Source organism: Staurois parvus, unplaced genomic scaffold (genome assembly GCF_062004578.1).
Source record: "Staurois parvus isolate SC_StPar_1 unplaced genomic scaffold, SC_StPar_1.0 ptg000308l, whole genome shotgun sequence".
Lineage (NCBI taxonomy): Eukaryota > Metazoa > Chordata > Amphibia > Anura > Ranidae > Staurois > Staurois parvus.
In genome coordinates this window covers 1,962,489-2,106,667 of record NW_028318104.1, presented here as the reverse complement: position 1 = coordinate 2,106,667, position 144,179 = coordinate 1,962,489, and the positions used below count along the sequence as shown (strand labels likewise).

Sequence of the window (144,179 nt, the reverse complement as noted above, 5' to 3'; positions counted from 1 at the left end):
CTCTCCTACCAGTCCATCCCCCACAGTTATTACTTTTTGTACCACCAGCCCCTCCCTCTTAGATAGTAAGATCCCAGGATCAGGGCCCTCCTAACCCTCTTGTATTGAACTGTATTGTTGCTGTATTGTCTCCCATTATATTGTAAAGTGCTGAGCAAACTGTTGGCGCCATAAATCCTGTATCCACCAATCTGGTCTCCAAATATCACCCAAACTGTCATCTCTGCTCCTCGCATTACCTCCTGCTCCATTGTCTCCTCCTCCCATGCTCATCTCCAGGACATCTCCAGAGCCTCCCCATCCTCTGAAACTCTCTATCCCAATCTATCAGACTATCACCTACTCTGCTCACTTTTAGGCGATCTCAGATAACCTATCTCTTCAGGGAAGACTATCCTGCCCTCAGCTAATAATGGAATTTTCTGTTCCTCCTACCAGTCCATCCTCCACAGTTATTACCTTTTGTAACACCAGCCCCTCCCTCTTAGATTGTAAGCTCCAAAGAGCAGGGCCCTCCTATCCCTCTTGTATTGAACTGTATTGTTGCTGTATTGTCTCCCTTTATATTGTAAAGTGCTGAGCAAACTATTTGCGCCATAAATCCTGTATAATAATAATAATAATAATTTATTTTCACTTGATATATAGTAGGAAACTTTACAAAATCCACAGAGCATACATTGGACAGTTGTGAGTGAAACATCTAGGCTAGATAGCATGGGGATCACATCATCAGCAAACACAACTGTTTTATGTCCTTATTCCCCATTTTTATGTCCAGTTTACCCAGATGTGTTGTGATCACTTGTGGCAATGACTCCATTATTATAGCAATAATAATAGGGAATGGGTGAGCCCCTGTCTTATAAGCAGGACAACTTTAACCCCTTGACGCCAACTGTATGCAAATAGGGGTCCTCTCGGTGAGTGGGCCTTGATGCCGAGCGGCCGCATATTTGCGTACCATTTGAAAACACATATGTGCTGAAAGCGCGTGCCCTGTGCGCTCCCAGCACATACGTTGGTGTCTCACGGAAAGGTCCTGATCTCATATGGTCGATCATGTGACCGTCGTGACAGCGAATCACGGTGGTCATATGGCGCTAAAACCCTGCTCCACCTCCTGGAGTCTGAAACCCCTTAAAGGGCCAGGAGGTGCCGTCATGAAGAGGTTAACCAGCAAGGCTAGGCCCTAATTTTTAGAGACGAGGAGCAAATGCTTTACTAAAAGAACTAAGATACTGAAGAGGATACAGCAGTGTAAACCTGACCAGAAGCAGAACAGTTCTATCAGGAATAATAGGCCTAATCCGTGTATGCCTAACATTCATTTTAGCTACAGGGATAGGGAGCACAGTGCATGTAAGTGATTTCATGTGAGGTGGTTTAGGTGCACACTGTTTTTGCACTTTGTTTTTCTTTTAAGCAGTGTAGCAGTGTGCTGTGAACAAAATTATCCCCAAAAACAGATCAGGTCAGTAACAAGTGAATTTTGTGCTTTGAGCACCCTAAACGTAAAGCCATATCAACAAAAAGAATACAAAAATAAGAAAAGAAATGATGAAAACCTCAAAATACCACCCCTAAAAGCCACAACTCTCTATTATTAAAGGGAAGCCTTGCACCAAAAGAAGCAGTTTAATCTAAAATAGAGGCCATATCAACATACAGTACAATGGAAATCAATTAACACCCCAAATGAATAAAACTCCCAAAATATTGCCCCCTGAAAAGATTTCAGACCTGAAGAATTCACCTTGTACCCATGGTAGAGACTAACCTGAACCTTATTTCTGTCGGTAACTTTTAGTTTGTATGGTCTCATGAGATATAATGGAATAGTAATAATAATTAAAAAATAATAATATCTGATTTCAGGTTCCGGTATCTCGATGCTCAGATCCCTGTTTACCCGGCAGCCGAAAAACTTTTGGATCTTCAATTCATAAATGTTGCTATGAATGTGCCCCGTGTCCGGAAGGAGAGATATCCAACATTTCTGGTAGAGTTTGTATTTGTTAATAAGTTATTGTTGGACTGGTCAGAAGGTACCACTGTAGTTAAAGTGAATGTCAGGGAAAAATATATATATATAGTACATCTCTGCAATGTGTGCACATTCCCTGTGTTTTATCATTTTAAAGTTCCTGCAACTGCAGAAAGATACTTGTTGATCCTGCCAGAAATGCACTCAGTTCATAATTCCTATTGTGGGCTGACAACACACAGGAATTTGTGAACTGAAATCACAAGAAATGGTGTCAGCCCTGCCCAGTTGTATTTTAAACTGCCATTACTGCTGCTACTATTAAAATACTGAATCCCTTCCCTTTCCCCATTTTTACTGACAGCATTAAAAGGTATTTTTGCACGTTATATTTAAGCACTTTACAACCGTGTTATGGCCGAATGATGGCTACAGCGCGGTTCTCCAGTTCTGGGAGGGCGTCATATGATGTCCTTCTCCTAGAACTCACCCAGCCCTGTCTGTCATCGCTGTGTCCTTTGGATGCAGCCAATCATATGACATGGTAAAAGACCAATCACAGCGACCTTTTACCACGTGATCAGCTGTGTCCAATGACAGAGCTGATCACAGGGTAAATACAGTTGCTGGTTATTAGCAGCACTTTCCTCACTCTGTCACAGGGTGAGGAAAGAACTGCTGATAACTGTCAAGTGTCAAAGAAGACATCTGCACTTATAATCAGGGCACTGATTATCAGTGTCCTGATTATTACTGCAGCCCCAAAAGTGCCCAACAGTGCCATCCATCAGTGTCCAGCAGTGCTGCCATCAGAGCCACCCATCAGTACCCAGCAGTGCCGCCCAGCAGTGCTGCTCAAGATTACCTCCAGTCAGTGCTGCCAGTCAGTGCCCTTAAGTGCTGTTTTTTAATGCCCATCAGTGCCGCCTGTCAGTGTCCATAATTGCCACCAATCAGCTCCCATCAGTGCTGCATATTAATGCTGCATCATCAATGTCTCCTCATCAATGCTCATCAGTGCCGCCTCATCAGTGCAGCCCATCAATGCCCATCAGTGCCACCTATCAGTGCCACCTCATCAATGCCCATCAGTGCAGCCTCATCAATGCCCATCAGTGCAGCCTAATCAATGCAGATCAGTGAAGGAGAAAAATTTCCTGTTTGCAAAATTTTATAATAGATACAAAGAGAACCTTTTTTTCAAAATTTTTGCTCAGTTTTATTTATAGTACAAAAATAAAACACTCAGCGGTGATTAAATACCACCAAAAGAAAGCTCTATTTGTGTGAAGTGTGAGTACAGTGTTGCATAACCGCGCAATTGTCATTCAAAGTGCAACAGCGCTGAAAGCTGAAAATTGTCCTGGGCAGGAAGGGGGTGAAAGTGCTCTGTAGGCAAATGGTTAAAGTCAGGGATGGACTGACAACTCATGGGGCCCCCGGACAATAGGGGATCATGGGGCCCCTGTGTCCTTGCTCAAACTCAAAAAAGCCTATGAAAAAGGTACCAGGGGCATCTCATGGGGCCCCCTACTGACCCCGGGCCCTAGGGCAGTGCCCAAGGTTCCAAATGGTCAGTCCGCCCCTGGTAGAATTTGACCTGTCATAGCCCTACATGTCTACACCGCGTTCCAAATTATTAAGCAAATTCTATTTAAGTGTCACAAAGATGAAATATTTTGTTTTTCAGTGTAACTCATGGATGGCATTGTGTGTCAGGGCTCTTTTGATCACTGAAAACAATCTCGGACACCTGTGATAATTAGATTGGCCGGTGAGCCCAAGTTAAGGAAAAACTACTAAAGGACGACGTTCCACATTATTAAGCAGAGCACCATTTTCAAGCAATATGGGGAAGAAAAAGGATCTCTCTGCTGCCGAAAAGAATGAAATAGTTCGATGCCTTGGACGAGGGATGAAAACATTAGATATTTCACGAAAACTTAAGCGTGATCATCGCACTATGAAGAGATTTGTGGCTGATTCAGAGCACAGACAGGTTGGTGCAGATAAAGGCACATTGAGGAAGATTTCTGCCAGATCCATGCATCGGATCAAGAGAGCAGCTGCTAAAATCCCATTACATAGCAGCAAACAGATATTTGAAGCTGCTGGTGCCTCTGGAGTCCCACGGACATCAAGGTGTAGAGTCCTCCAGAGTCTTACAACTGTGCCGTGCATAAACCTTCTATTCGGCCACCACTAACCAATGCTCACAAGCAGAAACGGCTGCATTGGGCAGAAAAATACATGAAGACTCATTTTCAAACAGTCCTGTTCACTGATGAGTGCCGTGCAACCCTGGATGGCCCAGATGGATGGAGTAATGGATGGTTGGTGGATAGCCACCCTGTTCCACCAAGGCTGTGACGTCAGCAAGGCAGTGGTGGAGTCATGTTTTGGGCCGGAATCATGGGAACAGAGCTGGTCGGCCCCTTTAGAGCCCCCGAAGGTGTAAAGATGACCTCTGCAAAGTATGTGGAGTTTCTGACTGACCACTTTCTTCCCTGGTACAGAAGGAAGAACTATGCTTTCCATAATAAAATCATCTTCATGCATGACAATGCACCATCTCATGCTGCAAAGAATACCTCTGCATCAATGGCTGCTATGGGGATAAAAGGAGAGAACGTCATGGTGTGGCCTTGTCAAGGTCCTACCTTTTCCCTGTGGTTATGTTACTTCATGTGCTGGTGTCCATCTTGGATTCTGCTGTGCATGATGGGAGCCCTTTTATGCCTTCAGGTTTCTGTGGTCCATCCTCCAGAGGGGTGTGGCTGATGACATATAAGCCTGTGGCCCGCACATGCTCTTTGCACTTGTGTCTTGTGTTTTTGTGTTGCTGTTACTCTGTTCTGACTCTCGTGACTCTCCTGGTATCTGATTCGGCTTGTCTTGACTATTCTTTGTATTCTCCTTTGATCTGACCCTCTGTTGCTGAACCCGGCTCGTGACCTGTGATTCTCGTCTGCTGTCCTGTACTGTTCTGTCCTGTTGTTGTTGACCCCGGCTTGTCTGACTACTCTTTTGTCTCTTCCACCAGCTACACGCCATTGGCGGCGGCCATTACCGCAGCTGAGGTGTCTCGGGGGCCGCGACCTGGTTCCTGGCTGCGTCAAGTCCATCCCCACCATCAGGGGCCCTGGTGAAGGGCAGCCTGGGACTTAGACTCCGCGCCCTGAGGGACTTCGGTCTGTGGGTGGTGGTTGTCGTCAGCCAGTGCGTTACATTGTTAGACCTGCCTGTCCGTTCCTCAGCTCCTGCCCTGACAGGCCTCCAGCCTCCCCTGACCTCAAGCCTATTGAGAACCTTTGGAGCATCCTCAAGCAAAAGATCTATGAGGGTGGGAGGCAGTTTACATCCAAAGAGCAGCTCTGGGAGGCTATTCTGACATCTTGCAAACAAATTCAAGCAGAAACTGTCCAAAAACTCCCAAGTTCAATGGATGCCAGACTTGTGATCTGCTATCAGATAAGGGCTCCTATGTTACAATGTAACGTGACCGCTTCAAATGTTTACAAAGTTACAATGTTGGGAAAAGTTTGATTGAAATAGCTTTTGATTTCAGTAAATTTGCTGCAAACACAACAAATGACAACTTTCAGTTCTTTACAACCTAGAAAGTGTTTTGAAACTTCCTGTGCGGAATAATTTGGGTGCATTGCAAGTTTTTTATGTTTAAAAAAAATCCTGTTATCATTAGGAGGTTTGTTCAATAAAATTTGAATTGTACTCTTAATAGTTGATAACATGAGAATTATGCTGACTGTTATTTACATCAATTATTGAGGGAAATGAGAAAAATATAATTTGCATAATAATTTGGAACACGGTGTATATGAAAAAATTTCTACAATGTCCAGCAACAGTATATTTTCTCTAAAGTTCCACATTTATCATAGAAAATTAAATCTTGAGCTCCAGTCAGTGACTTTGCCTAGGCCAAGATCTCATCTGTCTGCTGCAGGCAGGAGGAAGCGTTACTTTAGTCTCCTCTCCCCAGTGATCAGACTGCAACATTGTAATGTTTTATCTTGAGCTGTTAATGTCATCCTCTATGTCTGTCTACTAAAGTTAAGGAAACATCCCCTTTAACTCCCATCCTTCATGAATTTGTTTTAAATGCCTTTTTTGTAAATAACTTTAACCTGTCGCTGCTTTTAGGTCATTTTGTTTTTACAATACACAGATTGTAATGATTGTGGAAGACAATAGCACAAAAAGAAAGTCTTACCTATCCCAAAAAGCTGAAATATAAAGATTGATCAGGTCCTCTCACGTACCTTGTGGAGATCCTGACTTGAAAAGGAAAGCCACTCTTCTATCTCCAGCTTAGGGGCCCCTGGTAGTAAGACAGCGGGCAAACGAGCATGGAGAGATATGAGTCCTGGTAGCTTGTCCAGTAGACTGCACAGTAGGTAGCTGGAGGTGCCCCCAGAGATGAGCCGGGTGGCAGAGACAGCAGGTAGCGGATATGTGTTTACAGACCCAGGACTTGGCTGGTAGATGACAGGTTGCCAGTGCTGGGCAGGCTGGCAAAAGCCCGGTATGTAGGAAAAGCATCAGGGGCACTTGGTAAACAGGATAGTCAGGATGCAGAGTGTCAGGAAGATACTTGCCGTAGTGCTGCTGAAGCCTCTGGACTTACATGGCGGTGCAGGCACAGATGTGTGCGGGCCCATTATGTGCGCACCAGCGATTGCCCAGTGCTAATGTTGGCACCAATCAGACTATTTAAACCCAGCAGCACTATTATCCTGTGCTGTCTGATCTGCAGCCCCCCTCCTGTATTCCTGTGCCTGTTCCTGTGAGTGATATCTGTGATTGACCTCGGCTTGCTTCTTGGACTCCACCTCTGTAACTGATTGATCTGCTCCCACCATTACTGACCTTGGCCTGTCACCTGACTACTCTTCTGCTTGCCGTTTATGCCTGATCCGCTTAATTGTTACCGACCCGACCTGTCTGACCCCCACATACAATGTGCTACCCTGCTCTGCTACCAGCCTGCCCCACTGTGACATCTGCCCACTGCCAACCTGCTTTGCCACCATCCTATCCAGCCTTGATGTCTGCCTGCTACCAGCCTGCCCCATTGTGACATCTGCCCGCTGCCAGCCTGCTTTGCCACCAGCCTGTCCAGCTGTGATATCTGCCTGCTACCAGCCTGCTTTGCCACCAGCCTGCCCCGTTGTGACATCTGCCCATAGCCAGCCTGCTCTGAAACCAACCTTTCCAGCTGTGATGTCTGCCTGCTACCAGCCTGCCCCGTTGTGACATCTGCCCATAGCCAGCCTGCTCTGCCACCAGCCTGTCCAGCTGTGATGTCTGCCTGCTGCCAGCCTGCTCTGCTACCAGCCTGCCCCAATGTGACATCTGCCCATAGCCAGCCTGCTCTGCCACCAGCCTGTCCAGCTGTGATGTCTGCCTGCTACCAGCCTGCTCTGCTGCCAGCCTGCTCTGCTTCCAGCCTGCCCCGCTGTGACATCTGCCATTGCCAGCCTGCTCTGCTACCAGCCTGCCCCGCTGTGACATCTGCCATTGCCAGCCTGCTCTGCCACCAGCCTGTCCAGCTGTGATGTCTGCCTGCTGCCAGCCTGCCCCAATGTGACATCTGCCCATAGCCAGCCTGCCCTGCTATCAGCCTGCCCTGTTGTGACATCTGCCCATACCCCACCTGCTCTGCCACCAGCCTGTTCAGCTGTGATGTCTGCCTGCTACCAGCCTATCCAGCTTTCCCATCTGCCAGCGGAGTGTCAGCAATTCCTGCACTGACTACAGGACTGACCAGACACTCATACTCCTCCATACTCTTTTAAATGCTGTTTCACCTTCAGTGGCCCTTGCGCTGGAGCTTCCTCCGCCGTCAGGCTCACAAACAAGGTACATGACACAGACATGTAAGATTGGTACAGATGGTTAGATCAGGCATAAGCGGGAGTCAGGACACAGGGAAAGGTCAGCAGTGGTAGAGCAGATCAGGTATGACAGGAGGTGGAGGCAGATTCCAGAGACAAGCTGGGGTCGGGATAGGTACTGTTAACAGGTCAGACAGAAACTCTGTAGATGAGCACAACAATCCACTGACCTGCACCCGTGTAGCCTTGTGTGCCTTGCAGCACCATCTGCACTATGGGCAAGCTTCTCCTTAAAGGTCCATTAGGGGTATACAGGTGCTGGAGCTCATGTTATAATTAAGACAGCATAGATTTCTTCTAGATTTTTTCATTGTTTATGTGCACTGTAATGTCCATTTCTGATGTGTTCAAGGAAATCACAGTTTGTAATGTTGGCCAGAAATAAGTGAACCAGATCAGGTTCGGTCCATGGGAGGGTTTGGCATTTCCAGTGGGAAGTCCTTGGACACCTAATTTAGAGGTTAACCCCACTTAATATTCAGGGCTAATTAGCAATCTATTCTTGAAAAAAAGAACATGGAGAGCTGGTAACTGTCATGTGGGACATGAACCAATGAAAAAAGAAATATAATATTGTCCATCAGTAGAGAGGGCCTTTCATACCATATGATGTTTCCTCACTGCCACAGTTGCCTCATGACCAACAACCCAATAATGGTTCCCTACAAAACTAACACTGCTAAATAACACATCCCCAGGCTGCTGTATGTAAACAGAAACCTGGGGGGCCTGAGTGATGTAATTGATCAAATACAGCAAGGGAGAATGTCATCAGCACACTGAGGATCACCAATACGGGTCCAAAAGTTTTAATGCACGATCACATAGTTACAACTAGGCAACGTTTTGGAGTCGCAGGACCCCTTCATCAGGCATGTGACCAGGCATATGTCATATGCTTGATGAAGGGGTCCTGCGAGACTCCAAAATGTTGCCTTGCTGTAGCTATGTGATCATTCATTAAAACTTTTGGACCCATATTGGTGATCCTCGGTGTGCTGGTAACATTCTCTCTTGCTGATTCTGTTCGGTTCCAGCCAATGGTAGCTGCAGCACCCACTTATACACACAGCCATTTTTAACGCAGGAACATGTGCGTTTGGATTGTACACTTGCATTGATCAAAAATATTTGGTCAATGGCTTGCGCAGTGGCAATGGGATACTCATCTGCATTGTTTGCACTCTAAGAACAGGGGATTAGGGCAGGTGAACTCATCAAATATATGTAAATAAGTTTGTTTGAATATGAATCTTAGTCCGAATCTCATCCCTAATTCTGGATGTCTCAAACATGGTTGACATGTTATGAACAAAAGTAAACCGTTTCTTAGCTTTTTAAAATTAATATTTAATTTAATTAAAATAATTTTTTTCTTTATTTCTTTATTTTTGTTTAATATTTTCTTTTATTCTCCCACAATGCACGGATGGAAATCCAACTGTAAGCTATGAGGGGACTCAAAGCAATTTGATTTCTCAGAAGCTCTGACCCCGATGCTCATTGTGTTTGTATTGTTCTTCCTGCAGACAGTGAAAACTGCATGAAATGTCCTGATAAAGAATGGCCAAATGAGAAGAAGGATCGCTGTGTTCCAAAATTAGTGGAATTTCTCTCCTACACTGATGACACCATTGTTGCCGTATTTTCAGCCGTCTCCATCCTCTGTTGTCTTCTGACTGGTTTAATATTGGGGATATTTATACATTACCAGGACACCCCCATTGTTAAAGCCAATAACCAGAACCTGAGCTATCTTCTCCTGGTCTCCATCATGCTGAGCTTCCTCTGTGTCTTCTTGTTCCTTGGCCATCCAGTAGATGTAACCTGCATGCTGCGTGTCACCTCTTTTGGGGTCATCTTCTCAGTTGCCGTCTCTTCTCTACTTGCCAAAAGTATCATGGTGTGTATTGCTTTTAAAGCCACCAGACCTGGGAGTCCCTGGAGGAAATGGATGGGAACCAAACTGCCCAATTGTATAATTTGTGTCTTCTCACTGGTCCAAGTCATAATCTGTGTCACTTGGTTGTCTATTTCTCCCCCCTTCCAGGATCAGGACACTCACTCTTATCAGGGGAAGATCATCATTCAGTGTAATGAGGGTTCAGTTATCGGCTTCTACTCTGTCCTGGGATATATGGGGCTTCTGGCAGCTGTGAGCTTCATTATAGCTTTTATAGCCAGGACATTACCGGACAGTTTTAATGAGGCCAAGTACATCACCTTCAGCATGCTGGTGTTCTGCAGTGTCTGGATTGCCATGATCCCGGCCTATCTGAGCACCAGAGGGAAGTACATGGTGGCTGTGGAGGTTTTTGCTATAATGGCCTCAAGTTCTGGACTTCTTGGCTGTATATTTTTCCCAAAGTGTTACATAATTCTGCTCAGACCTGACCTGAATACAAAAACAGTTATCCGCTAATATGTGAGGAGCAACACTGGGTTACCTGTAGTTATAGAATTATCTCTATTATTTAAAATGTTTGTATTTTGCTAGTGTATTGAGAATGAACACTGTTATATATAAACATTTGATATTTACCTCTCTGATTGATGGTGAGTTTAATTTTTGTTCTGTATCAGGCACCTTGGGTTTGTTAAAAAATAAAACTTGTCCCCTGTTGGGTGTAGTGGTTCCTCCCACCAGCCATTACATCTCTACAGAACAATTACATAGTGAGGAGGAACCACAGTGACCAGGGGGGGGAAAATATCCAGAACATCCTAAAGTGTCAGAAACCAGAACCACCCATCACTCTTCAGGAGAGGAAAACTTTCATTCACCACCTTCCAAAAAGATAAATATTAAACATTTTCTTATATAAGAATATTGTAATGTCATTTATTCAGTGTTAGGGTCACTCTAATTATAGTTTATGCAGATGGCTGTATTATTACATACATTTTGTTGGTGTTTCCTAAATCATTTTAATATTAGTTAAAGTTAATGAGAGCGTGATCTCAGTATGTTCACCTTATAGGTGATAAATTGACTTCATTTTCTTGTTCAAACTTTTTATTGGTATCAAAACATAAGGGTAAAGACAATAATTGTAGGCAATAGACAGCATATTGACAACAGAATATCGGGAAGATGTATGTACAGTATTACTGTCTTCAAATAAAGAGGGAGAGAGAGTCAAGGTAACAATGTAGTATAACGTATGTTGTTAAATATATTATTAAGAAGAAAAAGAGAAAAAAAAAGGGGGGGGGGTAAAGGAAGAAATATAGTAGCAATAGGTAATAACATGTCAAAGAGAGTTTGTTCAGTGGGGATAAAGACTCTCCAGAGCTACGTGGGGAGTTAGGGGGAGACAGGGAACGACCAAGGAAAAGGGAGGGAGGGAGGAAGAAGGGTGGTGAGAAAGGTGGCTCCATGATTTGTGGGGAACAGTGAAATTAGGTTGTTTGCCTGGCTAGGGATGGTATCAGGATAAAGCGGAAGATTTGTTGCTTGTGTATCAGGGTAGAAGGAGGGATTCATCAAAATTTTGCGGGAGGAAACACTCTACCCAGGGATTCCAGACATTCAGGAACTTAGGGATTGTATCGAGAATCGTGGCTTCAACCTTTGCATGAACCATGGCTTGCGTTACTCTGATTTTGACAGCAGCAATGCTTAAGGTGGGGGTTTTCCAGGATTTTGCAATGTCCTGTTTGGCTGCTGTGGTTATTTGCAGGAAAAGTTTGAATTGTGGCGAAGTTACGCCAGGAGGGCATAAATTAAAAAGAGCTGTTGTCGGATCAGGTTGAAGCAAGTTTGCACAAAGTTTGGATAACATAGCATAAACACCAGTCCAGAAACTATGGGCTATCAGACAGTTCCACCAGATATGATAGTGTGTACCCGGAACTGCACAACCTCTAAAACAGTCGGGGGAGTAGTTAGGGGTATATTTTGCGATTCTCGCAGGGACCAAGTACTAACGAGTCAGAACTTTATAATTGGTTTGGGGGGGGGTGCGGCGGTCGAATTTGTGATGAGGGAGTACAGGCTGGAGATGAGGCCGCGCCTGTGGGGATCTTTATAGCAAGCCCGTTCAAAAGGAGACATAGTATTTGATTGGGTATGTTAGTGTAGGGGCCATAAAAGTGTTGTAGTTGTAAATATCGGAATATTTCGGAGGGTGGGAGGCTATATTCCTCTTGTAATGAAGTGAAGGATTTGAATTTGTTCCTCAGTAGGAAATGATGCGTGCGAAGTAGGTTAGCAGAGGTCCAGAGATTGAATGAGTGTGGTGATGACCATGCTGGGGGGAAAGCTGGGTTTTTAAGAAAGGAGAGTAAGGGGTTATGTAGTGATTAGAGATGATGGCGAGTCTTCATTTTGTCCCACAGTGATAGGAAGTGAGAGGTGATGGGGTTCGTTATCGGATGGCGATCAATTGGTCTAAGCCAAAGTAAGTTAGCCGTAGACAGGGGGTCACAATCTAAAGATGAGGAATTTCATAGATTGTATGGTATTTTGGCAGTTGAGCTAAGTGCGCTGCCTGATAATATTTACCAATATTGGGAAGGCCAAGACCGCCGTTGAGTTTGGAGCGAAAGAGGGGGGAGCAGGGCACACGGGGGCGAGTAGTGCCCCATATGTAATAGAAGATGCGCCGCTGAAGTACGTTAAGATAATGTGGAGGTACAGGTATTGGGAGAACTCTGAATAAATATAACATTTTTGGTAGTATCGACATCTTTACGACTGCTATTCTACCTAGCCAAGCGAGTGGTAAAGAGGACCATTTAGTCATTAGAGCGGTAAGGTGCGCTAGCATAGGGGAATAGTTAGCTGCATACAGATCTGATATATTGGGGGTCAATTTGATTCCCAAAAAAGGAATATAATTTTGCATCCAAGGGAAAGGGAGAATCTGTTGCAAGTGGGCCAGTTCTGAGGGGAGGAGGGATATATTAAGAGCCATGGATTTGCGGGGATTTATTATCAGACCAGAGAGTGTTCCAAACCTCTCGAGGAGCCGGAGGAGGGCAGGAGAGGAAGTCAAAGGAGAAGTGAGAAATAGTAGAACGTCATCTGCAAATAGGCATAACTTGTGGTGAGAGCCACCTATCTCAAGTCCTCGGACATCCGGATAAGCTCTAATTAGGAGAGCAAGTGGTTCTATGGCCAAAGCAAAAAGTAAGGGGGAAAGAGGACAGCCTTGCCTCTTGCCACGGGAAATTGTAAACTAAGCTGACCTGTGTCCTAGGTATCTAATTCTGGCCGAAGGCTCTCGATATAGCGAAAAAATCCAAGTTAAAAAATGTGGGCCGAAGCCCCAACAGCTCAGAATGTAGTGTAGATATGGCCAAGAAACCGTATCAAAAGCCTTCCTGATGTCCAGGGACAAGAAACAGGTGGGAATATTGTGGGATTTGGCAATGTGTGCCAAGAGAGTTGCGCGCCTGACATTATCTCCGACCTGTCGAGTTGGGATGAACCCTACCTGGTCATTGTGGATTATAGAACCTATACATATATTGAGGCGTGTAGAGAGAATTTTGTCTAATATTTTAATATCAATGTTAAGGAGGGAGATCAGCCTATAGTTGGACCATTGTGTGTCATCTGAGTTAGGTTTTGGGATCATTGAGATATTAGCCTGCACTGTTTCTGGATTGAAGGCGTGGCCTGATAGAATAGCATTAAGAGCATTTGTGAGGGTGGGCGTTAGGAGATGGGCAAATTTTTTGTAATAAGTAGCGGAAAAACCATCCGGTCCTGGGCGTTTGCGGAGCTTTAAATTTTTAATAGCATTTAAGGTTTCAGTTGAGGTGATGGGTTGCTCTAGGGCTGCTAATTGGTGTTCAGAAAGTGTGGGGAAGGAAATGGGAGCCAGAAGGGCGTCGGCCTGGGTGGGGTCGAAAGGTGCGGAGGGAGAGTAAAGTCGAGAAAGATGCTTGTGAAAGGTTTGTAGGATGCGTTCCGGGTTGCTAGTGAGGTCGCCAGAAGAGGTGCAGATTCAGATAGGCCTAGTAATCTGATCAAGCCTGCGAAGCAAAAGAGCTAGAAAGGTATTAGGTTTGTTTGCTTTTGTATAGTATTTGTGACGGGATCTACGAAGTGAGAGCTCCGCCTGATCCGTGAGAAATAAGTCGAGAGCCAATCGTGCTCTCTCCAAAGCTTCACGGTTTGTTGGGGTAGGGGTCGCTTGGAAGGCTTGATGGGATTGGTTGTAGGTTCTTTCAAGGGAGAGACGCCGTTGCCGTTTTGCTTTGTTTAAAAAAGACGCGTTACTAATGCAGAATCCCGGTATAACCGGTTTATGTGCTTCCCAGAGGAGAAGAGGGGAGATATCAGGAGTTTGATTTAATGATAAATAATCTTTGATAGCCGCTTCAATTTCTGAGCAATGAGTTGGGTTTGCTAATAAATTATCGTTGATGAGCCAGGCGGGGTCCGACGAGGATGGGGCTAGGGATGCCATTGAGGTGAATACGGCGCTATGGTCAGACCAAGGGATTGGAAGTATTTCAGAGGTCAAGAGCCAAGAGGAGGAGCTGGCGGTTATGAAAATGTGATCAATCCTAGAGAAAGACTTATGGGGGTGTGAATAGTAAGTGTATTGACGCTTAGTTGGATTAAGTTCCCTCCAGGTATCTATCATGGAATGACGCTGTAACAGGGTTTGAAGGGTCTGTTTGGGGGTAGGAAGGGGGGAGGGTTGGGGAGATTTGTCAAGAAAGGGATATAAGGTACAATTTGAGTTTCCACAGACAACCAGGGTCCCTCGCGTATGGTGGTCTATAACCGACAGTAGATGGGAAAGGATGGTAAGGGACCTTGATTTGGGGCATAATATGTAACTAGGGTAACATCTGCATCTAGGAGTTGTCCTGTTAACAAGAGATAACGGCCCTCAGGGTCTTTAATTTCATTACATAATGTAAAGGGTGTCGTGCGATGGAAGGCAATGAGTACCCCTCTGGTCTTGGCTGTGGCTGAGGCTGTGTGAACCTGTGGGTAACGGGGGCCGAAGGACTTGGGAGTGGAGTGTGGGGTGTAGTGAGTTTCCTGCAGGCAGACTACATGGGCCTTGAGCAATGCAAAGGAGCGGAAGGCTTTGTTGCGCTTCTGTGGCGTGTTGAGGCCCTGAACGTTCAGGGTGAGAATATTTATGGGGCCCATATGGAGAGTGCGTGGCGTGTTAGATGATAAAGTGTTGCTAGCCATGGATGAGGCTGGTAGTCACTATGTAGGATGGTCTGAATGTCTAGAGGGCAGGGCAAAATCATGGAGCCAAGTAAAGGAAGGGATGGGGGAACATAAACAGGGAGAGGTACCAAGGAGAGGGAGTGTGGGGCCATCTTGGGCCCGGGAGGCGGTCCCCGGAGACACCTAAAAAACAGGGTGGTTCGGGGAGCTGTGTTAGCCCAAGTGCTATTAAAAAAAGGCAATAGCACAGGGGCTAAAGGAGAGTGCACAGGTGCGCGGACCGTAGAGAAGACAACGGCTTAAATAAGGGTACAATAATGAGATCCCAAACAGAAGTAGGTAGATCCAATCTCAAACATTTTAAGAGGTCCTAAGCTCAGGCGGCTTCAGGTGTGAGAGCAATCCAACAGGAAAGAAAAGATGTGGCACTTTAAGCCGTCGGAGCTGGGGTCCCCGTATGCAATCTAAGAGGCATCCAAGATATAATAGCGTCACCAGGGTGTACAGAAATCAAAAAGGTTCTCAAGGATATACAACAAGAAGGAGAAACAAGGAGGCCAAACTAGACCTGGGAACCAGTATAAGGACACATAATGTCCGTATCAGGGCTAGAGGTCAGGAACGTGTGTACCATTAGTGATGACCTTAACGCTGGCCTAAAGATGGTTAGTCCTGGGAGTGTGATTTGGTGGAAGGTGAAGGACGTGGCTCAGTCCATGGTGTCCTGCAGAGGAGGGCCTGGCGATGAAAAACGCCCACGTTTGTAAACACCAAGTTGACCGTCAGCAGAGCGTGGAGCAAGATGTGGATCTGCGTTTGGTACTTTCTGATGAAGTTGAAGGGGGGTGCAGTTGAAGGTTTCGTAGGGTGTCCAGTAGTTCTTCTGGGGTTTTCCAAGAGTAGTCCCGGGTTTGATATCGGAAGCGCACTGCGAAGGGAAAGCTCCATTTATATGGTATCGCATGCTGCTGAAGCGCCTGTAGGTGAGGTTTCATAGCTCTACGCTTCGCAATGGTTGTTGGGCAAAGGTCTTGAAACAGTTGGTACGTGTGACCTTGGAACTGCAGGGATTCTGTGTTGCGGGCTGCTTGCAGGAGCTGATCTTTTGTGCGATAAAAGTGAAGTTTAGCTATGATGTCACGTGGTGGGCCATCTGAGCGTCGTGGGGCTAATGCCCTATGCACCCTGTCCATTTCTAGACGTTCGATTGGGATGGCTGGCGAAAGCTCTTGGAATAGAGCGGTTACTGCTGATTGGATATCAACGATCGTTTCTGGAAGGCCACAGATTCGTAAATTTGAGCGCCTTGCCCTATTTTCAAAGTCCTTGAGGCGCGTCAGCAACATTGCGTTTTCATCACGTAAGAGATCAAGATCATCTACCTGTGTCTGAAACGAGGCATCAAGATCATCCACTCTCTGTTCCAGGTCTGCTGTGCGTTGTCCTAATTCGCGGATTTCTGTGGACAGTGTAGCTGTAATACGGTCGGAGGTTTGTTTTAAAGCTTTATGCATCATTTTCTCAAATCGCGTCAGTAGATCGGGGGGTGTAAGGTCAGGTATCGGAGCGTGTGTAGGGGTGTCTTGATCAATTTCGGATTCACCTTCTGACATGCTGAGATGATTGGGCTGTGTGTCTTGCAGTGCCTGTAGGGCACTTTGTGGCCTTTGTGGCCTGTTTGCTGTCCTGCTTTGCAGCGGTGGCCATCTTGGAGGCTTTTGCCAATGCCTCTTTTATAGGTTTATGTTGCGGTGGAGCCTGGTGTTGGGGTGCCCCTTTGACCATGGTGCGGTATGTCAAGTGGGGGTGCCTCCTAGAGTGGGGCCCCCCTTATTTATGCGGGCCGCTGTGCGGACTTTAATCTGAGAGTAGTGGCGGGCTGCTGCTTGGCTTATGGAGTAGACAGGGTGGGTGCTCCCTGCACCTGTCATGCAGACCGAGCCGGAGCTTGATTAGTGGGGGTTGCCGTTGAGACCTACTCCTCTTGCTGTGTAGTGCTGGCGGGAGTTCCGCGGTCGGGTTGCTGTATCACCTGGCAGGGATAATGAGCCCTGGCTCTGTACGAGTATCCCACCGGCCGCGCATGCACACTCCCCCTGTCAGGCCTGTAAGGGAGACGGAGCTGAAGCTCCCTGTGCTTGTCACACCTACCACCGGCCGCCGACTGAGCCGGGTCGGGTCTGGGGATTGTTGCCGAGGGGACCTGGACCTCTCATGGTGCTGTGCTGGACGAGATCTGTGGATGGACTGCCGTGTCACCCGACGGGGAGACGGAGCTCTAGCTCTGCATGTCCGTCCCGCCGGCCGCGCATGCGCACTCCTTCAAGTTGACTTAATTTTCTTTATAGGACCTGAAAAAATATTTCTCTTTGCACAAAAGTTTTTGAAAACTGCTGCCACAAGGGACTATTTGGATTCCTCATACAATGCTTTAGAGACAACACTTCTTCCCCAGACCTTACCAGATCCTGATATGAAAGCTTCTAAAGCCAAAAAAAAACAGGTTCCAGGTCCTCATTCATCAATCATTTATTCTGGAGAAGACAATCAAATATTAGAATTATGTTAGCTTAATGTGCTTTGCACTAGATGTTCTTACTCATAAGGACCCCATAATGGGGTATGCCTGCAAGCTCTCCTGGTCAGACGTGTGAAAGTCCCCCCAGTTCTTTCCCATAAGTATTCAAATTATATATACTAAAAAACAGCGCAGTATAAAAAAATGACATAATATTAATCCATATTCCTGGAATAAATATAATCCCTCTTAAAAAATATATTACATGGGCAGAAACCAAAGTGCAAAACAGTGCAAAATGAATACAAAGATCTCCAATGATTTAACATATAAAAACCCATCCCACAATAAAAGTGCCAAAGAATGCGCAAAATGATCAAATTCCCTTAAATTATGTGCAACGTGTGAAAACCAAGGAAAAAAGGAAATAAAGGCCATAAAAATTGAAAACGAACGAAAAATTGCAAAAGATAGCAGGACCAACCCCCAAAAATTCTTCAAATATATTAATAGTAAAAATGTTCGGTCCGAGCATGTAGGCCCTTTACAAAATAATCTAGAGGGGGTGACTGGGGACTAAGAGAAGGCAAATTAATTTAATATCTTCTTCAGCTCTGTGTATACAAAGGAGCAATGGGGGGCTCTTGTCCATAACGGGCGTGGTACTGACACAGCTCCAGATGATCCACATTGGCTCACAATTGATATGATCCAGAAATATTTAGACAGAATAAAGGTGAATAAAGCCCCTGGACTGGATGGCAGACACCCACGGGGGCCTTAAAGAATTGAGCTCTGTCATTTCAAAGCCATTGTTTCTAATTTTTAGGGACTCTTTAATGACTGGCATAGTACCACTGGATTGGTGTAAGGCCAATGTGGGGCCAATATTTAAAAAGGGGTCAAAATCTTTCCCAAGTAATTATAGACCTGTTAGTGTAACTTCTATAGTTGGGAAGATACTGGAGAGTTTAACAAAAGATCACATAGATGAGTTCTTGCTGAAAAAAATATTTTAAGTAACAGACAGCATGGATTCATGAAAGACAGAAGTTGTCAAACAAATCTGATTTCTTTTTATGAGGAGGTGAGCAAAACCTTGGACAGAGAGGTGGTGGCAGATGCGGTATACTTGGACAGAGGGGTGGGGGTGGACGTGGTATACTTGGACAGAGGGGGGCTGTGGATGTGGTATACTTGGACAGAGGGGTGGCAGTGGATGTGGTATACTTGGACAGAGGGGTGGATGTGGTATACTTGGACAGAGGGGTGGTGGTGGACGTGGTATACTTGGACAGAGGGGGGCTGTGGATGTGGTATACTTGGACAGAGGGGTGGCGGTGGATGTGGTATACTTGGACAGAGGGGTGGCGGTGGACGTGGTATACTTGGATTTTGCAGAAGCATTTGACACAGTTTCCCACACACATCTAATGTGTAAGGTAAAGTCTACGGGCTTGGAAAAATCCGGATGTAAATGGATAGAAAACTGGTTAAAGATCGTATTCAAAGAGTAGTGGTTAATGATTCATACTCTGAATGGTCTGGGGTCATCAGTGGTGTACCCCAAGGTTCAGTTTTGGGACCCTTACCTTTTAATATATTTATAAACATAAAAAATCCCATTTCAGTCTTTGCAGATGACACCAAGCTGTGCGTGGAAAAACGTCCTCACAGGATGTCTCCAACTTACAAGCAGACCTCAATGCTCTGTGTAATTGGGCAACTATGGGGCAAACGGGGTTTAAAGTTGATAAATGTAAGGTTCTGCACTTGTGGGCTAAGAATATACATGCATCATACATACTGGGGGGGGGGTACAACTGGGGGAATCAATCGTGGAGAAGGACCTGGGGGTTCTAGTAGATCCCAAGCTTAATAATGACATGCAATGCCAAGCTGCAGATTCTAAAGCGAGCAAAATCCTATCTTGTATTAAAAGAGGTATAGACTTCAAAGAGAGAGATATCTCCCCCCCCCCCCCGGTACAAATCATTAATAACACCTCATCTGGAATATGCAGTTCAGTTTTGAGCACCAATTCACAAAAAGAACATTGGGGAACAGGAGAAAGTACAGAGAAGGGCAACTAAAATGATAAGAGGCATGGAGGAGATCAGCTATGAGGAAAGATTAGAGGAAGTGAATTTATTCTCTCTTGAGAAGAGGAGATTAAGGGGGGATATGATCTCCATGTATAATACATAAGGGGGGATATGATCTCCATGTATAATACATAAGGGGGGATATGATCTCCATGTATAATACATAAGGGGGGATATGATCTCCATGTATAATACATAAGGGGGGATATGATCTCCATGTATAAAACATAAGGGGGGATATGATCCCCATGTATAATACATAAGGGGGGATATGATCTCCATGTATAATACATAAGGGGGGATATGATCTCCATGTATAATACATAACGGGGGATATGATCTCCATGTATAATACATAAGGGGGGATATGATCACCATGTATAATACATAAGGGGGGATATGATCTCCATGTATAATACATAAGGGGGGATATGATCACCATGTATAATACATAAGGGGGGATATGATCTCCATGTATAATACATAAGGGGGGATATGATCACCATGTATAATACATAAGGGGGTATATGATCTCCATGTATAATACATAAGGGGGGGATATGATCTCCATGTATAATACATAAGGGGGGATAGGATCTCCATGTATAATACATAAGGGGGGATATGATCTCCATGTATAATACATAAGGGGGGATATGATCACCATGTATAATATATAAGGGGGGATATGATCTCCATGTATAATACATAAGGGGGGGATATGATATCCATGTATAATACATAAGGGGGGATATGATCTCCATGTATAATACATAAGGGGGGGATATGATCACCATGTATAATACATAAGGGGGGATATGATATCCATGTATAATACATAAGGGGGGATATGATCTCCATGTATAATACATAAGGGGGGATATGATCTCCATGTATAATACATAAGGGGGATATGATCTCCATGTATAATACATAAGGGGGGATATGATCACCATGTATAATACATAAGGGGGTATATGATCTCCATGTATAATACATAAGGGGGGATAGGATCTCCATGTATAATACATAAGGGGGGATATGATCTCCATGTATAATACATAAGGGGGGATATGATCACCATGTATAATATATAAGGGGGGATATGATCTCCATGTATAATACATAAGGGGGGGATATGATATCCATGTATAATGCATAAAGGCGATATGATCACCATGTATAATACATAAGGGGGGATATAATCCCCATGTATAATACATAAGGGGGATATGATCTCCAGTATAATACTTAAGGGGGGGAAATGATCTCCATGTATAATATAATAAAGGGGGATATGCTCACCTATGTATAATACATAAGGGGGGATATGATCTCCATGTATAATACATAAGGGGGATATGATCTCCATGTATAAAACATAAGGGGGGATATGATCTCCATGTATAATACATAAGGGGGGATATGCTCACCTATGTTTAATACATAAGGGGGGATATGATCTCCATGTATACTACATAAGGGAGGGATATGATCTCCATGTATAATACATAAGGGGGGATATGATATCCATGTATAATACATAAGGGGGGATATGATCACCATGTATAATACATAAGGGGGGATATGATATCCATGTATAATACATAAGGGGGGATATGATCTTCATGTATAATACATAAGGGGGGATATGATCTCCATGTATAATACATAAGGGGGATATGATCTCCATTTATAATACATAAGGGGGGATATGATCTCCATGTATAATACATAAGTGGGGATATGATCTCCATGTATAATACATAAGGGAGGATATGATCTCCATATATAATACATAAAGGGGGATATGATCTCCATGTATAATACAAAAGGGGGATATGATCTCCATGTATAATACATAAGGGGGATATGATCATCATGTATAATACATAAGTGGGATATGATCTCCATGTATAATACATAAGGGGGGGATATGATCTCCATGTATAATTCATAAGGGGGGATATGATGTCCATGTATAATACATAAGGGGGATATGATTACCATGTATAATACATAAGGGGGGATATGATCTCCATGTATAATACATAAGGGGGATATGATCTCCATATGTAATACATAAAGGGGATATGATCTCCATGTATAATTCATAAGGGGGATATGATCTCCATGTATAATACATAAGGGGGATATGATCTCCATGTATAATACATAAGGGGGGATATGATCTCCATGTATAATACATAAGGGGGATATGATCTCCATGTATAATACATAAGGGGGGATATGATCTCCATTTATAATACATAAGGGGGGATATGATCTCCATGTATAATACATAAGGGGGGGATATGATCTCCATGTATACTACATAAGGGGGGATATGATCACCATGTATAATGCATAAAGGCGATATGATCACCATGTATAATACATAAGGGGGGATATAATCCCCATGTATAATACATAAGGGGGATATGATCTCCAGTATAATACTTAAGGGGGGGAAATGATCTCCATGTATAATATAATAAAGGGGGATATGCTCACCTATGTATAATACATAAGGGGGGATATGATCTCCATGTATAATACATAAGGGGGATATGATCTCCATGTATAAAACATAAGGGGGGATATGATCTCCATGTATAATACATAAGGGGGGATATGCTCACCTATGTATAATACATAAGGGGGGATATGATCTCCATGTATACTACATAAGGGAGGGATATGATCTCCATGTATAATACATAAGGGGGGATATGATATCCATGTATAATACATAAGGGGGGGATATGATCACCATGTATAATACATAAGGGGGGGATATGATATCCATGTATAATACATAAGGGGGGATATGATCTTCATGTATAATACATAAGGGGGGATATGATCTCCATGTATAATACATAAGGGGGATATGATCTCCATGTATAATACATAAGGGGGGATATGATCACCATGTATAATACATAAGGGGGTATATGATCTCCATGTATAATACATAAGGGGGGATAGGATCTCCATGTATAATACATAAGGGGGGATATGATCTCCATGTATAATACATAAGGGGGGATATGATCACCATGTATAATATATAAGGGGGGATATGATCTCCATGTATAATACATAAGGGGGGGATATGATATCCATGTATAATACATAAGGGGGGATATGATCTCCATGTATAATACATAAGGGGGGGATATGATCACCATGTATAAAACATAAGGGGGGGATATGATATCCATGTATAATACATAAGGGGGGATATGATCTCCATGTATAATACATAAAGGGGGATATGATCTCCATGTATAATACATAAGGGGGATATGATCTCCATGTATAATACATAAGGGGGATATGATCTCCATGTATAATACATAAGGGGGGATATGATCTCCATGTATAATACATAAGGGGGATATGATCTCCATGTATAATACAAAAGGGGGGATATGATCTCCATGTATAATACATAAGGGGGGATATGATCACCATGTATAATACATAAGGGGGATATGATCTCCATGTATAATACAAAAGGGGGGATATGATCTCCATGTATAATACATAAGGGGGGATATGATCTCCATGTATAATACATAAGGGGGATATGATCTCCATGTATAATACAAAAGGGGGGATATGATCTCCATGTATAATACATAAGGGGGATATGATCTCCATGTATAATACAAAAGGGGGGATATGATCTCCATGTATAATACATAAGGGGGGATATGATCTCCATGTATAATACATAAGGGGGATATGATCTCCATGTATAATACAAAAGGGGGGATATGATCTCCATGTATAATACATAAGGGGGATATGATCTCCATGTATAATACAAAAGGGGGGATATGATCTCCATGTATAATACATAAGGGGGGATATGATCACCATGTATAATACATAAGGGGGATATGATCTCCATGTATAATACAAAAGGGGGGATATGATCTCCATGTATAATACATAAGGGGGGATATGATCTCCATGTATAATACATAAGGGGGATATGATCTCCATGTATAATACAAAAGGGGGGATATGATCTCCATGTATAATACATAAGGGGGGATATGATCTCCATGTATAATACATAAGGGGGGATATGATCACCATGTATAATACATAAGGGGGGGATATGATATCCATGTATAATACATAAGGGGGATATGATCACCATGTATAATACATAAAGGGAGATATGATCACCATGTATATTACATCGGGGGAATATGATCTCCATGTATAATATATAAGGGGGGATATGATCACCATGTATAATACATAAGGGGGGATATGATCACCATGTATAATACATAAGGGGGGGACATGATATCCATGTATAATACATAAGGGGGGGGATAATATCTCCATGTATAATACATAAGGGGGGATATGATCACCATGTATAATACATAAAGGGGGATATGATCTCCATATATAATAAATAAGGGGGGATATGATCACCATGTATAATACATAAGGGGGGATATGATCTCCATGTATAATACATAAGGGGGATATGATCTCCATGTATAATACATAAGGGGGATATGATCACCATGTATAATATATAAGGGGGATATAATCTCCACGTATAATACATAAGGGGATATAAGATCTCCATGTGTAATGCATAAGGGGGATATGATTACCGTGTATAATACATAAGAGGGGATATCATCATTGTGTATAATACATAAGGGGGATATAATATCCATGTATAATATATAAGGGGGGGTATGCTCTCCATGTATAATACATAAGGGGGGATATGATCTCCATGTATAATACAAAAGGGGGATATGATGTCCATGTATCATACATAAGGGGGGGGGATATGATCTCCATGTATAATACATAAGGGGGGGGATATGATCACCATGTATAATACATAAGGAGGGATATGATCACCATGTAAAATACATAAGGGGGGGATATGATCACCATGTATAATACATAAGGGGGATATGATCACCATGTATAATACATAAGGGGGGATATGATCTCCATGTATAATACATAAGGGGGGATATGATCTCCATGTATAATACATAAGGGGCATATGATCTCCATATATAATACATAAGGGGGGAATGATCTCCATATATAATACATAAGGGGATATGATCTCCATGTATAATACATAAGGGGGGGGGATATGATCTCCATGTATAATACATAAGGGGGATATGATCTCCATGTATAAAACATAAGGGGGGATATGATCTCCATGTATAATACATAAGGGGGGATATGCTCACCTATGTTTAATACATAAGGGGGGATATGATCTCCATGTATACTACATAAGGGAGGGATATGATCTCCATGTATAATACATAAGGGGGGATATGATATCCATGTATAATACATAAGGGGGGATATGATCACCATGTATAATACATAAGGGGGGGATATGATATCCATGTATAATACATAAGGGGGGATATGATCTTCATGTATAATACATAAGGGGGGATATGATCTCCATGTATAATACATAAGGGGGATATGATCTCCATTTATAATACATAAGGGGGGATATGATCTCCATGTATAATACATAAGTGGGGATATGATCTCCATGTATAATACATAAGGGAGGATATGATCTCCATATATAATACATAAAGGGGGATATGATCTCCATGTATAATACAAAAGGGGGATATGATCTCCATGTATAATACATAAGGGGGATATGATCATCATGTATAATACATAAGTGGGATATGATCTCCATGTATAATACATAAGGGGGGGATATGATCTCCATGTATAATTCATAAGGGGGGATATGATGTCCATGTATAATACATAAGGGGGATATGATTACCATGTATAATACATAAGGGGGGATATGATCTCCATGTATAATACATAAGGGGGATATGATCTCCATATGTAATACATAAAGGGGATATGATCTCCATGTATAATTCATAAGGGGGATATGATCTCCATGTATAATACATAAGGGGGATATGATCTCCATGTATAATACATAAGGGGGGATATGATCTCCATGTATAATACATAAGGGGGATATGATCTCCATGTATAATACATAAGGGGGGATATGATCTCCATTTATAATACATAAGGGGGGATATGATCTCCATGTATAATACATAAGGGGGGGATATGATCTCCATGTATACTACATAAGGGGGGATATGATCACCATGTATAATGCATAAAGGCGATATGATCACCATGTATAATACATAAGGGGGGATATAATCCCCATGTATAATACATAAGGGGGATATGATCTCCAGTATAATACTTAAGGGGGGGAAATGATCTCCATGTATAATATAATAAAGGGGGATATGCTCACCTATGTATAATACATAAGGGGGGATATGATCTCCATGTATAATACATAAGGGGGATATGATCTCCATGTATAAAACATAAGGGGGGATATGATCTCCATGTATAATACATAAGGGGGGATATGCTCACCTATGTATAATACATAAGGGGGGATATGATCTCCATGTATACTACATAAGGGAGGGATATGATCTCCATGTATAATACATAAGGGGGGATATGATATCCATGTATAATACATAAGGGGGGGATATGATCACCATGTATAATACATAAGGGGGGGATATGATATCCATGTATAATACATAAGGGGGGATATGATCTTCATGTATAATACATAAGGGGGGATATGATCTCCATGTATAATACATAAGGGGGATATGATCTCCATGTATAATACATAAGGGGGGATATGATCACCATGTATAATACATAAGGGGGTATATGATCTCCATGTATAATACATAAGGGGGGATAGGATCTCCATGTATAATACATAAGGGGGGATATGATCTCCATGTATAATACATAAGGGGGGATATGATCACCATGTATAATATATAAGGGGGGATATGATCTCCATGTATAATACATAAGGGGGGGATATGATATCCATGTATAATACATAAGGGGGGATATGATCTCCATGTATAATACATAAGGGGGGGATATGATCACCATGTATAATACATAAGGGGGGGATATGATATCCATGTATAATACATAAGGGGGGATATGATCTCCATGTATAATACATAAAGGGGGATATGATCTCCATGTATAATACATAAGGGGGATATGATCTCCATGTATAATACATAAGGGGGATATGATCTCCATGTATAATACATAAGGGGGGATATGATCTCCATGTATAATACATAAGGGGGATATGATCTCCATGTATAATACAAAAGGGGGGATATGATCTCCATGTATAATACATAAGGGGGGATATGATCACCATGTATAATACATAAGGGGGGATATGATCTCCATGTATAATACATAAGGGGGGGATATGATATCCATGTATAATACATAAGGGGGGATATGATCTCCATGTATAATACATAAGGGGGGATATGATCACCATGTATAATACATAAGGGGGGGATATGATATCCATGTATAATACATAAGGGGGATATGATCACCATGTATAATACATAAAGGGAGATATGATCACCATGTATATTACATCGGGGGAATATGATCTCCATGTATAATATATAAGGGGGGATATGATCACCATGTATAATACATAAGGGGGGATATGATCACCATGTATAATACATAAGGGGGGGACATGATATCCATGTATAATACATAAGGGGGGGGATAATATCTCCATGTATAATACATAAGGGGGGATATGATCACCATGTATAATACATAAAGGGGGATATGATCTCCATGTATAATAAATAAGGGGGGATATGATCACCATGTATAATACATAAGGGGGGATATGATCTCCATGTATAATACATAAGGGGGATATGATCTCCATGTATAATACATAAGGGGGATATGATCACCATGTATAATATATAAGGGGGATATAATCTCCACGTATAATACATAAGGGGATATAAGATCTCCATGTGTAATGCATAAGGGGGATATGATTACCGTGTATAATACATAAGAGGGGATATCATCATTGTGTATAATACATAAGGGGGATATAATATCCATGTATAATATATAAGGGGGGGTATGCTCTCCATGTATAATACATAAGGGGGGATATGATCTCCATGTATAATACAAAAGGGGGATATGATGTCCATGTATCATACATAAGGGGGGGGGATATGATCTCCATGTATAATACATAAGGGGGGGATATGATCACCATGTATAATACATAAGGAGGGATATGATCACCATGTATAATACATAAGGGGGGGATATGATCACCATGTATAATACATAAGGGGGATATGATCACCATGTATAATACATAAGGGGGGATATGATCTCCATGTATAATACATAAGGGGGGGATATGATCTCCATGTATAATACATAAGGGGCATATGATCTCCATATATAATACATAAGGGGGGAATGATCTCCATATATAATACATAAGGGGATATGATCTCCATGTATAATACATAAGGGGGGGGGGGATATGATCTCCATGTATAATACATAAGGGGGGGATATGATCACCATGTATAATACATAAGGAGGGATATGATCACCATGTAAAATACATAAGGGGGGGATATGATCACCATGTATAATACATAAGGGGGATATGATCACCATGTATAATACATAAGGGGGGATATGATCTCCATGTATAATACATAAGGGGGGATATGATCTCCATGTATAATACATAAGGGGCATATGATCTCCATATATAATACATAAGGGGGGAATGATCTCCATATATAATACATAAGGGGATATGATCTCCATGTATAATACATAAGGGGGGGGGATATGATCTCCATGTATAATACATAAGGGGGGGATATGATCTCCAAGTATAATACATAACGGGGGAATATGCTCTCTATGTATAATACATAAGGGGGGGATATGATCTCCATGTATAATACTTAAGGGGGGATATGATCTCCGTGTATAATACATAAAGGGGGGTATGCTCACCTATGTATAATACATAAGGGGGGATATGATCTCCATGTATTATACATAAAGGGGATATGATCTCCATGTATAAAACATAAGGGGGGATATGATCTCCATATATAATACATAAAGGGGGATATGCTCAACTATGTATAATACATAAGGGGGGATATGATCTCCATGTATAATACATAAGTGGGGATATGATCTCCATGTATAATACATAAGGGAGGATATGATCTCCATATATAATACATAAAGGGGGATATGATCTCCAAGTATAATACAAAAGGGGGATATGATCTCCATGTATAATACATAAGGGGGGATATGATCTCCATGTATAATACATAAGGGGGATATGATCTCCATGTATAATACATAAGGGGGGATATGATCTCTATGTATAATACATAAGGGGGGATATGATCTCCATGTATAATACATAAGGGGGGATATGATCTCCATGTATAATACATAAGGGGGATATGATCATCATGTATAATACATAAGTGGGATATGATCTCCATGTATAATACATAAGGGGGGGATATGATCTCCATGTATAATACATAAGGGGGGATATGATGTCCATGTATAATACATAAGGGGGATATGATTACCATGTATAATACATAAGGGGGGATATGATCTCCATGTATAATACATAAGGGGGATATGATCTCCATATGTAATACATAAAGGGGATATGATCTCCATGTATAATTCATAAGGGGGATATGATCTCCATGTATAATACATAAGGGGGATATGATCTCCATGTATAATACATAAGGGGGGATATGATCTCCATGTATAATACATAAGGGGGATATGATCTCCATGTATAATACATAAGGGGGGATATGATCTCCATTTATAATACATAAGGGGGGATATGATCTCCATGTATAATACATAAGGGGGGGATATGATCTCCATGTATACTACATAAGGGGGGATATGATCACCATGTATAATGCATATAGGCGATATGATCACCATGTATAATACATAAGGGGGGATATAATCCCCATGTATAATACATAAGGGGGATATGATCTCCAGTATAATACTTAAGGGGGGGAAATGATCTCCATGTATAATATAATAAAGGGGGATATGTTCACCTATGTATAATACATAAGGGGGGATATGATCTCCATGTATAATACATAAGGGGGATATGATCTCCATGTATAAAACATAAGGGGGGATATGATCTCCATGTATAATACATAAGGGGGGATATGCTCACCTATGTATAATACATAAGGGGGGATATGATCTCCATGTATACTACATAAGGGGGGATATGATCTCCATGTATAATACATAAGGGGGATATGATCACCATGTATAATACATAAGGGGGGATATGATCTCCATGTATAATACATAAGGGGGGATATGATCACCATGTATAATACATAAGGGGGGATATGATCTCCATGTATAATACATAAGGGGGGATATGATATCCATGTATAATACATAAGGGTGGATATGATCTCCATGTATAATACATAAGGGGGATATAATCTCCATGTATAATACATAAGAGGGGATATCATCATCGTGTATAATACATAAGGGGGATATAATCTCCATGTATAATACATAAGGGGGGATATGCTCTCCATGTATAATACATAAGGGGGGATATGATCTCCATGTATAATACATAAGGGGGATATGATGTCCATGTATAATACAAAAGGGGGGGATATGATCTCCATGTATAATACATAAGGGGGGGATATGATCTCCATGTATAATACATAAGGGGGATATAATCTCCATGTATAATACATAAGAGGGGATATCATCATCGTGTATAATACATAAGGGGGATATAATCTCCATGTACAGTTGTGACCAAAATTATTCAACCCCCACTGAAATTGAGTGTTTTGGCCAGTTTGACATTGCTTTTGATCATTCAGTCATCTTGCTTACATTTACATTAAAGAGGCACTTGTAGGTCAGACAAATATAACATAACAGTTATAATGAAATAACCACAAATGTCTTTTCTGTGCTCACAGCATTATCAGTTTTATTCAACCCCCAAGTGACATTCAATCTTAGTACTTAGTACAGCATCCTTTTACAGTTATAACAGCTTTTAAACGTGAAGCATAGCTTGACACAAGTGTCTTGCAGCGATCTACGGGTATCTTCGCCCATTCTTCATGGGCAAAGGCCTCCAGTTCAGTCACATTCTTAGGCTTGCGCACTGCAACTGCTTTCTTTAAGTCCCACCAGAGGTTCTCAATCGGATTTAAGTCTGGTGACTGCGATGGCCACTCCAAAATGTTCCAGCCTTTCCTCTGCAACCATGCTCTAGTGGACTTGGAGGTATGCTTGGGATCATTGTCCTGTTGAAAGGTCCAACGTCTCCCAAGCCTCAGGTGTGTGACGGACTGCATCACGTTTCCATCCAATATCTCCTGGTACTGAAGAGAATTCATGGTACCTTGCACACGCTGAAGCTTCCCTGTACCTGCAGAAGCAAAACAGCCCCAAAGCATGATTGACCCTCCACCATGCTTCACAGTAGGCAAGGTGTTCTTTTCATCATAGGCCTTGTTCTTCCTCCTCCAAACATAGCGTTGATCCATGGGCCCAAACAGTTCTAATTTTGTTTCATCAGTCCACAGAACACTATCCCACAACTTTTGTGGTTTGTCCACATGGCTTTTGGCATACTGCAGTCGACTCTTCTTATTCTTTGGAGACAGCAAGGGGGTACGCCTGGGAGTTCTGGCACGGAGGCCTTCATTACGCAGTGTGCGTCTTATTGTCTGGGCTGAAACTTCTGTACCCACATCTGACAAATCTTTTCTCAGTTCCTCAGCAGTCACACGGGGACTTCTCTCCACTCTACGCTTCAGGTAGCGCACAGCAGTCGAAGTCAGCATCTTCTTTCTGCCACGACCAGGTAGCGTTTCAACAGTGCCCTTTGCCTTGAATTTGCGAATGATGCTTCCTAAGGTGTCTCTTGGTATGTTTAACATCTTTGCAATCTTCTTATAGCCATTGCCCTTCCTGTGAAGAGAAATCACCTCTTCTCTTGTCTTCCTGGACCATTCTCTTGCCTTCACCATGTTTGTAACCACACCAGTAAATGTCTAGAAGGAGCTGAGTATCACAGTCATTTTAAAGCTGCCTAATTGGTGCTTATTATGCTTGATTGCTGCTCGGTGACATCCACAGGTGTTTTCAATACCTGATGGAAAGCACCTGTATGAACCTCTGTTCTTCAGAGTGGTAGTCTTTAAGGGGTTGAATAATTGTGGCAATGAAGAAACCACATAAGAACCATTTACTACTGTATTACATAAACAATTGATGTCATTTTAGTTGCATTTGGGTAGTTACAACGTCCTTGTAGGATTTGATTCTGAATACAATTCCAAATGTACACTATAGTCCCTAAACCCCTTTACAGCATTGGGGGTTGAATAATTTTGGTCACAACTGTATAATACATAAGGGGGGATATGCTCTCCATGTATAATACATAAGGGGGATATGATCTCCATGTATAATACATAAGGGGGGATATGATCTCCATGTATAATACATAAGGGGGATATGATGTCCATGTATAATACATAAGGGGGGATATGATCTCCATGAATAATACATAAGGGGTATATGATCTCCATGTATAATACATAAGGGGGGGATATGATCTTCATGTATAATACATAAGGGGGATATGATCTCCATATATAATACATAAGGGGGATATGATATTCATATATAATACATAAGGGGGGGATATGAACTCCATGTATTATACATAAGTGGGGGATATGATCTCCATGTATAATACATAAGGGGGATATGATCTCCATATATAATACATAAGGGGGGGTATGATCTCCATGTATAATACATCAGGGGGGATATGATCTCCATATATAATACATAAGGGGGATATGATCTCCATATATAATACATAAGGGGGGGATATGATCTCCATGTATAATACATAAGGGAGGATATGATCTCCATGTATAATACATAAGGGGGATATGATCTCCATATATATTACATAAGGGGGATATGATCTCCATATATAATACATAAGGGGGGGATATGATCTCCATGTATAATACATAAGGGGGGATATGATCTCCATGAATAATACATAAGGGGTATATGGTCTCCATGTATAATACATAAGGGGGGGATATGATCTTCATGTATAATACATAAGGGGGATATGATCTCCATATATAATACATAAGGGGGATATGATCTTCATATATAATACATAAGGGGGGGATATGATCCCCATATATAATACATAAGGGGGGGTATGATCTCCATGTATAATACATCAGGGGGGATATGATCTTCATGTATAATACATAAGGGGGATATGATCTCCATATATAATACATAAGGGGGATATGATCTTCATATATAATACATAAGGGGGGGATATGATCTCCATGTATAATACATAAGTGGGGGATATGATCTCCATGTATAATACATAAGGGGGATATGATCCCCATATATAATACATAAGGGGGGGGGTATGATCTCCATGTATAATACATCAGGGGGGATATGATCTCCATATATAATACATAAGGGGGATATGATCTCCATGTATAATACATAAGGGGGATATGATCTCCATATATAATACATAAGGGGGGGATATGATCTCCATGTATAATTCATAAGGGGGGATATGATCTCCATGTATAATACATAAGAGGGGATATGATCTCCATGTATAATACATAAGGGGGATATGATCTCCATGTATAATACATAATGGGGATATGATCTCCATGTATAATACATAAGGGAGGATATGATCTCCATGTATAATACATAAGGGGGATATGATCTCCATATATAATACATAAGGGGGGGATATGATCTCCATGTATAATACATAAGTGGGGGATATGATCTCCATGTATAATACATAATGGGGATATGATCTCCATGTATAATACATAATGGGGATATGATCTCCATGTATAATACATAAGGGAGGATATGATCTCCATGTATAATACATAAGGGGGATATGATCTCCATATATAATACATAAGGGGGATATGATCTCCATATATAATACATAAGGGGGGGATATGATCTCCATGTATAATACATAAGTGGGGGATATGATCTCCATGTATAATACATAAGGGGGATATGATCTCCATATATAATACATAAGGGGGGGTATGATCTCCATGTATAATACATAAGGGGGGATATGATCTCCATGTTTAATACATAAGGGGGATATGATCTCCATGTATAATACATAAGGGGGATAAGATCTCCATGTATAATACATAAGGGGGGATATGATCACCATGTGTAATGCATAAGGGGGATATGATTACCATGTATAATACATTTGGGGGGATATGATCTCCATGTATAATACATAAGGGGGATATGATCTCCATGTATAATACATAAGGGGGGATATGATATCCATGTATAATACATAAGGGGGATATGATCACCATGTATAATATATAAGGAGGGGATATGATCTCCATGTAAAATACATAAGGGGGAGATATGATATCCATGTATAATACATACGGGGGATATGATCTCCATGTATAATACATAAGGGGGATATGATCTCCATATATAATACATAAGGGGGATATGATCTCCATGTATAATACATAAGGGGGATATGATCTCCATGTATAATACATAAGGGGGGATATGATCACCATGTATAATGCATAAAGGGGATATGATCACCATGTATAATACATAAGGGGGGATATGATCACCATGTATAATATATAAGGGGGGATATGATCTCCATGTAAAATACAAAAGGGGGAGATATGATCTCCATGTAAAATACATAAGGGGGAATATGCTCTCTATATATAAAACATAAGGGGGATATGATCACCATGTATAATATATAAGGGGGGATATGATCTCCATGTAAAATACAAAAGGGGGAGATATGATCTCCATGTATAATACATACGGGGGATATGATCTCCATGTATAATACATAAGGGGGATATGATCTCCATATATAATACATAAGGGGGATATGATCTCCATATATAATACATAAGGGGGATATGATCTCCATGTATAATACATAAGGGGGGATATGATCTCCATGTATAATACATAAGGGGGGAAATGATCACCATGTATAATACATAAGTGGGATATGATCTCCATGTATAATACATAAGGGGGATATGATCTCCATGTATAATACATAAGGGGGATATGATCTCCATGTATAATACATAAGGGGGAATATGCTCTCTATATATAAAACATAAGGGGGGATATGATCTCCATGTATAATATAATAAAGGGGGATATGCTCGCCTATGTATAATACATAAGGGGGATATGATCTCCATGTATAATACATAAGGGGGGGATATGATCTCTATGTATAATTCATAAGGGGGGATATGATCTCCATGTATAATACATAAGGGGGATATGATCTCCATATATAATACATAAGGGGGGGTATGATCTCCATGTATAATACATAAGGGGGGGATATGATCTCCATGTTTAATACATAAGGGGGATATGATCTCCATGTATAATACATAAGTGGGGGATATGATCTCCATGTATAATACATAAGGGGGATATGATCTCCATGTATAATACATAAGGGGGATAAGATCTCCATGTATAATACATAAGGGGGGATATGATCACCATGTGTAATGCATAATGGGGATATGATTACCATGTATAATACATTTGGGGGGATATGATCTCCATGTATAATACATAAGGGGGATATGATCTCCATGTATAATACATAAGGGGGGATATGATATCCATGTATAATACATAAGGGGGATATGATCACCATGTATAATATATAAGGAGGGGATATGATCTCCATGTAAAATACATAAGGGGGAGATATGATATCCATGTATAATACATACGGGGGGATATGATCTCCATGTATAATACATAAGGGGGATATGATCTCCATATATAATACATAAGGGGGATATGATCTCCATGTATAATACATAAGGGGGATATGATCTCCATGTATAATACATAAGGGGGGATATGATCACCATGTATAATGCATAAAGGGGATATGATCACCATGTATAATACATAAGGGGGGATATGATCACCATGTATAATATATAAGGGGGGATATGATCTCCATGTAAAATACAAAAGGGGGAGATATGATCTCCATGTAAAATACATAAGGGGGAATATGCTCTCTATATATAAAACATAAGGGGGGATATGATCACCATGTATAATATATAAGGGGGGATATGATCTCCATGTAAAATACAAAAGGGGGAGATATGATCTCCATGTATAATACATACGGGGGATATGATCTCCATGTATAATACATAAGGGGGATATGATCTCCATATATAATACATAAGGGGGATATGATCTCCATATATAATACATAAGGGGGATATGATCTCCATGTATAATACATAAGGGGGGATATGATCTCCATGTATAATACATAAGGGGGGAAATGATCACCATGTATAATACATAAGTGGGATATGATCTCCATGTATAATACATAAGGGGGATATGATCTCCATGTATAATACATAAGGGGGATATGATCTCCATGTATAATACATAAGGGGGAATATGCTCTCTATATATAAAACATAAGGGGGATATGATCTCCATGTATAATATAATAAAGGGGGATATGCTCGCCTATGTATAATACATAAGGGGGATATGATCTCCATGTATAATACATAAGGGGGGGATATGATCTCTATGTATAATACATAAGGGGGGATATGATCTCCATGTATAATACATAAGGGGGATATGCTAACCTATGTATAATACATAAGGGGGGATATGATCTCCATGTATAATACATAAGTGGGGATATGTTCTCCATGTATAATACATAAGGGAGGGATATGATCTCCATGTATAATACATAAGGGGGGATATGATCTCTATGTATAATACATAAGGGGGGATATGATCTCCATGTGTAATACATAAGGAGGGATATGATCTCCATGTATAATAAATAAGGGGGGATATGATCTCCATGTATAATACATAAGGGGGATATTATCACCATGTATAATACATAAGAGGGGATATCATCATCGTGTATAATACATAAGGGGGATATAATCTCCATGTATATTACATAAGGGGGGATTTGCTCTCCATGTATAATACATAAGGGGGATATGATCTCCATGTATAATACATAAGGGGGATATGATCTCCATGTATCATACATAAGAGGGGGATATGATCTCCATGTATAATACATAACGGGGGATATGATCACCATGTATAATACATAAGGAGGGATATGATGTCCATGTATAATACTTTAGGGGGGATATGATATCCATGAATAATACATAAGGGGGGGGTATGATCTCCATGTATAATACATAAGGGGGATATGATCTCCATGTATAATACATGAGGGGGATATGATCTCCATATATAATACATAAGGGGGATATGATCTCCATGTATAATACATAAGGGGGATATGATCTCCATGTATAATACATAAGGGGGATATGATCTCCATATATAATACGTAAGGGGGGATATGATCTCCATGTATAATACATAAGGGGGGGATATGATCTTCAAGTATAATACATAACGGGGGAATATGCTCTCTATGTATAATACATAAGGGGGGATATGATCTCCATGTATAATACTTAAGGGGGGGGATATGATCTCCATGTATAATATAAAAAGGGGGATATGCTCACCTATGTATAATACATAAGGGGGGATATGATCTCCATGTATAATACATAAGAGGGGATATGATCTCCATGTATAATACATAAGGGAGGGATATGATCTCCATGTATAATACATAAGGGGGATATGATCTCCATGTATAATACATAAGGGGGGATATGATCTCCATGTATAATACATAAGGGGGATATGATCACCATGTATAATACATAAGGGGGATATGATCTCCATGTATAATACATAAGGGGGGATATGATCTCCATGTATAATACATAAGGGGGATATGATCATCATGTATAATACATAAGGGGGATATAATCTCCATGTATAATACATAAGGGGGGATATGCTCTCCATGTGTAATACATAACGGGGGATATGATGTCCATGTATAATACATAAGGGGGGATAAGATCTCCATGTATAATACATAAGGGGGGATATGATCACCATGTGTAATGCATAAGGGGGATATGATTACCATGTATAATACATAAGGGGGATATGATCTCCATGTATAATACATAAGGGGGGATATGATCTCCATGTATAATACATAAGGGGGGATATGATCTCCATGTATAATACATAAGGGGGATATGATCTCCATGTATAATACATAAGGGGGGATATGATGTCCATGTATAATACATAAGGGGGATATGATTACCATGTATAATACATAAGGGGGGATATTATCTCCATGTATAATACATAAGGGGGATATGATCTCCATGTATAATACATAAGGGGGGATATTATCTCCATGTATAATACATAAGGGGGGATATGATCTCCATGTATAATACATAAGGGGGATATGATCTCCATGTATAATACATAAGGGGGAATATGATCTCCATGTATAATAAATAAGGGGGGATATGATATCCATGTATAATACATAAGTGGGGATATGATCTCCATGTATAATACATAAGGGGGATATGATCTCCATGTATAATACATACGGGGGGGGTATGATCTCCATGTATAATACATAAGGGGGATATGATCTCCATATATAATACATAAGGGGGATATGATCTCCATGTCTAATACATAAGGGGGATATGATCTCCATGTATAATACATAAGGGGGATATGATGTCCATGTATAATACATAAGGGGGGATATGATCTCCATGAATAATACATAAGGGGTATATGATCTCCATGTATAATACAGAAGGGGGGGATATGATCTTCATGTATAATACATAAGGGGGATATGATCTCCATATATAATACATAAGGGGGATATGATATTCATATATAATACATAAGGGGGGGATATGAACTCCATGTATTATACATAAGTGGGGGATATGATCTCCATGTATAATACATAAGGGGGATATGATCTCCATATATAATACATAAGGGGGGGTATGATCTCCATGTATAATACATCAGGGGGGATATGATCTCCATATATAATACATAAGGGGGATATGATCTCCATATATAATACATAAGGGGGGGATATGATCTCCATGTATAATACATAAGGGAGGATATGATCTCCATGTATAATACATAAGGGGGATATGATCTCCATATATAATACATAAGGGGGATATGATCTCCATATATAATACATAAGGGGGGGATATGATCTCCATGTATAATACATAAGGGGGGATATGATCTCCATGAATAATACATAAGGGGTATATGGTCTCCATGTATAATACATAAGGGGGGGATATGATCTTCATGTATAATACATAAGGGGGATATGATCTCCATATATAATACATAAGGGAGGGATATGATCTTCATATATAATACATAAGGGGGGGATATGATCTCCATGTATAATACATAAGTGGGGGATATGATCTCCATGTATAATACATAAGGGGGATATGATCCCCATATATAATACATAAGGGGGGGTATGATCTCCATGTATAATACATCAGGGGGGATATGATCTTCATGTATAATACATAAGGGGGATATGATCTCCATATATAATACATAAGGGGGATATGATCTTCATATATAATACATAAGGGGGGGATATGATCTCCATGTATAATACATAAGTGGGGGATATGATCTCCATGTATAATACATAAGGGGGATATGATCCCCATATATAATACATAAGGGGGGGTATGATCTCCATGTATAATACATCAGGGGGGATATGATCTCCATATATAAAACATAAGGGGGAAATGATCTCCATGTATAATACATAAGGGGGATATGATCTCCATATATAATACATAAGGGGGGGATATGATCTCCATGTATAATTCATAAGGGGGGATATGATCTCCATGTATAATACATAAGAGGGGATATGATCTCCATGTATAATATATAAGGGGGATATGATCTCCATGTATAATACATAATGGGGATATGATCTCCATGTATAATACATAAGGGAGGATATGATCTCCATGTATAATACATAAGGGGGATATGATCTCCATATATAATACATAAGGGGGGGATATGATCTCCATGTATAATACATAAGTGGGGGATATGATCTCCATGTATAATACATAAGGGGGATATGATCTCCATATATAATACATAAGGGGGGGTATGATCTCCATGTATAATACATAAGGGGGATATGATCTCCATATATAATACATAAGGGGGATATGATCTCCATGTATAATACATAAGGGGGATATGATCTCCATGTATAATACATAAGGGGGGATATGATCACCATGTATAATGCATAAAGGGGATATGATCACCATGTATAATACATAAGGGGGGATATGATCACCATGTATAATATATAAGGGGGGATATGATCTCCATGTAAAATACAAAAGGGGGAGATATGATCTCCATGTATAATACATAAGGGGGAATATGCTCTCTATATATAAAACATAAGGGGGGATATGATCACCATGTATAATATATAAGGGGGGATATGATCTCCATGTAAAATACAAAAGGGGGAGATATGATCTCCATGTATAATACATACGGGGGATATGATCTCCATGTATAATACATAAGGGGGATATGATCTCCATATATAATACATAAGGGGGATATGATCTCCATATATAATACATAAGGGGGATATGATCTCCATGTATAATATAATAAAGGGGGATATGCTCGCCTATGTATAATACATAAGGGGGGATATGATCTCCATGTATAATACATGAGGGGGATATGATCTCCATATATAATACATAAGGGGGATATGATCTCCATGTATAATACATAAGGGGGATATGATCTCCATGTATAATACATAAGGGGGATATGATCTCCATATATAATACGTAAGGGGGGATATGATCTCCATGTATAATACATAAGGGGGGGATATGATCTTCAAGTATAATACATAACGGGGGAATATGCTCTCTATGTATAATACATAAGGGGGGATATGATCTCCATGTATAATACTTAAGGGGGGGGATATGATCTCCATGTATAATATAAAAAGGCGGATATGCTCACCTATGTATAATACATAAGGGGGGATATGATCTCCATGTATAATACATAAGTGGGGATATGATCTCCATGTAAAATACAAAAGGGGGAGATATGATCTCCATGTATAATACATAAGGGGGATATGATCTCCATGTATAATACATAAGGGGGATATGATCTCCATATATAATACATAAGGGGGGATATGATCTCCATGTATAATACATAAGGGGGGATATGATCTCCATGTATAATACATAAGGGGGATATGATCTCCATATATAATACATAAGGGGGATATGATCTCCATGTATAATACATAAGGGGGGATATGATCTCCATGTATAATACATAAGGGGGGAAATGATCACCATGTATAATACATAAGTGGGATATGATCTCCATGTATAATACATAAGGGGGATATGATCTCCATGTATAATACATAAGGGGGATATGATCTCCATGTATAATACATAAGGGGGAATATGCTCTCTATATATAAAACATAGGGGGGATATGGTCTCCATGTATAATATAATAAAGGGGGATATGCTCGCCTATGTATAATACATAAGGGGGATATGATCTCCATGTATAATACATAAGGGGGATATGATCTCCATGTATAATACATAAGTGGGGATATGTTCTCCATGTATAATACATAAGGGAGGGATATGATCTCCATGTATAATACATAAGGGGGGATATGATCTCTATGTATAATACATAAGGGGGGATATGATCTCCATGTGTAATACATAAGGAGGGATATGATCTCCATGTATAATACATAAGGGGGGATATGATCTCCATGTATAATACATAAGGGGGATATTATCACCATGTATAATACATAAGAGGGGATATCATCATCGTGTATAATACATAAGGGGGATATAATCTCCATGTATAATACATAAGGGGGGATATGCTCTCCATGTATAATACATAAGGGGGATATGATCTCCATGTATAATACATAAGGGGGATATGATCTCCATGTATCATACATAAGAGGGGGATATGATCTCCATGTATAATACATAAGGGGGGATATGATCACCATGTATAATACATAAGGAGGGATATGATGTCCATGTATAATACTTTAGGGGGGATATGATCTCCATGAATAATACATAAGGGGGGGGTATGATCTCCATGTATAATACATAAGGGGGGATATGATCTCCATGTATAATACATGAGGGGGATATGATCTCCATATATAATACATAAGGGGGATATGATCTCCATGTATAATACATAAGGGGGATATGATCTCCATGTATAATACATAAGGGGGGTATGATCTCCATATATAATACGTAAGGGGGGATATGATCTCCATGTATAATACATAAGGGGGGGATATGATCTTCAAGTATAATACATAAGGGGGGATATGATCTCCATGTATAATACTTAAGGGGGGGGATATGATCTCCATGTATAATATAAAAAGGGGGATATGCTCACCTATGTATAATACATAAGGGGGGATATGATCTCCATGTATAATACATAAGTGGGGATATGATCTCCATGTATAATACATAAGGGAGGGATATGATCTCCATGTATAATACATAAGGGGGGATATGATCTCCATGTATAATACATAAGGGGGGATATGATCTCCATGTATAATACATAAGGGGGATATGATCACCATGTATAATACATAAGGGGGATATGATCTCCATGTATAATACATAAGGGGGGATATGATCTCCATGTATAATACATAAGGGGGTATATGCTCTCCATGTGTAATACATAACGGGGGATATGATGTCCATGTATAATACATAAGGGGGGATAAGATCTCCATGTATAATACATAAGGGGGGATATGATCACCATGTGTAATGCATAAGGGGGATATGATTACCATGTATAATACATAAGGGGGATATGATCTCCATATATAATACATAAGGGGGATATGATCATCATGTATAATACATAAGGGGGATATAATCTCCATGTATAATACATAAGGGGGGATATGCTCTCCATGTGTAATACATAACGGGGGATATGATGTCCATGTATAATACATAAGGGGGGATAAGATCTCCATGTATAATACATAAGGGGGGATATGATCACCATGTGTAATGCATAAGGGGGATATGATTACCATGTATAATACATAAGGGGGATATGATCTCCATGTATAATACATAAGGGGGGATATGATCTCCATGTATAATACATAAGGGGGGATATGATCTCCATGTATAATACATAAGGGGGATATGATCTCCATGTATAATACATAAGGGGGGATATGATGTCCATGTATAATACATAAGGGGGATATGATTACCATGTATAATACATAAGGGGGGATATTATCTCCATGTATAATACATAAGGGGGATATGATCTCCATGTATAATACATAAGGGGGGATATTATCTCCATGTATAATACATAAGGGGGGATATGATCTCCATGTATAATACATAAGGGGGATATGATCTCCATGTATAATACATAAGGGGGAATATGATCTCCATGTATAATAAATAAGGGGGGATATGATATCCATGTATAATACATAAGTGGGGATATGATCTCCATGTATAATACATAAGGGGGATATGATCTCCATGTATAATACATACGGGGGGGGTATGATCTCCATGTATAATACATAAGGGGGATATGATCTCCATATATAATACATAAGGGGGATATGATCTCCATGTCTAATACATAAGGGGGATATGATCTCCATGTATAATACATAAGGGGGATATGATGTCCATGTATAATACATAAGGGGGGATATGATCTCCATGAATAATACATAAGGGGTATATGATCTCCATGTATAATACAGAAGGGGGGGATATGATCTTCATGTATAATACATAAGGGGGATATGATCTCCATATATAATACATAAGGGGGATATGATATTCATATATAATACATAAGGGGGGGATATGAACTCCATGTATTATACATAAGTGGGGGATATGATCTCCATGTATAATACATAAGGGGGATATGATCTCCATATATAATACATAAGGGGGGGTATGATCTCCATGTATAATACATCAGGGGGGATATGATCTCCATATATAATACATAAGGGGGATATGATCTCCATATATAATACATAAGGGGGGGATATGATCTCCATGTATAATACATAAGGGAGGATATGATCTCCATGTATAATACATAAGGGGGATATGATCTCCATATATAATACATAAGGGGGATATGATCTCCATATATAATACATAAGGGGGGGATATGATCTCCATGTATAATACATAAGGGGGGATATGATCTCCATGAATAATACATAAGGGGTATATGGTCTCCATGTATAATACATAAGGGGGGGATATGATCTTCATGTATAATACATAAGGGGGATATGATCTCCATATATAATACATAAGGGAGGGATATGATCTTCATATATAATACATAAGGGGGGGATATGATCTCCATGTATAATACATAAGTGGGGGATATGATCTCCATGTATAATACATAAGGGGGATATGATCCCCATATATAATACATAAGGGGGGGTATGATCTCCATGTATAATACATCAGGGGGGATATGATCTTCATGTATAATACATAAGGGGGATATGATCTCCATATATAATACATAAGGGGGATATGATCTTCATATATAATACATAAGGGGGGGATATGATCTCCATGTATAATACATAAGTGGGGGATATGATCTCCATGTATAATACATAAGGGGGATATGATCCCCATATATAATACATAAGGGGGGGTATGATCTCCATGTATAATACATCAGGGGGGATATGATCTCCATATATAAAACATAAGGGGGAAATGATCTCCATGTATAATACATAAGGGGGATATGATCTCCATATATAATACATAAGGGGGGGATATGATCTCCATGTATAATTCATAAGGGGGGATATGATCTCCATGTATAATACATAAGAGGGGATATGATCTCCATGTATAATATATAAGGGGGATATGATCTCCATGTATAATACATAATGGGGATATGATCTCCATGTATAATACATAAGGGAGGATATGATCTCCATGTATAATACATAAGGGGGATATGATCTCCATATATAATACATAAGGGGGGGATATGATCTCCATGTATAATACATAAGTGGGGGATATGATCTCCATGTATAATACATAAGGGGGATATGATCTCCATATATAATACATAAGGGGGGGTATGATCTCCATGTATAATACATAAGGGGGATATGATCTCCATATATAATACATAAGGGGGATATGATCTCCATGTATAATACATAAGGGGGATATGATCTCCATGTATAATACATAAGGGGGGATATGATCACCATGTATAATGCATAAAGGGGATATGATCACCATGTATAATACATAAGGGGGGATATGATCACCATGTATAATATATAAGGGGGGATATGATCTCCATGTAAAATACAAAAGGGGGAGATATGATCTCCATGTATAATACATAAGGGGGAATATGCTCTCTATATATAAAACATAAGGGGGGATATGATCACCATGTATAATATATAAGGGGGGATATGATCTCCATGTAAAATACAAAAGGGGGAGATATGATCTCCATGTATAATACATACGGGGGATATGATCTCCATGTATAATACATAAGGGGGATATGATCTCCATATATAATACATAAGGGGGATATGATCTCCATATATAATACATAAGGGGGATATGATCTCCATGTATAATACATAAGGGGGGATATGATCTCCATGTATAATACATAAGGGGGGAAATGATCACCATGTATAATACATAAGTGGGATATGATCTCCATGTATAATACATAAGGGGGATATGATCTCCATGTATAATACATAAGGGGGATATGATCTCCATGTATAATACATAAGGGGGAATATGCTCTCTATATATAAAACATAGGGGGGGTATGATCTCCATGTATAATATAATAAAGGGGGATATGCTCGCCTATGTATAATACATAAGGGGGATATGATCTCCATGTATAATACATAAGGGGGGGGATATGATCTCTATGTATAATACATAAGGGGGGATATGATCTCCATGTATAATACATAAGGGGGATATGCTAACCTATGTATAATACATAAGGGGGGATATGATCTCCATGTATAATACATAAGTGGGGATATGTTCTCCATGTATAATACATAAGGGAGGGATATGATCTCCATGTATAATACATAAGGGGGGATATGATCTCTATGTATAATACATAAGGGGGGATATGATCTCCATGTGTAATACATAAGGAGGGATATGATCTCCATGTATAATACATAAGGGGGGATATGATCTCCATGTATAATACATAAGGGGGATATTATCACCATGTATAATACATAAGAGGGGATATCATCATCGTGTATAATACATAAGGGGGATATAATCTCCATGTATATTACATAAGGGGGGATATGCTCTCCATGTATAATACATAAGGGGGATATGATCTCCATGTATAATACATAAGGGGGATATGATCTCCATGTATCATACATAAGAGGGGGATATGATCTCCATGTATAATACATAAGGGGGGATATGATCACCATGTATAATACATAAGGAGGGATATGATGTCCATGTATAATACTTTAGGGGGGATATGATCTCCATGAATAATACATAAGGGGGGGGGGGGGGTATGATCTCCATGTATAATACATAAGGGGGGATATGATCTCCATGTATAATACATGAGGGGGATATGATCTCCATATATAATACATAAGGGGGATATGATCTCCATGTATAATACATAAGGGGGATATGATCTCCATGTATAATACATAAGGGGGATATGATCTCCATATATAATACGTAAGGGGGGATATGATCTCCATGTATAATACATAAGGGGGGGATATGATCTTCAAGTATAATACATAACGGGGGAATATGCTCTCTATGTATAATACATAAGGGGGGATATGATCTCCATGTATAATACTTAAGGGGGGGGATATGATCTCCATGTATAATATAAAAAGGCGGATATGCTCACCTATGTATAATACATAAGGGGGGATATGATCTCCATGTATAATACATAAGTGGGGATATGATCTCCATGTAAAATACAAAAGGGGGAGATATGATCTCCATGTATAATACATAAGGGGGATATGATCTCCATGTATAATACATAAGGGGGATATGATCTCCATATATAAATCATAAGGGGGGATATGATCTCCATGTATAATACATAAGGGGGGATATGATCTCCATGTATAATACATAAGGGGGATATGATCTCCATATATAATACATAAGGGGGATATGATCTCCATGTATAATACATAAGGGGGGATATGATCTCCATGTATAATACATAAGGGGGGAAATGATCACCATGTATAATACATAAGTGGGATATGATCTCCATGTATAATACATAAGGGGGATATGATCTCCATGTATAATACATAAGGGGGATATGATCTCCATGTATAATACATAAGGGGGAATATGCTCTCTATATATAAAACATAGGGGGGATATGGTCTCCATGTATAATATAATAAAGGGGGATATGCTCGCCTATGTATAATACATAAGGGGGATATGATCTCCATGTATAATACATAAGGGGGATATGATCTCCATGTATAATACATAAGTGGGGATATGTTCTCCATGTATAATACATAAGGGAGGGATATGATCTCCATGTATAATACATAAGGGGGGATATGATCTCTATGTATAATACATAAGGGGGGATATGATCTCCATGTGTAATACATAAGGAGGGATATGATCTCCATGTATAATACATAAGGGGGGATATGATCTCCATGTATAATACATAAGGGGGATATTATCACCATGTATAATACATAAGAGGGGATATCATCATCGTGTATAATACATAAGGGGGATATAATCTCCATGTATAATACATAAGGGGGGATATGCTCTCCATGTATAATACATAAGGGGGATATGATCTCCATGTATAATACATAAGGGGGATATGATCTCCATGTATCATACATAAGAGGGGGATATGATCTCCATGTATAATACATAAGGGGGGATATGATCACCATGTATAATACATAAGGAGGGATATGATGTCCATGTATAATACTTTAGGGGGGATATGATCTCCATGAATAATACATAAGGGGGGGGTATGATCTCCATGTATAATACATAAGGGGGGATATGATCTCCATGTATAATACATGAGGGGGATATGATCTCCATATATAATACATAAGGGGGATATGATCTCCATGTATAATACATAAGGGGGATATGATCTCCATGTATAATACATAAGGGGGGTATGATCTCCATATATAATACGTAAGGGGGGATATGATCTCCATGTATAATACATAAGGGGGGGATATGATCTTCAAGTATAATACATAAGGGGGGATATGATCTCCATGTATAATACTTAAGGGGGGGGATATGATCTCCATGTATAATACATAAGTGGGGATATGATCTCCATGTATAATACATAAGGGAGGGATATGATCTCCATGTATAATACATAAGGGGGGATATGATCTCCATGTATAATACATAAGGGGGGATATGATCTCCATGTATAATACATAAGGGGGATATGATCACCATGTATAATACATAAGGGGGATATGATCTCCATGTATAATACATAAGGGGGGATATGATCTCCATGTATAATACATAAGGGGGTATATGCTCTCCATGTGTAATACATAACGGGGGATATGATGTCCATGTATAATACATAAGGGGGGATAAGATCTCCATGTATAATACATAAGGGGGGATATGATCACCATGTGTAATGCATAAGGGGGATATGATTACCATGTATAATACATAAGGGGGATATGATCTCCATATATAATACATAAGGGGGATATGATCTCCATGTATAATACATAAGGGGGGATATGATCTCCATGTATAATACATAAGGGGGGAAATGATCACCATGTATAATACATAAGTGGGATATGATCTCCATGTATAATACATAAGGGGGATATGATCTCCATGTATAATACATAAGGGGGATATGATCTCCATGTATAATACATAAGGGGGAATATGCTCTCTATATATAAAACATAGGGGGGATATGATCTCCATGTATAATATAATAAAGGGGGATATGCTCGCCTATGTATAATACATAAGGGGGATATGATCTCCATGTATAATACATAAGGGGGGGATATGATCTCTATGTATAATACATAAGGGGGTATATGATCTCCATGTATAATACATAAGGGGGATATGCTAACCTATGTATAATACATAAGGGGGGATATGATCTCCATGTATAATACATAAGTGGGGATATGTTCTCCATGTATAATACATAAGGGAGGGATATGATCTCCATGTATAATACATAAGGGGGGATATGATCTCTATGTATAATACATAAGGGGGGATATGATCTCCATGTGTAATACATAAGGAGGGATACGATCTCCATGTATAATACATAAGGGGGGATATGATCTCCATGTATAATACATAAGGGGGATATTATCACCATGTATAATACATAAGAGGGGATATCATCATCGTGTATAATACATAAGGGGGATATAATCTCCATGTATATTACATAAGGGGGGATATGCTCTCCATGTATAATACATAAGGGGGATATGATCTCCATGTATGATACATAAGGGGGATATGATCTCCATGTATCATACATAAGAGGGGGATATGATCTCCATGTATAATACATAAGGGGGGGATATGATCACCATGTATAATACATAAGGAGGGATATGATGTCCATGTATAATACTTTAGGGGGGATATGATCTCCATGAATAATACATAAGGGGGGGGTATGATCTCCATGTATAATACATAAGGGGGGGGTATGATCTCCATGTATAATACATAAGGGGGGATATGATCTCCATGTATAATACATGAGGGGGATATGATCTCCATATATAATACATAGGGGGATATGATCTCCATGTATAATACATAAGGGGGATATGATCTCCATGTATAATACATAAGGGGGATATGATCTCCATATATAATACGTAAGGGGGGATATGATCTCCATGTATAATACATAAGGGGGGGATATGATCTTCAAGTATAATACATAACGGGGGAATATGCTCTCTATGTATAATACATAAGGGGGGATATGATCTCCATGTATAATACTTAAGGGGGGGGATATGATCTCCATGTATAATATAAAAAGGGGGATATGCTCACCTATGTATAATACATAAGGGGGGATATGATCTCCATGTATAATACATAAGTGGGGATATGATCTCCATGTATAATACATAAGGGAGGGATATGATCCCCATGTATAATACATAAGGGGGGATATGATCTCCATGTATAATACATAAGGGGGGATATGATCTCCATGTATAATACATAAGGGGGATATGATCACCATGTATAATACATAAGGGGGATATGATCTCCATGTATAATACATAAGGGGGGATATGATCTCCATGTATAATACATAAGGGGGATATGATCATCATGTATAATACATAAGGGGGATATAATCTCCATGTATAATACATAAGGGGGGATATGCTCTCCATGTGTAATACATAACGGGGGATATGATGTCCATGTATAATACATAAGGGGGGATAAGATCTCCATGTATAATACATAAGGGGGGATATGATCACCATGTGTAATGCATAAGGGGGATATGATTACCATGTATAATACATAAGGGGGATATGATCTCCATGTATAATACATAAGGGGGGATATGATCTCCATGTATAATACATAAGGGGGGATATGATCTCCATGTATAATACATAAGGGGGATATGATCTCCATGTATAATACATAAGGGGGGATATGATCTCCATGTATAATACATAAGGGGGATATGATTACCATGTATAATACATAAGGGGGGATATTATCTCCATGTATAATACATAAGGGGGATATGATCTCCATGTATAATACATAAGGGGGGATATGATCTCCATGTATAATACATAAGGGGGGATATGATCTCCATGTATAATACATAAGGGGGATATGATCTCCATGTATAATACATAAGGGGGGATATGATCTCCATGTATAATAAATAAGGGGGGATATGATATCCATGTATAATACATAAGGGGGGATATGATCTCCATGTATAATACATAAGGGGGATATGATCTCCATGTATAATACATACGGGGGGGTATGATCTCCATGTATAATACATAAGGGGGATATGATCTCCATATATAATACATAAGGGGGATATGATCTCCATGTATAATACATAAGGGGGATATGATCTCCATGTATAATACATAAGGTGGGATATGATCACCATGTATAATACATAAGGGGGGATATGATCTCCATGTATAATACAAAAGGGGGGATATGATCTCCATGTATAATACATAAGAGGGGATATGATCTCCATGTATAATACATAAGGGGATATTATCTCCATGTATAATACATAAGGGGGTATGATCTCCATGTATAATACATAAGGGGAGATATGATCTCCATGTATAATACATAAGGGGGGTATGATCTCCATGTATAATACTTAAGGGGGGATATCATCTCCATGTATAATATAATAAAGGGGGTATGCTCACCTATGTATAATACATAAGGGGGGATATGATCTCCATGTATAATACATAAGGGGGATATGATCTCCATGTATAATACATAAGGGGGATATGATCACCATGTATAATACATAAGGGGGATATGATCTCCTAGTATAATACATAAGGGGGATATGATCTCCATGTATAATACATAAGGGGGGATATGATCTCCATGTATAATACATAAGGGGGATATGATCTCCATGTATAATACATAAGGGGGATATGATCTCCATGTATAATACATAAGGGGTAATATGCTCTCTATATATAAAACATAGGGGGGATATGATCTCCATGTATAATATAATAAAGGGGGATATGCTCGCCTATGTATAATACATAAGGGGGATATGATCTCCATGTATAATACATAAGGGGGGATATGATCTCTATGTATAATACATAAGGGGGTATATGATCTCCATGTATAATACATAAGGGGGATATGCTAACCTATGTATAATACATAAGGGGGGATATGATCTCCATGTATAATACATAAGTGGGGATATGTTCTCCATGTATAATACATAAGGGAGGGATATGATCTCCATGTATAATACATAAGGGGGGATATGATCTCTATGTATAATACATAAGGGGGGATATGATCTCCATGTGTAATACATAAGGAGGGATATGATCTCCATGTATAATACATAAGGGGGGATATAATCTCCATGTATAATACATAAGGGGGATATTATCACCATGTATAATACATAAGAGGGGATATCATCATCGTGTATAATACATAAGGGGGATATAATCTCCATATATATTACATAAGGGGGGATATGCTCTCCATGTATAATACATAAGGGGGATATGATCTCCATGTATAATACATAAGGGGGATATGATCTCCATGTATCATACATAAGAGGGGGATATGATCTCCATGTATAATACATAAGGGGGGATATGATCACCATGTATAATACATAAGGAGGGATATGATGTCCATGTATAATACTTTAGGGGGGATATGATCTCCATGAATAATACATAAGGGGGGGGTATGATCTCCATGTATAATACATAAGGGGGGATATGATCTCCATGTATAATACATGAGGGGGATATGATCTCCATATATAATACATAAGGGGGATATGATCTCCATGTATAATACATAAGGGGGATATGATCTCCATGTATAATACATAAGGGGGATATGATCTCCATATATAATACGTAAGGGGGGATATGATCTCCATGTATAATACATAAGGGGGGGGGTATGATCTTCAAGTATAATACATAACGGGGGAATATGCTCTCTATGTATAATACATAAGGGGGGATATGATCTCCATGTATAATACTTAAGGGGGGGGATATGATCTCCATGTATAATATAAAAAGGGGGATATGCTCACCTATGTATAATACATAAGGGGGGATATGATCTCCATGTATAATACATAAGTGGGGATATGATCTCCATGTATAATACATAAGGGAGGGATATGATCTCCATGTATAATACATAAGGGGGGATATGATCTCCATGTATAATACATAAGGGGGGATATGATCTCCATGTATAATACATAAGGGGGATATGATCACCATGTATAATACATAAGGGGGATATGATCTCCATGTATAATACATAAGGGGGGATATGATCTCCATGTATAATACATAAGGGGGATATGATCATCATGTATAATACATAAGGGGGATATAATCTCCATGTATAATACATAAGGGGGGATATGCTCTCCATGTGTAATACATAACGGGGGATATGATGTCCATGTATAATACATAAGGGGGGATAAGATCTCCATGTATAATACATAAGGGGGGATATGATCACCATGTGTAATGCATAAGGGGGATATGATTACCATGTATAATACATAAGGGGGATATGATCTCCATGTATAATACATAAGGGGGGATATGATCTCCATGTATAATACATAAGGGGGGATATGATCTCCATGTATAATACATAAGGGGGGATATGATCTCCATGTATAATACATAAGGGGGATATGATCTCCATGTATAATACATAAGGGGGGATATGATCTCCATGTATAATACATAAGGGGGATATGATTACCATGTATAATACATAAGGGGGGATATTATCTCCATGTATAATACATAAGGGGGATATGATCTCCATGTATAATACATAAGGGGGGATATGATCTCCATGTATAATACATAAGGGGGGATATGATCTCCATGTATAATACATAAGGGGGATATGATCTCCATGTATAATACATAAGGGGGATATGATCTCCATGTATAATAAATAAGGGGGGATATGATATCCATGTATAATACATAAGGGGGGATATGATCTCCATGTATAATACATAAGGGGGATATGATCTCCATGTAAAATACATACGGGGGGGGTATGATCTCCATGTATAATACATAAGGGGGATATGATCTCCATATATAATACATAAGGGGGATATGATCTCCATGTATAATACATAAGGGGGATATGATCTCCATGTATAATACATAAGGTGGGATATGATCACCATGTATAATACATAAGGGGGGATATGATCACCATGTATAATACAAAAGGGGGGATATGATCTCCATGTATAATACATAAGAGGGGATATGATCTCCATGTATAATACATAAGGGGGATATTATCTCCATGTATAATACATAAGGGGGGTATGATCTCCATGTATAATACATAAGGGGAGATATGATCTCCATGTATAATACATAAGGGGGGTATGATCTCCATGTATAATACTTAAGGGGGGATATCATCTCCATGTATAACATAATAAAGGGGGTATGCTCACCTATGTATAATACATAAGGGGGGATATGATCTCCATGTATAATACATAAGGGGGATATGATCTCCATGTATAATACATAAGGGGGATATGATCACCATGTATAATACATAAGGGGGATATGATCTCCTAGTATAATACATAAGGGGGATATGCTCACCTATGTATAATACATAAGAGGGGATATGATCTCCATGTATAATACATAAGTGGGGATATGATCTCCATGTATAATACATAAGGAGGGATATTTTCTCTATGTATAATACATAAGGTGGTATATGATCTCCATGTATAATACATAAGAGGGGATATCATCATCGTGTATAATACATAAGGGGGATATAATCTCCATGTATAATACATAAGGGGGGATATTTTCTCCATGTATAATACATAAGGGGGATATGATGTCCATGTATAATCCATAAGGGGGATATGATCTCCATATATAATTTATAAGGGGGATATGATCTCCATATATAATACATAAGGGGGGATATGATCTCCATGTATAATACATAAAGGGGGATATGATCCCCATGTTTAATACATAAGGGTGATATGATCTCCCTGTATAATACAAAGGGGGATAAGATCTCCATGTATAATACATAAGGGGGATATGATCTCCATGTATAATACATAAGGGGGGATATGATCACCATGTGTAATGCATAAGGGGGATATGATTACCATGTATAATACATAAGGGGGATATGATCTCCATGTATAATACACAAGGGGGATATGATCTCCATGTATAATACATAAGGGGGGATATGATCTCCATGTATAATACATAAGGGGGGGATATGATCTCCATGTTTAATACATAAGGGGGGATATGATCTCCATGTATAATACATAAGGGGGGATATGATCTCCATATATAATACATAAGGGGGGATATGATCTCCATGTATAATACATAAAGGGTGGATATGATCCCCATGTTTAATACATAAGGGTGATATGATCTCCATGTATAATACAAAGGGGGATAAGATCTCCATGTATAATACATAAGGGGGATATGATCTCCATGTATAATACATAAGGGGGGATATGATCACCATGTGTAATGCATAAGGGGGATATGATTACCATGTATAATACATAAGGGGGGATATGATCTCCATGTATAATACATAAGTGGGGATATGATCTCCATGTATATTACATAAGGGAGGGATATGATCTCCATGTATAATACATAAGGGGGGATATGATCTCCATGTATAATACATAAGGGGGGATATGATCTCCATGTATAATACATAAAGGGGGATATGATCTCCATGTATAATACATAAGGGGGATATGATCACCATGTATAATACATAAGGGGTATATAATCTCAACGTATAATACATAAGGGGGATAGGATCATCATGTATAATACATGAGGGGGATATGATCTCCATGTATAATACATAAGGGGGGGATATGATCTCCATGTATAATACATAAGGGGGATATGATCTCCATGTATAATACATAAGGGGGGATATGATCTCCATATATAATACATAAGGGGGATATGATCTCCATATATAATACATAAGGGGGGATATGATCTCCATGTATAATACATAAAGGGGGGGATATGATCCCCATGTATAATACATAAGGGGGATATGATCTCCATGTATAATACATAAGGGGGGATATGATCTCCATGTATAATACATAAGGGGGGATATGATCTCCATGTATAATACATAAGGGAGGATATGATCCCCATGTTTAATACATAAGGGGGATATGATCTCAATGTATAATACATAAGGGGGATATGATCCCCATGTATAATACAAAGGGGGATAAGATCTCCATGTATAATACATAAGGGGGGTATGATCTCCATGTATAATACATAAGGGGGATATGATCTCCATGTATAATACATAAGGGTGGATATGATCTCCATGTATAATACATAATGGGGATATGATCTCCATGTATAATACATAAGGGGGGATATGATCTCTATGTATAATACATAAGGGGGGATATGATCTCCATGTGTAATACATAAGGAGGGATATGATCTCCATGTATAATACATAAGGGGGGATATGATCTCCATGTATAATACATAAGGGGGATATTATCACCATGTATAATACATAAGAGGGGATATCATCATCGTGTATAATACATAAGGGGGATATAATCTCCATGTATATTACATAAGGGGGGATATGCTCTCCATGTATAATACATAAGGGGGATATGATCTCCAGGTATAATACATAAGGGGGATATGATCTCCATGTATCATACATAAGAGGGGGATATGATCTCCATGTATAATACATAAGGGGGGATATGATCACCATGTATAATACATAAGGAGGGATATGATGTCCATGTATAATACTTTAGGGGGGATATGATCTCCATGAATAATACATAAGGGGGGGGGGGTATGATCTCCATGTATAATACATAAGGGGGGATATGATCTCCATGTATAATACATAATGGGGATATGATCTCCATGTATAATACATAAGGGGGGATATGATCTCCATGTATAATACATAAGGGGGGATATGATCTCCATGTATAATACATAATGGGGATATGATCTCCATGTATAATACATAAGGGGGATATGATCTCCATGTATATTACATAAGGGGGGATATGATCTCCATGTATAATACATAAGGGGGGGATATGATCTCCATGTTTAATACATAAGGGGGGATATGATCTCCATGTATAATACATAAGGGGGGATATGATCTCCATATATAATACATAAGGGGGGATATGATCTCCATGTATAATACATAAAGGGGGGATATGATCCCCATGTTTAATACATAAGGGTGATATGATCTCCATGTATAATACAAAGGGGGATAAGATCTCCATGTATAATACATAAGGGGGATATGATCTCCATGTATAATAAATAAGGGGGGATATGATCACCATGTGTAATGCATAAGGGGGATATGATCTCCATGTATAATACATAAAGGGGGATATGATCTCCATGTATAATACATAAGGGGGGATATGATCTCCATGTATAATACATAAGGGGGGATATGATCTCCATGTATAATACATAAAGGGGGATATGATCTCCATGTATAATACATAAGGGGGATATGATCACCATGTATAATACATAAGGGGTATATAATCTCAACGTATAATACATAAGGGGGATATGATCATCATGTATAATACATGAGGGGGATATGATCTCCATGTATAATACATAAGGGGGGGATAGGATCTCCATGTATAATACATAAGGGGGATATGATCTCCATATATAATACATAAGGGGGGATATGATCTCCATGTATAATACATAAAGGGGGGATATGATCCCCATGTATAATACATAAGGGGGATATGATCTCCATGTATAATACATAAGGGGGGATATGATCTCCATGTATAATACATAAGGGAGGATATGATCCCCATGTTTAAGACATAAGGGGGGATATGATCCCCATGTATAATACAAAGGGGGATAAGATCTCCATGTATAATACATAAGGGGGGTATGATCTCCATGTATAATACATAAGGGGGATATGATCTCCATGTATAATACATAAGGGGGGATATGATCTCCATGTATAATACATAAGGGGGGGTATGATCTCCATGTATAATACATAAGGGTGGATATGATCTCCATGTATAATACATAATGGGGATATGATCTCCATGTATAATACATAAGGGGGGATATGATCTCTATGTATAATACATAAGGGGGGATATGATCTCCATGTGTAATACATAAGGAGGGATATGATCTCCATGTATAATACATAAGGGGGGATATGATCTCCATGTATAATACATAAGGGGGATATTATCACCATGTATAATACATAAGAGGGGATATCATCATCGTGTATAATACATAAGGGGGATATAATCTCCATGTATATTACATAAGGGGGGATATGCTCTCCATGTATAATACATAAGGGGGATATGATCTCCATGTATAATACATAAGGGGGATATGATCTCCATGTATCATACATAAGAGGGGGATATGATCTCCATGTATAATACATAAGGGGGGATATGATCACCATGTATAATACATAAGGAGGGATATGATGTCCATGTATAATACTTTAGGGGGGATATGATCTCCATGAATAATACATAAGGGGGGGGGGGTATGATCTCCATGTATAATACATAAGGGGGGATATGATCTCCATGTATAATACATAATGGGGATATGATCTCCATGTATAATACATAAGGGGGGATATGATCTCCATGTATAATACATAAGGGGGGATATGATCTCCATGTATAATACATAATGGGGATATGATCTCCATGTATAATACATAAGGGGGATATGATCTCCATGTATAATACATAAGGGGGGATATGATCTCCATGTATAATACATAAGGGGGGGATATGATCTCCATGTTTAATACATAAGGGGGGATATGATCTCCATGTATAATACATAAGGGGGGATATGATCTCCATATATAATACATAAGGGGGGATATGATCTCCATGTATAATACATAAAGGGGGGATATGATCCCCATGTTTAATACATAAGGGTGATATGATCTCCATGTATAATACAAAGGGGATAAGATCTCCATGTATAATACATAAGGGGGATATGATCTCCATGTATAATACATAAGGGGGGATATGATCACCATGTGTAATGCATAAGGGGGATATGATTACCATGTATAATACATAAGGGGGGATATGATCTCCATGTATAATACATAAGTGGGGATATGATCTCCATGCATATTACATAAGGGAGGGATATGATCTCCATGTATAATACATAAGGGGGGATATGATCTCCATGTATAATACATAAGGGGGGATATGATCTCCATGTATAATACATAAAGGGGGATATGATCTCCATGTATAATACATAAGGGGGATATGATCACCATGTATAATACATAAGGGGTATATAATCTCAACGTATAATACATAAGGGGGATATGATCATCATGTATAATACATGAGGGGGATATGATCTCCATGTATAATACATAAGGGGGGGATATGATCTCCATGTATAATACATAAGGGGGATATGATCTCCATGTATAATACATAAGGGGGGATATGATCTCCATATATAATACATAAGGGGGATATGATCTCCATATATAATACATAAGGGGGGATATGATCTCCATGTATAATACATAAAGGGGGGATATGATCCCCATGTATAATACATAAGGGGGATATGATCTCCATGTATAATACATAAGGGGGGATATGATCTCCATGTATAATACATAAGGGGGGATATGATCTCCATGTATAATACATAAGGGAGGATATGATCCCCATGTTTAATACATAAGGGGGATATGATCTCCATGTATAATACATAAGGGGGATATGATCCCCATGTATAATACAAAGGGGGATAAGATCTCCATGTATAATACATAAGGGGGGTATGATCTCCATGTATAATACATAAGGGGGATATGATCTCCATGTATAATACATAAGGGGGGATATGATCTCCATGTATAATACATAAGGGTGGATATGATCTCCATGTATAATACATAATGGGGATATGATCTCCATGTATAATACATAAGGGGGGATATGATCTCTATGTATAATACATAAGGGGGAATATGATCTCCATGTGTAATACATAAGGAGGGATATGATCTCCATGTATAATACATAAGGGGGGATATGATCTCCATGTATAATACATAAGGGGGATATTATCACCATGTATAATACATAAGAGGGGATATCATCATCGTGTATAATACATAAGGGGGATATAATCTCCATGTATATTACATAAGGGGGGATATGCTCTCCATGTATAATACATAAGGGGGATATGATCTCCATGTATAATACATAAGGGGGATATGATCTCCATGTATCATACATAAGAGGGGGATATGATCTCCATGTATAATACATAAGGGGGGATATGATCACCATGTATAATACATAAGGAGGGATATGATGTCCATGTATAATACTTTAGGGGGGATATGATCTCCATGAATAATACATAAGGGGGGGGGCTATGATCTCCATGTATAATACATAAGGGGGGATATGATCTCCATGTATAATACATGAGGGGGATATGATCTCCATATATAATACATAAGGGGGATATGATCTCCATGTATAATACATAAGGGGGATATGATCTCCATGTATAATACATAAGGGGGATATGATCTCCATATATAATACGTAAGGGGGGATATGATCTCCATGTATAATACATAAGGGGGGGATATGATCTTCAAGTATAATATATAACGGGGGAATATGCTCTCTATGTATAATACATAAGGGGGGATATGATCTCCATGTATAATACTTAAGGGGGGGATATGATCTCCATGTATAATATAAAAAGGGGGATATGCTCACCTATGTATAATACATAAGGGGGGATATGATCTCCATGTATAATACATAAGTGGGTATATGATCTCCATGTATAATACATAAGGGAGGGATATGATCTCCATGTATAATACATAAGGGGGGATATGATCTCCATGTATAATACATAAAGTGGGATATGATCTCCATGTATAATACATAAGGGGGATATGATCACCATGTATAATACATAAGGGGGATATGATCTCCATGTATAATACATAAGGGGGGATATGATCTCCATGTATAATACATAAGGGGGATATGATCATCATGTATAATACATAAGGGGGATATAATCTCCATGTATAATACATAAGGGGGGATATGATGTCCATGTATAATACATAAGGGGGGATATGATCTCCATGTATAATACATAAGGGGGGATAAGATCTCCATGTATAATACATAAGGGAGGATATGATCACCATGTGTAATGCATAAGCGGGATATGATCACCATGTATAATACATAAGGGGGGATATGATCTCCATGTATAATACATAAGGGGGGATATGATCTCCATGTATAATACATAAGGGGGGATATGATCTCCATGTATAATACATAAGGGGGATATGATCTCCATGTATAATACATAAGGGGGGATATGATCTCCATGTATAATACATAAGGGGGATATGATTACCATGTATAATACATAAGGGGGGATATTATCTCCATGTATAATACATAAGGGGGATATGATCTCCATGTATAATACATAAGGGGGGATATGATCTCCATGTATAATACATAAGGGGGATATGATCTCCATGTATAATACATAAGGGGGGATATGATCTCCATGTATAATAAATAAGGGGGGATATGATATCCATGTATAATACATAAGAGGGGATATGATCTCCATGTATAATACATAAGGGGGAGATATGATCTCCATGTATAATACATAAGGGGGGATATGATCTCCATGTATAATACATAAGGGGGGGATATGATCTCCATGTATAATACATAAGGGGGATATGATCTCCATGTATAATACATACGGGGGGGTATGATCTCCATGTATAATACATAAGGGGGATATGATCTCCATGTATAATACATAAGTGGGATATGATCTCCATATATAATACATAAGGGGGATATGATCTCCATGTATAATACATAAGGGGGATATGATCTCCATGTATAATACATAAGGTGGGATATGATCACCATGTATAATACATAAGGGGGATATGATCTCCATGTATAATACATAAGGGGGATATGATCTCCATGTATAATACATAAGAGGGGATATGATCTCCATGTATAATACATAAGAGGGGATATGATCTCCATGTATAATACATAAGGGGGATATTATCTCCATGTATAATACATAAGGGGGGTATGATCTCCATGTATAATACATAAGGGGAGATATGATCTCCATGTATAATACATAAGGGGGGATATGATCTCCATGTATAATACATAAGGGGGGATATGATCTCCATGTATAATACATAAGGGGGGGTATGATCTCCATGTATAATACTTAAGGGGGGATATCATCTCCATGTATAATATAATAAAGGGGGTATGCTCACCTATGTATAATACATAAGGGGGGATATGATCTCCATGTATAATACATAAGGGGGATATGATCTCCATGTATAATACATAAGGGGGGATATGATCTCCATGTATAATACATAAGGGGGGATATGATCTCCATGTATAATACATAAGGGGGGATATGATCTCCATGTATAATACATAAGGGGGGATATGATCTCCTAGTATAATACATAAGGGGGATATGATCTCCATGTATAATACATAATGGGGATATGATCTCCATGTATAATACATAAGGGGGGATATGATCTCCATGTATAATACATAAGGGGGGATATGATCACCATGTATAATGCATAAAGGGGATATGATCACCATGTATAATACATAGGGGGGAGATATGATCTCCATGTATAATACATAAGGGGGATATGATCTCCATGTATAATACATAAGGGGGATATGATCTCCATATATAATACATAAGGGGGATATGATCTCCATGTATAATACATAAGGGGGATATGATCTCCATGTATAATACATAAGGTGGGATATGATCACCATGTATAATACATAAGGGGGGATATGATCTCCATGTATAATACATAAGGGGGATATGATCTCCATGTATAATACATAAGAGGGGATATGATCTCCATGTATAATACATAAGAGGGGATATGATCTCCATGTATAATACATAAGGGGGATATTATCTCCATGTATAATACATAAGGGGGGTATGATCTCCATGTATAATACATAAGGGGAGATATGATCTCCATGTATAATACATAAGGGGGGATATGATCTCCATGTATAATACATAAGGGGGGATATGATCTCCATGTATAATACATAAGGGGGGGTATGATCTCCATGTATAATACTTAAGGGGGGATATCATCTCCATGTATAATATAATAAAGGGGGTATGCTCACCTATGTATAATACATAAGGGGGGATATGATCTCCATGTATAATACATAAGGGGGATATGATCTCCATGTATAATACATAAGGGGGGATATGATCTCCATGTATAATACATAAGGGGGGATATGATCTCCATGTATAATACATAAGGGGGGATATGATCTCCATGTATAATACATAAGGGGGGATATGATCTCCTAGTATAATACATAAGGGGGATATGATCTCCATGTATAATACATAATGGGGATATGATCTCCATGTATAATACATAAGGGGGGATATGATCTCCATGTATAATACATAAGGGGGGATATGATCACCATGTATAATGCATAAAGGGGATATGATCACCATGTATAATACATAGGGGGGAGATATGATCTCCATGTATAATACATAAGGGGGGATATGATCACCATGTGTAATACATAAGGAGGGATATGACGTGAAAGGGTCTGGAGAAGTCATGGCCATTTTGCACATGCTCAGTTTGGTGTGTATTGCTAGAGACATTTTTTTTTTCTTGGGAGAGTGCATGTGATCAGCACAGGGCCAATCAGCGCTGACCAAACAGAGGTCAGGGGTTCAGCATCCTTCTATAGCAAAATGAAAACTCCTAAAAGCTTTAACTAGTGCTCTGCTGGACACTGATAGAAGTCACAAGACTGCTGTAACTGGTTATGAGAAAAGGTATTTAGGAGTTTATATTTACTAAAATAATTACATGTTCTGTGTACTGTGGGAGACCGGATATAGTGAATTCGGGGTCCGGGGAGAGCGGATACAGTGAATGCGGGGTTTTGGGAGACCTGATATAGTGAATGCGGGGTCTGGGGAGACCAGATATAGTGAATGCAGGGTCCGGGGAGACCGGATATAGTGAATGCAGGGTCCAGAGAGAACAGATATAGTGAATGTAGGGTCCGGGGAGAGCGGATATAGTGAATGCGGGGTTCGGGGAGACCTGATATAGTGAATGCAGGGTCCGTGGAGAGCGGATATAGTGAATGCAGGGTCCCGGGAGAGCGGATATAGTGAATGCAGGGTCCGGGGAGAGTGAATGTAGTGAATGCAGGGTCCTGGGAGAGCGGATATAGTGAATGCAGGGTCCGGGGAGACCAGATATAGTGGATGCAGGGTGCAGGGAGAGCGCATATAATGAATGCAGGGTCCGTGGAGAGCGGATATAGTGAATGCGGGGTTCGAGGAGAGTGGATACAATGAATGCGGGGTCCGGGGAGAGCGGATATAGTGAATGCGGGGTCCGAGGAGAGTGGATACAATGAATGCGGGGTCCGAGGAGACTGGATACAGTGAATGCGGGGTCTGGGGAGACCGAGTATAATGAATGCGGGGTCCGGGGAGACCAGAAATAGTGAATTTGGGGTCCGGGGTTTAGTAACATGTAACATCAATGCAAGTGGAATATATAGAAGAGAATGTTGCAAAAAGACACTAGAACTATTTCAGTGATGGACAATCCTAGATAACTGCATGTGAACATAGGAATATCTGGAACTATCTTCGTATTGATCGTTATGGATGTCATCAGCATTATTATTGTGAACACTTTAAATGGAACTTTAGTCCGAAAATGAAGTCCTGCTAGATCACTCCAGGATGGCCCCTTTTGCAGGTATAGCTATGTAAAACATTGAAAATAAATGCCTAAACTGTTTCACCCCTTTCATACCGAGCACTTTCACCTCCTTCCTGCCCAGGCTAATTTTCAGCTTTCAGCGCTGCTGCACTTTGAATGACAATTGCGCGGTCATACAACGCTGTACGCAAACTATGTTTTTATCATTTTGTTCATACAACTAGAACTTTCTTTTGGTGGCCTTTAACCATTTACCGCCCTCCCTATGGCCGAATGGCGGGCGGCAAATGTCATCAGCGTTCCGGGTGGATGCCATATGGCGTCCTCCCGCACATGTGCAGAGTGGCGCAGCGGCGTGATCTGTCATCAGAAAAATTATGACGAAAAAAAATACAACTTCAAAAAACTCGCCATTCCTCTTATGAAGTACGTCGGACTGTCTACTCTGCAAAAAGGGGTCATTTGGGGGATATCTGTACTGTCCTGACATTTGGGGGATATCTGTACTGTCCTGACATTTGGGGGATATCTGTACTGTCCTGGCGTTTGGGGGGATATCTGTACTGTCCTGACATTTGGGGGATATCTGTACTGTCCTGACATTTGGAGGATATCTGTACTGTCCTGACATTTGGGGGATATCTGTACTGTCCTGACATTTGGGGGATATCTGTACCGTCCTGACATATGGGGGATCTCTGTACCGTCCTGACATTTGGGGGATATCTGTACTGTCCTGACATTTGGGGGTATCTGTACCGTCCTGACATTTGGGGGATATCTGTACCGTCCTGACATTTGGGGGATATCTGTACTGTCCTGACATTTGGGGGATATCTGTACTGTCCTGACATTTGGAGGATATCTGTCCTGTCCTGACATTTGGGGGGATATCTATACTGTTCTGACATTTGGGGGATATCTGTACTGTCCTGACATTTGGGGGATATCTGTACTGTTCTGACATTTGGGGGATATCTGTTCTGTTCTGACATTTGGGGGATATCTGTACTGTCCTGATATTTGGGGGATATCTGTACCGTGCTGACATTTGGGGGATATCTGTCCTGTCCTGACATTTGGGGATATCTGTACCGTTCTGACATTTGGGGGATATCTGTACTGTTCTGACATTTGGGGGATATCTGTACCGTGCTGACATTTGGGGGATATCTGTACCGTGCTGACATTTGGGGGATATCTGTACTGTCCTGACATTTGGGGGATATCTGTACCGTGCTGACATTTGGGGGATATCTGTACTGTCCTGACATTTGGGGGATATCTGTACTGTTCTGATATTCTTGGACCTCAAGAAATTAGATTGGCTGTCAGTACTTCAGGATTGATCAATATTCAGACCTATACCATAGTTTGTGAACTCTATAATTTTCCTACAAACTAAATAATACATCCCAATTTGGGTTATTTTCACCAAAGACATGTAGCAGAATACATCTCGGCCTAAATTTATGAAGAACAATTATTTATTTGTAAACTTTTATAACAGAAACAAAGAAAAACGTGTTTTTTTCTAAATTTTTGGTCTTCTTTTGTTAATTTAGCAAAAAATAAAAACCCCAGTGGTGGTTAAATACCACCAAAAGAAAGCTCTAGTTGTGTGAAGAAAATGATAAAATTTTAGTTTGGGTACAATGTTGTATGACCGCGCAATTGTCATTCAAAGTGTGAGAGCGCTGAGACCTGAAAAATGGCCTGGGCAGGAAGGTGTAAAATTGCCCGGTATTGAAACGGTTAATCACCACTGGGGCTTTTATTTTTTGCTAAATAAACATAAAAGACAAGTTTTTCTTTGTTTCTTGTTCTTCATAAATTTAGGCCACAATGTATTCTGCAACATTTCTTTGGTGAAAATAACCCAAATTGGTGTATATTAGTTCATATGTAGGAAAGTCCACAAACTATGGCATATGTCTGAAAATCAATAATTCATGAATGTATCGTCAGCCAATCTCATTTCTTAAGGATCAAAAATGTCAAGACAGTACAGATATCCCCCTAATTACCCCTTTTTGGAAATTATATAGTCTGAGGTATTTAGTAAGAGTCATGGCAAGTTTTTTAAAGTTGTAATTTTTTTGTCATCATTTTTTGAAAAATAAAGAAATGTAAAACTTTTTTTTTTACAATTTTTTTTTTACATAATGTCTCCAGTGCAGTACAGCATTATCATACAACTGGTGTGGTGGTGATCAGAGATGCTGACTGGTTACAGTATGAAAAAAAAGAAGCATACATGTTTTCTTTTCAACATTTTTTATTTGTTTATTACATTTTTTTTCCCTTTTTGCAATTTTTTTTTTATAAAATACTGACCAGAGCAATATAATGTTACCATAGTAACAATGTACTACTCTGGGGAAGTGATCAGTTTTTTTTTTTACACATTGTGATTGCCTATGGCAGTGAATTTCAATGCTATAGGCAAGCATTTAACTGAATGAAATTGATGAATTCAGAGTTTTTAATTGTAATTAGCAGTGATTGGCCACAGCTAATCACATGACACAGATGGGCTGTGATTGGTCTTGTCTGTGCCATTTGATCACTATGACCAATCACAGCTAGCAACACAGTTGTATACAATAGATGGCATGAATGGAAGCCATCTATTGTTCACAATTGTCATGTGACCTGTTATGATTGGTCGCAGCGGTCACATGGAACAGCAACAGGCCGGTATACACCCAGGTCAACGAAAAGTCATACACTGTCTCACCCCCATTCTGCACATGCTCAGTCAGAATTTAATATTATTCTGGTATGAGTGGACTTCTACAGCAGCTAATTTTGCCACCATTTTCTTTAGCTCTGTGTCACAATCATTGAAGGCGTGCAGAAGATCATTATATGCATGATAAATATCACTGATCTTGTCTTCAACATGATATGTTCTAATAGACAGGTAGTGCACTGCATCGTTAACATCAGAAATCATAGTGGCCATGTCCATATGCAAGGATTTTTTAAGTGAAAGGAGCATGTCTTTAAGGTCTGCTATTGTGGTTGGTTGGTTGATTGGGTGGTTGGTTGGTTGATTGGTTGGTTGGTTGGGAGGAAGAAGGGTAATCTTCCAGACGTCTTAGTTGCTGTGGCAGAGATACAGACCCAGAAACAGGGAATCAATCTGCCCCCAAGGGCGGACTGACAACTCATGGGGCCCCTGGGCAATAGGGGATCATGGGGCCCCTCTGTCCTTGCCCAAACTCAAAAAAGCCTATGAAAAAGGTACCGGGGCATCTCATGGAGCCCCCTACTGACCCTGGGCCCTCGGGCAGTGCCCGAGTTTCCAAATGTTCAGTCTGCCCCTGTCTGCCCCTCTACCTCATTGTCTAAGTTTCTTAGATTTAGCTGGGCTAAGTGTTGCAGAAGAATCAAATGGCGAGGACTAACCAGTGTCTGTATCAGAGACTGGATTGTGGGGGCTACATGCAGGATCCACTCTGTAACTGGTTTCTGCAAAGGCAGGTAATGCCATTGGGGGAAGAGCTGCTGTCGCCATCTGTTATAAGTCGATCCCCAGCAGGGGGTAGAAATCCATGCGCTTCTGCAGCTTGATACGGGTGTTTCCTCTCTTGGGCATGATGTGGTGGTTGTGGATGAGGAACACGCCATTAGCGCTGTAGCAGGATCACCCCCATCACTGAAAGCCGCTGCAAGCCCAGTCTGTCTCACGGAACTCCTTCACCAAAAACCTACGTGGTCCCGCGGCCGGCCACGCCCCTCTTTTTTCAGATTTTTTTTTTTAACATCTGGACAGGAGATCTTAGAGCTTATAGACCTATTATGGTCCAAGAACATCTAGTTACAAGTATGTTAAGCTCCTTGGTTGTTCATTCTGATATTTAATCTGATGTAAAATCTCTGATTGATCATAAAGCACCTGGAACCTGTTTTATTTTATTTTTATATTTTCATATCAGGATCTGGCGAGGTCTGGGGTAGGAGTGTTACCTCTGCAGCATTGTATGGGGAAGCCAAATACTCCCTTGTGGCAGAAGTTTAAAAATAAATGTATACAAAGAGAAAGATTTTTTATTAAGTCATATAAAGAAAATATCCTTTAAAATGAAGTAACTTACTGAGAACTAATATACTGGGAACATGATGTCATCAACTTTATCTCATAATAAAAATGATTTAAGAATACAGATACATCTACAAACAATATAATTAAAGTAACCCTGACAAAAATGACATTATAAACAGCTTATAAGAGGACATCTCTCTTGAAGAGTGATGGGTGGTTCTGGTATCTGACACTTTAGGATGATTTGGATACTTTATCCCCCTCTGGTCACTGTGGTTCCTCCTCACTAAGTGACTACATTGTTCTATAGTGATGAATCAACTGGAGAGAGGAACCACAATACCCAGCATGAGACAAAGTTTCCAATAAACCCCAAAATGTCTGATACCAGCAATGCCCAGAGCAAAAACTAAAATCACCATCCTTCGAAGAGGTAAGTAGTAAATGTTTATATTTAACAGTGTTCAATGTCAACACAAAATACTAACAATAATAGAGATAATTCTATAACTACAGGTAACCCAGTGTTGCTCCTCACATATTAGCGGATAACTGTCTTTGTATTCAGGTCAGGTCTGAACAGAATTATGTAACATTTTGGGAAGAATATACAGCCAAGAAGTCCAGAACTTGATGCCATTATAGCAAAAACCTCCACAGCCACCATGTATTTCCCTCTGGTGCTCAGATAGGCCGGGATCATGGCAATCCAGACACTGCAGAACACCAGCATGCTGAAGGTGATGTACTTGGCCTCATTAAAACTGTCCGGTAATGTCCTGGCTATAAAAGCTATAATGAAGCTCACAGCTGCCAGAAGCCCCATATATCCCAGGACAGAGTAGAAGCCGATAACTGAACCCTCATTACACTGGATGATGATCTTCTCCTGATAAGAGTGAGTGTCCTGATCCTGGAAGGGGGGAGAAATAGACAACCAAGTGACACAGATTGTGGATTGGACCAGTGAGAAGACACAAATGATACAATTGGGCAGTTTGGTTCCCATCCATTTCCTCCAGGGACTCCCAGGCTTGGTGGCTTTAAAAGCAATACACACCATGATACTTTTGGCAAGTAGAGAAGAGACGGCAACTGAGAAGATGACACCAAAAGAGGTGACACGCAGCATGCAGGTTACATCTACTGGATGGCCAAGGAACAAGAAGACACAGAGGAAGCTCAGCATGATGGAGACCAGGAGAAGATAGCTCAGGTTCCTGTTATTAGCTTTAACAATGGGGGTGTCCTGGTAATGTATAAATATCCCCAATATTAAACCAGTCAGAAGACAACAGAGGATGGAGATGGCTGAAAATACTGGAACAATGGTGTCATCAGTGTAGGAGAGAAATTCCATCAATTTTGGAACACACCGATCCTTCTTCTCATTTGGCCATTCTTCATCAGCACATTTCATGCAGTTTTCACTGTCTGCAGGAAGAACAATACAAACACAATGAGCATCGGGGTCAGAGCTTCTGAGGAAATGAATTGTCTTGTGTTGTCTCTTATGTATTGTACATGGTGATCATATCCCCTATTATGTATTATACATGGAGATCATATCCCCCCCTTATGTATTATACATGGTGATCATACCCCCCCTTATGTATTATACATGGAGATCATATCCCCCCTTATGTATTATACATGGTGATCATACCCCCCCTTATGTATTATACATGGAGATCATAACCCCCCTTATGTATTATACATGGAGATCATATCCCCCCTTATGTATTATACATGGTGATCATATCCCCCCTTATGCAGTATACATGGAGATCATATCCCCCCTTATGCCTTATACATGGAGATCATATTCCCCCTTATGTATTATACACGTTGATCATATCCCCCCTTATGTATTATACATGTAGATCATATCCCCCCTTATGTATTATACATGGTGATCATTTCCCCCCTTATGTATTTTACATGTAGATCATACCCCCCTTATGTATTATAGATGGAGATCATACCCCCCCCTTATGTATTATACATGGTGATCATATCCCCCCCTTATGTATTATACATGGAGATCATATCCCCCTTATGTATTATACATGGAGATCATATCCCCCCTTATGTATTATACATGGAGATCATATCCCCCTTATTTATTATACATGGAGATCATATCTCTCCTTATGTATTATACATGGAGATCATATCCCCCCTTATGTATTATACATGGAGATCATATCCCCCTTATGTATTATACATGGAGATCATATCCCCCCCTTATGTATTATACATGGAGATCGTATCCCCCTTATTTATTATACATGGAGATCATATCTCTCCTTATGTATTATACATGGAGATCATATCCCCCCTTATGTATTATACATGGAGATCATATCCCCCCTTATGTATTATACATGGAGATCATTTCCCCCCTTATGTATTATACATTGTGATCATATCCCCCCCTTATGTATTATACATGGAGATCATATCCCCCCTTATGTATTATACATGGAGATCGTATCCCCCCTTATGTAATATACATGGAGATCATATCCCCCTTATGTATTATACAGGGAGAGCATATCCCCCCTTATGTATTATACATGGAAATAATATCACCCCCCTTATGTATTATACATGGAGATCATATCCCCCTTATGTATTATACATGGAGAGCATATCCCCCCTTATGTATTATACATGGAAATAATATCATCCCCCTTATGTATTATACATGGAGATCATATCCCCCTTATGTATTATACATGGAGAGCATATCCCCACTTATGTATTATACATGGAGAGCATATCCCCCTTATGTATTATACATGGAGATCATACCCCCCCCCCCTTATGTATTATACATGGAGATCATATCCCCCCTTATGCCTTATACATGGAGATCATATCCCCCTTATGTATTATACATGGAGATCATATCCCCCTTATGTATTATACATGGAGATCATATCCCCCTTATGTATTATACATGGAGATCATATCCCCCCTTATGTATTATAAATGGGGATCATATCCCCCCTTATGTATTATACATGGAGATCATATCCCCCCTTATATATTATACATGGAGATCATATCCCCCCTTATGTATTATACATGGAGATCATATCCCCCCTTATGTATTATACATGGAGAGCATACCCCCCCCTTATGTATTATACATAGAGATCATATCCCCCCTTATGTATTATACGTGGAGATCATATCCCCCCTTATGTATTATACATGATGATCATATCCCCCCTTATGTATTATACATGGAGATCATATTACCCCTTATGCATTATATATGGTGATCATATCCCCTTTTATGTATTATACATGGTGATCATTATCCCCCCTTATGTATTATACATGGTGATCATATCCCCCTTATGTATTATACATGGAGATCATATCCCCCCTTATGTATTATACATGGAGATCATATCCCCCCATTATGTATAATTCATGGAGATCATATCCCCCCTCATGTATTATACATGGAGATCATAACCCCCCTTATGTATTATACATGGAGATCATATTCCACCTTATGTATTATACATGGTGATCATATCCCCCCTTATGTATTATACATGGAGATCATATCCCCCCTTATATATTTTACATGGAGATCATATCCCCCCTTATGTATTATACATGGTGATCATTTCCCCCCTTATGTATTTTACATGTAGATCATACCCCCCTTATGTATTATAGATGGAGATCATACCCCCCCTTATGTATTATACATGGTGATCATATCCCCCCCTTATGTATTATACATGGAGATCATATCCCCCTTATGTATTATACATGGAGATCATATCCCCCCTTATGTATTATACATGGAGATCATATCCCCCTTATTTATTATACATAGAGATCATATCTCTCCTTATGTATTATACATGGAGATCATATCCCCCCTTATGTATTATACATGGAGATCATATCCCCCTTATGTATTATACATGGAGATCATATCCCCCCCTTATGTATTATACATGGAGATCGTATCCCCCTTATTTATTATACATGGAGATCATATCTCTCCTTATGTATTATACATGGAGATCATATCCCCCTTATGTATTATACATGGAGATCATATCCCCCTTATGTATTATACATGGAGATCATATCCCCCCTTATGTATTATACATGGAGATCATTTCCCCCCTTATGTATTATACATTGTGATCATATCCCCCCCTTATGTATTATACATGGAGATCATATCCCCCCTTATGTATTATACATGGAGATCGTATCCCCCCTTATGTATTATACATGGAGATCATATCCCCCTTATGTATTATACATGGAGATCATATCCCCCCTTATGTATTATACAGGGAGAGCATATCCCCCCTTATGTATTATACATGGAAATAATATCACCCCCCTTATGTATTATACATGGAGATCATATCCCCCTTATGTATTATACATGGAGAGCATATCCCCACTTATGTATTATACATGGAGATCATATCACCCTTATGTATTATACATGGAGATCATATCCCCCTTATGTATTACACATGGAAATAATATCACCCCCCTTATGTATTATACATGGAGATAATACCCCCCCTTATGTATTATACATGGAGATCATATCCCCCCTTATGCCTTATACATGGAGATCATATTCCACCTTATGTATTATACATGGAGATCATATGCCCCCTTATGTATTATACATGGAGATCATATCCCCCCTTATGTATTATAAATGGGGATCATATCCCCCCTTATGTATTATACATGGAGATCATATCCCCCTTATATATTATACATGGAGATCATATCCCCCCTTATGTATTATACATGGAGATCATATCCCCCCTTATGTATTATACATGGAGAGCATACCCCCCCTTATGTATTATACATTGTGATCATATCCCCCCCTTATGTATTATACATGGAGATCATATCCCCCCTTATGTATTATACATGGAGATCGTATCCCCCCTTATGTATTATACATGGAGATCATATCCCCCTTATGTATTATACATGGAGATCATATCCCCCTTATGTATTATACATGGAGAGCATATCCCCCCTTATGTATTATACATGGAAATAATATCACCCCACTTATGTATTATACATGGAGATCATACCCCCCCCTTATGTATTATACATGGAGATCATATCCCCCCTTATGCCTTATACATGGAGATCATATTCCACCTTATGTATTATACATGGAGATCATATGCCCCCTTATGTATTATACATGGAGATCATATCCCCCCTTATGTATTATAAATGGGGATCATATCCCCCCTTATGTATTATACATGGAGATCATATCCCCCCTTATATATTATACATGGAGATCATATCCCCCCTTATGTATTATACATGGAGATCATATCCCCCCTTATGTATTATACATGGAGAGCATACCCCCCCTTATGTATTATACATGGAGATCATATCCCCCCTTATGTATTATACATGGAGATCATATCCCCCCTTATGTATTATACATGATGATCATATCCCCCCTTATGTATTATACATGGAGATCATATCCCCCCTTATGCATTATATATGGTGATCATATCCCCTTTTATGTATTATACATGGTGATCATATCCCCCCTTATGTATTATACATGGTGATCATATCCCCCTTATGTATTATACATGGAGATCATATCCCCCCTTATGTATTATACATGGAGATCATATCCCCCCATTATGTATAATACATGGAGATCATATCCCCCCTTATGTATTATACATGGAGATCATATCCCCCCTTATGTATTATACATGGAGATCATATTCCACCTTATGTATTATACATGGAGATCATATCCCCCCTTATGTATTATACATGGAGATCATATCCCCCCTTATATATTTTACATGGAGATCATATCCCCCCTTATGTATTATACATGGAGATCATATCCCCCCTTATGTATTATACATGGAGATCATATTCCACCTTATGTATTATACATGGAGATGATATGCCCCCTTATGTATTATACATGGAGATCATATGCCCCTTATGTATTAAACATGGAGATCATATCCCCCCTTATGTATTATATATGGAGATCATATCCCCCTTTATGTATTATACATGGAGATCATATCCCCCCTTATGTATTATACATGGTGATCATATCCCCCTTATGTATTATACATGGAGATCATATCCCCCCTTATGTATTATACATGGAGATCATATCCCCCCATTATGTATAATACATGGAGATCATATCCCCCCTTATGTATTATACATGGAGATCATATCCCCCCTTATGTATTATACATGGAGATCATATCCCCCCTTATGTATTATACATGGAGATCATATCCCCCCTTATGTATTATACATGGAGATCATATCCCCCCTTATGTATTATACATGATGATCATATCCCCCCTTATGTATTATACATGGAGATCATATCCCCCCTTATGCATTATATATGGTGATCATATCCCCTTTTATGTATTATACATGGTGATCATATCCCCCCTTATGTATTATACATGGTGATCATATCCCCCTTATGTATTATACATGGAGATCATATCCCCCCTTATGTATTATACATGGAGATCATATCCCCCCATTATGTATAATACATGGAGATCATATCCCCCCTTATGTATTATACATGGAGATCATATCCCCCCTTATGTATTATACATGGAGATCATATTCCACCTTATGTATTATACATGGAGATCATATCCCCCCTTATGTATTATACATGGAGATCATATCCCCCCTTATATATTTTACATGGAGATCATATCCCCCCTTATGTATTATACATGGAGATCATATCCCCCCTTATGTATTATACATGGAGATCATATTCCACCTTATGTATTATACATGGAGATGATATGCCCCCTTATGTATTATACATGGAGATCATATGCCCCTTATGTATTAAACATGGAGATCATATCCCCCCTTATGTATTATATATGGAGATCATATCCCCCTTTATGTATTATACATGGAGATCATATCCCCCCTTATGTATTATACATGGTGATCATATCCCCCTTATGTATTATACATGGAGATCATATCCCCCCTTATGTATTATACATGGAGATCATATCCCCCCATTATGTATAATACATGGAGATCATATCCCCCCTTATGTATTATACATGGAGATCATATCCCCCCTTATGTATTATACATGGAGATCATATCCCCCCTTATGTATTATACATGGAGATCATATCACTCTTTATGTATTATAGATGGTGATCATATCCCCCCTTATGTATTATACATGGTGATCATATCCCCCTTATGTATTATACATGGAGATCATATCCCCCCTTATGTATTATACATGGAGATCATATCCCCCCATATGTATTATACATGGAGATCATATCCCCCTTATGTATTATACATGGAGATCATATCCCCCTTATGTATTATACATGGAGATCACATCCCTCGTTATGTATTATACATGGAGATCATATCCCCTTATGTATTATACATGGAGATCATATCCCCCCTTATGTATTATACATGGAGATCATATCCCCCTTATGTATTATACATGGAGATCATATCCCCCTTATGTATTATACATGGTGATCATATCCTCCTTATGTATTATACATGGAGATCTTATTACCCCTTATGTATTATACATGGAGATCATATCCCCCCTTATGCATTATACATGGAGATCATATCCCCCTTATGTATTATACATGATGATCATTTCCCCCCTTATGTATTATGCATGGAGATCATATCCCCCTTATGTATTATACATGGAGATCATATCCCCCCCTTATGTATTATACATGGTGATCATATCCCCCCCTTATGTATTATACATGGAGATGATATCCCCCTTATGTATTATACATGGAGATCATATCCCCCCTTATGTATTATACATGGAGATCATATCCTCCTTATTTATTATACATGGAGATCATATCTCTCCTTATGTATTATACATGGAGATCATATCCCCCTTATTTATTATACATGGAGATTATATCTCTCCTTATGTATTATACATGGAGATCATATCCCCCTTATGTATTATACATGGAGATCATATCCCCCTTATGTATTATACATGGAGATCATATCCCCCCTTATGTATTATACATGGAGATCATATCCCCCCTTATGTATTATACATTGTGATCATATCCCCCCCTTATGTATTATACATGGAGATCATATCCCCCCTTATGTATTAAACATGGAGATCGTATCCCCCCTTATGTATTATACATTGTGATCATATCCCCCCTTATGTATTATACATGGAGATCATATCCCCCTTAAGTATTATACATGGAGATCATATCCCCCTTATGTATTATACATGGAGATCATATTCCCCCTTATGTATTATACATGGAGATCATATCCCCCCTTATGTATTATACATGGAGATCATATCCCCCCTTATGTATTATACATGGAGATCATATCCCCTCTTATGTATTGTTCATGGTAATCATATCCCCCTTATGTATTATACATGGAGATCATATCCCCCCTTATGTATTATACATGGAGATCATATCCCCTATTATGTATTATACATGGAGATCATAACCCCCTTATGTATTATACATGGAGATCATATCCCCCCTTATGTATTATACATGGTGATCATATCCCCCCTTATGTATTATACATGGAGATCATAACCCCCCTTATGTATTATACATGGAGATCATATCCCCCCTTATGTATTATACATGGTGATCATATCCCCCCTTATGCAGTATACATGGAGATCATATCCCCCCTTATGCCTTATACATGGAGATCATATTCCCCCTTATGTATTATACACGTTGATCATATCCCCCCTTATGTATTATACATGTAGATCATATCCCCCCTTATGTATTATACATGGTGATCATTTCCCCCCTTATGTATTTTACATGTAGATCATATCCCCCTTATGTATTATAGATGGAGATCATATCCCCCCTTATGTATTATACATTGTGATCATATCCCCCCCTTATGTATTATACATGGAGATCATATCCCCCCTTATGTATTATACATGGAGATCATATCCCCCCTTATGTATTATACATGGAGATCATATCCCCCCTTATGTATTATACATTGTGATCATATCCCCCCTTATGTATTATACATGGAGATCATATCACCCTTATGTATTATACATGGAGATCATATCCCCCCTTATGCCTTATACATGGAGATCATATCCCACCTTATGTATTATAAATGGAGATCATGTCCCCCCTTATGTATTATACATGGAGATCATATCCCCCTTATGTATTATACATGGAGATCATATACCCCCCCTTATGTATTATACATGGTGATCATATCCCCCTTATGTATTATACATGGAGATCATATTCCCCCTTATGTATTATACATGGGGATCATATCCCCCCTTATGTATTATACATGGAGATCATATCCCCCTTATATATTTTACATGGAGATCATATCCCCCCTTATGTATTATACATGGAGATCATATCCCCCCTTATGTATTATACATGGAGATCATATCCCCCCTTATGTATTATACATGGAGATCATATCCCCCTTATGTATTATACATGGAGATCATATCCCCCCTTATGTATTATACATGATGATCATATCCCCCCTTATGTGTTATACATGGAGATCATATCCCCCCTTATGTATTATACATGGAGATCATACCCCCCTTATGTATTATACATGGAGATCATATCCCCCCTTATGTATTATACATGGAGATCATATCCCCCCTTATGTATTATACATTGTGATCATATCCCCCCCTTATGTATTATACATGGAGATCATATCCCCCTTATGTATTATACATGGAGATCGTATCCCCCCTTATGTATTATACATTGTGATCATATACCCCCTTATGTATTATACATGGAGATCATATCCCCCTTAAGTATTATACATGGAGATCATATCCCCCTTATGTATTATACATGGAGATCATATTCCCCCTTATGTATTATACATGGAGATCATATCCCCCCTTATGTATTATACATGGAGATCATATCCCCCCTTATGTATTATACATGGAGATCATATCCCCTCTTATGTATTGTTCATGGTAATCATATCCCCCTTATGTATTATACATGGAGATCATATCCCCCCTTATGTATTATACATGGAGATCATATCCCCCTTATGTATTATACATGGAGATCATATCCCCCCTTATGTATTATACATGGTGATCATATCCCCCCGTATGTATTATACATGGAGATCATAACCCCCTTATGTATTATACATGGAGATCATATCCCCCCTTATGTATTATACATGGTGATCATATCCCCCCTTATGCAGTATACATGGAGATCATATCCCCCCTTATGCCTTATACATGGAGATCATATTCCTCCTTATGTATTATACACGTTGATCATATCCCCCCTTATGTATTATACATGTAGATCATATCCCCCCTTATGTATTATACATGGTGATCATTTCCCCCCTTATGTATTTTACATGTAGATCATATCCCCCTTATGTATTATAGATGGAGATCATATCCCCCCTTATGTATTATACATTGTGATCATATCCCCCCTTATGTATTATACATGGAGATCATATCCCCCCTTATGTATTATACATGGAGATCATATCCCCCCTTATGTATTATACATGGAGATCATATCCCCCCTTATGTATTATACATTGTGATCATATCCACCCTTATGTATTATACATGGAGATCATATCCCCCCTTATGCCTTATACATGGAGATCATATCCCACCTTATGTATTATAAATGGAGATCATGTCCCCCTTTATGTATTATACATGGAGATCATATCCCCCTTATGTATTATACATGGAGATCATATACCCCCCCTTATGTATTATACATGGTGATCATATCCCCCTTATGTATTATACATGGAGATCATATTCCCCCTTATGTATTATACATGGGGATCATATCCCCCCTTATGTATTATACATGGAGATCATATCCCCCTTATATATTTTACATGGAGATCATATCCCCCCTTATGTATTATACATGGAGATCATATCCCCCCTTATGTATTATACATGGAGATCATATCCCCCCTTATGTATTATACATGGAGAACATATCCCCCCTTATGTATTATACATGGAGATCATATCCCCCCTTATGTATTATACATGATGATCATATCCCCCCTTATGTGTTATACATGGAGATCATATCCCCCCTTATGTATTATACATGGAGATCATACCCCCCCTTATGTATTATACATGGTGATCATATCCCCCTTATTTATTATACATGGAGATCATATCCCCCCTTATATATTATACATGGAGATCATATCCCCCATTATGTATTATACATGGAGATCATATCCCCCCTTATCTATTATACATGGTGATCATATCCCCCTTATGTATTATACATTGACTACCCTAGACCACCAGGAACAGCAAGCAAGGACCACCAAGCTGACAGCAGCCCAGGACCACCCCCGGATACCTGCATGGCAGCACCACCAGAACGGGTAAGCTGCCAGCACCGATCCCCACAGACCTGCCAGCCTTTGCAGGGCCCTCCCCACTAGCCCTGTGTCCATCCCTGACCACCAGGAATCAGCTCAGGCCCACTGATCGCTGCTCCGCTGCCCAACCCATACGTCGGTTCTGGGCCCACCCCTGGTCACCCTGCACCCAGCTACCGGGCACCCAGCTACCGCCCCTGGACACCCACCGCCCAGCTACCGGGCACCCAGCTACCACCCAGCTACCGGGCACCCAGCTACCACCCCTGGTCACCCAGCTACCGGGCACCCTGCTACCACCCCTGGACACCCAGCACCCAGCTACCGGGCACCCAGCTACCACCCCTGGACACCCAGCACCCAGCTACCGGGCACCCAGCTATCACCTCTGGTCACCCAACACCCGGACCACCCAGCGAATCAAGATGTCGCCCAGCGAATCTCCCAGACCACCCAGCGAATCTCCAGCCACCGAGCCGCCAACATCACCAGACGCTGTGCCTACCAACACCCCCAGACATCGCACCCTACGACCCCTCCACTCGCCGATCCACTGGACCCACTGAAGACCCCTCGGACGCCAGCATACTGCACTCACAGATTGCAGCTACAGAAGGACTCTAATGGACTTCACGGTGATACAGACTCTCCACATCACCTCGCCCTGACCCGTATCCCTTCACCTCCCCCGACCCGAACAGCACTGCACTCACCCCAGAATGCCACCTGCACTTCTCCTCCTCGTCTTCCTCTCCTCCATCCCAAAAATCGCCTCCCTCTACCCACCCACCCCCCCAAAACAGCTCTACATTGCCCCTTCACTTCTGCCCTCTCCACACTACGGCACTCACCACCTCCTCCTGGTACTCCACTCCCCGGTCGACCCACGTGCCACCACTACCAGACCCACACGCTCCTACACCTCCTATTCCCATGCCACCCTCCTCACCCTTCTCCTTCTCCTATCCGCTGGGGACATCTCCCCGAACCCTGGCCCCTCACCACCTCTCCCCCCCTCCAGGGACCCCCCTGCCCCCGCCAGCCGCCGCAACCCCCTCAACCTCATACCTGTGCGCCTCCTCCCCGCATCCATCCCCCCTCTCTCGGTTGCACTTCTGAACGCCCGTTCGGTTTGCAACAAACTAACTGCCATCCATGACCTCTTTATCTCCCGCTCCCTCAACCTCCTAGCCATCACCGAAACCTGGATACAGGCCACTGACACTACCTCCCCTGCGGCACTCTCCCATGGAGGTCTCATCTGGTCCCATTCACCAAGACTGAGCGGTCACAAAGGTGGTGGTGTCGGCCTGCTCTTATCACCGCTGAGCACCTTCCAGGTCCTCCCTAACCCCCCCTCCCTAACCTTCTCCTCCTTCGAAGCTCACTGCATCCGGCTCTTCTCACCCACCCCCCTAAGGATCGCAGTGATCTACAGGCCCCCTGGATCCATAGCCCGCTTCCTGGATGACTTCGCCGCCTGGCTTCCCTTCTTCCTCTCCTCTGAGCTACCGACCATCATCCTCGGGGACTTCAACATCCCCATCAATGACAACACCCCAGCTACCTCCCAACTCCTCCACCTAACCTCCTCCTTCGCGCTCACACAACACACCCAATCCTCCACCCACATCAATGGGAACACCCTGGACCTCGTCTTCTCCCACCTCTGTACCCTCAACCAGTTCTCTAACACACCCTTCCCTCTCTCCGACCACCACCTCCTCACGTTCTCCACCTCCCCTTCCCCCAACTCCCCCCCCCCAGTGCGCCAAACCATCACCAGCCGCAACCTCCGCAACCTGCACCCGGCCCCCCTCCACTCGGCTGCCGACCGCCTACACGACAGCATCCTTCCACTGTCATGTCCTGACCTAGCCACCTCCACGTACAACGACTCACTGTCAGCTACACTAGACTCTCTGGCACCCCTAACCACACGCAACATCAAACCCAGACCACTCCAACCCTGGCAGAACGACCACACTAAACGCCTCAAACGCCGCAGTCGTGCGCTGGAGAGACTATGGCGCAAAACCAGGTCCCCTCATACATTCTCCCTCTACAAATCTGCCTTCCTCACCTACACCTCCTCCCTCCACGCCGCCAAGCAGGCCTACTTTGTTAACCTGATTAACACCCTCTCCACCTGCCCTCGCCGACTCTTCTCCACCTTCAACTCCCTGCTCTCTCCCCCCCTTCCTCCACTCAGTACCTCACTTACCGCCCGCGAGATTGCCACTCACCTCCACAGCAAGATTGACGCTATCCGCAAGGACATAGTCAACTTGCAATCTACCTCCCCATCTAGCCTCCCCCCTTCTATCACCCCCTCATCTCTCCCCTCCTCTGACCTCGCAACGGCACTGCCCCCCACCACACCCAAGGCCCTGCCTACCGTAACCCCCCCATCACTGCACTCCTTCAGCCCTACTACCACTGAGGAAGTCAGCAGAGTCTTCTCAGAAGCCCGTCTCACTACCTGCCCCCTGGACCCTATCCCCTCTCAACTCCTCCGGTCACCCCCCTCTTCCCTCATCCGCTCCCTTACCCACATCTTTAATCTCTCCCTCTCTACTGGCGTATTCCCCTCCCCCCTAAAACATGCGCACATCACCCCCATACTCAAAAAGCCCTCTCTGGACCCCACTGACCTCAACAACCTCAGACCAATTTCCCTGCTGCCACTCACTTCCAAGCTCCTTGAGCGCTTGGTCTTCGATCGCCTAAGCGCCCACCTAGATGACAACAACCTCCTTGACCCACTACAGTCCGGCTTCCGTCCCCTACACTCCACCGAAACTGCCCTCCTCAAAATCACCAACGATCTACTAACCGCCAAAGCCAAAGGCGACTACTCTGTCCTCCTCCTCCTAGACCTCTCTGCGGCCTTTGACACAGTCGACCACCCCCTCCTCCTTAATAAACTACTCTCCCTTGACATCAGAGACACCGCTCTCTCCTGGTTCTCGTCCTATCTATCCCAACGCTCCTTCAGTGTCACCTACAATGGTGCCACCTCCCCTTCTCTCCCCCTCTCTGTTGGGGTCCCCCAGGGCTCTGTCCTTGGACCCCTTCTCTTCTCCATCTACACCTCCTCCCTTGGCAAACTCATACACTCCCACGGCTTCAATTACCACCTCTATGCTGATGATACTCAAATCTACCTATCCACCCCTCACCTCACCCCCTCATTCTCCGCCCGCATCACTCACCTCCTAAACGACATCTCTGACTGGATGTCGCTCAATTTCCTCAAACTCAACCTCTCCAAAACCGAGCTTCTCATCTTCCCCCCAGCCCGCGCCCCCCCCCCATCCTTTCCATCACTACCAACAACACCACCATCAATCCCGCCCAGCAAGCCAAGGTCCTTGGCGTCATTCTGGACTCAAACCTTTCCTTTCAACCTCATATCAAATCTCTCACAAACACATGCAGGCTCCACCTCCGGAACATCGCCAGGATACGTTCCTTCCTCACCCCAGACACCACTAAACTACTAGTACACCCCCTGATTATCTCACGCCTGGACTACTGCAACTCCCTCCTCACCGGCCTACCCCAGTGCAGGCTCTCCCCGCTTCAGACCATCCTGAACTCAGCGGCCAGACTCATCCACCTCACCAGCCGCTCCACCTCTGCCACCCCCCTCTGCCTCTCCCTCCACTGGCTCCCCATTGCCCAACGCATTAAATTCAAATTGCTCACCCTGACCTATAAGGCCATTCACAACACTGCCCCTAACTACCTCACTGATCTGATCCCCAGGTACCACCCTACCCGTACCCTTCGCTCTTCACAGGACCTTCTTCTATCTTGCTCCCTGGTCTCCTCCTCCCACGCACGACTGCAAGACTTCTCCAGGTCCTCCCCCATCCTCTGGAACTCACTACCCCAATCCATCAGACTGTCACCGTCCCTCCTCACCTTCAGGCGCTCCCTGAAAACCCACCTCTTCAGGGAAGCCTACCCCACCCTCACCTAACAGCCGCTGCCCTTCCCTCCTCCTACCACTTCATCCCCCACAGCCGCTTCCTCCGGTGCCTCTACCCCCTCCCTCCTAGATTGTAAGCTCGAAAGAGTAGGGCCCTCTAACCCCTTGTGTACTGTTTACTGTTACTGTTCTGTTTCATGTATTGTCCCCCCCATTGTACAGCGCTGAGCAAACCCTTTGGCGCTATATAAACACGATAAATAAATAAATAAATAAATACATGGAAATCATATCCCGCTTATGTATTATACATGGAGATCATATCCCCCCTTATGTATAATACATGGTGATCATATCCCCCCTTATGTATTATACATGGTGATCATATCCCCCTTATTTATTATACATGGAGATCATATCCCCCCTTATATATTATACATGGAGATCATATCCCCCATTATGTATTATACATGGAGATCATATCCCCCCTTATGTATTATACATGGTGATCATATCCCCCTTATGTATTATACATGGAGATCATATCCCCCCTTATATATTATACATGGAGATCATATCCCCCCTTATGTATTATACATGGAGATCATATACCCCCTTATGTATTATACATGTAGATCATATCCCCTCTTATGTATTGTTCATGGTGATCATATCCCCCTTATGTATTATACATGGAGATCATATCCCCCCTTATGTATTATACATGGAGATCATATCCCCTATTATGTATTATACACGGAGATCATAACCCCCTTATGTATTATACATGGAGATCATATCCCCCCTTATGTATTATACATGGTGATCATATCCCCCCTTATGTATTATACATGGAGATCATAACCCCCCTTATGTATTATACATGGAGATCATATCCCCCCTTATGTATTATACATGGTGATCATATCCCCCCTTATGCAGTATACATGGAGATCATATTCCCCCTTATGCCTTATACATGGAGATCATATTCCCCCTTATGTATTATACACGTTGATCATATCCCCCCTTATGTATTATACATGTAGATCATATCCCCCCTTATGTATTATACATGGTGATCATTTCCCCCCTTATGTATTTTACATGTAGATCATATCCCCCTTATGTATTATAGATGGAGATCATATCCCCCCTTATGTATTATACATGTAGATCATATTCCCCCTTATGTATTATACATGGAGATCATATCCCCCCTTATGTATTATACATGGAGATCATATCCCCCCTTATGCCTTATACATGGAGATCATATCCCCCCTTATGTATTATACATTGTGATCATATCCCCCCCTTATGTATTATACATGGAGATCATATCCCCCCTTATGTATTATACATGGAGATCATATCCCCCCTTATGTATTATACATGGAGATCATATCCCCCCTTATGTATTATACATTGTGATCATATCCCCCCTTATGTATTAAACATGGAGATCATATCCCCCTTATGTATTATACATGGAGATCATATCCCCCCTTATGTATTATACATGGAGATCATATCCCCCCCTTATGTATTATACATGGAGATCATATTCCCCCTTATGCCTTATACATGGAGATCATATCCCACCTTATGTATTATACATGGAGATCATGTCCCCCCTTATGTATTATACATGGAGATCATGTCCCCCCTTATGTATTATACATGGAGATCATATCCCCCCTTATGTATTATACATGGAGATCATATCCCCCCTTATGTATTATACATGGAGATCATATCCCCCTTATGTATTATACATGGAGATCATATCCCCCCTTATGTATTATACATGGAGATCATATCCCCCCTTATGTATTATACATGATGATCATATCCCCCCTTATGTGTTATACATGGAGATCATATCCCCCCTTATGTATTATACATGGAGATCATATCCCCCCTTATGTATTATACATGGTGATCATATCCCCCTTATTTATTATACATGGAGATCATATCCCCCCTTATATATTATACATGGAGATCATATCCCCCATTATGTATTATACATGGAGATCATATCCCCCCTTATCTATTATACATGGTGATCATATCCCCCTTATGTATTATACATGGAGATCATATTCCCCTTATGTATTATACATGGAGATCATATCCCCCCTTATGTATTATACATGGTGATCATATCCCCCCTTATGTATTATACATGGTGATCATATCCCCCTTATTTATTATACATGGAGATCATATCCCCCATTATATATTATACATGGAGATCATATCCCCCATTATGTATTATACATGGAGATCATATCCCCCCTTATGTATTATACATGGTGATCATATCCCCCTTATGTATTATACATGGAGATCATATCCCCCCTTATATATTATACATGGAGATCATATCCCCCATTATGTATTATACATGGAGATCATATCCCCCCTTATGTATTATACATGGAGATCATATCCCCCCTTATATATTATACATGGAGATCATATCCCCCATTATGTATTATACATGGAGATCATATCCCCCCTTATGTATTATACGTGGAGATCACATCCCCCCTTATGTATTATACATGGAGATCATATCCCCCCTTATGTATTATACATGGAGATCACATCCCCCCTTATGTATTATACATGGAGATCATATCCCCCCTTATGCCTTATACATGGAGATCATATCCCCCCTTATGTATTATACATGATGATCATATCCCCCCTTATGTATTATACATGGAGATCATATCCCCCTTATGTATTATACATGGAGATCATATCCCCCCCTTATGTATTATACATGGTGATCATATCCCCCCCTTATGTATTATACATGGAGATCATATCTCTCTTTATGTATTATACATGGAGATCATATCCCCCCTTATGTATTATACATGGTGATCATATCCCCCCCTTATGTATTATACATGGAGATCATATCTCTCTTTATGTATTATACATGGAGATCATATCCCCCCTTATGTATTATACATGGAGATCATATCCCCCTTATTTATTATACATGGTGATCATATCTCTCCTTATGTATTATACATGGAGATCATATCCCCCTTATGTATTATACATGGAGATCATATCCCCCTTTTGTATTATACATGGAGATCATATCCCCCCTTATGTATTATACATGGAGATCATATCCCCCCTTATGTATTATACATTGTGATCATATCCCCCCCTTATGTATTATACATGGAGATCATATCCCCCTTATGTATTATACATGGAGATCGTATCCCCCCTTATCTATTATACATTGTGATCATATCCCCCCTTATGTATTATACATGGAGATCATATCCCCCTTATGTATTATACATGGAGATCATATCCCCCTTATGTATTATACAGGGAGAGCATATCCCCCCTTATGTATTATACATGGAAATAATATCACCCCCCTTATGTATTATACATGGAGTTCATATCCCCCTTATGTATTATACATGGAGAGCATATCCCCCTTTATGTATTATACATGGAAATAATATCACCCCCTTATGTATTATACATGGATTTCATATCCCCCTTATGTATTATACATGGAGATCATATCCCCCTTATGTATTATACATGGAGATCATATCCCCCTTATGTATTATACATGGAGAGCATATCCCCCCTTATGTATTATACATGGAGATCATATCCCCCTTATGTATTATACATGGAGAGCATATCCCCCCTTATGTATTATACATGGAGATCATATCCCCCTTATGTATTATACATGGAGATCATATCCCCCTTGTGTATTATACATGGAAATAATATCACCCCCCTTATGTATTATACATGGAGATCATACCCCCCTTATGTATTATACATGGAGATCATATCCCCCCTTATGCCTTATACATGAAGATCATATTCCACCTTATGTATTATACATGGAGATCATATGCCCCCTTATGTATTATACATGGAGATCATATCCCCCTTATGTATTATACATGGAGATCATATCCCCCTTGTGTATTATACATGGAAATAATATCACCCCCCTTATGTATTATACATGGAGATCATACCCCCCTTATGTATTATACATGGAGATCATATCCCCCCTTATGCCTTATACATGAAGATCATATTCCACCTTATGTATTATACATGGAGATCATATGCCCCCTTATGTATTATAAATGGGGATCATATCCCCCCTTATGTATTATACATGGAGATCATATCGCCCCTTATATATTATACATGGAGATCATATCCCCCCTTATGTATTATACATGGAGATCATATCCCCTATTATGTATTATACATGGAGATCATAACCCCCTTATGTATTATACATGGAGATCATATCCCCCCTTATGTATTATACATGGTGATCATATCCCCCCTTATGTATTATACATGGAGATCATAAACCCCCTTATGTATTATACATGGAGATCATATCCCTCCCTTATGTATTATACATGGTGATCATATCCCCCCTTATGCCTTATACATGGAGATCATATCCCCCCTTATGTATTATACATGTAGATCATATCCCCCCTTATGTATTATACATGGTGATCATTTCCCCCCTTATGTATTTTACATGTAGATCATATCCCCCTTATGTATTATAGATGGAGATCATATCCCCCCTTATACAGTTGCAAGAAAAAGTATGTGAACCCCTTGGGATTACGTGGAGTTTTGCATGAATTGGGCATAAAATGTGCTCTGAACGTCATCTAAGTCAAAACAATAGAAGAACACAGTCTGCTGAACATAATACTACACAAACATTAGATGTTGCCATGGTTTAATTGCACATAACATGTAAGCATTCACAGTGCAGGGAGGAAAAAGTATGTGAACCTTTGGACTTAATAACTGATTGACCCTCCTTTGGCAGCAATAACCTCAACCAAACGTTTCCTGTAGTTGCAGATCAGACCTGCACAATGATCTGAAGTAATTTTGGACCACTCTTCTTAACAAAATTGTTTCAGTGTAGCAATATTCTTGGGATGTCTGGTGTGAATTGCTCTCTTAAGGTCATGCCACAGCATTTCAATCGGGTAGAGGTCAGGACTCTGACTGGGCCACTCCAGAAGGCGTATTCTGTGCTGTTGCAGCCATTGTTTTGTTGAATTACTTGTATGCTTTGGGTCATTGTCCTGTTGCATCACCCATCCTCTGCAGAGCTTCAGTTGGCGGACAGATGGTTGTATGTTTTCCTGCAAAATGTCTTGATAAACTCTGTAATTCATTTTCCCATCAATGACAACAATCCGTCCAGGCCCTGAGGCAGCAAAGCAGCCCCAAACCATGATGCTCCCTCCGCCATGTTTTACAGTGGGGATGAGGTTTTGATGTTGGTGTGCTGTGCCTTTTTTTCTCCACACATAGTGTGGTGTGTTCTTCCCAAACAACTCAATCTTGGTTTCATCTGTCCACAGTATATTTTGCCAGTAGTGCTGTGGAACATCCAGGTGCCCTTTTGCAAACTTCAAACGTGCTGCAATATTCTTTTTGGACAGCAATGGCTTCCTCCGTGGTGTCCTCCCATGTACTCCATTCTTGTTTAATGTTTTCCTTATTGTAGATGTGTCAACAAAAATGTTAGCATGTGTGAGAGATTTCTGTAGGTCTTTAGCTGACACTCTGGGATTCTTCTTTACCTCATGCAGCATTCTGCGTTGTGCTCTTGCAGTCATTTTTACAGGACGACCACGCCTAGGGAGAGTAGCAACAGCGCTAAACTTTCTCCATTTGTAGACAGTCTGTCTTACCGTGGACACATGAACATCAAGGCTTTTGGAGATACTTTTGTAACCCTTTCCAGCTTCATGCAAGTCAACAATTCTTGATCGTAGGTCTTCTGAGAGCTCTTTTTTGCGAGGCATGGTTCACATCAGACAGTACTTCTTGAAATCAGTAAACCCAAAACAGGTGTGTGTTTTTTAAGGGCAGGACAGCTGTCAGCAACACATCCAATATCATCACACTGATTGGAGTCAAGGTTGGCGCACTCCTGGCTCTAATTAGCTCTGGGAGAAGTCATTAGGCTAGGGAGTCACATACTTTTTCCTCCCTGCACTGTGAATGTTTACATGTTACGTGCAATTAAACCATGGCAACATCTAATGTTTGTGTAGTATTATGTTGAGCCGACTGTATTCTTCTATTTTTGAGACTTAGATGACATTCAGAGCACATTTTATGCCCAATTCATGCAAAACTCCACGTAATCCCAAGGGGTTCACATACTTTTTCTTGCAACTGTATATTATGCATGGAGATCATATCCCCCCTTATGTATTATACATGGAGATCATATCCCCCCTTATGTATTATACATGGAGATCATATCCCCCCTTATGCCTTATACATGGAGATCATATCCCCCCTTATGTATTATACATTGTGATCATATCCCCCTTATGTATTATACATGGAGATCATATCCCCCTTATGTATTATACATGGAGATCATATCCCCCCTTATGTATTATACATTGTGATCATATCCCCCCTTATGTATTATACATGGAGATCATATCCCCCTTATGTATTATACATGGAGATCATATCCCCCTTATGCCTTATACATGGAGATCATATCTCACATCTTATGTATTATACATGGAGATCATGTCCCCCCTTATGTATTATACATGGAGATCATATCCCCCTTATGTATTATACATGGAGATCATATACCCCCCCTTATGTATTATACATGGGGATCATATCCCCCCTTATGTATTATACATGGAGATCATATCCCCCCTTATGTATTATACATGGAGATCATATCCCCCCATATATATTATACATGGAGATCATATCCCCCCCTTATGTATTATACATGGAGATCATATCCCCCTTATGTATTATACATGGAGATCATATCCCCCCTTATGTATTATACATAGAGATCATATCCCCCCTTATGTATTATACATGGAGATCATATCCCCCCTTATGTATTATACATGGAGATCATATCCCCCCATATATATTATACATGGAGATCATATCCCCCCTTATGTATTATACATGGAGATCATATCCCCCCTTATGTATTATACATGGAGATCATATCCCCCCTTATGTATTATACATGGAGATCATATCCCCCCTTATGTATTATACATGGAGATCATATCCCCCCTTATGTATTATACATGGAGATCATATTCCCCCTTATGTATTATATATGGAGATCATATCCCCCTTTATGTATTATACATGGTGATCATATCCCCCCTTATGTATTATACATGGTGATCATATCCCCCTTATGTATTATACATGGAGATCATATCCCCCCTTATGTATTATACATGGAGATCATATCCCCCCATTATGTATAATACATGGAGATCATATCCCCCCTTATGTATTATACATGGAGATCATATCCCCCCTTATGTATTATACATGGAGATCATATCCCCCTTATGTATTATACATGGAGATCATATCCCCCTTATGTATTATACATGGAGATCATATCCCCCCTTATGTATTATATATGGAGATCATATCTCCCTTACGTATTATACATGGAGATCATATCCCCCTTATGTATTATACATGGAGATCATATCCCCCTTATGTATTATACATGGAGATCATATCCCCCTTATGTATTATATATGGAGATCATATCCCCCTTATGTATTATACATGGAGATCATATCCCCCTTATGTATTATACATAGAGATCATATCCCCCCCTTATGTATTATACATGGAGATCATATCCCTCTTATTTATTATACATGGAGATCATATCCCCCTTATGTATTATACATGGAGATCATATCCCCCCTTATGTATTATACATGGAGATCATATCCCCCCTTATGTATTATACATGGTGATCATATCCCCCCCTTATGTATTATACATGGAGATCATATCCCCCCCTTATGTATTATACATGGAGATCATATCCCCCCTTATGTATTATACATGGAGATCATATCCCCCTTATGTATTATACATGGAGATCATATCCCCCTTATGTATTATACATGGAGATCATATCCCCCCTTATGTATTATACATGGAGATCATATCCCCCCTTATGTATTATACATGGAGATCATATCCCCCTTATGTATTATACATGGAGATCATATCCCCCCTTATATATTATACAATGTTCTTTTTGTGAATTGGTGCCCAAAACTGAATTGCATATTGCAGATGAGGTCTTAATAATGATTTGTTCCGGGGGGGATGGGGGGGTAATATGATATCTCTCTCTGGAGTCTATACCTCTATCATTACAAGAGAGGATTTTGCTCACTTTAGAACCCACAGCTTGGCATTGCATGCCATTATTAAACTTGTGATCTACCAGGACCCCCAGATGCTTCTCCACCATTGACCTCCCCAGATCCTTCTCCATCATTGATTCCCCCAGTTGTACCCCCCCCCCCCAGTATGTATGATGCATGTATATTCTTAGCCCCCAAGTGCAGAACCTTACATATATCAACATTAACCCTCATTGGCCCCATAGTCCCCCAATTACACAGAGCATTGAGGTCGGCTTGTAAGTTGGAGACATCCTGTAAGGACGTTATTCCCCGGCACAGCTTGGTGTCATCTGCTAGGACTGAAATGGGATTTATTATCCCAGACCCTATATTGTTTATAAATATATTAAAAAGTAAGGGTTCCAACACTGAACCTTAGGGTACCCCACTAATAACACTGAACCTTGGGGTACACCACTAATAACACTGAACCTTGGGGTACCCCACTAATAACACTGAACCTTGGGGTACACCACTGACACCCCTAGACCATTCAGAGTATGAATCATTAACCACTACTCTCTGATTACCATCTTTAAACAGTTTTCTATCCATTTACATACAGATTTGTCCAGCCTGTAGACTTTACCTTACATATTAGCCGTGTGTGGGGAACTTTGTCAAATGCTTTTGCAAAATTCAAGTAGACCACATCCACTGCCGCCCCTCTGTCCAAGTATACCATGTCCACAGCCACCCCTCTGTCCAAGTATACCACGTCCACAGCCACCCCTCTGTCCATGTATACCACGTCCACTGCCGCCCCTCTGTCCAAGTATACCACGTCCACTGCCGCCCCTCTGTCCAAGTATACCATGTCCACAGCCACCCCTCTGTCCAAGTATACCACGTCCACAGCCACCCCTCTGTCCATGTATACCACGTCCACAGCCAACCCTCTGTCCAAGTATACCACGTCCATCGCCACCCCTCTTTCCAAGGTTTTACTCACTCTCTTCATAAAAAGAAATCAGATTTGTTTGACAATATAAATAGGAGTCATCCTGCACTGCTATAAAAATCTATATAGGAGCAGCTAGCATCCACACCTCCCCTTAAGATGGATATATCCCCTCTACACGTATCCTGAGTAAGCCACATGGGCGTGATGTAACGCGTAGAGGCGACATGGTGATGCACTTCCAGTAGGCGCCATCTTGGTACACCAGCGTGCATCCAGTACACCCATGCTAGTGGTGTGAAAAGTCTGTTTGTATCTACAGCAATGTGAGTGGGCAATTGGTGATTTTTATCTTATTAAGCAATAAACCAACAGTATTACATTATGGAGTTTTTCTGTTTTGTATGGTTCCATATGATGTGCATATATGAGCTTATACATTGACACCTGTGGATGGAGGCATAAGTGACAGTGAAGGAGAGACCAGTAGGGACTGTGGAACCTATCCTACCCCGAGAATCCAGGGTGATCCAAAAGGCGTTTTGGCCCCTGTGGGTCGCAGCGGGAAGGTGAGCGTGCATGCCTTCCGTGTAGGATTCTCACTTCACCATTTGCACCAACACAGGAGCACGCATGGAAAGGCATGGCTGGTTTGGCCATGTAGCACTTTGAAAGATTAACATGGACATGTATATCTTATTGTGGTTTGTTAAATGATACGGGTCATTGCACTTATCACATCTATGTGGTAGTATTTATCCCTGTATAGGGATTCACTGTGTCTTTGTTATCACATTTACTTTGCTTGAATTAATCCCTAGACGGGGGAGAATCAATACCACCTGTTTAGGTTCTATTGAACCTCTTATTTGCACCGTTAATCACCTGTTTATCACTGAATAGATCCGGCCAGATCTAACACCATAATAGGATTTATTACATCGTATTGTATATATGCTGTTCATATTCACTATTGTATATTCTCATGCATAGGGTGGTTCAGGGGGGGACTGACCATTTGGAAACTCGGGCACTGCCCGTGGGCCCGGGGTCAGTAGGGGGCCCCATAAGATGCCCTGGTACCTTTTTCATATGCTTTTTTGAGTTTGGGCAAAGACACAGGGGCCCCATGATCCCCTATTGCCCGGGGGCCCATGAGTTGTCAGTCCGCCCCTGGGGTGGTTACACCCACCTTATAGTTGTTCATATAGCGCTGCATCATTGTGAAAAAAAGAAAAGAAAAACATTTGTTTGACAACTTCTGTCTTTCATGAATCCATGCTGTCTGTTGCTTCAAATATTTTTTTCCAGCAAGAACTCCTCTATGTGATCTTTTATTAAACTCTCTAGTATCTTCCCAACTATAGGAGTTACACTAACAGGTCTATAATTACTTGGTAAAGATTTTGACCCCTTTTTAAATATTGGCCCCACATTGGCCTTACACCAATCCAGTGGTACTATGCCAGTCATTAAAGAGTCCCTAAAAATGAGAAACAATGGCTTTGAAATGACAGAGCTCAATTCTGTAAGGCCCCGTGGGTGTATGCCATCCGGTCCAGGGGCTTTATTCACCTTTATTCTGTCTAAATATTTTTGGATCATATCAATTGTGAGCCAATGTGGATCATCTGGAGCTGTGTCAGTATCATCCCCCATTATGGACAAGAGCCCCCCCATTCTCCTTTGTATACACAGAGCTGAAGAATGTATGTAATAAATTGTCCTTCTCTTTGTCCCCAGTCACCCCCTCTAGATAATTCTGTAAAAGGCCTACATGCTCGGACCGGACCTTTCTACTATTAATATATTTGAATATTCCTATTACTCTATCCAAAATATTGTCTCGTAATAAAATGACAAAAACCAACCTCATGGACTGCTCAATGACTGTGGATGTGAGTGTGGAAAATGCATGAGCAATGCAGAGCTTAGGGAGACCTAAAAATACAGCGGCCCTCATGAGGGTAGCGCTACATTTAGAAAAAAACGTACGGCTGCTGTACACTGTGACATATCAGGACCTGATTCATGCGGGCTTGTAAGGCTATGACTGGTCTACTTTGATTACACCATTCAAAAGTATCTTTTTATACTGTCACAAAAAATGAGTAGAGGGGATGGGCTCAGTAGTTCTGTAGTAGTTGTAGTAGTAGTAGTATTAGTTGTAGTAGTAGTTGTAATAATAGTAGTAGTAATAGTAGTAATAGTAGTAGTAGTAGTAGTAGTAGTAGTAGTAGTTGTAGTAGTAGTTGTAATAATAGTAGTAGTAATAGTAGTAATAGTAGTAATAGTAGTAGTAGTAGTAGTAGTAGTAGTAGTAGTAATAGTAGTAGTAGTAGTAGTAGTAGTAGTAGTAATAGTAGTAGTAATAGTAGTAGTAGTAATAGTAGTAGTAGTAGTAGTAGTAGTAATAGTAGTAGTAATAGTAGTAGTAGTAATAGTAGTAGTAGTAGTAGTAGTAGTAGTAGTAGTAGTAATAGTAGTAGTAGTAGTAGTAGTAGTAGTAGTAATAGTAATAGTAGTAGTAATAGTAGTAGTAGTAATAGTAGTAGTAGTAGTAGTAGTAGTAGTAGTAGTAGTAGTAGTAGTAATAGTAGTAGTAGTAATAGTAGTAGTAGTAGTAGTAGTAGTAACAAAATACAACTGGACAGGGCTGACACCATTTCTTTTCATTTCAATCCACAAACGTCTGTGTGATTTCAGGTCCCAGCAGGATTTAGGAGCTGAGTGCATTTCTGGGAGGATCAACAGGTATCATTTGGTACTTGTGGGGTCTTCAAAAGTATTAAAAACATGGGGAAATGTGCACACATTGCAGAGACGTACTTCATATGTTTTTCCCTGACAAACGCTTTAAGTACAGAGGTACCCTCTTCCCAGTCCAGCAATAACTAACAAATACAAACCGTACCCGAAATGTTGGATATCTCTCCTTCCGGACACGGGACGCACTCATAGCAGCATATATGAATTGAAGATCCAAATTTTTTCCTGCTTCCGGGTAAACAGGGATCTGAGCATCGAGATATCGGGATCTGAAATCAGATATTATTATTGTTATTCATTTATAAATGCCCATCATTATACAAACTAAGCATTACAAATAGGAATGAGGTTCTGGTTTGTCTCTACCATGGGTTCAAGGTGATTCCTGCAGGTTTGAGATGCATTCAGGAGGCAACATTTTGGGGCTTTTGTTCATCTAGGGCAGGGGAGGCCCTCCAGCTGTTGCCAAACTACAAGTCCCATGAGGCATTGCAAGGCTGACAGTTACCAGCATGACTCCCAAAGTCAAAGGCATGATGGGACTTGTAGTTTCACAACAGCTGAAGGGCTGCCAGTTGGACACCCCTGATCTAGGGTGTTTGTTGATTTCTATGGTATGTTGATAGGGTCTATTTTAGGTTAACCTCCCTAGCGGTCTGATTATGTTCATATTTCTGTGCTCACAGCGGTACATTTTTTGCATGGAAATATGTCGTTATTGTAGGCCTGTAATTCTTAGGAATAACTCACTGAAATCTGTCCGAACAAGAGTCTAGTAAACATCCCGGGTATGTTAAAATTTGAAACACGAAATCATAAATTATAATTTAATAAATAATCATAAAAAAAATAATAATATAATATAATAATAATAATAATACATTTAATTCAATAATATAATCAAACCAAAAACACTGAAATGTGAAATAGAGCGCCAAGTTCGCACATCGCTGAGCTCAGTCGCAGAATCGTTTTCAGTGTCTGATGAGGAATTTCCCCCACGAATCATTATCACTCAATTCTGCAAGTGGTTCTGATTTACTATATATAAAGAAAATGCAGCGCTGTGTGATGTTACTATATTGCGGGCAGATATAAATAATAAATGAAACCAAAGCAAATGAATAAATAAATCAATCAATCAATAAATAAATAAATCACAGTCCAGTAATGGTGCTCGCTGATTCCCAGTGCAAAAGTTAGAAATGCTCACTAACCAGAAACGTATTAATAATACGCATGTGTATATGATATCATGGAGATGCCCCTCTCTTTTCTGGTCTGGTAATGGGCAGGAGCTGGAGATAGTGGAGATGAAGCGCCCTCGTGTGGTGAAATGGAGGTCCAGCAGGTCACAGAAATCCTTACAGAAGTGTGTGAAGTGGAAAATTCCTCCTCTCAAAGGCTGGTGCAGGGATCAATCTGGGTCTGCAGAAGCTGAAAAGGCTCATCACAGAAGACACAGGAAAGAACCCATAGTGTAGTAGGTTGATGAAAATGATTTTATTCAAGAGAAACAGGAGTGTTCAGAAAAAACTCACAATGGTGCCAGGTTTAATCAAATGACTGACCCTTTAAGATAAAAGATGGCCGCCGGGCCTCCACCTGGCACCGGCGGCGTAGTGTCAATGGCGTCCTGGGCTCCACTGATGTGTTTCGTGCGCACGCACTTCTTCAGAGGTAGAGCTGAGGATCTATGTCTGATGAGGAATTTCTCCACAAATTATTATCACTCAATTCTGCAAGTGGTTCTGATTTACTATTGCTGTTCTCTAGCCGGTCTAAAACTGCGTCTGACCTAAAGGGACGCTTTTTGGACGCCATGGACGTTTCTCAGTTTCCAGGCAGAAAGAACAGTAAAAATGGAGGCAGGGCGCCGGGCAAAGCACTCGGGACAAAATGTATGTGAAATGTTTTGATACAGGAATGTTATACTATCAGATTTTAGTTTATTAGAAAATGTCAGTTTTTAAAATGTTCAAATTTGCCGCCAGTTCCAGCCCTCATATGTCCCGTATGTCCCAACGCTCGCAGGGACCGGAACCCGGAAGACAGATGCCAGCATCGGCCGGAGGAGATGGTCAGGGACACTGCAGGGAGGACATTGTGGGAGCGCAGGACAAGGTAAGTGCTGCAGGGAATCCCTGAGCAACGCTGCAGTGTATTCCCGAGTGTAGATCGGGGGGGTTACCGCTTTTGTTGCTGAAACTTTACCCCGACCTACACTCGGGAATACCGCCTGGGGGGTTAAACTGTTTTTGTGGTGCAAAGCTTCAGGGGTGGTATGTTGGATTTTTCATAATTTCTTTTGTTAGAAGCAATGGTCTGGCTATAGCATGGCTAAGCTCTTTGAGAACTCTTGGGTGTAATCCAAAAGGTTGTCATCAAACAATAATCAGCTGGGCTCAGAGGACTTCCTTAGGATATGGGTGAACCACCTGGATCAAGGGCTCCCTCCTCTCAGCATTCAGCATCCAAAGGAGGGAGCCCTTGATCCAGGTGGTTCACCCATATCCTAAGGAAGTCCTCTGAGCCCAGCTGATTATTGTTTGATGACAACTTTTTCTTTGAGGGAAACTGCACCCGCTGTGTGACATCCTGGTTGATTGATATACCATGCGCATTTCCTATGCGCGGTTGGTGAGTGCGCATTTCTGTCATTTCCTCTATCACCAACTTTCATGAGATATCTACAGCTGTGGAAGTGTTTTCGTCATCACTTATAAGTTATTATATGAACTTTTGGACGTATTTATAAGTTTGTTATTAAATAACTGTTTTGTTTATTATGAAATATCTCCTTTTCCTTCATTTTTTTAACTCCTTTCTGCAATGTGTCACTGATGATCTATTTTAGATGCCCTGATTGCACACTTGCAATTCCTATTGTATTCTTTTTAGATTTGGAATGCCGATGGCGACCCTTTGGCCTTATATTTAATAACTACTTGTCACTTACTATTACTTTTACTGTGTGTGGGCAGCACAGCAAGGTATCAGTAGCACACCCCCTGGGGTGTGCAGCAGCCTGATCCTGTGGCCTATGGGTCTTCCAGTCATGGCACCCAGTACACCGCTGATATTAGAGGTCAGGGTATCATGCGGTTAATCATTGCGATCGCATGATATTTATGTAAACAACCTGTCATGAATGGCATTGATTCTCTGTTGAATGCTTGATTACTGTTGTGATGCTGTGTTTGCCCCACAGCTCTCACATTCTACCTGGCTACCTGTACCATTGATTAGCTGTAGCCAATCCCAGCATGTAAACAGTAATGGGTTGTCATGAATGGAAAGCCATTCATGACAGGTAAAACTATTGCCTATAACAGTGATCATCAATGTTATAAGTAATAACCGTGTAAATAAAATGGCGGATCACCCCACAGAGTAGTACAGTGTCACTATGGTGGCACTGAACTACTCCGATGAAAGTATGTAAAAAATAGTAAAAAGAAAATTAAAAAAAGAAAAAAAAAGTTAATAAAACTTTAAAAAAAATCAGTGTCTCTGATCACCACCACACGGTCATGCAATGATGCTGTACTTCACTGGTGACGGTATGTAAAAAAATGTGAAAAAAAATACATTGTATTTAATTTCTTGAAAAAACTCTCCTCTCCCTTTACTAAACACCTTGGACTGTCTACTTTCCAAAAATGTCCTTTTGGGAGTATATGTTTCTTCCAGAGGTCAAGTGGTTAACCACTGTATATAAATGACCGGACGGTGGCAGTGCAGGGGCGGGGTTGCCATTCATAAATAGTGCCCACCATTTTGGACTGTGCACGCTCCCTGAGAGCGTGCATCACCGCGTTCTGGTGCCCATTGTGTCCTCCGAACACAGAGGAACACCGATCGCTGTACGGTACCTCTATGTGAGGCCCCGATCATATGATCACTGATTGGCCAATCAGTGATCATATGAATATGTGTAAGCAAGATGTCACTTCCTGACATCATTGCTTACTACGTGTGAAATCTGTGAATTATCACAGAGATCACATGGTACAGGGCCATTCACAACAGCCTAGTACCATGTGACAAGCTGTGACCAATCAGCCAAAGAGAAGGAGAAATTATTGCTTTTACAGGCTTTATGGGTGTAAAAGCAATCAGTGTAAAATAAAAAAAAAATATTCATCACCCCCACAAGTAGTACAGTGTCACTATGGTGACACTGTACTGCTAGGGTGACGGTATGTTAAAAAAAAAAAATAATAATAATATTAAAAAATAAAATAAAAATGGAAAAATTATAATTTTTGGTTATAAACTAATTTGGGTTATTTTTTTTTACTAAAAAGATAACTGAATAAATGTTGGCCAAGATTTATGAAGAAAGATTATTTATTTGCAAAATTTTATAAGAAAAACACTTTTTTTTCAAAAATGTTGGACTTTTTCATTTATATAGCGAAAAAAAATCCCAGTGGTGAATAAATACCATCAAAATAAAGTTTTATCTGTCTCAAAAAAATGCAAAAATAATTCATATGGGTACAGTGTTGCATGACCGCGCAATTGTCATTCAAACTGTGACAGCGCTGAAAGCTGAAAATTGGCCTGGACAGGAAGGGGGTGAAAGTATCCGGACTGGAAGGGGGGGAAGTGTCCGGACTGGAAGGGGGGGTGAAAGTGTCCGGACTGGAAGGGGGGGAAGTGTCCGGACTGGAAGTGGTTAAAGGACCATTTTTTTCTCAGTAATATACCTTTTTAAATTAGTATTTAGCCACCCAAGTTTAACTTTTGTTGTCCAGTGGAATGCACTGAAGGATGCCATGGTCTAAAATGGTCTTGGTTACGGGGCAATTTTTAAATTTTTTTGCACACATGTTAAATCAACATTTTTCGAAGAAATTTCTGGAAATCCCCCAAAAAGTATATATTTTCTAAAAGCAGTGACCCTGGAAATTAAAATGATGGTAGTTGCAATTTTTTATGTTGCAAGATATATCAAACACATATTTTCAGGAACAATACACTGCAATGAATTTTAATGGAAACACACACAATATTATACCCATTTTTAGTAAAATAAAAAATACGGGGTTGCATAAAATACAGTAAAATAGAGTAAATACATACCAAACACGCCAAGTCTTTAAAGTGTGCACGCCTGTGGAATTTTTATATGGGGTGCGTGCGAGGGTGACGGGGGGTGCTTTAATTATTGTTATTTACTTTATATAATCTTTTTTTGTTTTTACAATTTTTATTGTTATCACAAGGGGCTAAAAGTGATAACATGGGCAGGTGACAGGTACTGTTTATGGAGACATTGGAGTCTGTTACCCTCCACGTCTCTCCTGCCATCCAGTGTAGCTATACACACGGACCGAGTTCATCCAGTGACCGGAGGGAGGCTTGCTGCACAATATACCTTTCTAGGATTCACTCCCACATCCAAGTTACCACAACCTCTTGGCCATCTTCTCCCTCAGCAAAGCTGTACCCTTCCCATTTAGATGCCGTCCATATCCTAGAGCCAGTAACCAATAGCAAAGTCAGCCCAGTGGTACAGGCAGTATTTCTGAGAATACTACCTTGGAGGTCCCTTTCTTTAAAATAGCACTTAAGTCCCTGGAATAATTTCTAAGGATGCTCCACTTTCCTCTTTCTTTGGAAATTGAACCAATCTGTACCATGACAGCTTGGTCCTCCCCAGCCCCAATCAACAATCTGTCCATCCGATCTTCAATGTGCCAAACCCGAGCTCCTGGTAAACAACATACTGTTCAGTGACCACAGTCTTTTTGACAGATTGCCCTATCCATCCTTCTAACAACTGAGTCCCCTACCAAAGGGAAGTGCCTATCCTTGCCGGTATCCTTGCCTCATCTTTACTGGTGTAGTCGTTCCTCTGGCAGCTAGGGTTGGGAGTCTGCTCCAGCAACTCCACTACTGAACTGACAAGCCCAACACCATGCAACAAGGCATATTTATTGGGATCAACTTCAGGCCAGCTTCTCTAATGCTTTTCCCTCTACCCCTTCTAACTGTAATCCAGCTATCCATCTCTGGTGTCTGCACCTCCATATCCTCACTTTCCTGCCCAGGCCAATTTTCAGATTTCAGCACTATTGCACTTTGAATGACAATTGTGTGGTCATACAACATTGATAGGCACTGATGGGCAACTCTGATGGGCACTGATGGGTGGCACTGCTGGGCACAGGTGGGTGGCACTGCTAGGCACTGCTGGGCACAGGCGGGTGGCACTGCTGGGCACTGATGGGCACAGGTAGGTAGCACTGATGGGCACAGGTGGGTGGCTCTGATGGGTACAGTTGGGCGGCACTGATGAGCATAGGTCAGTGCCCTGATGATCAGTGCTGATCACTTCTCTGACAAATTGCCAGTTATCAGCAGTGCTTTCCTTATGCTGTGACAGCGTGAGGAAAGTGCAGCCAATAACCAGAAACTGTATTTACCCGGTGATCTGCTGTGCCATTGGACACAGCTGATCACCTGGTAAAAGGCCGCTGTGATTGGCCGTGTACGATATCACATGATCAGCTGTGTCCGTAGGACACAGCGATCACCGGCAGCGCTGGGTGCGCACTGCTGAGGGTGTGCAGGGGGCGTGTTCTGGAATGACTTCCATGGAGGTCATCCCAGAATTAGACAACCACGTTGTAGCCGTCTTTCGACTATAGCATGGTAGGGAAGAGGATAACCCATCAGCAGGACCGGTATCTGCTCCTTTGTGCAAGGAGGAACAGGATGAGCCCTGCCAGAGCCCTACAAAATGACCTCCAGCAGGCCACTGGTATAAATGTCTCTGACCAAACAATCAGAAACAGACTTCATGAGGGTGACCTGAGAGCCTGACATCCTCTAGTGGGCCCTGTGCTCACTGCCCGGCACCATGGAGCTCGATAGGCATTTGCTACTGAACACCAGAATTGGCAGGTCCACCACTGGCACCCTATGCTTTTCACAGATGAGAGCAGGTTCACCCTGAGCACATGTGCAGACGTGAAAGGGTCAGGAGAAGCCGTGGCGAACATTATGCTGCCTGTAACATCATTCAGCATGACTGTTTTGGTGGTGGGTCAGTGATGGTCTGGGCATATCCATGGAGGGATGCACAGACCTCTACAGGCTAGACAATGGAACCTTGACTGCCATTAGGTATCGAGATGAAATCATTGGACCCATTGTCAGACCCCATGCTGGTGCAGTGGGTCCTGAGTTCCTCCTGGTACACAATAATGCCCGACCCCATGTGGTGAGAGTATTCAGGCAGTTCCTAGAGGATGAAGGAATTTATAGGATTGAATGACCCCATGCTCGCCTGACCTAAATCCAATAGAACACCTCTGGGATATCATGTTTCAGTCCATCCAACGCTGCCAGGTGGCACCTCAGATTGTCCAGGAGCTCAGTGATGCCCTGGTCCAGGTCTGGGAGGAAATACCCTAAGACTCCATCCCTCGTCTCATTAGGAGCATGCCCCATCATTGTCAGGCATGCATACAAGCACATGGGGGCCATACAAACTACTGAGGACCATTCTGAGTTGCTGCAATGAAATTTCAGCAAAATGGACTCGCCTGCTGCATAATTTTTTCACTTTAATTTTTGGGGTGTCTATGAATTCAGTCCTCTGTAGGTTGATAATTTTCATTTCCATCAAATGGTGGGGCATCCTTATGTTCCTAACACATCACCCCGTCCATGTCAGTATAGATATCCAGTATGATATTTTTTCCCATTGAGATCTGATTTCAAAGTGTTCCTTTAATTTTTTTGAGCAGTGTATTTATGTATTTACTCTTTTTCATTGATCGGTGGTAGTGCATTGAACACAGCTAATATACACTATATTGCCAAAAGTATTGGGATACCACTCCAAATCATTGGATTCAGGTGTTCCAATCCCCTCCATGGACACAGGTGTATACAATCAAGCCCCTAGGCATGCAGGCTGCTTCTACAAACTTTGGTGAAAGAATGGGTCGCTCTCAGGAGCTCAGTGACTCCAAGTGTGGTCCCGTGATAGGTGGCCACCTGTCCATCCGTGACATTTCCTGGCTACTAAATATTCCACGCTCAACTGTTAGTGGGATTATAACAAAGTGGAAGCAACTGGGAACAACAGCAACTCAGCCGCCAAGTGGTAGGCCACATCACATGACAGGGTGGGGTCAGCACATGCTGAAGTGCACAGTGCGCAGAAGTCACCAACTGTCTGCAGAGTCAATAGCTAAAGACCTCCAAACTTGTTGTGGCCTTCAGAGTAGCACAACAACAGTGCTTAGAGAGAATGGGTTTCCATGGCCGAACAGCTGCATCCAAGCCTTACATCACCAAGTGCAATGCAAAGCGTTAGATGCAGTGGTGTAAAGCACGCTGCCACTGGACTCTAGAACAGTGGAGATGGGTTCTTTGGAGTGACCATTCATGCTTCTCTGTCTGGCAATCTGATGGACATGTCTGGGTTTGGCGATTGCCAGGGGAACGGTACTTGTCTGACTGCATTGTGCCAAGTGTAAAGTTTGGTAGAGGGAGGATTATGGTGTGGGGTTGTTTTTCAGGGGTTGGGTTTGGCCCCCTAGTTTCAGTGAAAGGAACTCTTAAGGCGTCAGCATACCAAGACGTTTTGTCAATGTCATGCTCCCAACTTTGTAACAACAGTCTGGGGATGGCCCCTTCCTGTTCCAACATGACTGCTCACCAGTGCAAAAAGCAAGGTCCATAAAGACATGGAGGAGCCAGTTTGGGGTGGAGGAACTTGACTGGCCTGCACAGAGTCCTGACCTCAACCCCATAGAACACCTTTGGGATGAATTAGAGCGGAGACTGTGAGCCAGGCCTCCTCCCCCGACATCAGTGCCTGACCTGACAAATGTGCTTCTGGAAGAATGGTCCAACCTTCCCATAGACACCCTCCTAAACCTTGTGGACGGCCTTCCCAGAAGAGTTGAAGCTGTTATAGCTGCAAAGGGCGGGGCCAACTCCATGTAAGATATATGAATGGAGCAGATGGAAGCAGTTTTCTCTTCCATTGGGGACTGTAACTTTCAATATGTGGAAGCACACAGTGGTTAGCTGTTTGTTATCCCCAGGTTATCACTCAATTTATGTTTTTTTTTTCCTCTTTCTTTCTTTCTTTCTTTCTTTCTTTCTTTCTTTCTTTCTTTCTTTCTTTCTTTCTTTCTTTCTTTCTTTCCTTATTATGTATGACATTTGAAATACCTTTATTTAGCTATTTTTGATGCACATTCCTTTAAAGAGGATATATTTAGGCACTTGATCTCTTTCTATGATTGGTGGTAAAGCATTGCACACAGTTAATACATATAATCAGTAAAGGTATGTATTCTGTCTCCAATATACAGTGTATAGGAATCATTACTTCAGGTTATCCATACTACCTCTACTGACACTATCTTTAAGGGATGGAGGAAGGACTTTCCTGAGGAGGGTCTGGGAGACATGATTCTGGAGGGATATACATATGTTCGTAAGTACATAACCAACAAAATATGGAGAGAGACTCAATACAAATTGATACACAGGGCTTTTATCCCATCTTTATTTTCAAATGACTCCTCTAAGCCCCCACTGTTTCATCATTTTTGGCAATACGCTCCAATTCCAATCTATTGGGATCAAGTGGTAATGTTCGTATTTAATATTACCGGATGCCTTATCTCAAAGACGACTCTCCTATATATATACTGTATGTTGAAATGCGTTTTTTATATATTACAAAATATATGAAAAGTATTTATAAAAAATATTTTTTTTTTAAATATATTCTTCAGATTTTTGTTTTACATATAAAAAAGTAATTTTAACATTTATTTTTACATATATGTGTAAATGCCTTCCAAAAAATGTAGATTAAATGTATTTTTAAAGACATACAGTATATTTGAAAATGTATTTTAAAAAAAAAAGTATATATATATACTGTATATTGAAATATATTTTGAAATATATTGAATACGGCCAAAATTGTAGCATTTCAAATATATGTCAATATATTTGGGAAGAATATTTTTAAAATATATTTAAAATATATTTTTCTTCCATATGGGACAGTACACATTTCAAAGTGTGTCTTCCCTTTAGGAAAAAAAGCAATAAAAAATGTCATGGGATCCCCCTAAAAAAATCATAAATGACCCTTATCCCAGCATAACTCCATACTGCACATGGCTATCTGCTGGTGGCACTAGGTACATAGCAGGCCTGCTCTCACCAGTGTCTGTATCCAAATATATCTCATAATGACATCAGTCACTATTCAGAATCTGCCACCAATTATCATACTGACCAATGTCACTGCCCTACCTCATAACATATCTCACAACTATCACACCTACTAATGTCACCGTATATAATCTATCACCAACTAGTAGAAGTCTTCCTGTTTGGTCGCATTAGGCCAGGCACCATTTATCCAGGAGACACCGCTAGGAGCTTCGAATGTTCTTATGGGATTTATGTTCATCGGAAATGTGGAAAACACAAAGAGGTGCCCAGTTACATTTATTTTCTATCCATTTATTTTTCTTTTATATTTTTCATGGAGTGCTAAGGACATGTTATAATCTCCTGAGGCCTCCATTGAATTGTTGATAATCTCCTGATTTCAGTTCTGTTATTTCCTTTAATAATTATATCCCATGTCACATATGTCAGAGATGTACAGCCCTCATTACCTTCTCGGCCATTTTATTCCATACATACATACATAAAAAACTAGGTGGATCCCTTTGAGAACGTGTGTGCGTACGAAACGTGTCAGGGAGGAGCCTACATGCTGACGTCCATCTGATGGTCTGGCGGCCATCAGAGGAAGTGCTTTTTATCCATTGATGATTTTATGCTCCACGTGGTTGCTATATTTTTCATAAAACATACTACACTACATGATACTGTGTCCAGGCTCGGTCTATGAGCCCTCTAGGAGGAATCCCTTTCCTTGGTTCACCGTGGGCTGGAGATGGAGACTTGGCTACTCTACTTTCGATTGTTTTTTGGTGTCTCACTGGCTTCTGGAGAGATCCCACCTTCAACCGGGTCACTGGCAGAAGGAACAAGCAGGAACACCCCTTAGTGTCATTACTCTCTGGGCTTGCTTGCTACTTCCTTCTGGTGAGTGCATTACGGTGGAGGTGCAGTGCGGAAGTCACAGAAGTCACTACATTTTGTTGATTTGATCACATCACTATTTTTGGGACTATTATGATATTTAGAGGACTTATATATTTTCATTTGTTATTTGTTATACCGTCCATTTTGTTTCTTCATTGGAGTATTCACTATTCTCTATTTCTTTTTTATGATGTTTCCTTTCTCTTTTACTATCACACTGGTCATCATTGATTATAGCACACATTTTTATTAGCGGTGCACATTGATATTATAGTGTTTTGTTTTGGTAGAGACAGAGGGTTTCCCACGTTGTGCTAGCTGCTTTCCTTTTTTTTGTCTTGCGCTCACCATTTATTCTTTGATTATACATATAGTACATACATATAAAAAATACAAAATAGCAATTAAATATTTTTCTACTTACTCAAAACTACCGCAATCAACAACCTTCACCAACTTCATGAATTGCCCTTTTTATGAACATAATATTGGCTTGTATATCTTAAAAGAAGGCTAAAAAATCCTTATTAACCTCCCTAGCGGTCTGATTATGTCAGCATTTCTGTGCTCAAAGCGGTATATTGTTTTTAGTGGAAATATGTTGTTTTTTTTTTATTGTAGGCTGTTATTCTTAGGAATAACTCACTGAAATCTGTCCGAACAAGAGTCTAGTAAACATCCCGGGTATGATAAAATTTGAAGCACAAAATCATCAATTATAATATAATAAATAATCATAAAAATAATAATATAATAATAATAAATTTAATGCAATAATATAATCAAACCAAAAACACTGAAATGTGAAATAGAGCGCCAAGTTCGCACATCGCTGAGCTCAGTCGCAGAATCGTTTTCAGTGTCTGATGAGGAATTTCCCCCACGAATCATTATCACTCAATTCTGCAAGTGGTTCTGATTTACTATCGCTGTTCTCTAGCCGGTCTAAAACCACGTCTGACCTAAAGGGACGCTTTTTGGACGCCATGGACGTTTCTCAGTTTCCAGGCAGAAAGAACAGTAAAAATGCAGGCAGGGCGCCGGACAAAGCACTCGGGACAAAATGTATGTGAAATGGTTTGATACAGGAATAGAATACTAAGTGATTTTAGTGTATTTAATGAATGTCAAGTTTTTACATTTTTAAATTTCCCGCCAGTTCCATCCCCCGTTCATCCCGATGCACGCAGGGAACGGAACCCAGAAGACAGATGCCGGCATCGCCCGGAAGAGATGGACGGGGACACTGCAGGGGGGACATCGCGGGAGCTCAGGACAAGGTAAGTGATGGAGGGATCCCGGAGCAACGCTGCAGTGTATTCCCGAGTGTAGCTCGGGGGGGTTATCACTTGTGGTGCTGAAACTTTACCCCGACCTACACTCAGGAATACCGCCAGGGGGGTTAATCCTAATTATGAAACTCCTCAGCAAACAATAGAAACACAAAATAATCAAATGATTCCTTACTTTGCCTCTTTTCCAGAAGAAGGGATCATTCATGTCGATGAACTTTTCAAGCACATAATCTGGGCCTTGAATAGTGGAAATTGTGATGCGATAAAAATGTGTTTGATTTAAACCAACCCAACTTTGTAGAATAAGATCGGTTGGAACTTCTCGTCTCTCATTAAAGTAGATCTCGCCTTCGCTTGGGTCGGTGTAATGGACATTTCTCACATAATTGTGCAGCTTTTCATGGAAGACAGAAAAGAGTCGTTACTATATACAGATATCAGAGTTCTGCAATTAAAGTCTGCCTAACCACCTCACTACAGAGCTACAGCCGAATGACGGCTACATCACGCGCCTGGTTCTGGGAGGGCGTCATATGATGTCCCCCCGAGCCCCACACCCAGCACTGTCTGTGATCGCTGTGTCATTTGGACACAACTGATCACATGACATGGTAAAAGGCCATTCACAGCAGCCTTTTACCACGTGATCAGCTGTGTCCAATCACAGCTGACCACAATGGAAATACACTTGCCGGTTATCGGCAGCACTTTCCTCACACTGTCACAGCATGTGGAAAGTACTGTCGGGAAATGGAAACTGTCAAAGCGGATATCTGCACTGATTATCAGTGCAGCCCCAAAAGCACCCAACAGTGCTGCCCATCAGTGCTGGGCTTCAGTACCCAGCAGTGCTGCCCATCAGTTCCCAAAAGTGCTGCCCAGTATGCTTCCAATCTGTCCCCATCAATGCTGCCAGTCAGTGCCCACAGTCAGTGCCACCAGTCAGTGCTCGTTATTAGTGCCCATCATTGCTGCCTATCAGTGCCCATCATTGCTGCCTATCAGTGCCACATATCAGTGCAGCATCATTAGTGCCTCCTCATCAATGCCCACCAGTGCCGCCTCATCAGTGCAGCCTATCAGTGCACATCAGTGCCGCCTATCAGTGCTTCTTCCTCAGTGCCCACCCATGTCCATCAGTGCTGCCTATCAGTGTAGCCTCATCAGTGCCCATCATTGCTGCCTATCAGTGCCCATCAGTGCCACATATCAGTGCAGCATCATTAGTGTCTCCTCATCAGTGCAGCCTATCAGTGCTCATCAGTGCCGCCTATTAGTGCTGCTTCCTCAGTTCCCACCTATGTCCATCAGTACTGTCTATCAGTGTCCATCAGTGCTGCCTATCAGTGTAGCCTCATCAATGCACATCAATGCTGCCTATCAGTGCCCATCAGTGCTGCCTAACAGTGTAGCCTCATCAGTATACTTCAATGCTGCCTATCAGTGCCCATCTGTGCTGCCTATCAGTGCCTATCAGTGCCCATCAGTGCTGCCTAACAGTGTAGCCTCATCAACCCACATCAGTAAAGCAGAAAAATTCCCTTTTTGCAAAATTATATAATAGAAACAAAGAAAACCTTTTTTTTCCCAAAACGTTTGATCTTTTTTAGTTTATATTGCAAAAAATACAGAATACATTTTGACCTAAATTTATGAAGAAAGGTTATTTATTTGTTATAACAGAAACAAAGAAAAACGCGTTATTTTTTCAAAATTTGGGGTATTTTTTTGTTTAGTTAGCAAAAAAAAAAAACCCCACTGGTGATTAAATATCACCAAAAGAAATCTCTGTAGGAAGAAAATGATAAAAACTTCATATGAGTACAGTGTTGCATGACCGCGCAATCGTCATTCAAAGTGAGACAGCGCTGAAAGCTGAAAATTGGCCTGGACAGGAAGGGGGTAAAAGAGCCCAATAGGCGAGGGGTTAATAAATACAAAGTGGTTAGATCCAAGTTACTAGGCTGTCTGTCTATAAATGTGAATAGGAATGAATGAATGAATGAGGAGAATCACTTTGTCTTCATTTATGGATTCTCTTGCAATGTCTCCATGTACATCCCCTGATCCATTGATCCAGAGAATCATCAATTGTTCATTTTATTTTCAGATTGGACAGATCTGTGTGTATATACAGTATCAGGGGCGGACTGACCGTTTGGAAACTCGGGCACTGCCTGAGGGCCCGGGGTCAGTAGGGAACCCCATGAGATGCCCCTGGTACCTTTTTCATAGGCTTTTTTGAGTTTGGGCAAGGACACAGGGTCCCCATGTTCCCCTATTGCCCGGGGGCCCCATGAGTTGTCAGTCCCCCCCTGTACAGTATAGTCAGAATTAAAACATTCCAATTTTCCTGCATATTACACTACACTGCAAGCACCCTGGAGCCACTCATCCTGCATGGGAACCCCTTTTTATATTGTGACAGGGCACAACACTCATATCTATATACTATAAAATCTGGAAAAAAATATTTGTTTCTTTTTTAGACGATATAAAACACTTCAGTTTTGTACCACAGCTAGCAAGCTAGGACAGGAGCACATAATCCACGCACCATCTGCCTTCTGAATATTTTCAGTCTTTAACATATTGACCAGTTTTTGATCTCTCAGGGGCAGCACAGCGGCTAAATGGTTAGCACTTCCGCCTGGCAGTACTCGGGTCGTTGGTTCAAATCCCAACCATGGCACCACCTGCCTGGAGTTTGCATGTTCTCCCTGTGCCTGTGTGGTTTTTCCTCTGGGTACTCCAGTTTCCTCCCACACTCCAAAGACATGCTGGTAGGTGAATAGGCTCCTGTCTAAATTGTCCCTAGTATGTGTATGTATGAATGTGAGTTAGGGACCTTAGATTGTACACCCCTTGAGGGCGGAGACTGATGTGAATGTACAATATATATGTAAAGTGCTGTGTAAATTAATAACGCTATATAAGTACCTGAAATAAAAATAATAAATAAATATAAGCATAAAGTGGTTGTAAAGGCTAAAGGTTTTTACTGTAATGCATTCTAGACATCAACGTAAAAAAAACCTTCAGTGTAAAGGTCCCCAAAGCCCCCTTAACCTGAGCCCATCCAGAATTCCCATCCAGAGATGTAGATGGGAGCCTTGGCTCTCCCTGGTCTCTTGCCTCCTCATTGGCTGTGACACAGCAGCGGGAGCCATTGGCTACTGTCAATCTCAGCTAGTGAGGAGGGAGTAGGGGGCTGGACCAGGCTGTGCTCTGTGTATTTATGGACACACATGGGTGGCTCAGGAGGGAGCACACATGAGTGTCCCCATAGCAAGTGGCTAGTTGTAGGGCCACTTAGCAGGGAGGAGGAGCCAGAATAGTTTTATAAACCTCCACACAAGTTAGAGAAATGTATTATTCATAAAAAAACAAATGTTGTTGCTTTATAAAGTATCAACTTAAATATGTATAAAACAATATATATATATATATATATATATATACTATAAAACGTAATACATATCATTAGAAATCTTGTTTTTATTATTTCATAGTTGATATTATATCTCTAAAATCAATGATGTGTGTTGTATAAATTGTTAAAGCACCATATTGCTAAAACAAATAGTACAAATGAAAAGAATTATATATATATACAGGTGAAACTCGAAAAATTTGAATATGGTGCAAAAGTTCATTTATTTCAGTGCAGCAACTTAAAAGGTGAAACTAATATATGAGATAGACTCATTACATGCAAAGCAAGATAGTTCAAGCCGTGATTTGTCATCATTGTGATGATTATGGCTTACAGCTCATGAAAACCCCAAATCCACAGAAAATGAGAATATTGTGAAAAGGTGGAATATTCTCGGCTCAAAGTGTCCCACTCTAATCAGATCATTCAGCCATAACACCTGCAAAGGGTTCCTGAGCCTTTAAATGGTCTCTCAGTCTGGTTCAGTAGGAATCACAATCATGGGAAAGACTGCTGACCTGACAACATCACTGACACCCTCCATAAGGAGGGAAAGCCTCAAAAGGGAATTGCAAAAGAAGTTGGATGTTCCCAAAGTGCTGTATCAAAGCACATTAATAGAAAGTTATGTGGAAGGGAAAAGTGTGGAAGAAAAAGGTGCACAAGCAGCAGGGATGACCGCAGCCTGGAGAGGATTGTCAGGAAAAGGCCATTCAAAAGTGTTGGGGACTTTCACAAGGAGTGGACTGAGGCTGGAGTCAGTGCATCAAGAGCCACCACACACAGACGGATCCTGGACATGGGCTTCAAATATCATATTCTTCTTGTGAAGCCGCTCCTGAACAACAAACAACGTCAGAAGCGTCTTACCTGGGCTAAAGAAAAACAGACCTGGTCTGTTGCTCAGTGGTCCAAAGTCCTCTTTTCTGATGAGAGCAGCTTTTGCATCTCATTTGGAAACCAAGGACCCCGAGTATGGAGGAAGAATGGAGAGGCCCAAGGACCCCGAGTATGGAGGAAGAATGGAGAGGCCCAAGGACCCCGAGTATGGAGGAAGAATGGAGAGGCCCAAGGTCCCAGAGTATGGAGGAAGAATGGAGAGACCCAAGGACCCCGAGTATGGAGGAAGAATGGAGAGGCACAAGGACCCCGAGTATGGAGGAAGAATGGAGAGGCCCAAGGACGTTGACTATGGAAGAAGAATGGAGAGGCAAACACTGCAAGATGCTTGAAATCCAGTGTGAAGTTTCCACAGTCTGTGTTGATTTGGGGAGCCATGTCATCTGCTGGTGTTGGTCCACTGTGCTTCATTAAGTCCAGGGTCAACGCAGCCGTCTACCAGGAGATTTTGGAGCACTTCATGCTTCCTTCCGCAGACGAGCTTTATGGGGATGCTGACTTCATTTTCCAGCAGGACTTGGCACCGCCCACACTGTCAAAATCACCAAAACCTGGTTCAATGACTGTGGGATTACTGTGCTTGATTGGCCAGCAAACTCGCCTGACCTGAACCCCATAGAGAATCTATGGGGCATTGCCAAGAGAAAGATGAGAGACATGAGACCGAACAATGCAGAAGAGCTGAAGGCCGCTATTGAAGCATCCTGGTCTTCCATAACACCTCAGCAGTGCCACAGGCTGATAGCTTCCATGCCACGCCGCATTGAGGCAGTAATTGCTGCAAAAGGGGCCCAAACCAAGTACTGAGTACATATGCATGCTTCTACTTTTCAGAGGTCCGATATTGTTCTATGTACAGTCCTTGTTTTATTGATTGCATGGAATATTCTCATTTTCTGAGATTGTGGATTTGGGGTTTTCATGAGCTGTAAGCCATAATCATCACAATGATGACAAATCACGGCTTGAACTATCTTGCTTTGCATGTAATGAGTCTATTTCATATATTAGTTTCACCTTTTAAGTTGCTGCACTGAAATAAATGAACTTTTGCACGATATTCTAATTTTTCGAGTTTCACCTGTGTGTGTGTTTGTGTATATATATATATACACTGCTCAAAAAAATGAAAGGAAGACTTTGAAAACCCATCCAATCTCAGTGGGGAACAATCTCCTGCTGGATCTCTATACTGACATGGATGGGGGATGGGTGAGGAAGGTAAGGACACCCCATCGTTTGAAGGAAATGAAAATGATCGACCTACAGAGGACTGAATTCAAAGACACCCAAAATCAAAGTGAAGAATTGATGCAGCTGGCGAGTCCATTTTGCTGAAATGTCATTGCAGCAACTCAGAATGGTCCTCAGTAGTTTGTATGGCGCCCACGTGCTTGTATGCATCAAAAAAGGGGGGGGGCATGAAAATCAGATTCACAAAAAGTGGTTACATTATGGACAGAATACGATACTAAAAGTAGTTCCAAAAATGATGCTTTATTACACAATAGACATGTGGACAATTAAGGTAAATACCTTGGTTCACCATCACCTCAGTATGAGATAATACAAAAACAGACCTAAAATCACATAAAAGCAACGTCAGTACCGGTCTTAGTAGTGATTTGCTGCAGACATAGTGACAATAGTCTAATATATTTGCAGCACCGACACATTGGTTACACCGCCATGCAGGAGGTGTATCAAAAAATGGTACCATATAGGCATAGCATACATTGCAATAATGGCTGATAACAAGCACCAATTAGTAGTAATATAGTTGCCCATAAACCTAAATAGGTAATATGGGTAAAAAATGAATGCATATAGGGATGCGGTTAGCCTCTGTAATAACCAGATATTATGATGGCAAACATTGATGGCAAAGGTGGGTGGTGAAATATTAAGTCACAGTGAACATGTCCATGTTGCTTGAGTATAGAGTCAGCAATGCAAAAAGTCACCATTGGCTTCCTCAGTGTTGTAGAAAATGGCAGGGCCCTGCCTTAAGGGGTTTCTTCACCGCAATATGTGGGCTATTAACCACCTTAATAGATGTAGTGATGCAAAGTGCTGGGTCATCCATAATAAGTGTAGGGTGCCATGCACCTTTATATGGGGAAACATGCTGTCCCCATCCTGTAACAAATAGGTGACATATGGACAGCTAGTAAATATGTTCCTTGTGGTATATATGTAATGGCGGGCATGCGCCTTATTCTCTTTATCTGTGCAGCAATTCATTCACCACCCAAGCCATAGGTGATACTCTTGCAGAGTTTCCTTCGTCTGGATGACCAGGCGCAGTCCCGGAGGAAGCTGCCTCCATAGGGACTGTTATCCAGTGGGCTCCACTCCCTCCTTGGTGCTTGTGCAGCCTTGCACCGCTCGTGGCCGGCGTGTATGGCTAGCTTCCCTGATGGTCAGCGTGTACGGCGTCAATACGTGCGGCCGGAAGTAACGTATCTGACGTATGACGTCAACGCGTTTCGGCGATGGCCGTATCACTCGGCTTCATCAGGACCAATGAACTGCCTGCCTTTCACACACTATTTATAATGGGCTTGTAACCGCACTTATATGTAAATCAATTAGTGGCAATAGTACTCAATGGGAGAAAAAGCTAACTGCTTAGCAAAGAACTGGTCATATAATGCAATTAAAAGAACAAATACCTGGGCACACAGCGGGAAGGATTACTCTTTCATCTAGATAACCATCAACTAGAGGGATTTTATAATAGCCTTCTTAACTGTCACAACCGACTAATTATACTATACATCTGCTTATTTTTCCAAAAACACTTGGAGATCACATTCAATATTTAACCCTTTTGGAAATAGAGTATCAAGTTTATATATCCAGTGTTTTTCACATTTTAAAAGTTCTTTATCAAAGTCATTTCCTCTGCGGGAAATTAAGTGCATAGATTCCTTTGACTTTAGTACCCTCTAATCTACCACCATGATACTTGGCATAATGTTGAGCTAAATTGCTTTCAGGGTAATTAGATTTAATATCTCTGAAATGTTCTCCTATTCACACTGTGAGCTGCCTCTTAGTTTTACCAATATACATTTTTTTACATGGACAGGTCAACATGTAGAGTACTCTAGCTGTGGGACAATTTATAAGGCTTTGAATTTTAAAGTGAGCTTTGAATCAGAGAGCGTATCCATGTGATCTACAAATTTACAAATTTGACATTTTCCACATCTATACATCCGTTTAGTACGTGACTTGAGCCATGTTGATTGTTTTATTGGTTGATAGTCAGATTGAATAAGTAGATCACCAAGAATTTGGTGCTCTCCTTGCCACCATTAGTGGACGTTCACCTACAATTTTACCTAGATTAGGGCACTGTGTAAGAATCTTCCAATGTTTTTCCTATATATGTTTTACTTCCCCCACTGTGCTCCAAACTGGGTTATCATCCTGACCGGCTGTACAGCTTGTTTACCCAAATTCTCTTCCTTTTTTGGGGATAGTAACATTTTTCGATCGGTTGATATGCCCGTTTTCTGGCCCTTCTGAACTGGGAGTGGGAATATCCTCGTTCCCTAAACTTTTATAGAGGTCTTGAGCCTCTAGTCTAAAATCATCAATTATGGAACAGTTTCTTTGACACCTTAGAAACTGTCCAACTGGAATCCCCATAATCAGTGAGCGTGGGTGATAACATCTGGCCTCAAGTAAAGTATTAGCCGCTGTTGGTTTTCTGAACGTTTTTGTGACCAGCCTGTCACCCTCAAGTCTGAGATCAAGGTCAAGAAAGGAAATACGCCTTTTATCAAAGTTATATGTAAGTCTAATATTCAAGGAGTTATGATTCAATTCCTCCAAGAAAAGTTTTAATTCCTCCAGTGACCCCCTCCAGACAAGGAACATGTCATCAATGTATCTCAACCAAATCTGAATATGTGTGAGAAACATCGGTGACCTGTAGACAAACTGTTCTTCCCAAAAACCTAGATGCAGACAAGCATAAGCTGGGGCCCATGGTGCCCCCATGCTAGTGACCCTAATCTGTTGGTAAAAAGTATTATTAACTGCATGCCGCCCAGCCACTGTACATATACGGTGGCAGGGCGGCACTCACAGGCAAAACCCCTTTTTTAAAGTGTGTTTTGCAAATAAATAGGGGGCGCCCTGCCGCCCTATTTGTCCTGTGGATCACCGCCGCAGATGTCAGTTGCCGGGTAACAGCCGCTCATTAGCGGCTATGTCCCAGCGATCGGCGCTAAACAGTGGCAGAGAGCACAGCTGCAGTAGCTGTGCTGTCTGTCACTTCCCTGTCAGCTCGAGGATGAGCTGATCGAGAAAGAATAGTTTCACTTTCTCGATCAGCCCAGTACACACCCCCACCCCCTAGTAAAACACTCCCCTCACTCCTATAACCCTTCCCTGCTAAATAAAGTTAACCCCTTCCTCCCCAGTGCCATTAGTACAGTGTCAGTGGTTTTTTTTTTTTTTCACTGATCACTGTATTAGTGTTTTTGGGGATGTCAGTGACCCCAAGTCAGTACCCCCCAATGTCAGAATGTCCGCCGCAGTCCCGCAGTCCCGCCATAAGTCGCTGGTCGCTGCCATAAGTCACTGATCGCCGCCATAATTCGCTGATCGACGCCATTATTAGTATACAAAAACCCCTAAAAATCCCAGTATCTTTCCCGCCATTTGTAAACGCTATAACTTTCACGTAAACCAATTAATTTACATGTATTGGGTTTTTTTTTTAGCAAAGACATGTCGCAGAATGCATTTTGGCAGAAATTTATGACTAAATTTGATTTTTGCATTTTTTTTTACTGGACATGTTTTATAGCAAAAAGTCCAAAATATTGTTTTTTTTTTCCTCAAAATTGTCAGCCTTTTTTTTTATAGCGCAAAAAATAAAAACCGCACAGGCGATCAAATACCACCGAAAGAAAGCTCAATTTGTGGGGAAAAAAAGGATGTAAACTTCATTTATGCACCATATTGCATGACCGCGCAATTGTCCGTTAAACTAGCGCAGTGCTGTATAGCAGAAAAATGGCGTAAATTGCAGTATCTATACCATAGTTTGTAGACGCTATAACTTCCACGCAAAGCAATCAATATACACTCATTGGGATTTTTTTTACCAAAAACATGTAGCAGAATACATTTTGGCCTAAATTTATAACCAACTTTGAGTTTACTATATATTTTTTATAGCTGAAAATAAAAAATATTGTTTTTCTTCAAAATTTTTGGTGTTTTTTTGTTTATAGCGTGAAAAATAAAAAGCGCACAGGTGATCAAATTACACCGAAAGAAAGCTCTATTTGTGTGAAAAAAAGGACGTAAATTTCGTTTGGGTGCAGCATTGCATGACCGCGCAATTATCAGTTGAATTAGTGCAGCGCCAAGTAGCAAAAAGAGGCCTGGTCATTAAGGGGGGTAAATCCTCAGGAGCTCAAGTGGTTAAATTGAAAAAAGTTATGTTGTAAAGCAAAATCTAATAGCTCACTTATAAACTCATTTTGCCCTCCCATTTCAAGATATGATTTATTAAGAAAATATAAAGCCGACCTTAGCCCACGTTCATGTGGAATAGATGTATATAATGATTCAACATCCATTCCAACTAAAATGGAATTTCCATCAATTTTTAGATTCTCAATCTTTGCTAGTACATCTTTGGTATCTTTAACATAGGAAGATAAATTCAGAACCATATCCTTGAGGAACAGGTCAATATACTTTCCTATTTTCTCAAGGGGACCTTGTATTGCAGAGACTATAAGCCTTCCTGGAGGATTTGTCAAGTCCTTATGGATTTTCGGGATGATATAAAAGGTAGGGTAGTTAAATTCCTCAATCCTAAAATAGTCAAACTCCTTTTTTGTAAGAAGGCCAACTTCTTTGCCCAATACCAAAATAGAATTTAGTTTTTTAACCAGAGTGGGAAAAGGGTTAACAGTAAGTTTACGGTATGTAGTAGAGTCACCTAATTGGCGGTTCACTTCTTTTACATAGTTCTGTTCATTTAGAATTTCTACATTACCATCCTTATCACTTCTTTTAATAATAATATTTTTAGCTTCTTTCAGTTCTCTAAGCGCTCTTCTTTCTTTTTTAGTAAGATTACCACTTATTGGCATTTTCCATTCAAGATTTTTAAGATCTGTTGCTACTAAATCCAAAAATTCTGCTATCCTCATATTGGAACGTATTTTAGGCATTTTTGTGGATCTAATATTTAGATCAAATCTTCTAACCATATCATGGTGGCTATCTTCTTCCTGATCATCTTCATTATATTCATCACCTTCCTCCATGAGAGATATCAGCATTTCCAGTACTTTATTGCCCTCCAGGAATGTACCTGAGTTCAAATCACTTAATATTTCAGAATTATTATGTACTAACCTCAAAAATACCTTTCTTAAGAACAGGTTAATATCCTTGAAAACCTCAAATTCATCCATGGGGGTCACTGGAGAAAAGGACATACCTGTATTAAGTAGTGTAATGTGTTCATCTCTAAGTGGAATATCTGCCAAATTAATGACTTTCTTATCTTGAGGATTATTGTTAACTACCTCTTTTGACTCCTTGTCCTGCCTTTATCCTCCTGTTGTTTGCCTTTTGAGGATTCCTCTATTCTCTTTTTGGTCCCTCTTCCTATTTGGGGTTGATCATTTTGTTGATTTAAAAAAAGATACTGATTTACCTAAACTTTCTGAATCACTCTCACTAGAGTGATCTAGTGATCTAGAATGTGATGAAAAAATCTTTGCGTAGATCAACTTCTACCTCTTTTTATGGTGAGATCAAATATCTCACCTGTTTCCCAGTCTTTGAGATCCCATCTAAATTTTATTTTGTAGTTCTAAGATTTTATTGGACTCTTTCCACTTCTTTCCTAAGCTGTTCATTTTGTTTCTCAAAACTATCCAGGTTTTTAAAGGGGTCTAGTCCATCTACACTTTTTTTAATAGCTAAATCCAATTCCTCCAGTTATAATTTTTCCTCTTCCACAATACGTTTCATACCGTTGACTCCCTGTTCAATGTACATAGCCTTCCATTTAGCCAGAAATATCTCATTATGTAAATGTTCAGCTGGAACTACTATACTCCTAAGGCCATGTGGAATAATATTCTGTTTGGTGTAAGCTTCCAAGAAGCAGACATCCCATTTCCGATTAAGATGTTTAATAACTAGTTTTTTATGTTCTTTAAACTTAGTTTTGATTTCCTCATCCTCAGTTGTTATTTTGGAGTTCTCTGACATGAAGGCTCTATGCATTTCCTGTTCAATTTCTGCACTGGGAGTAAACGTCATGAAAAAACCCTCCCACTGTGTGCACCAGGTATCATAAATAATATATTCAAATCTGAGGTGATGGGTAACCTAATAATTTGTCAAGCCTCTATAGGAATAGGTCCATAGGAACCCAAATATCAACATCAGGGCATGCTCTTAAAGATATGATTAGAGATGAGCGAAGTATTCAAAAATTCGATTCGACTGATTCGGCGAATTCGTAGAAAAAATTCGATTCGAGTCGAATATATTCGCTGTGAATTTAACTTAAAAAAGGGTGTTTCTAGGCTTCAGAGAGACTTAATATTAGTGCAGAACACTGTACCTTTAATTTAAATGCCCTTGGAGTCTGCTGGGGAAGAGAAATAATACTGTCAGGCAGTATGACATGTAGATGAGTGCCGTCGATCTTAGAATCACCGCACACTTCACTCATTTGGCCAGTCACGGGGCCAAAACCAGAGTGTGGAGCCACAGTGTGGCGGTGGAGGCAGCAGCAATGGGAGGCCATGCAGCACCCTATGACAAAAATGGAAACCACCAGCAGTGTGAGGAGACCTGAAAGTGGCACATGGCAGAGTGTGGCGATAGAGACAGCAGCAATGGGAGGCCGTACAGGGACCCATGACACACTCTGGACCTGGCAGCTGCATGAGGAGGCGGTACAGGGGCCCATGGCAGATTACGGGCCTGGCAGCAGCATGAGGAGTCGGTAGGGGGGCCCATGGCAGATTACAGGCCTGGCAGCAGCAATGGGAGGCCGTACAGGGACCCATGACATAATCTGGACCTGGCAGCAGCATGGGGAGGCGGTACAGGGGCCCATGACAGATTACGGGCCTGGCAGCAGCATTTGGAGTCGGTACGGGGGCCCATGACACACTCTGGACCTGGCAGCAGCATGAGGAGGCGGTACAGGGGCGCATGACAGATTACAAGCCTGGCAGCAGCAACTTGGACAGGAGGACGTTCAGTTTCTGCACCGTCTGGTGCGTGCTCGCAAACTGTTGTCTCTTGGAAACGGATTCCAAGAAAGACTGCTGACGGAATCCGTGAAGAGGAGTAGCAGGAGAAGGAGCATCTGAACGAGCGGAATATGCCAACAAGCGACAACAGGGGCCCATGACAGATTACGGGCCTGGCAGCAGCATGAGGAGTCGGTACGGGGGCCCATGGCAGATTAGGGGCCTGGCAGCAGCTATGGGAGGCCCGTAATCTGCCAGCACCCTATGACAAAAAATGGAACCCACCAGCAGTGTGAGGAGACCTGAAAGTGGCACATGGCAGAGTGTGGCGATGGAGACAGCAGCAATGGGAGGCCGTACAGGGACCCATGACACACTCTGGACCTGGCAGCAGCATGAGGAGGCGGTATAGGGGCCCATGGCAGATTAGGGGCCTGGCAGCAGCTATGGGAAGCCCGTAATCTGCCAGCACCCTATGACAAAAAATGGAATACACCAGCAGTGTGAGGAGACCTGAAAGTGGCACATGGCAGAGTGTGGCGATGGAGACAGCAGCAATGGGAGGCCGTACAGGGACCCATGAGAGACTCTGGACTTGGCAGCAGCATGAGGAGGCGGTATAGGGGCCCATGGCAGATTAGGGGCCTGGCAGCAGCTATGGGAGGCCCGTAATCTGCCAGCACCCTATGACAAAAAATGGAACACACCAGCAGTGTGAGGAGACCTGAAAGTGGCACATGTTTGGGGCATGATTCATGGCGGATTTAGTCAGTTGTGTCAGGAACTGGTGGTTTGAAATCCAGACTAATCCACGCCTGATTCATTTTCACAAACGTCAGTCTCTCCACACTTTGGGTGGACAGTCGTGTCCTCCGCGGAGTTGCAATACCTCCTGCCGCACTAAACACGCGCTCCGATGCCACGCTACTGGCCGGGCATGACAGCCTTTCAAGGGCAAATTCAGCTAGTTGGGGCCAAAGGTCAAGTTTCGTTGCCCAGTAGTCAAGGGGATTGTCTACCTCGGTTGGCAGGGTGCTGTCCAAGTAGGCCTAAGCCTGTTGTTTGAGGTCCTGCTCCAGGTCCACCTGATGCTGCTGCTGCTGCTGCGGCTGGTTAGTAGTTTCCTCACTGCGCTGGTGAAGAAAGCTACTCATCATCGACTGCAGACTGAGGCAGCCGCTGCTGGTGGAGCTGCCACTGCTCCTACCACCCCACCCCTCCCCTGCTGCCATCGCAGCGGAACGCGAGCGCACAGGGCCCACAGTGTCTGAGGATGGACGTTGGCGCAGACAGGCAGAGACCAGCTGACTACATAGGTGGTTTTTATAGTACGTTATTTTGGCCTCCCTCTCAGCAGGTGTGAAAAAGGCCACCATTTTGGAACGGTAGCGAGGGTCCAACAAGGTGGACAGCCAAAAGTCATCCCTCTGTCTGATGGTTATTATTTGGCTGTCGCTACGCAAGCAACCGAGCATGCTATGGGCCATTTGTGCCAAGGAATGCGAGGGACTCCCTGCCTCCATCTCCACAGCATACTGCCACGGTGCGTCTGGGTCCTCTGTCTCCTCCTCCTCCTCCTCCTCTACCAGATGCTCCTGCTCCTCCACTCCTGTCCGCTGAGTGGAAAAACCACCCATTTCACTCAATAATTCCTGAGCACCAATGTCCTCCTCTACCTCCTCCTCTTCTTCCTGTCCTGCCCCCACAGGGGTCATGTGGCGTTGAGATCTGTGCGCCACGTCTACCGCACCCTGACCAGCCATTGTTAACAGCATTTGTTCCAGGACGTGCAACAGAGGAATGACGTCGTTCATCCCATAGTCCTGCCGACTCACGAATAGCGTGGCCTCCTCAAAGGGCCTGAGCAAGCGCAGGTGTCACGCATGAGCTGCCAATGCCTGACATCTAAGTTACACAGGGAATACCTTTATCCGCTTTTAACATCAGGAAATCTGTGATGGCCTTTTGCTGTTCGTAAAGGCGGTCTAACATATGTAGGGTTGAATTCCACCTTGTTGCAACGTCACAGCATGAGGAGTCGGTATAGGGGCCCATGGCAGATTAGGGGCCTGGCAGCAGCTATGGGAGGCCCGTAATCTGCCAGCACCCTATGTCAAAAAATTCTACACACCAGCAGTGTGTGAGGAGACCTGAAAGTGGCACATGGCAGAGTGTGGCGATGGAGACAGCAGCAATGGGAGGCCGTACAGGGACCCATGACAGACTCTGGACCTGGCAGCAGCATGAGGAGGCGGTATATAGGGGCCTATGGCAGATTAGGGGCCTGGCAGCAGCTATAGGAGGCCCATAATCTGCCAGCACCCTATGTCAAAAAAATTCTACACACCAGCAGTGTGAGGAGACCTGAAAGTGGCACATGGCATGAGAGACTCTGGACCTGGCAGCAGCATGAGGAAGCGGTATATAGGGGCCTATGGCAGATTAGGGGCCTGGCAGCAGCTATAGGAGGCCCATAATCTGCCAGCACCCTATGTCAAAAAATTCAACACACCAGCAGTGTGTGAGGAGACCTGAAAGTGGCACATGGCAGAGTGTGGCGATGGAGACAGCAGCAATGGGAGGCCGTACAGGGACCCATGACAGACTCTGGACCTGGCAGCAGCATGAGGAGGCGGTATATAGGGGCCTATGGCAGATTAGGGGCCTGGCAGCAGCTATGGGAGGCCCTTAATCTGCCAGCACCCTATGTCAAAAAATTCTACACACCAGCAGTGTGTGAGGAGACCTGAAAGTGGCACATGGCAGAGTGTGGCGATGGAGACAGCAGCAATGGGAGGCCGTACAGGGACCCATGACAGACTCTGGACCTGGCAGCAACATGAGGAGGCGGTATATAGGGGCCTATGGCAGATTAGGGGCCTGGCAGCAGCTATGGGAGGCCCTTAATCTGCCAGCACCCTATGTCAAAAAATTCTACACACCAGCAGTGTGTGAGGAGACCTGAAAGTGGCACATGGCAGAGTGTGGCGATGGAGACAGCAGCAATGGGAGGCCGTACAGGGACCCATGACAGACTCTGGACCTGGCAGCAGCATGAGGAGGCGGTATATAGGGGCCCATGGCAGATTAGGGGCCTGGCAGCAGCTATAGGAGGCCCATAATCTGCCAGCACCCTATGTCAAAAAATTCAACACACCAGCAGTGTGAGGAGACCTGAAAGTGGCACATGGCAGAGTGTGGCGATGGAGACAGCAGCAATGGGAGGCCGTACAGGGACCCATGACAGACTCTGGACCTGGCAGCAGCATGAGGAAGCGGTATATAGGGGCCTATGGCAGATTAGGGGCCTGGCAGCAGCTATGGGAGGCCCTTAATCTGCCAGCACCCTATGTCAAAAAATTCTACACACCAGCAGTGTGTGAGGAGACCTGAAAGTGGCACATGGCATGAGAGACTCTGGACCTGGCAGCAGCATGAGGAAGCGGTATATAGGGGCCTATGGCAGATTAGGGGCCTGGCAGCAGCAATGGGAGGCCCATAATCTGCCAGCACCCTATGTCAAAAAATTCTACACACCAGCAGTGTGTGAGGAGACCTGAAAGTGGCACATGGCAGAGTGTGGCGATGGAGACAGCAGCAATGGGAGGCCGTACAGGGACCCATGACAGACTCTGGACCTGGCAGCAGCATGAGGAGGCGGTATATAGGGGCCTATGGCAGATTAGGGGCCTGGCAGCAGCTATAGGAGGCCCATAATCTGCCAGCACCCTATGTCAAAAAATTCAACACACCAGCAGTGTGAGGAGACCTGAAAGTGGCACATGGCAGAGTGTGGCGATGGAGACAGCAGCAATGGGAGGCCGTACAGGGACCCATGACAGACTCTGGACCTGGCAGCAGCATGAGGAAGCGGTATATAGGGGCCTATGGCAGATTAGGGGCCTGGCAGCAGCTATGGGAAGCCCATAATCTGCCAGCACCCTATGTCAAAAAATTCTACACACCAGCAGTGTGTGAGGAGACCTAAAAGTGGCACATGGCAGAGTGTGGCGATGGAGACAGCAGCAATGGGAGGCCGTACAGGGACCCATGAGAGACTCTGGACCTGGCAGCAGCATGAGGAAGCGGTATATAGGGGCCTATGGCAGATTAGGGGCCTGGCAGCAGCAATGGGAGGCCCATAATCTGCCAGCACCCTATGTCAAAAAATTCTACACACCAGCAGTGTGTGAGGAGACCTGAAAGTGGCACATGGCAGAGTGTGGCGATGGAGACAGCAGCAATGGGAGGCCGTACAGGGACCCATGACAGACTCTGGACCTGGCAGCAACATGAGGAGGCGGTATATAGGGGCCTATGGCAGATTAGGGGCCTGGCAGCAGCTATGGGAGGCCCTTAATCTGCCAGCACCCTATGTCAAAAAATTCTACACACCAGCAGTGTGTGAGGAGACCTGAAAGTGGCACATGGCAGAGTGTGGCGATGGAGACAGCAGCAATGGGAGGCCGTACAGGGACCCATGACAGACTCTGGACCTGGCAGCAGCATGAGGAGGCGGTATATAGGGGTCCATGGCAGATTAGGGGCCTGGCAGCAGCTATAGGAGGCCCATAATCTGCCAGCACCCTATGTCAAAAAATTCAACACACCAGCAGTGTGAGGAGACCTGAAAGTGGCACATGGCAGAGTGTGGCGATGGAGACAGCAGCAATGGGAGGCCGTACAGGGACCCATGACAGACTCTGGACCTGGCAGCAGCATGAGGAAGCGGTATATAGGGGCCTATGGCAGATTAGGGGCCTGGCAGCAGCAATGGGAGGCCCATAATCTGCCAGCACCCTATGTCAAAAAATTCTACACACCAGCAGTGTGTGAGGAGACCTGAAAGTGGCACATGGCAGAGTGTGGCGATGGAGACAGCAGCAATGGGAGGCCGTACAGGGACCCATGAGAGACTCTGGACCTGGCAGCAGCATGAGGAGGCGGTATATAGGGGCCTATGGCAGATTAGGGGCCTGGCAGCAGCTATGGGAGGCCCTTAATCTGCCAGCACCCTATGTCAAAAAATTCTACACACCAGCAGTGTGTGAGGAGACCTGAAAGTGGCACATGGCATGAGAGACTCTGGACCTGGCAGCAGCATGAGGAAGCGGTATATAGGGGCCTATGGCAGATTAGGGGCCTGGCAGCAGCAATGGGAGGCCCATAATCTGCCAGCACCCTATGTCAAAAAATTCTACACACCAGCAGTGTGTGAGGAGACCTGAAAGTGGCACATGGCAGAGTGTGGCGATGGAGACAGCAGCAATGGGAGGCCGTACAGGGACCCATGACAGACTCTGGACCTGGCAGCAGCATGAGGAGGCGGTATATAGGGGCCCATGGCAGATTAGGGGCCTGGCAGCAGCTATGGGAGGCCCATAATCTGCCAGCACCCTATGTCAAAAAATTCTACACACCAGCAGTGTGTGAGGAGACCTGAAAGTGGCACATGGCATGAGAGACTCTGGACCTGGCAGCAGCATGAGGAAGCGGTATATAGGGGCCTATGGCAGATTAGGGGCCTGGCAGCAGCAATGGGAGGCCCATAATCTGCCAGCACCCTATGTCAAAAAATTCTACACACCAGCAGTGTGTGAGGAGACCTGAAAGTGGCACATGGCAGAGTGTGGCGATGGAGACAGCAGCAATGGGAGGCCGTACAGGGACCCATGACAGACTCTGGACCTGGCAGCAGCATGAGGAGGCGGTATATAGGGGCCTATGGCAGATTAGGGGCCTGGCAGCAGCAATGGGAGGCCCATAATCTGCCAGCACCCTATGTCAAAAAATTCTACACACCAGCAGTGTGTGAGGAGACCTGAAAGTGGCACATGGCAGAGTGTGGCGATGGAGACAGCAGCAATGGGAGGCCGTACAGGGACCCATGACAGACTCTGGACCTGGCAGCAACATGAGGAGGCGGTATATAGGGGCCTATGGCAGATTAGGGGCCTGGCAGCAGCTATGGGAGGCCCTTAATCTGCCAGCACCCTATGTCAAAAAATTCTACACACCAGCAGTGTGTGAGGAGACCTGAAAGTGGCACATGGCATGAGAGACTCTGGACCTGGCAGCAGCATGAGGAAGCGGTATATAGGGGCCTATGGCAGATTAGGGGCCTGGCAGCAGCAATGGGAGGCCCATAATCTGCCAGCACCCTATGTCAAAAAATTCTACACACCAGCAGTGTGTGAGGAGACCTGAAAGTGGCACATGGCAGAGTGTGGCGATGGAGACAGCAGCAATGGGAGGCCGTACAGGGACCCATGACAGACTCTGGACCTGGCAGCAGCATGAGGAGGCGGTATATAGGGGCCCATGGCAGATTAGGGGCCTGGCAGCAGCTATGGGAGGCCCATAATCTGCCAGCACCCTATGTCAAAAAATTCTACACACCAGCAGTGTGTGAGGAGACCTGAAAGTGGCACATGGCATGAGAGACTCTGGACCTGGCAGCAGCATGAGGAAGCGGTATATAGGGGCCTATGGCAGATTAGGGGCCTGGCAGCAGCAATGGGAGGCCCATAATCTGCCAGCACCCTATGTCAAAAAATTCTACACACCAGCAGTGTGTGAGGAGACCTGAAAGTGGCACATGGCAGAGTGTGGCGATGGAGACAGCAGCAATGGGAGGCCGTACAGGGACCCATGACAGACTCTGGACCTGGCAGCAGCATGAGGAGGCGGTATATAGGGGCCTATGGCAGATTAGGGGCCTGGCAGCAGCAATGGGAGGCCCATAATCTGCCAGCACCCTATGTCAAAAAATTCTACACACCAGCAGTGTGTGAGGAGACCTGAAAGTGGCACATGGCAGAGTGTGGCGATGGAGACAGCAGCAATGGGAGGCCGTACAGGGACCCATGACAGACTCTGGACCTGGCAGCAGCATGAGGAGGCGGTATATAGGGGCCTATGGCAGATTAGGGGCCTGGCAGCAGCTATGGGAGGCCCTTAATCTGCCAGCACCCTATGTCAAAAAAATTCTACACACCAGCAGTGTGAGGAGACCTGAAAGTGGCACATGGCATGAGAGACTCTGGACCTGGCAGCAGCATGAGGAAGCGGTATATAGGGGCCTATGGCAGATTAGGGGCCTGGCAGCAGCAATGGGAGGCCCATAATCTGCCAGCACCCTATGTCAAAAAATTCTACACACCAGCAGTGTGTGAGGAGACCTGAAAGTGGCACATGGCAGAGTGTGGCGATGGAGACAGCAGCAATGGGAGGCCGTACAGGGACCCATGAGAGACTCTGGACCTGGCAGCAGCATGAGGAAGCGGTATATAGGGGCCTATGGCAGATTAGGGGCCTGGCAGCAGCTATGGGAGGCCCATAATCTGCCAGCACCCTATGTCAAAAAATTCTACACACCAGCAGTGTGTGAGGAGACCTGAAAGTGGCACATGGCAGAGTGTGGCGATGGAGACAGCAGCAATGGGAGGCCGTACAGGGACCCATGAGAGACTCTGGACCTGGCAGCAGCATGAGGAGGCGGTATATAGGGGCCTATGGCAGATTAGGGGCCTGGCAGCAGCTATGGGAGGCCCTTAATCTGCCAGCACCCTATGTCAAAAAATTCAACACACCAGCAGTGTGAGGAGACCTGAAAGTGGCACATGGCAGAGTGTGGCGATGGAGACAGCAGCAATGGCAGGCCGTACAGGGACCCATGAGAGACTCTGGACCTGGCAGCAGCATGAGGAGGCGGTATATAGGGGCCTATGGCAGATTAGGGGCCTGGCAGCAGCTATGGGAGGCCCTTAATCTGCCAGCACCCTATGTCAAAAAATTCAACACACCAGCAGTGTGAGGAGACCTGAAAGTGGCACATGGCAGAGTGTGGCGATGGAGACAGCAGCAATGGGAGGCCGTACAGGGACCCATGACAGACTCTGGACCTGACAGCAGCATGAGGAGGCGGTATATAGGGGCCTATGGCAGATTAGGGGCCTGGCAGCAGCAATGGGAGGCCCGTAATCTGCCAGCACCCTATGTCAAAAAATTCTACACACCAGCAGTGTGTGAGGAGACCTGAAAGTGGCACATGGCAGAGTGTGGCGATGGAGACAGCAGCAATGGGAGGCCGTACAGGGACCCATGAGAGACTCTGGACTTGGCAGCAGCATGAGGAGGTGGTATAGGGGCCCATGGCAGATTAGGGGCCTGGCAGCAGCAATGGGAGGCCCGTAATCTGTCAGCACCCTATGTCAAAAAATTCAACACACCAGCAGTGTGAGGAGACCTGAAAGTGGCACATGGCAGAGTGTGGCGATGGAGACAGCAGCAATGGGAGGCCGTACAGGGACCCATGACAGACTCTGGACTTGGCAGCAGCATGAGGAGGCGGTATATAGGGGCCTATGGCAGATTAGGGGCCTGGCAGCAGCTATAGGAGGCCCATAATCTGCCAGCACCCTATGTCAAAAAATTCAACACACCAGCAGTGTGAGGAGACCTGAAAGTGGCACATGGCATGAGACACTGTGGACCTGGCAGCAGCATGAGGAGGCGGTATATAGGGGCCCATGGCAGATTAGGGGCCTGGCAGCAGCTATGGGAGGCCCGTAATCTGCCAGCACCCTATGTCAAAAAATTCAACACACCAGCAGTGTGTGAGGAGACCTGAAAGTGGCACATGGCAGAGTGTGGCGATGGAGACAGCAGCAATGGGAGGCCGTACAGGGACCCATGACAGACTCTGGACTTGGCAGCAGCATGAGGAGGCGGTATATAGGGGCCTATGGCAGATTAGGGGCCTGGCAGCAGCTATGGGAGGCCCGTAATCTGCCAGCACCCTATGTCAAAAAATTCAACACACCAGCAGTGTGTGAGGAGACCTGAAAGTGGCACATGGCAGAGTGTGGCGATGGAGACAGCAGCAATGGGAGGCCGTACAGGGACCCATGACAGACTCTGGACTTGGCAGCAGCATGAGGAGGCGGTATATAGGGGCCTATGGCAGATTAGGGGCCTGGCAGCAGCTATGGGAGGCCCGTAATCTGCCAGCACCCTATGTCAAAAAATTCAACACACCAGCAGTGTGTGAGGAGACCTGAAAGTGGCACATGGCAGAGTGTGGCGATGGAGACAGCAGCAATGGGAGGTCTCCCATTGTCCCAACATGGCCCAAATAGTCCCAACATGGGCCCCCTGGCCACGCTTGACTTTCTGGCCACATAGTCGACATACGGCTACGTTTACTTCCTCGGGCGGCTTGACGAAAAATTGCCACACCGCCGAGTAGGAAACTTTGCCCCCGATACTCCTCACTGGCTGACTGCTGCTTCCTCCGTGCACACCGGCACCACTACTGGCCGTGGTGGTAGGCTGCAGTGGAGCTGGTGCTCTACTCCGTGGCCGTTTGGCTCCACTGACACTGCTGCGACCCTGCTGCTGTCTCCTGGGCAACCCACCGACTGTTTTGCTCGCTGCCAAGCTGCCACCCTCTTCTCCTGATGATGCGGAAGAAATTGCCTGATGACGACGAGGCTGCCAAGTGCGATCAACCTCCTCATCATCAAGTAGGGTCTCCGCCTCACTACTAGCCCCCTCGGCTGCGTCTGGGTCAGGAGACAGACCTGTCTCTAGACCGGCTACCGAGCCACTCTCCTCGCCACTACTTCTTCGCCTGGCTGCTGAAAAGGCGGATGTCTCCCCCCGTTCCTGACCGCCCTCTGTTAGCTCTTCCTCACTGTACAGTGGGGCTGAGCCCACAGCATGCGATACTTCGCTTGGTGAGGGAACACCAAAGGACAGGGGCAGGTAGAGGACACGTGATTTCAGTGGGCTTGGTCCCGGGCCATGCCAACTAACGGTTGTGTCTGACGTACCCACCGACCGTTGGCTGTAGGTGTCAGAGGTGACCTGGGAAGAGGAAGACGACCGAGCCAACCAATCGACGACGGCAGGGTTGTCGGTGGAGACACGACCGCTGGATGACACCGGGAGCACTGGCCTCTGGCTGCGAATAGTGCTGCCTCGACCCCTTCCTCTGCTGCCACGTCTGCTCGCTCCTAAAACATTGCCTCCTCTGCCACTCCTCTGCATGTTGTCTGACATACTCTTTAATTAAACGATTATGTGTCCCTGAGTAACAATTCTGTGTCCCTGAGTAACAATTCTGTGTCTGTGCGAGTAACAATTCTGTGGCCCTAAGTAACAGTTCTGTGGCCCTCAGTAACAATTCTGTGTCCCTGATTAACGTTTCTGTGGCCCCAAGTAACAGTTCTGTGGCCCTCAGTAACAATTCTGTGTCTGTGCGAGTAACAATTCTGTGTCTGTGCGAGAAACAATTCTGTGGCCCTAAGTAAAGTTTCTGTGGCCCTAAGTAACAATTCTCTGGCACTCAGTAACAATTCTGTCTGTCCCTGAGTAACAATTCTCTGGCACTCAGTAACAATTCTGTCTGTCCCTGAGTAAAAATTCTGTGGCCCTAAGTAAAGTTTCTGGGGCCCTGAGTAACAATTATCTGGCACTCCGTAACAATTCTGTCTGTCCCTGAGTAACAATTCTCTGGCACTCAGTAACAATTCTGTCTGTCCCTGAGTAAAAATTCTCTGGCCCTAATTAAAGTTTCTGTGGCCCTAAGTAACAATTCTCTGGCACTCAGTAACAATTCTGTCTGTCCCTGAGTAACAATTCTCTGGCACTCGGTAACAATTCTGTCTGTCCCTGAGTAACAATTCTCTGGCACTCAGTAACAATTCTGTCTGTCCCTGAGTAAAAATTCTGTGGCCCTAATTAATGTTTCTGTGGCCCTAAGTAACAATTCTCTGGCACTCAGTAACAATTCTGTCTGTCCCTGAGTAACAATTCTCTGGCACTCCGTAACAATTCTGTCTGTCCCTGAGTAACAATTCTCTGGCACTCAGTAACAATTCTGTCTGTCCCTGAGTAAAAATTCTGTGGCCCTAATTCAAGTTTCTGTGGCCCTAAGTAACAATTCTCTGGCACTCAGTAACAATTCTGTCTGTCCCTGAGTATCAATTCTCTGGCACTCAGTAACAATTCTGTCTGTCCCTGAGTAAAAATTCTGTGGCCCTAAGTAAAGTTTCTGGGGCCCTGAGTAACAATTATCTGGCACTCAGTAACAATTCTGTCTGTTCCTGAGTAACAATTCTCTGGCACTCAGTAACAATTCTGTCTGTCCCTGAGTAAAAATTCTCTGGCCCTAAGTAAAGTTTCTGGGGCCCTGAGTAACAATTCTCTGGCACTCCGTAACAATTCTGTCTGTCCCTGAGTAACAATTCTCTGGCACTCAGTAACAATTCTGTCTGTCCCTGAGTAAAAATTCTGTGGCCCTAATTAAAGTTTCTGTGGCCCTAAGTAACAATTCTCTGGCACTCAGTAACAATTCTGTCTGTCCCTGAGTAACAATTCTCTGGCACTCGGTAACAATTCTGTCTGTCCCTGAGTAACAATTCTCTGGCACTCAGTAACAATTCTGTCTGTCCCTGAGTAAAAATTCTGTGGCCCTAATTCAAGTTTCTGTGGCCCTAAGTAACAATTCTCTGGCACTCAGTAACAATTCTGTCTGTCCCTGAGTAACAATTCTCTGGCACTCAGTAACAATTCTGTCTGTCCCTGAGTAAAAATTCTGTGGCCCTAAGTAAAGTTTCTGGGGCCCTGAGTAACAATTATCTGGCACTCCGTAACAATTCTGTCTGTCCCTGAGTAACAATTCTCTGGCACTCAGTAACAATTCTGTCTGTCCCTGAGTAAAAATTCTCTGGCCCTAAGTAAAGTTTCTGGGGCCCTGAGTAACAATTCTCTGGCACTCCGTAACAATTCTGTCTGTCCCTGAGTAACAATTCTCTGGCACTCAGTAACAATTCTGTCTGTCCCTGAGTAAAAATTCTGTGGCCCTAATTAAAGTTTCTGTGGCCCTAAGTAACAATTCTCTGGCACTCAGTAACAATTCTGTCTGTCCCTGAGTAACAATTCTCTGGCACTCCGTAACAATTCTGTCTGTCCCTGAGTAACAATTCTCTGGCACTCAGTAACAATTCTGTCTGTCCCTGAGTAAAAATTCTCTGGCCCTAAGTAAAGTTTCTGTGGCCCTGAGTAACAATTCTCTGGCACTCCGTAACAATTCTGTCTGTCCCTGAGTAACAATTCTCTGGCACTCCGTAACAATTCTGTCTGTTCCTGAGTAAAAATTCTGTGGCCCTAATTAAAGTTTCTGTGGCCCTAAGTAACAATTCTCTGGCACTCAGTAACAATTCTGTCTGTCCCTGAGTAACAATTCTCTGGCACTCGGTAACAATTCTGTCTGTCCCTGAGTAACAATTCTCTGGCACTCAGTAACAATTCTGTCTGTCCCTGAGTAAAAATTCTGTGGGCCTAATTAAAGTTTCTGTGGCCCTAAGTAACAATTCTCTGGCACTCAGTAACAATTCTCTCTGTCCCTGAGTAACAATTCTCTGGCACTCAGTAACAATTCTGTCTGTCCCTGAGTAAAAATTCTGTGGCCCTAATGAAAGTTTCTGTGGCCCTAAGTAACAATTCTCTGGCACTCAGTAACAATTCTGTCTGTCCCTGAGTAACAATTCTCTGGCACTCGGTAACAATTCTGTCTGTCCCTGAGTAACAATTCTCTGGCACTCAGTAACAATTCTGTCTGTCCCTGAGTAAAAATTCTGTGGCCCTAATTAAAGTTTCTGTGGCCCTAAGTAACAATTCTCTGGCACTCATTAACAATTCTGTCTGTCCCTGAGTAACAATTCTCTGGCACTCGGTAACAATTCTGTCTGTCCCTGAGTAACAATTCTGTGGCCCTAACTAGCGTTTCTTTGTCCCTAAGTAACAGTTCTGTGGCCCTCAGTAACAGTTCTGTGTCTGTGCGAGTAACAATTCTGTGTCTGTGCGAGTAACAATTCTGTGGCCCTAAGTAACAGTTCTGTGGCCTTCAGTAACAATTCTGTGTCTGTGCGAGTAACAATTCTGTGTCTGTGCGAGTAACAATTCTGTGGCCCTAAGTAAAGTTTCTGTGGCCCTAAGTAACAATTCTCTGGCACTCAGTAACAATTCTGTCTGTCCCTGAGTAACAATTCTCTGGCACTCAGTAACAATTCTGTCTGTCCCTGAGTAAAAATTCTGTGGCCCTAAGTAAAGTTTCTGTGGCCCTGAGTAACAATTCTCTGGCACTCAGTAACAATTCTGTCTGTCCCTGAGTAACAATTCTCTGGCACTGAGTAACAATTCTGTCTGTCCCTGAGTAAAAATTCTGTGGCCCTAATTAAAGTTTCTGTGGCCCTAAGTAACAATTCTCTGGCACTCAGTAACAATTCTGTCTGTCCCTGAGTAACAATTCTCTGGCACTCAGTAACAATTCTGTCTGTCCCTGAGTAACAATTCTGTGGCCCTAATAACGTTTCTGTGGCCCTAAGTAACAATTCTCTGGCACTGAGTAACAATTCTGTCTGTCCCTGATTATGAATTCTGTGGCCCTAACTAGCGTTTCTTTGTCCCTAAATAACGATTCTGTGGCCCTCATTAACAAGTCTGTGTCCCTGAGTAATGGTTCTCTGTCCCTAAGTAACTTTTCTCTGTCCCCAATTATCGTTTCTGTGGCCCTAACTCTGTCCCTGTCCCTAGTACAGAGCGGTCTGCCTCTGTTCAATAACTGCAGGCAAATGAAGAATTCCAAAATGGCCGCTATTTATAGCTCGACCATTACACAGTGCTGGCTGGCTGGCTGCTGATAGGCTGATGCGATCACATGTAGTTGAGGCATGCATTATGGGTCAGCGCGCCTTGTCTGCGCGCCTTCCCAGACATCCCCGCTCCGTCGCCGCACATGTCAGCCGCCATTTTCTGAAAAATTTCGATTCGCGCGTCCGAATTAGGCTATTTTTCGGATTCGGCACGAATCGAAATTTTTCAGATATTCGACTCGAATTCCACTTCGGATACTTCGATTCGCTCATCTCTAGATATGATGGATGGTGTCCTGGGGTAATTCCTCCCAGATCTGGACCAGGGCATTCCTGTGCTCCTGGATAGTCTGAGGTGCAACCTGACAGTGTCAGATAGACCGAAACATGATATCCCAGAGCTGTTCTACTGCCAATTGATCTCTGTGGTGCTGGGCAGTGAGCACAGGGCCCACTAGAGGACCCCAGGCCCTCAGGCCACCCTCATGAAGTCTGTTTTTTAAAATACATTTTTATTGAATTTTTTCAAGGTAAATACAACAATACAATCTTGATATAAAACCTTATTAACCAGAGGTATTTGTAAGACAAGGAGTACAAAAGCCTGTACAACAACTGCAACGTAGAACAAACCGTGTTAGAAATAGGCATGTAAGGTATAACATGACAGATAAGAGGGCCGACCCTTAAAGTTAATCAATTCCTTAGGAATGGAAGCTTGGATACAGTAGCCTGAACAGAAGTACTTCTCTATCTGAGAGAACACTATAAAAGGATTACCATGTGCGCTAGGTACAATTTATTGCTGATTATGCAATTCACAGAAAGTTGGGGAGGAGGATAGGTGGGGGGTGGGCCTAGAGAGTGGGTTGGTCACTTGGAGTTTACCCAGTGTATTGGTTAGTTGAGCTTTGAGATACCAGTCTGTGTAGCGGCAGGGTTCCATGTGAGCGGATTGTCCAGCATGTGAGAAGGAATGCTCCATGTAGCATTGCCATCTTGAGATGAAACGACGAGTGGACTTAAAGTTTTGGGTGATGGTTTCAAGCTTTTCCAGGTTGAAAAGGTTAGTTAGTGCCTGTGTCACTGCTTTGAGAGGTGGAGGATTTGGATGAATCCAGGCTTGTATGAGGGCTCTGTGGGCCACCAATAGACAAATATGTATCCACTGGGGGATGAAGTCTGTTTTTGATTGTCTGGTCAGAGACATTCACACCAGTGGCCTGCTGGAGGTCATTTTGTAGGGCTCTGGCAGGGCTCATCCTCTTCCTCCTTGCACAAAGGAGCAGATACCGGTCCTGCTGATGGGTTGAGGACCTGCTACAACCTTGTCCAGCTCTCCTAGAATAACTGCCTGTCTCCTGGATTCTCCTCCATGCTCTTGAGACTGTGCTGGGAGACACAGCAAACCTTCTGGCAATGGCACGTATTGACGTGTCATCCTGGAGGAGTTGGACTGTCTGTGCAACCTCTGTAGGGTCCAGGTATGGCCTCATTCTACCAGTACTAACACTGACCCTAGCCAAATGCAAAACTAGTGAAAAACAGTCAGAAAAGATGAGTAGGGAAAAAAATGTCATGGCCTCCACCTGTAAAACCATTCCTGTTTTGGGGGTCGTCTCATTGTTGCCCATCTAGTGCACCTGTTGTTAATTTCAGCTAATTTCAGTTAGTAGCAGCTGAAACTGATCAACAACCCCCTCTGCTACATAAATGACCAGATCAATATCCCAGGAGTTAAACTGACTTAAACTGATTAAAAACTGATTAAAAAGTGTTCCTTTAATTTTTTTGAGCAGTGTGCATCACATCACTTCCAAATTTTCTATCTGACATATAAGAATTTTCGTAATTTTAGCAAATTCTTCACTTTTGATAGTGAAAAAATGGACAATCATTCATCCAATATTCTCATCGTGTGTACAGGTATCCCTTTGCTTAGCTTGGTGTGTCAAAAAGGCCGAGGTCCCAAACTACTAAGCGGCTCCTGTACTTGTGTGTGTACTCGAAGGGGGATATAACTGGGGAAAATTCAATATGAATACTGTGAAGGAAAGTTATGGAAAGGACATGGCATTAGGTAGTATATGCAGGAGAGGAATGTGGAGTGTATGGTGGTTCGGAGTATGAAAGAGTATTGTGGACAATAGTATGACAGAGGGCAGTATGTAGAGCAGATGAGTTTATTACTTCATGGATTATGTGCAGGAGAGGAGTGTGTAAGGTTTGATGGAAGGTAGGAAGTTATGGATGAAAATTGGAGTCAATTTTAGTATCAGAGCTGAGGAAGCAGAAAAGAACTTGGAGGGGAGTATAACTGCCTATAGCAAGGTGAATTGCCTGGAGTGCAGGTGAGATGCCAGGAAAGGAGGTGAACTTCCGCTCTGTGGTGAAAACACTGATGTCGTCTTCCATATACTGAAATCTATGGCCACCAATTTGTTGATGACCACAGCTATGTTTTCACTGTAGAGCACAGGGTGATGGGCAAAGCTATGCTTTTATCAGACTTTTCTGGATTCCTGCAGTAATATCAGCTGTGTTCCCAAATACCAGATTGTACTGGCTCAAAGAACACACATGACTGCCCAATGGTGACATCACTTTCTTGTTAAAACTTTACTGGGTCAACCAGAGACACGTTGTTGCTCCCCCCTGACGACAACCCCCGTCTGCCATGTTTCATTCTAAAGGGCTTAATCCTAGAGCAAGGGGTGGCTGGGAGAAAGATTATTATAGAGACACAATTTGATATTTTTTTTTTTGCATGTACATTGTAGAACATTTAACCACACGTGTGTATAAACATATGCATGTAGAGCAAAGAAAAAATGTGGTGATTGCAACTTTCCTGATCCAGGCAGTGAAAGGAAGGGTGGAGATAGCTGTCCAATTTCATAATTTTAGATAGTATGAGTCCATAGTAATACACACACTTATTATCCAACTTACTCTGTGCTGGAATCCATTTTGTTCAGATTTATTTTTCTTCATGTACATTCCATGGAGAGCATTGGCCAGAACATTTACGGCTCTGTATGCATAGAAGGGGATAGTTGTATAAGCAGACAATATGTATGAAATCTCTCTTACACCTGTACAAACGTGTAGAGAAAAATCATGGTCTAAGCGGAAAAAGTAATTTTTGTACCGGTCTGGGGAAAGGCAGTGAAAGCACCAAAGCCAAAGATCTTCCAGTATTGGGTCAGTTAAGCAGCTGGAGAAGTTGACACCTTGATCATAAATATCAATGGTTAAGATTCCATTTTGTGGCCATAGAAAAATGAAGCTGCAGTTGATTGATGTGAAGTCCATAATATTGACACTGTTTAATTTACTCCAGGATGAAGGGAAAATAAATGTGATAGTTTCTATAACAGAGGGTATATGAGCAATGAAATGATAAAAGTTGGTTGCGTAGGTTCCGCACACAATGATAACTTTAGCTGCTGATTCACTAACAATCTTCATTTTCTCAATACTATCCGCTTCGTCATCAGTGAATTGAAGGATATAATCTGTGCAGATCCCATGTTGGCTCATCATCTTACTCAGTTCTTGCGACTCGTCATCACCGCTGCCATCCCATGATGTTAATACTCCAACCCAATTCCACCCAAAATGCTGCAGAAATGTTATAATTGCTGAAAAACGGACCCGATCGTCTGGTGTCATACGGAATAAAGTTGGATACATGTTTTTGTTACTCAGGTGAATGTCAGTGGGCCGATAACTGATCTGGATAATATGTTAACAAAAAACATAAATGGGACGTTATTATTTACTGTAAATAATTAAAATTGTGTAGAATGGAGTACTGTGTAGAAATGGCACACAAACACATTAGGTGTTCCTTCTTACGCATAAAAGGCCCCCTTACATATCAGGCTCCTCTCGTACACATCAAGAGTTTCCTCATCACATTAGAAGTGCCTCCATACACATAAGAGTCCCTCTTACACATCAGAGCTTCCCTTCACATCAGGAGTGTATCCGTACATATCAGACCCCCCCTTCCACAAAAAGAGTGCCATCTTACACATTAAAGCCTTCTCCCACACATCGGACCCTCCCTTATACATCATAACCCTTCCCTTCACTCACCAGCCACTTTATTCAATTGCTTGGTAACATAAATTGCTAATCAGCCAATCACATAGCAGCAACTCAATGCATTTAGACATCTAGTTTTGGTGAAGATGACTTGTTGAAGTTCAAACTGAGCATCAGAAGGGGGAAGAAAGGGAATTTAAGTGACTTTGAACATGGCATGGTTGTAGGTGTCAGACAGGCTGGTCTGAGTATTTCCAAAACTGCTGATCTACTGGGATTTTCACAAAAAAACATCTCTAAGGTTTACAGAGAATGGTCCAAAAAAGACAAAGTGTCCTCCACCCCTCTCTGCCAATCCTTCCATTGGCTGTCACTCACCCAACAAATTAAATTCTAAATATTAACAACAACTTATAAAGTCATCCACAACTCTGCCCCCGACCACATCACTAACCTTTTCTCAAAATGCCAACTTAATAATTCTCTTTGTTGCTCCCAAGGTCTTTTGCTCTCTAGGTCCCTTGTCAGCTTCTCCCATGCTTTCCTCCAGGACTTCTCTCCAGCCTCTCCAATCCTGTGAAACTCCCTATCTAGTCTGTCTTAGTACCTCCTGCTCTGTCCTCTTTTAGGCAATCCTTGAAAATCCTTCTCTCCTGCTTCTGCCTAACAACTGTCACTTTCGTCATCAGCTTATCCCCCAGAGTTACAGTGAAGGAAATGCACATTTGCTCCCCAGCTGATTTTGAATGTTTGCCCCTCACAAAGAAATGATCGGTCTAAAATTTAAATCAAAATGAGATTATCAGCACTCCCTTTAAGAGACGGCTTCTAATCGCAGCTTGTTACCTGTATGAAAGACACCTGGTAGCCAGAAATCCTGCTGAATGATAGGGGATCAAATCCTTATTTCCCTCATGAACATGCAGATCAGTCATCATTTGTTAGACGCATTTCTGCTGAATTTGTTGTTGCTATTCTGTCTCTCAGTGTTACAATACACCGAACATTCGATTTCTAGACCGATCATTTCTTTGTGAGGGGCGAACATTTAAAATCAGCAGGGGAGCAAATACGCATTTCCTTCACTGTATTACCTTTTGTATCACTTGTTGCTGCCTTTTAGATTTAAGCTCTAATGAGCAGGGCCCTCTGATTCCTCCTGTATCAGGGGCGGACTGACAACTCATGGGGCCCCAGGGCAATAGGAAATCATAGGGCCCCTGCGTCCTTGCCCACACTCAAACCACACCCAAAAAAGCCTATGAAAGGTACCAGGGGCATCTCATGGGGCCCACTACTGACCCTGGGCCCTCGGGCAGTGCCCGAGTGCCTAAATGGTCAGTCCGCCCCTGTCCTGTATTGAATTGTATTGTAACTGTACTGTCTGTCCTCATGATGTAATGCACTGCATAAACCGGCACTATATACTGTAAATCCTGTATTATAATAATAATAGTAATAAATAGGTTTTACATATTTGCATAGAGACAAAGCACTATAATCCAAATCCATATTTCTTGCAGAGGAGAGGTTCAACCTTGGCCAAAAATTGTATATTTTTTTCTACACCACATGGAGGCAAAAATTTTAGGTGATTGGTGTTTGTGGTGCCAAGACACCGTAAGCGCACAGAATTGCTGCTATGCCAAGTTTTTTTTCTGCATGTCCATTGATGTGCTGGTTTCTACTTTGTCCTCTTGAACATATGATCTCTCCACCGCTGAGCACCCTTATATGTGTAGGTCTCAAAGGGCTCACAGTGGGCAATTACCTACCACAATCCATAAATGGTGAGATTGCATACTGGAAGTAATGGAAGAACTCGGCAAGAGTCTACTGTCTACTAAGTTACAAGATTTCCTGTATAGATCCTGGACACACAATACAGTAATGTTAGCCGATGTCCACACACATACAGTGCTGAACAGTTTGAAATCAGTTACTCAAAGGAAACTTAAATAAATGGCACCATCCTGAGGAAGCCACGTTTGCGTGGCGTAACGTGTAGAGGCGGCGTAGTGACGTACTTCCAGTTGGCGCCATCTTTTGAACTCCAGGGTGTATACAGCACACATATCCTAATGATGATGAGAAGCCTGTATTTGTCAGCTACAATGTAAGTGAGCACTTGGCGTTTTATTCTATGCAAAAAAAATGGTCTTGAGGAAGTGGATAAACTCAAAACGCGTACAGGCACGATTATGTCTAGTATATGATATCCTTTTTGATGTTTATAATTATAAATTGGGTTTTAAATGACTTACAGTGAAGGAAATAAGTATTTGCTCTCCTGCAGATTTTGAATGTTCGCCCCTCGCAAAGGAATGATCGGTCTAAAAATCTAATGTTCGGTGTATTGTAACACTGAGAGACAGAATATCAACAAAAAATTCAGCAGAAATGCATGTCTAACAAATGATGACTGATCTGCATGTTCATGAGGATTTCTGGTTACCAGGTGTCTTTCATACAGGTAATAAGCTGAGATTAGAAGCATTCTCTTAAAGGGAGTGCTGTTAATCTCATTGTGTTACCTGTATAAAAGACACCTGTCCACAGGAGCAATCAAACCATCAGATTCCAAACTCCATTCCACTGTATAAACGTGTTTGTTATTATGTACTGTGATGTTTTGAGACTATCAATTAGGTATGCAGGGAAAGAGGATGGACGCTGCTCATACCCATCCCAAACAGTCCTGTAAAGACATCGTAATATGGGTGGCCTCAGCCATCATCTCCGGCCACACCCTCTGATGAATTTTGCCCCGCCCATAGGGGGCTTGGTCATCCACATTACAGTGTCTTTACAGGACTCCTTGGGACAGGTATGAGTGGCGTCCATCTTTCTGGTATAACTTGGAGCTCTGCTCCCCTCTACCCTGCCGGGTGATCATGCTTTGTCCGACTTTGAGCAATGCCATATGTTTGCTACATGGTTATCAATTAGGTATCTTGAAAGTCCCATTTCTCTTGTCTGTGTTTTGATTGACTTACATTTAGACGCCTGAACCCATTATCACTTTTATTTTTTTTTTTGTCATTATAGAGCTGCACTTTTTGGTTCTAAGTGATGGTACTGTGTATCTGAGTATAGTGGCAGGGGCTTATAGATTGCTGTAGTTTGGGCCCTAGCTTAGTTTATTTTTTTCTGGGTTTGATGTTCTTTTTTGATACATACTATATTGAAGTGATCACTTACCTGTGTATACTGATACAGACTAAGTAACTGGGCCAGTGCCTCACTTGTATGGAAAGTAGTGTCACCAATAAAACCGGCCACTTCTCCATATTCCTTACAGTAATAGTTGGGAGCTTCTATTTCTCTGGACAATATCTTCATGGCATATCCCAAAGTTGTCTTTGGATCAGAACAAGTACTAAATATACGATATCCCAGGGTGACATTGGGCAGAAGATCGGGGTTCTTGTTAATCTCATTTACAGCTATGATCATCGCCAAGATGCTTTTGTACTCTTCAATGTCAACACTGCAAGATATTGAGAGGTTTTCAAACTACATAAAATGGCTACATCTTACACTACAGTTCCATCAGAACTTGTTTTACAGGAAACAATAATGAGTTAAATTTAAAAGGAGTTGGAGAAAACATGTAATACAAACAGTAACATGCTAATGGTATTCACTAAACATGGCAGCTTTACTTACTTTAGACAGATCATTCAAGTCGTATCTGTCCTCTGAATTGTTAGCACTGTTTGCACCTGAGCACACATGGTAAGTGCCCAAAATGCTGTAGCTAAAACCACCCACCATATTTTTTTGTAATTTCACTATTTAGGCATTAATGCCTTCCTGCAATTTGTAAATCTGGACATTTAGGCTGTGGGCTGCTGTTAATAGTAACCAGATTATTTGGCTCTGCACCAAGAACTACCCACAGTCCTTCCTGATCCCCGAGAGGCAATCAGATATTCCCTGGATCAACTTTACCTACAAATAGTAACCAGTTATATTCTGTGTATCCAAGAAAGAATCCTTTTTTTAAAGCAATCCACTGAGCTGGCCAGAACCAACTCTAATCTTTCCTCATAGTTGATCTCCTCAATGCCTCTTATCAGTTTGGTTGCCCTTCTCTGTACTTTCTCCAGTTCCCCAATGTTATTTTTGTGAATTGGAGCCCAAAACTGAATTGCATATTCCAGATGAGGTCTTACTAATGATTTGTAATTGGGGAAATTATATCTCTCTCTCTCTGGAGTCTATACCTCTATTAATACAAGAGATGATTTTGCTTGCTTTAGAACCCGCAGTTTGGCATTGCATGCCATTATTAAGCTTGGGATCTACCAGAACCCCCAGATCCTTCTCCACCATTGACCCCCCAGATCCTTCTCCACCATTGATTCCCCCAGTTGTACCCCCTCTAGTATGTATGATGCATGCATATTCTTAGCCCCCAAGTGCAGAACCTTACATTTATCAACATTAAACCTCATTTGCCACATTTACACAGAGCATTGAGGTCGGCTTGTAAGTTGGAGACATCCTGTAAGGACGTTATTCCATTTCACAGCTTGGTGTCATGACTAGTGTCAAGATTGATATGATATTTATAATCCCAGACCGAACATCATTTATAAACATATTAAAAAAGTAAGGGTCCCAACCAGGGGCGGACTGACAACTCATGGGGCCCCCGGGCAATAGGGGATTATGGGGCCCCTGTGTCCTCGCCCACACTCAAATCACACCCAAAAAAGCCTATGAAAGGTACCAGGGACATCTCATGGGGCCCCCTACTGACCCCGGGCCCTTGGGCAGTGCCCAATTTCCCCAATGGTCAGTCCACCCCTGGTCCCAACACTGAAGCAGCAAGAACTCATCTATGTGGTCTTTTATTAAACTCGCCACTATCTTCCCAACTATAGAAGTTACACTAATGAGTCTATAATTACTTGGTAAAGATGTTGACCCCTTTTTAAATATTGACACCACATTGGCCTTACACCAATCCAGTGGTACTATGCCAGTCATTAAAGAGTCCCTAAAAATTA

At 41.7% G+C, this 144,179-nt stretch overlaps 2 protein-coding genes across 2 annotated transcripts; one reads left to right on the top strand and one right to left on the bottom strand.

Moving 5' to 3' along the window:
- The first annotated feature begins 9,401 nt into the window (after positions 1 to 9,401).
- LOC149457661 (vomeronasal type-2 receptor 26-like) lies at positions 9,402 to 10,327 on the top strand. Its single transcript, XM_089683410.1, has one exon. The coding sequence runs from the start codon at positions 9,449 to 9,451 to the stop codon at positions 10,325 to 10,327; it is 879 nt and encodes a 292-aa protein (XP_089539536.1). The 5' UTR covers positions 9,402 to 9,448.
- Positions 10,328 to 68,961: 58,634 nt separating this feature from the next.
- On the bottom strand, positions 68,962 to 138,804 carry LOC149457660 (vomeronasal type-2 receptor 116-like). Its single transcript, XM_089683415.1, has 4 exons — positions 138,061 to 138,804; positions 109,020 to 109,241; positions 96,580 to 96,703; positions 68,962 to 70,408 (listed from the first exon to the last, which is right to left on the bottom strand). Exons 1-4 carry the CDS (start codon positions 138,802 to 138,804, stop codon positions 69,516 to 69,518), a joined length of 1,983 nt encoding a protein of 660 aa, XP_089539541.1. The 3' UTR covers positions 68,962 to 69,515.
- Positions 138,805 to 144,179: the final 5,375 nt, after the last annotated feature.

Coding starts and splice junctions, on each gene's coding strand:
- LOC149457660 (XM_089683415.1), bottom strand. CDS start 138,804: ATGTATCCAACTTTATTCCGTATGACACCAGACGATCGGGTCCGTTTT. Junction 96,704..109,019: donor TCTTCTGGAAAAGAGGCAAA/GTAAGGAATCAT, acceptor ATCTGATTTCAG/ATCCCGATATCTCGATGCTC. Junction 70,409..96,579: donor AGAGATATCCAACATTTCGG/GTACGGTTTGTA, acceptor TTCTTCCTGCAG/ACAGTGAAAACTGCATGAAA.
- LOC149457661 (XM_089683410.1), top strand. CDS start 9,449: ATGAAATGTCCTGATAAAGAATGGCCAAATGAGAAGAAGGATCGCTGT.